General features: G+C 45.1%; 2 protein-coding genes across 7 annotated transcripts; both read right to left on the bottom strand.

Moving 5' to 3' along the window:
- Positions 1-10,110: 10,110 nt before the first annotated feature.
- On the bottom strand, positions 10,111-17,195 carry PUS1 (pseudouridine synthase 1). 2 transcript variants are annotated; one of them, XM_080628575.1, is made up of 6 exons: positions 16,881-17,059; positions 16,363-16,587; positions 14,785-14,922; positions 13,969-14,071; positions 13,004-13,701; positions 10,111-10,631 (listed from the first exon to the last, which is right to left on the bottom strand). In XM_080628575.1, exons 1-6 carry the CDS (start codon positions 16,974-16,976, stop codon positions 10,581-10,583), a joined length of 1,311 nt encoding a protein of 436 aa, XP_080484701.1. In that variant the 5' UTR covers positions 16,977-17,059; the 3' UTR covers positions 10,111-10,580. The 2 variants fall into 2 exon arrangements, with proteins under 2 accessions (XP_080484701.1, XP_080484702.1); XM_080628576.1 differs by lacking the exon at positions 16,881-17,059 and adding an exon at positions 17,064-17,195 and having other exon boundaries at positions 10,494-10,631.
- A 5,011-nt stretch (positions 17,196-22,206) lies between these two features.
- On the bottom strand, positions 22,207-102,572 carry ULK1 (unc-51 like autophagy activating kinase 1). Of its 5 annotated transcripts, XM_080628890.1 has the most exons (29): positions 102,186-102,572; positions 101,829-101,978; positions 100,921-101,013; positions 100,790-100,831; positions 86,174-86,206; positions 85,383-85,419; positions 78,394-78,567; positions 76,498-76,571; positions 73,760-73,861; positions 65,824-65,882; positions 62,023-62,105; positions 57,616-57,666; positions 50,474-50,562; positions 48,342-48,507; positions 47,036-47,096; positions 46,632-46,721; positions 42,496-42,621; positions 38,831-38,982; positions 37,954-38,037; positions 37,010-37,272; positions 36,213-36,397; positions 35,464-35,579; positions 34,725-34,868; positions 32,031-32,218; positions 29,214-29,392; positions 28,983-29,101; positions 26,905-27,062; positions 26,596-26,731; positions 22,207-24,747 (listed from the first exon to the last, which is right to left on the bottom strand). In XM_080628890.1, exons 2-29 carry the CDS (start codon positions 101,916-101,918, stop codon positions 24,692-24,694), a joined length of 3,150 nt encoding a protein of 1,049 aa, XP_080485016.1. In that variant the 5' UTR covers positions 101,919-101,978; positions 102,186-102,572; the 3' UTR covers positions 22,207-24,691. The 5 variants fall into 5 exon arrangements, with proteins under 5 accessions (XP_080485016.1, XP_080485017.1, XP_080485018.1 ...); XM_080628891.1 differs by lacking the exon at positions 34,725-34,868; XM_080628892.1 differs by lacking the exon at positions 78,394-78,567.
- Positions 102,573-109,916: the final 7,344 nt, after the last annotated feature.

Genomic DNA, 109,916 nt, shown 5'->3' with positions numbered 1-109,916 from the left:
TAAATTGGATCCCTTCTATTGTGCTGCCTTGTTTTGCTTTAAGGCAAAGTATTCCTTCATGTTTTCTACTGCATCTGGCAGAAATCATAACAATGCAATTTGAAATAAAAAATAGGAAAAGAATGACTTCACTATTGTTAATGTTTGCTCAAATTGTAGGCCCCAGAGGGTACTGAGAATCGTACTGGGGAGGGAAATGAACATGCTTTCAATTTATCCTCAGGCAATGCCAGGGCACTCTACAAAAAGCAAAAGCCCCTGGAGTAAGGCTGAGGAAGTGCCAACATTAAAGCAGCAACTACACTTACAGTACTAACAATGTAGATAGCTACAGATAATGAAAGCCAAAGCAATTATGAAATTGTGAAATATTGTGAAATAAAACATCTGTATTTCAAACACAAATTACTCATAAATGTAGGACAACTAGTGGCATGCCTCTTGGAAACACCCCGGATGCCTCATCAAATAGTAATATGACTGACATATTTCATATATAATTACATATTTGTGTGACAGCTACATACATAATTTGCTTAAATAACTAATAAAATTATGCAAATTAATTTTGCAAATGTATTAAACTTCCCTTTACCATTTTCCCTCCTGCTATGAGCATATATTAACTATTAGCTTGAGCAAGAGGTCCTCTTACCAGATGATGCCAACTGTGAGCACCACTCTCATTAACTCTTATATATGTGAGAAAATGGTTGTTCAAGAAAAGCTTCAGTATAATCAAGCACTGGAATCATCTGCATCAAAATCAATACACGATGTCCTCTTGATTTCGGCTTCCAAAACAAGGCAGCCAGATCTTCCATCTTGCCTGTTTATGAAATAAGAACTTGTAGGTCCTGCAGATTGCACTCAACAGTTGGAGAAAGCACATTCACACAGTTATAACAGGTGGTGGGGTTTTTATACCTGAATCTGCAGGTATAAAAAACCAGGTATAAAAACACTGCACCAGCCAGGGATCTAGAAACTGTAGAAAACAAGGCCTTGCTACCTGCTGCATTTAATGGAATAGGGAAGTATATGTTCCTTTAGACTAAACTTCAAGAACTTTTTCTTCAAGACCTTTACATATAACCATTTAATGGGTGTGTGCATAAAGAGGACTTGCTACATACAAATTGGGAGGAGCAACAGCCACTGCTAGCAATACTCACAGATCTCTGTAAAACAAACAAAAACTTTCATATACTGATTTTTAACAGCTTGGGCTATTAGCTACTCAAAAACAGTAATAAAGAAGATATCTGCATGGAAGCATAAAGGACAGGCTAAAGGTAATTGAAAGTAACCCGGTAGATGAAGTCTATAAATATTACTTGCTTTCACCTGTTACTTAAATAAATCAGGCATTGAACTGCTGCATACCTGTTTGGTTTGAGCTTCACTGGGGACAAGGGAGAACAGCAGATCTCTTCAATAAACTTCCTGGTTATCTTCAGCAGTATTTGTGCTTTGTAAGTAGTTTGGTGTTCCATCCCAATCACATCAAAGACAGACTGGTCTGCATGCTTAAGTTATAAAAAACAAACAAACAAACCCCTCAACCTAAAGAAATATTCAACCATTCAGTTGCAGTAAGAAAGGGTAACAATACTACATTATCTGAGAACGATTAAAAAGCTCAGAGCTGATGCCAGAATCAAACCAAAACGTGAAATAGTGTTGTAAAGTGTTATGTGATTTTGCAGAGAGCAGCTGTCGTTATTTTAAAAGGTTTCAGCAACCTACACCGTGAAATTAGAGCATTATGCTCACGTTACCAGAGTCTAAACCAGGACGGCACCTCAAGTTACAAGCTCTGCAGTTAATTCAATGCTTGTGATTAAAGTATTTGTCTTTGTAGAACCAACATTCCAGACTCATCCATTCCCACTTTGATACGTTAACACTACCACTACTTCCTTCGCAAGTCTTGGGCACTTACCCTGTCCACCCACCCCCAAATGATTTCCCCAACTGGCTCAAAGGAGTAACTATTTGAAGTTCCCAGAACACAAAATGCTACTGTTGCAGCTTTGTCCAGTTTTCCTTAAAGATGTAGTATGACCAAAATCACTAGGAAAAAACAGATTAAACCCCTTGCAGTGTAACTTTAACAGGCTATAGTCGAAACTGAATTGTGGAATCTGACACAGCCTCTCATCTCCAGAGCTGTACACAGTTTAATTACGCCCTTACAACTCCTCGGGACAGGATAAGAATGACATCTGTCCCTTGATTTTGAGACCCATCAGTTTAGGTTAATTGGGAACAAAACCAGAAAATGTTGCAAAACAGCCTGACCTTCTTTGAGAAGTATGGCATATTCTCAGCACACCTGCTAAATTCAGTACTACCATAAAGTCAGTGGTTATTATACATAATCTTAGTAGTTGCTTCTGAAAATAAATGAATTGCCAATGCAGAGTTAAATATTTAATTGGAACCTGAATTATGTGTAAGAAGTTTTGTGTCCTAAGCCCCCAGCTCTCCCAGTCAATTCAAGCACAAAAGAATTACTTCCCTACTCACCTTCCAAAGATCACATTCTAATGCATTCAGCACTAGAGAAGCAGTTGCAAACTCCAGCATGTCTGATACACAGGAAGAACTTGGAAGCCAAGGACTTAACGGATCAGGATGATTACACACCCTGAGCACCTGAGTCGGAACATGGAGGACACTGACAAAGTGCCCACTTCTGAGATATTCTTGCGTTCTGTTATTTAAAATGAAAATGTAATTTAAATTATCTTTAAAAAAAAAACCTCAGTGCTTTTTAGGACCTTAGGTATTTCTGCACACTCACTTTGTTTTTCTGAATAAATCTGATAACACCAAGTTACCAAACATAGAAAAGTCTGTTTAAAAATGCAGTCTTCCACTCCTCCAGCTTCTCTCACATTCACACAAACATTTAATAATTTACAGAACATATACTGATTTTAAATCTCACATTTCTCAAATAGCCACTCTATTTCAAACTGAAATTACATCAGATAGTGTTTGAAACACATTGTCAATATTGAGGTCTTTTTCAAAATGTCTGAATAAATATCACTTTAAAATACCAATTTCACTGGGAAATACAAACTAGACATATCAGAAAAGCAATGTAACCATATAACCTAGGATATGCAGTCCCTAAATAATTCAAGAACTAAATTTAGACAAAAACTGTGATGCACGGTCAATTGCCCAAGTTATAAATACTTTGTCCCATATATAGCCCATAATCTTCAATTACTATTTATGCTTCTTTTTACCTTGTAAAGCCACTTGATATAAACAAACACAAGAGGAAGAAAATGCTGAATGCAATTGCCACTTAGTGTAGAACATGATTAGCCTGCACAGCACTATGATTATGCCAATGAGCTTTAATGTGGGCTTTAGGAGTGCCCATGACTAACTTAGAAATAACACACCAGCAAACAAGCTCTCTTATTGTAACTGGAACAGTTCCTAAATTTAACAATGAATGACCAATTAAGAGCTACTCAACAGATGGACCTTGGTTGATACAAGATGTCTTCATACATTACCTTTTGCTGATTAGAAAGAGTACATGTAAGCACGTGGTAGTATTTCCTTGGTAACTGCTTCTCAATGTGAATTTTGGACCTCTGCAAAATGAATGACTTCATTACCTAAAAGAATACAAAGCAATGATTTCCTACTTGTATTTCCTCAAAGAAAGATACTAGAGTTAAGACACTATCCTCAAGGGAGACATATTCTCTGTAGTCTTACTGCACCTCTCTGGTAATGATCTTTATTCCCCTCCACAGATGCTACTTCCATAAAATCCAGATAGATTTGGGAAATCCCTGAAATCAGGAAACGGGCAATGGCCCACAGATCTTTTAAGGCAGTAGGCAGAAGCATATCCATCAAGAGTAAACAATGATGACTGCAGATAATTAAGATAATAATTAAGATAAGATCTATTTCATAACTTAATTAGATCACAGCAAAATAAAAATTAAACCCAGCCGTTTTAAACACTGAAGTTTTTTCAGAAAGTAACTGATTGATGAAAGCAACAAGAAAAATTTGAATGAATGCATCAGACCTCTGGAGATTGAATACTGCATCCCAGTGCTCCTGGGTCAGATTGTTACCATTCTGCCTTTCATCTAAAACTAGGTACCTGCATTGTACTTTCATGAATGCTTCATGGTCTTTAAAGAATTGCTTGCAGGAGGAAGGTGTTGGGGTCAGTCCATTACTGCAATGTAAAATCGTAAAATCACAAAATCATAAAGGCTTTCTTTGACAGCTTTAATAGCAGAGATTATTAAGTGTTTCCCCCTCTAGGATTAGATTGAGAATTGCTGGTCAGCAAAGCAACTTTTATTTGGGGAATACCAAACTCTGCTTATGAAAAAGTATTTATGAAATAAGAAAATAGGTTCATTTTTCCAGTATGCTCATAACAAAAGAGAAAAGAAAAAGGTTGTGATATGACTATGCTGAAATTTTTAACCACAATGGTATAACCATAACTTGGGCTGATATTTTCCTTCTGTGTAATATTTATGCTACTCAGTACATTGTTCCACAATACCTGTCTTCTTAAAAAAAGTTCTCATGGGTTTCCAAGATACAGAAGAATTTTCAAAGCAGGACACGAGCATTTCAGTTCAAATCTCCCACTTCAGCACATTCAAGTTTTGTGAAACAACAAGAATAGAACCCCAGTTACCTACAGAGATAAAAGGTATAGCATGACAGGAAATGACTGCACAACACTTCAGAGTTTACAATAAAAGGCAAATGCGTGTATCTCAACAACATGCACTAACAATGAAAGGAATTTCATATTCTTTTTTACAAGATTTATTCCAGATACATTTCTTTAAGCTATACATATTATAAGCAATTTTTTTTTCCTATTATAGAAAATGCATTCACCAATGAACAGTTAAAAATATAGATTTATAAAACAAAAAAGCTACAATATTTCATACCTTCGTTATATGCCTGGTGTGCAAAAAAAGCAACAACCTGCACTGTTTTTCCAAGTCCAGGTTCATCAGCCAGAATGCCATTGAGATTCGTCTTATACAGCTTTGCCAACCACTCCAGTCCAGTCTTTCATAGTCTCTAAGACTGATACGAGTTGAGCACTGCTTCTGGGTAACAGCAGCAACATCTGCTACATCTGGCATGCATTTCCGTACAGTAAATGTGAGAAGTCCTGGAAGTACCACTTCCTTCTGAAGGTTCTCTTTTTTAATCAGTCTCTTATTTCTGCACAAAACAATAAAAATCATAGTGCTGCCATATCCAAGATGAATCATTCATTCACAGATTTCATGCTATTTACAGTTAATCCAGTGTCTAAAGAACATATTAATTCTACCTTACAAGAATGTTGTAAATTTGTAAAATCTTACAGTAAAAAGGGCAAAAACCTACATAAAGAGGGCAGTCTGCAGAGGGATACAGATGCACACCTGAATTCAGTCTCATGCGTGGCTCACAAGGGACATAAAACTAACACAGATACAAACAAGAGCTCAACAACAAAAAGTCCTTATAAAAGCTTTAGTAAGCTACAGGAAGTTAACGAGCTAGAGAAAGGAGATATTTATGACTCAAAACTAAGATCGAAATACTAGCTCCTAAACATTCATTTTGGTAGGCTTATACTACCAGTATGCAAAAGGAAAAAAAATGTCAAAGTCCTTATTACCTGTTTTTACATGCTCTGTGATTTTCGTGCTTTCTTCTTCCTTTCTTCTAACTCTACTTGCAGTTTTAAAGCTACCACCTAAAACAGACAGAGGGGTGGGGGGGAACAGCAGGGGGAAATTACAAATATGAACTTATTTAGCTTCAAATATAGCTATGAATTACTAAACAATTCTTCAATAGTAAGTCAGACATCAAGTATGGCTACAATGCAGAGCATTCGAAGAAAAACATAGCGTGTACAAAACTGACCATGAATAGAAGTCATAACAGGCGAGAGCTGCCTGAGAATACCTCACATCAAAACTTAAATGTCTGCAGCGAGCCAGCTGCACCAACTAGGATTAGCAAAGCACTCTCCTTCATGACATATAAGGCCTGAAATTATTCATGAAGCTATATTTACCTCCAGATAACATTCACCATGTGAGCTGAGCAAACGACATAAATGAACAGAGATGTTGTTCACCGAAGTAAAATTTCAAGGGAAACTAGCAGTAAAAGTGCCAAAAATTAATCTTGTCTAGACTTTCTAAATGAGACAGATATTACTGTTTCTGAGGAAAATCTCTTCCCGGTATTCAGACAGACTATTTAATGGTACAGAATAGACAACAACAGCAATGACAACACACAAAGAACAAATGCTCAAAGCCACATACAATATAATATGCAAACCTGATACTTGTTTTTTTTGCAGGAACTGGAGTTGGGACCAAAATCACAGCCTGCTTGTTGTACCTGCCGAAGGAAAGCTGGGTTCCCACTGTGTGGAACAGGTAAGGAATTATGCAAACTTGGCAAGTTTGGCCCATTTTGCTGTTGGTTTTGCTTCTGGCTAATCCGTTGAGCCACTTGAGGGACAGAAGGCATCCCACTTACAGAGAAACTTTTAACAATTACAATTTCAGTAATTAAAATAGCAAAATATCAAAAAGAACCAAAGAAATTGGCAATACAGACTGTTACATAGCTGGTCAAATCAACTTTCTACCATACCACAGTAAAACTGCACACCTAAAAGCTATAAAGATGCACATCAATCAGCATGCCAATGTCTGGAATGTACTTATCAGCTCTTTAACCTAACAACACAAAGATTTGTTCTAACAACATCCTACAGAGAGGTGCCAGCTGGGCAACCAACCTCCATCAGGGTATCAAATGACCAAAAAGGAAAAGTTTCATACAAATACAGTAACTAAAGAAAACAACAAATTAAGCACAGAGGGTGCAAACTTCAGCCCAGTGCATGAAAACAAAATGTGCAGTGCTCACTAACATTTCTAATATATTCTCCACAGGGTTTTTAAATGGTGTAATAATTGCTGTTACATATAATGCTACACGTACAGAAAAGCTTATTAAAGCAATTATCATTAATTACAAAGCTTAAAACTTACATTTAATCATAAATACTTTATCATAAATCATTAATATAAGTACTAGATATACCAGCATTACTTTAAAGGTTGTGACAACTTTTTTAAAGCTGTTATCAAGACTAATTATGAGTCTCTACATGAAGTACAATTTTGGAACTAAAATAAAGTTAACGTAATAAAGTAGCTCATTATCAATAAAATAGTGCATCAGTCTACCACTTCCAAAGCTCTATCCACATTTACCTTTGAATTCACTCTTCATTTTGCTATGAAACTCTTTTTATGCTCCCAGAATAGCTTCTTGCCCAACTTTTTAGAAAGAGAGCTCATCTTAATGGTTATTAACATTTTAACTCGGTTTAACCTGTTGAATCCTTTACCATTCCAGCTTTATCTGCTTACTTTGCTTCTATCAGTCAGAGACAGGATTCCTGCAGCACATACTGAGTCTTGGCTGGGTACACAGGTACTTCGAAGGGACAGTCAACAAATGCTTCAGGCTTTCTCCAGCCCATAGATTCATGGTGTGGAGACTGAGGGAGACAGACCGAGGGAGGACAGCCCTCTCACACGCAGCCATACACGGGAGATGATGGAAGCTGGAAAAACGGGGTGATGCCTGGCCTCACTAAAGCAATTCCCTGACCTCTCATTTCATAAAACACTGTCGTTTGAGGTGCAGCATGATTTATAAGAAGTACATTAAAGCCATGTATTAACACATTACATTTGTAATTAATATAAACCCAGGCAGGGTTTAAACGCTGCCTTGAGAACGCGGTACCGCCAGGCCAGGCTGCGAAGAAGCTCCACCGCAAAGATAAAGTTACCAGGATGCACAAGGACAACGCGATACCAAACCTCCTCTGCTCGGTGCCTCAGACCAGCCGGTGTGCCGAAACAGCGCTCCCTGCAGCCTTCCTGTCAGGAACTTCCCGCCGGCGGCTCCGGGCTGACCCTGCCTCCGCTACGAGGGCTGCGGTACCCAGAGGGGAGGAGGCAGTTTACAGCCTCGGCACACACCGGGCCGCCGGACCATGCCCGTAGCACCGCTCGGGGTCCCGTTCCCGCCTCAGCACACACCCAGGCCCCGCCTGCGGCAGCTCCCCGTGTCCCGTTCCCGCCCCGGCACTCACCTGGCCCCTCCGAGCACCGCGACTGCAGCGCCCCCTCATGGCCGGGGCCCCGCCCGCCGCGCTAAGCGGTACCATTCCTGTCTCACCTGCGGGGGGGGACGACATCCCACCCGCCGGTCCCACCCGCACAGGGGTGCGGCGCCGCGCTGGGCGCATGCGCGAAGCCGGATGGCGCGGGACAGGTCCATTCCACATGGCGAGGTCAAGTGGGACTCAGGCAGCAGCGGCGAATCCTCATTTCCCTTGGGGAATCCCTTTCCTTTCCCTTCAGGAAGCTCACAAGCCGCATCTCGGAGCCACACGCGGGGTCACGAGTGGGTAAGGTCCGTGTGCAAGCACCTGACAGGGCTGTGCCGGAGACACCCGGGCCCTTCAGGCCTCTGCCCACCGCAGCGAGCTGCAGGGCCCAGCACAGCGCTCCGGCTGTTCTCTGCCCATGAATACTGCCCATGCCGAGAGCTTTCAAAGGGTCTCCTTTAGAATTTAGACCACTTCTGTATAGCTGTGGTGGTCAAGTATTTTACCGAACTCCTGGTCCAAAACTGGAGTTGAAATACCAAATAATCACCTTGAAATAAACCAGCATATACTAAGAGGTACGAAATACCCTTTTTAATTATTATTAGTTTTCTCCAAAGGCTATAAATAGAAGTTTTCACTGATTTCATCTGAGATAGTGTCAGTTTGGGGGCCTTTATTATAAGCAAATAAGGGTGGGGTGTTTGTCAGATTGAAAGGGATACAAACAGCTTTGGATAGAAGACTAATGCCAGATTAGGTCAATGGTATGAAGCAGCAAGGGACAGAGATGAAAATCTAGGTAGAGTCCCTCTCCAGAGCACTTCTACACACTACTCCTACAAAATAGAGATAGGCCTTCAAGATAAAATAAAAAGCTCTAATTAAAACCCAGATAAGACAAACAAATGAATTCCTTTTCAAAGGTCACCTGTGCCTTGGCAGGTCAAAACATTCATTCCAGCATGAGCCATAAAATTAGAGGCTTTGGGCAGGAACCACTGAATGACCACTCATTTTCAGGAACTATACACACCCAGCTAGGGAAGTGTATCAAGCACTTGTAGTAATACCCAAATGCTTAGGGAGTTTTGTTCCACCCCTTCCAAAAGTGTTCTATAGGGAGGGAGGGCAAGAGGGCTGCTGCCTTAACTTGTTTTTTCTTCCACTACCTCCACAGAGAGCTGGAAACAAGAACCACAAGTCAAACCACAGTGGGGACAGGAAAGCAAGAACTCCAGTGTACACAGAACCCCAAACCACAGAAAATCACAACTGATTCCCCAAGGAAGGCAGTGCTTCCCATATCATTGCACACATTCCTCTATTCTGAGCAGCCTGCTGATGGAAATTAAAGAGTTCACACACACAAAATGAATGCAGGCAGCACCATTCCTTTCACGCATACCAAGCTGATTCAACCCCAAGTCTAGCAGATGGCTATATAGTTTCCACTAAAACCAAAAATACTAAACCAGCAGCAACACATTTAGTGATCCACCACAGGCAACACTAGAACATCCATGGCTGCACATTCTGAATTGCAGTCTTAACAACACACCATCTCCTCTCATCTCAACCACAGGTGTGTGAAACACGCAGCTGTGGATCTATAGTCTTGAGTCTGCCCAAGCACACGGGCAGTACTGGAAGGATCTCCCAAAGACAAGGTCTCATCTTGAAATATATGGTTCAATCCGTGTTCCAAAATTAAGACCTGTCACTAAGGAGTAATTTCTTTTAGACTTGCAAAGCTTTAGAGGACGCAGAAAGCTTGTTTCAATACTAACAGAATGCACAGCAGTCAGCATGATAATAAATTTCTAACCGTGCATGTTATTCCACTGGAAAGTCATGAGAGATATGGAAAATAAAAGCTTAATGATGTTTAGAGATGAGGTTAAGTAAAGAAAGTAATAAAAAATAAGCAAAAGTTCATGGAATCATAACATTGTAATAATAATTAAAAAAAAAGAGTATTTTAAAATTATTTGCCCCATCTTTATGTGAGATTATACATATTTAAAATACTATCTTCCAGGTAAACTTGTAATAAAAACATTATTCAAACAGCAATTAAGACATCCTGCAGTACAAGACTCCTTTAGAACGCTGCTTTCTCTTTATACTATTTTCAAGTATATCAGTCAGTGGTATAAAAAGCTTCTTTTACTTTTCCTACTGTACTGTCTTCCCCACCCAGTTTCCCTGGGGCATCCAGTTCTCATCTGCAAGCACACAAACCCCTGTTTGACTGGATTCTTGGATTTAGAAAGGCCACTTCTTTGCAGACACAGGGAACTGCAAGCAGTAAGGGTCCCACGTCCAGCAACTTACTGGCTCAGTCAGAATCACCATCAGAACCATCACTGCCTTCAAGATCACTGCTGTTCTGTAAATTAAAATGGAAAATGGTTTATCAGTATTCCATGTACATCTAGAGACCGACCTCAATCAAAGACACTGACTTTACACTTCTCCAAAAGTATAAGAAAATGGGTCTGGATCCCAGCTTTCTATCTTAGACTCATCTATTGCAACAAACTTCTGTGATGGTAAATGATGTTTCTTGTAGCAACAACCTTGCGTGCTGGATTACACTCACCATCAGAAGAAATTTCTTCTCATTTATATTTACAACTACACAATTAGTGTGCTGTATGGGGGAAACTGACCTGTGAGATAATAGCACTAATGCTAATGTTTAAAATACATGCAGGTGAGACAAGTTAACAAAGTGCTTTTTTTCATGCAAATCCCTCAAAAGCCGTTTGTTACATTTTGTTTGCCTGCTGCAGAGACTTTATGTCCAAGCTGTATTAGAGATACAAGGGCTCACTAAGACTTGCTTAAAAATGAAGTCAGTTGTACAAAGTAGTATTAGGGAAATACTACAAGTGTTCGCAACTTAAAAGGAAACTGAAGTCTGAGCTCTTAACAGAGAGCCACTCCTTTGTGAGTAAGTCAATGAACTTGTGAGGGTGAACATAATTTTTTGAAGCAAGTATTTTGACTGCTACTATTGGCATCAAAGGATTTCATAAAGAAAGGCTAACATGACAATATGCCTGTAGTTGTTCCTTTTTTCCTCACCATCGCTTGCTAAAAATATATAAAACCTCCAAATCCCATGAATATAACATTGACAGTTTAATATCCTTCTACAAAACAAATTCTGTTTAATATCCTACTACAAAACAAATTCTGCAGGACCTAGGCAGTTGCCTTCGTAACAGCAAGCACAGCTCACTGAAGTGCAAGCAGTCTGCATGATCTCAAAAAAGTCTGCCGTATCATCCCTTATTTATCCTCCTCCAGACAGCTAACTATGATGCCAAAACTGTATTTGCTCAAGTTTATCTAAAGAAGCAGACCTGCCTCCTGCCAGCAATACATCAGTGATTTGGAACCTGTCAGCAGTAAATCCTGTCAACATTATCATCATGACCCCTGAGCCAAGTAAAGATTCTCCACACCACATGGTCTCTTTGGGTCCCATTTAACCAAACTAATGTGGCATTTGTCATAACCTCCTGTCACAGATGCCCTCGTACAGCACTATACTTCAGAAGAACAATTACCCCAAGTACAGAAATAACCCTGAGAAATTTCTGGTATCTTGCTTGTACTGTTCAACAAGGCTGTAAATTTTGGTTTATATACTGAAACTCTTTCCCATATTCAAAAAATGGCAGAGACAAGATTAAACCTAATGTTCTTCAGAGCAGGTTCATTATCTACACAAAATAAAGATAATTAAGGACTCCATTAACTGAAGAAAGGACATTATTTTCTTCTGAGTTGCACTACACATACATTTTAGCCCTGCCCATTATTCGACTTCAAGGATCTGCCAATCCTCTGGCCAAGAAAATCTGAATTACATACAGAACTGTAAGGTATCTTTAGGTCATCAAGTCCAACCCCACACTCATGCAGGGCTTGCTTCAAAGTTAGATCAGGTTGACAAGGGACTTGTCCAGTCAAGCACTGTTGTATTTTAAGTCACTCCAGTAGCTGTCAATTTAAAGCAATACTTAGAGCTTGACTCAAGATTCCTCATGTGGTTTTCAACCTACTCCTAGCATGCCCATCTTTCCAGTCTTTTTTTGAGGCTATTCTACATCTCAACCAGAAAAACAAATATTCAACACCCCCCATACACTTAAATTGACATTTTTTCTTATTAAAAAAATTTATTCTATACTTCTATTTTATTGCAACTTCCAGCTGACAGCAATCCCTGTTGCCCCATTTTACTCAGTAGTTGTTCTGATGACTCATGTTGAGCTCATGGCAGATTTACCTAGAAAACCTGGTCCTAAATTTCCCACTGGTTCCAAACCTTAGTGAGTGAACAGGGCATTACAAAAAGTGAGAATCAGCCCCACATCAGAGAATACAAAAAGCTAACAGATATTTGAAGGGAAATTGTCAACCTGAAAACCAATCTCTCAAACAGCTTCACAAAGGCTGGTAATGTGTCTACAATTTCTGTTGCCAGTTCATGATTCTGCAAATTGATCTGTGCTTTAGAGCATCCCTTCCTCCCTCCCTCAACTGCCCTTTGCAAAACCCTGCACAAAATAACACTTTGTATAGTTCATTCCACTATCATCAAGTGCACAAAGATAACACACATTTCATACTCCAGATGACTGTCATCTTCCATGGCATATTAATGGAAAACAAAAATGTTGCTAAGGGAAGAGACACTTCAACTTGACAGCTTCCATTTGCTAAAATAATGGCTTCGATCATTACCTTTGAGGTTTTGTTGTTAGCTTGCATCTCAACAGCAGAAGAGTTGAAGTCATGAATGGAGAGGGTGTTTAGCCAGTTTGCCATGGATTTCTCCTCCCTTTCTGTGTTGATAATGGTAGGATAGATATACTGCTCTTTGAAAACAGCAATCTTCTCCTCCTCCTCTGTCCACTCCAGCGGCTCATGCAGCCCATCATTTCCAAACCGTCTGTTGTATTTTTCAAAGTGTACTCTTTCCAAGACCAACCCAAGTCCTGGGGCTTTGGGGACATCTACTTTCTCCTCTCCCCAGCTGCGCTCAATGATAGACTCGGCAGCATAACCTTTCACAATAGCTATCACCAGCCCAATCATCTTCCTTATCTGGTGCATCATGAAACTCTGGCCTTTCACTTTGATCACTGCAAATTCTATGTTTTCCCTCACAAATGGCTCTCCACAGTACATCTCCATTATGTACCGCTTCGCACTGGGGTCCCTGGGTCCCTTCTGAGATGTGAAGTTGTGGAAGTTGTGTGTTCCTTTGTAGCATGCAAGCAGTTTATTTACTCTTTCAAGGGTCTTTTTGTCCAGTCGATAAACCTCTTCTTGCACATCATGGTCTTTATGGGCAAAGGCAAACGTTGGCAGCATGTAGGAGTAGGTTCTGGCATCACACTTGTTCTTGGAGTTGAATCCCCCAGTGACTCTCTTCAGACCTTGTTTTAAAAGTGACATTAGGTTTTTGAATCAGTAGGTGACAACCTGATTGTCATCTTGTTCCTACCAACAAGAATATTTTTTTAAATAAGATACAATCAAAAGATAATTTATTTTATAGGGCCCTAATTTCAAGCTTACAGAAACATACATATCTATGTTAAAACTAAACTGCTTGTAAGTAAAATTATAATAGTAAGAGAGAGACCTTCTGCAGGAGAGCTCCTCTTTGAAAACATTTTATCTGCCCATTGCAGTATCCTTACCCAGAATTCTGATGTGAGAAGGAAGATGGTTATTAATCTTTTCTAAGATGTCATCTATTAGCCTGACCTTTAGTGACACAATCTGCCCAGCTGCAGATACACCCTGTAAAGACCATAAAACACAAAACCACATTAATTATGTGCCTTGGAACCTCTGGGATAGCACTTTCAGAATTGAAATAGCTATAGAACAGAAGAACATGTTTATTCCTTTTCTCACTGGTCATTTCAAGCTGAAGCGAGGCAAAGGCAAGGCCACAGGCAGAAATCCAAGTCAGCACTCCTGGAAGACCTGCTGGTGCTGTACAGACATACCACACCTCAGTAACATTAGCAGAACATTGCACTCCCCTCCATGACATCTCATCATCATGACTGCTCTTATATAAAGTGCCAAGTGAAAAATCACTTATACATAAGATCATCTCTGAACTCCAGTTCAGACTTCAGAACCTCACTGTGGCAGGCTTAAAAAACCACCAAGATGCAGCTAAACTCTCAAGCACCACATCAACCAGACAACAGCAACAACGAGGAGCTGCAGCAGCAGGTTGAGAGGCTGAAGCAGCTGAATGTGCAAACACAGTTTAGGTACAAAGCACCAGTTTTACAAACACCATCTAATCAATAACGTGCTCTGTCTAAATACTTGTTTGTACTTGAGTTTAGCAGTGGATGAAAGGAGAATTTTCAAGCAGCAGTCACTGTGACTAGTATTTGCTACTGGATCTCACTCTACACAATACTTTGCCAGTCAATCCCAGTAGCACTGCTGGAAGTACACCAGTTTGAGAGCACAGGTCCTAACCAACATACCTTGTCTGTTCGAGCACACCGCTGAAAAGACATTTTCTTCATGTCTTCCCCATGGTTTTCCGGGATGCAGCCTGACTGAACAAGGGCAGATACTAAGTCATCTTCAATCGTCTTGAACTGTGAAGATCCCACATTTCTCTAGAAGAGAAAAAGAAGAAATAGAACAGTAATAACTGGATAACTGAAAAGCTTTGTTAACTGAACACTGTTGTCAAATTCTTTGAAAGTCTTCCCTTCACAGCCCTAAAAACACTGCCATTCTCTAACAAAGCTAATTACACCTTACCAGAGAGTTAATAAAACTTCTATATCCTGATTTACTTTCTACTGTTACTGCAAGTGAAGGATCATTTCTAATTTCATTGTGCAATGCTTCTGCAGCATTTTAATTATTCCTTCAATTGCATGAAAGGGCACCAATGAAATAGTTTATTCTATTTTAGTTAACACTAACTGCAAGTTAACAGCTGCTGCTCCCAACCTATTCTCTACCAAGTCTACTTCTAGAAATTGGGTTGGGTTCTGTTGCTCAGTTCACCTGAGCTGTTGTGCAGACTATGGTATTCTCCAGTGACTTCTGCATTCAACTCACAGATGAGCAACAGATGCACAACTCCACTGGTGTGTAAGGCTGCGAAGCACACCTCCTTGACACATACCACTCAATTAGCAGTAAAGTTAATAGGCACTTACACGGATGTGCCCATAAGCATAAGGCTTACTGCTGCTGAACAGATCTATGTTGTTGCATAAGCATGAAAGACTCCGTTCCCTGCCTGTGTGCATCTTATCAATTATCCTGTGGAGCTTTTAAAGTACTCCTCAATTGCTTGGGGAGCCTGCAGTGCACTGAGAGGAGCAGCAGATGGAGCAACATCATCTTGTTGCTGCCAGTACTGTGTGCCACAAGACCATCCCTGCAGGGCAGGCCTGGTGCCGGGGCTGTAACAAAACATCCCTTTTATTTCACATGCAAACACAGATGTCTTGCAACAGTTTTCCTGTTTCTAAACTGCTACAAGCCACGCCATTAGAGTGCATCAGAGAAGGGCCAATTTTAAATGTTCTCAAGTACAGATAATCTTCTTGAAAGTACAAGAAATGGCAACACAGATGCAAATTTAATTCTATTACACAGCTCAGGCCTCCAAATGTGCACATGAGACAACCTGAGGTCTAACCTAGAAGAAACTTAATCCAACAGCTCTGAAATACAAAGCTTCAAGCAGAAGCTTTGGAGCACTGATCAGAAGAGGCTCACTGGTCAGAAAAGGATCACTAGACAGAGCTGGCTTTTGACAGAACAGTGCTTTCAGTCACCTCAAGAGCCTTCTCTGCAGCAGTTTTTGAGAGATTTCTGCTGATGCTCTATACTAAAGGCAGACTAAAATACTCCAAGCTGTAACACTGTCTTTTTTTATACAAGCTACTGCCGAGACATTTCAACCCAGGCATGCACTGCTCCTGCCCCAGCTTCTCAAGCTACATCTGTTTCCCTACTTGGTCACTGTGACTTAGTTACAGATCTAACAGACTTAAAAACCAAAGCAGATCACACCACTTTGCCAAACCACATACTTGCATCCCATGGTAGCCTTTCCCTGAGTACGCCATCAGCAAGACAATCTTCCTTTTGGGTAACCTTTTATTCTGATCCTCCCCATCTTCCTCATCCGGATCTCTCTTCAACCTTTTATTCTGATGCCCATTTTCTTCTATCCTCTCCACTACCTCACTGCTGCTGTTCAGCCTCTTCGGCTGGCTGGCAACCGCTGCTCTCAGATCCTCAGCCATCATAAGAACCTGCAGGAGACACAGTAGTAGAGGGGAGTCAGAAAGAGAGGCAAGAGCTGGCAGCTCCATCCCCCGGAGCAGCAGAGGGGAACGCAGGCCTCTCGAAGAAGCCGGAGACAAGAAGGGCACTCGCTGCCCTCTCCCCTCAGGCCGCCACCACCCCATGAATGAGGAGGGGACTGAGCCGGCGCTGCCCACAGGCCGAGAACACCAGCGGGGCCATAAAGGCCTGAGCAGAGGCGGTCCTCCGCGGCCCACCCGGCCTCTCCCCGGTCCCTAACTGAGGGCCCCGCGGTACGCACGCTGCGCAGCCGGCGGCAGGGCCCGCCGCACGCCGCGCTCCCCGGGGCCGAAAGGCCGCAGCTCAGAGCCCTCAGCCCCCAGCGCAGCCGCAGCATCACCCCCGAGCACAGCCCGCCACGGGAAGAAGAAGCCGCGGCCTCAACCCCGGCCGCGGACTTCCCGCCGCCGAAGCCGCCACTTACACGGCCGCTGCGGAGCGACGCCGCTGCGCAGGCGCGGCGTGGGAGAACGGCGCGAGGGTTACGGCGGCCGCGCAGGGACACGGCGGCGCGGCCCGGTTCTCGGTCTTTGGGGCGGCCTCCGTCGTTGGTCTGAGCTTGAACCACGGCGCTGTGGTAAATATCAGCGGTATAAGCGCACCGGCCCGCTTCCCCTGCGCAAACCCACACGGGGAAACCAGCCCTGCCGGCAGCACAGGGAGAGGACAGCCACGGGGAGGCAGTGCTTGTCATGGCACACGGCCCTGTCCTTAGGAGCCCCGGATCCCCTCCCTGGACGGTCCCTCCTCACCTTCCGCACACAGCCTGTGTGTGCATCCAGCACAGACACCCACGATTTCGTTGTCCCACCAGGATGAGGTTTCCAACCAGGCCAAGCTATCAAACCAGCGGCTGTTATTCGTGCTAACAAGGGGAAGAGGTGCAGCACGTCCGTTTGAACCGACACCTCCGAGTTATTCCAGCAGCGGGATGGGGCACGGGGGAAGCCAATCCCGGCTGCACCGTGTTTAGAGAAGCGATAAAAGATGGCCTGCCACAGCACTGCTGCCAAGGGAAGGAGGAACGCACATTCCTATTGCTCCAGCCGAGGCCGCCTCATTTCCTTAGGAAGTGAAGCCTGTGCAGTACCTGTCTGTCCGTTAACCACCACCATTGCTTCCTCTTCCCTCCCCGCCATGATTTCTAACTGCTTTCTCAATCTGAGGAAGAGAAGGAGTCCCCAGCTGGAGTGGAAGAACAGTGGTGGGGCAGGAGAAAGACCTGCATGGATATCCCATGAGGGGAAGAGCTTTAGTATCCCAGCCCCTTATGTATTCCAGGAGCAGCAAAGGGGCTTCAAAACAGGCAGCACAAGCTCTGCTCTCAACGTGCCTCAGCACATACTGTCTCTTCCATTTTGATGTCCCTCTTCTGCCTTTAAACAGGTGGCTACCGAAGAAAGGCAAGGAGGAATCAAAGTGACCTCACAGAGGCACCGCTCGGTCAGTTCTGTGGGAGGCAGCCCTGGGAAGGCCGAGCATGGCTGCATTGGGAGCAGAAGGTCCAATTGCAGATCCCTGTGTGGGGCCTGTGACGCCATTAGACTGGCTTGGCTTTGATTTGCAATGCACAGCCAGCGTCTTCAGGAACCAAATGAAGAAGGGGCTTCATTCCTCTCACACACACTGGATTGGATTGAATTGGAATCGGTGCAAACAGCCCACAAAATCCCCTGCTGTTTATGTGAGGAGCAGAACGTTTCACACGTGTTTAATAGGACTGATAAAATTAAAGCACTTTAAATGGTACATCTGCTTGGCCTTAAGTGAGAGCACTGCCATCAAGTTTACTCAGCAGTGAAATCAGCCTCGTAAAACCTTTCCGGGTAGCAGTGCATGGGGAGGCTCATGGACAATTACCCCTTTGTGGAACAGCTGGTCAGCACAGGGAGCAAGATAGCTGCAGGAGAGGGGCAGAGACATGTTTTGGGGCATATTGCTTGTTTTTCATAATGACGTCTGTATCAATCCTCACTCAAAATTGGTTTATAAGAGGTCATTCAAAGGGGTCCTTCAAAACAGCCCCAAAAGAGGGCTGGAGCACCCCTCCTATGAAGACATGCTGAGAGAGCTGGGGTGCTTCAACATGGAGAAGAGAAGGCTCCAGGGAGACCTTACAGCAGTCTTCCAGTGCCTAAAGGGGTGACAAGAAATCTGGCGACTTTTTACAAGGGCCTATATGGACAGGAAAGGGGGAATGGCTTTAAACCAGCAGAGGAGAGATATAAGGAGGAAGTCCTTCCCTGTGAGGGTGCTGAGGCGCTGGCACAGGGTGCCCAGGGAAGCTGTGGCTGCCCCATCCCTGGCAGTGTTCAAGGCCAGGCTGGACACGGGAGCTTGGAGCAACCTGCTCTAGGGGAAGGTGTCCCTGCCCGTGGCAAGGGTTGGAACTGGATGAGCTTTAAAGTCCCCTCCAGCTCAAACGAGTCGGGGTTCTCAGGGCAATTCCTTGCTCTATTCTCCCTCCCTCCCAGGGTCCTGCTGCTCCCCGTCCCGGGGCCGGCCGGACCCGTTTGGGGAGGGCTGGAGAACCGGTCCCGGTGCGGGAGCCGGGGCAGAGCAGCCTGCAGGGGGGGCTCTGGCAGCGCCAACCGCCGCCTCCTCCCGGAGCTGCCTCTGCTCGTGTCTCATCTCAATCTCCCCTCTGGCAGATTCCCCTTGTCCTGCCCCAACAGGCCCTTGTCCTGCCCCTACAGGCCCTTGTCCAAAGCCCCTCTCCAGGTTTCTTGTCACCCCTTTAGGCCCTGGAGCTGCTGTAAGGTCTCCCTTTAAGGAGCATTCTCTTCTCCAGGCTGAACCAGCCCTAATGCAGAAACCTGGGTTTGACATCATTTGCCTAAGCTCATTCTTAGAAGCACACTATTTAATATGTTTTCTGGAAGCACTGAAATCCCATGCCAGGCTTCAGCTCCCAGGAGGGGGGTGGTTCTGACTCTATTGTCCCTAAAAATGCTGGTTTTAGAACAGAAAGGTCCCAGGAAGGTTTGTATTCCCACACTATGCATCATCCCTCATCCAGGGAATGGTACCCAGCACCAGCACTACGTTTATGGTAATACATCCAAACAAATCCAGCCGCTAGGATTTGTCTGAAGAGCATTGGCTCCTGCCCTGCAGAGCTATGGCAGTGCATGGTCCCCCTGCCACACACAGCCTGTCCCCTCCCTCAGCACCACCCCGTTCAGGTGAGCACACAGGAGCTTTAACCAGGCACAATGCAAGTGAAGAGCTAGAACACTCCATGAAGGAGTTAACTCCTCATGAAGCTTTAAAAGAGCTTTAAAGCTTGGTCTTTGTGTCTTGGTGCAACACACCCCCCCCACTCCCACCCCCCCCCCCGTTTCTGCTTCCTTGATGTCAGCGAGTCACCTCTGATCTCTCAAAAGTTGAATGAGCACGTTTTTGCTGACGTACTTACCAACAACTAAATATAAAACGCAGGAGCGAAGCCAAATGCCCTGGAAGAATGGCTTGGGTTTGTTTTCTCCTCCAAACAACAGCAGTGAAACGTCAGTCATCATCTAGAAGGTTGTGCAATGTTCACTGATGCTGTGAACTGCCCAGTCCCCATGGTTTAGTGCTGTTAGAAGAGGCTGTTTGTCTCTGTTGTTTAAGTCTCTCCAGCCAGCACTTTCCCCAGGTTCAAAGGCTTTGCTTTGCTACCTGTGAAAGAGTCCTATGGATTCAGCAGAGCACTCTCTGTTTACACAGGCATGTGACACGCAGTGATTTATCTTTCATTTGGCTATAGGTTTTCTACCTGAACCCTGAAACTTCTTCACAGGCAGCTTCAAAAGAAACTTCCTCCCTTACCCTCAGTATCAGAAACTTTATATATATATATACACACACACATAGATTTATATACATACACATATATATATACGTATACACACCCATATTCCTTACTCCCTGCCCAGGGAACAAACACACACAAGGTTTTACACGCAAAAGCGGGCTTTACGTGTTAAATCCCCCTCCACATAACACCAAAAGCCCCAAAGATCCAAGCATGCTGAGCTGCCAGGCGTGGAGCAGGGCTGCAGGGAAAAGGAATCCCTGCCCATGAGTCAGCATTAACGTCAAGTGACCAGAGCCTGGCGCTTCCAGGCAGGATCATTCTCACGGAGCGAACACGCGGTGTCCAGTTCCCTGCGGTGGGAAAGGCAGGGGCAGGAAACAGGAGTTATAAATAGGGCTGAGCGAGAAAAAACAATTCCAGCTCATGGTAAATCAGGATTTTGAAATCGAGTCTTTTCTTGCCAGAAGACAATAGAGGCAAGTGGCTCTACAGGCAGAGTCACCCCGTACAGGGATCTCCAGGGATGCTCATGGCCAACATGCACAGCCCAGCAAGAGGAGCTTTGGGAAACATTTGGTGGAATTGTGGTATTTGGCTCCTGAAAGTTTACACCTCTGTGGCCAAAGTTTCTCTCAGTGGGAGGACTGAACTATTCAGGATGGTTCTCACATCCCAGGGCACAGCTTAGCTCTCCATCATACAGCCTTCTATGCATAGCAGGGGCTACAACTACCTGCCTGGCAGCTGAAGTCAGGACCGATGCTCACAGCATCCTCCTTGAACTTTTTGCCACGTCCAGACTTTTTGCACAGCTACGTGGGCACAAGGAAGCCAACCCATTGTGTTCAAATGTCCAACTGCAATGAGTGCAAACATGGCAGGAAAATAATTAAAACCACCCAATTCTTACCACTATGCTCACACTTCATCTTGAAGTACCTTCTGCTGTACAGCAACAAGCTGCCTGGGAAGGGATCTGCTGTCAACTCATGACAGAGTTTCTAACCATAGCAGGAGAGTATGGCCAGGTAAGAAGGGTGGATGATAAACAGTGACTACAGCACCCATCTAGAAACTGGCTTAATCATTTCCAGGTTCAAAGGCTTCACGTGTGGCTTTAGGCAACGGAGCTTTTCTGATCTTCATCCTCTGTGGAAAGGGGATAACAGCACTTTTCCACCTGAAAGGCAAAGCTGGTAGCACCAAACACACGAAACGCCTCACTCAGACACTGCCCTGAGTGGGCTTATGAAGCACTGACAACAGAGCAATAACAATTTCAAATCAGTTTTATTTTCTTACATTGGTGTTGTACAATTTAAAGCCAAAAAAAAAAAAAAAAAAAGTCACACAAAACACAAATAAAAAACGTTGACAAAGTCTCAAGCATTGCTGATAAAGAACATCACCACCATCCGCTCTCACAAACCTGAAGGGACGTGTTTATTAGACTGAGGTTTCTTGAAACCTATTGAAGACGCCAGACACAAATGCTGCAACAGGAAGGAAGCCATGACACCAGCGGGTAGACTACACTAGCAACTTCACAGGTAGGGGCTGCTTTTGGGCTGGTTTCTTGCTTTTTTCTCTTTTTTGGGGTTTTTTTTTTTTGCATACCTTGTCTACAAAGCAATAAATATTCACCAAAAAAAGTTGGTTTCACGCTCCATGCAATTAGATAAAAAAGAAAGTCACCAAAGTGATGGCAAAATAAATCACCTGTCTCATTTTTTTTCTTCCCCCCCCCCCCAGTTTTTGGGGTGGGTTTTTATGTGTTTTCTTGTGTGTTTTTGTTGGGTTTTTTTCAAGCACAGTGGCTAAGTTTCAAGTATTGAGAGAAAACCTATATATACACGTCTGTGTTTGCGTGTGTGTCTATACACATACACGCACACACACACCTCCTCGTATGTATATACACAAACACATACATATATACCGGCTGTAGGTCTGTAAACCACACTTTTTTGGAGCAATATATACTTGTGTACATTGAATGTGGACGATTTGGATACATTCAAGTAACGAAGCACGGCTGGAAGATTACTGCTGAGCTCGCCATGCGCAGGGACCATCCTACCTGCGTGTCCTGGGCTGGAGGCTGTCGGTGCATGCCGGGGGGGGCTCGGGGTGTCTATTGCAGAGTCAGTCCTGGCTTAGTGCTCCCGTGCCACCTCCCGCAGCATAGCTCTTTGCAGGGCTGGCAATAGCCTTTGGGCAGCAGTCTGGGTTTCCTCAGCACTCCCATCCACAGGCTGGTTGGGGTTGAATCCTTCTCTTCTCTTTGTCCCAGGCACAAGCACAACGGCCACAGAAGCAGCAGGCTGCGAGTGCAGGATGTAACAGCGGCCCAACACTGAAGCATTTCTGAAAGCTACACTTAAACGTCCCTGTTTGGGGCAACTGGGAGTATCTTTGAATTCATTTATTGGCATTTCAACACCCACGTTGCCAAAGATGATGCCAGCTCCAAAGTCAATCGAGTTGCTCCTGAAACCCTTTGTAAAGTATCACACTGAACGTGCCAATATTGAGAGGAAAAAAAGCGATGAGGACTTAACCACCATGTGCAAAATAAGTTGAGATCCCAAAAGAACAAAGCCTGAGGTTTTGAGTTGCTTTCAAAGATCCTTTTCTGCCCAGCGCTAACAGAATACTGCCACGACTGATAAATTAAGACACACACATGTGCACGCAGACAGAAAGGCAGCCAGCTCTCCTCTCACACATGCTCACAGCATCCGAAGCCTCAACCAGAGCCACTCGCACCTACAGTCTCATTTGGCTACAGAGTCTCCTTAGAAGAAATGCTGAACAGAAAACTGAACACTACGAGATTTCTTTATAAAAAACACAAAGCAGCAAGTAAAACTTAAAAAAAAAAGGGTTTCCAATTTTAAGTGTGTGGGATCTGAACGCCTGTTCTTGAGCTCTTTAAAAAGCTTTATACTGACTGTCCTTAAAAGAACATTTAAATAACAAAACAAACCTTGGTACTGCAAGTCAGCTTTGCCTGCTGTGGAGGAGGAACAGCACGGACTCTGCAGTGCTTTCTGCCTCACACTCACAAGATACAGTACAGTTAAATACGTACAGTTACACACAAACCAGACCTATATCAATATATATTCACCCAGAGGAATACATATTAATATACGCACACACGTAGTGCAATAAAACAACCAGGAAGCAAGGAAAAGGAATAAAAAGAACAGCATTCCTAACAGTCGTGATGTTCCTGGGTTGTTGTGTGACGCAAAGTCAACTCCTCAAAGTTCCCATAGTGAGTAAAGTGCTCCTTTGATTCACAAAGCTAGTGTTTTCAGTTTGGGGTGGGGTGAGGGCTCCAGGAAAGGGGTTATCGAGCCAACAGCTGAAAGCAGGACAGCGCTAGTGCTTCCTCCTGGTAGATACCTACTGAACAGCCACGAGTCCTTCATGTTGATCCCGCTGAGCTTGGGGACCAAGCAAGGAACGGATTCATTTTGGCTTCTTACCAACACAGGAGCGTTAATACTTTGTCATCCTCCTGTTCCCTGTGCAGTCTCTCTCCCTGCATGGTTTGCCCATACAGGAGGCACAACCTGCCCCAGCGAAGCGCATCCTCTGCCTCGCTCAGCAAGTCTGTTGAGGTGGGAGCTACTTCAGCAGCACTTAGGCAATAGGGAGCTGCCTCCCTCCTCTCTGCCATTCAGTAAGCACTCCAAGACATAAACACGTGTGAGAAGGGACAGTGGAGGGAAAGGAGGGGAGCCTCAGGGTGCCAGGAAGCTTGAAGATGCCTGGCTCTCAGCTGGGTAGGGGGAAGTACACAAACTGGCCTTGATTTCTGAATGACGCCCTCCAATGTTAACTGAAGCCAGCAGTTTCAGCACATCCATTGCCTGCAATGGACACAGCACTGGAATACCCTGTTCTTAAGCAAGAGGGATAGGCAGCAGTCTTATCCTTCAAAGTGCTGGGAAGAAGCAGATTTCTATCCTTCAACCCCTCTGGCAACGAGGGAAACCTTTCCACGTTGGCTACACATTCGCCCAGGCCTTTGGGCAGGGGAGTATTTGTGCTTGCTGCAGTCACACATCCCCACAAAGGAATCCGAGTCCATGGAACAACTTCCCGAAGCGTCGTAATACGAAACACTGAGCAGTTCATCCTCCAGGGCTCCTGCTGCCAGGTTCGCTTCCCACCGCAACAGCAGGACACTGGAAACAAAGCCATCAGCTGGGGCGTGAGGAACAGCAACCGTGACATCAGGCACAGAACCCCGACAGCAGCGCTGACAGCCTGCGCTCGATGCACAGCTTACCTGGGACACAAAACAACACCGCAAGGAATCAGCCTCTCATTTCCCTGGCAATATAAAGACAACCAAAACATGCTGGAGACTGGGAGGAAAAGGCAGAACTCCATCAAATCAAAGCAGCCCTTTGAGAATCATTACCAGGCACTGCTTTAGACTAGGTGAGGGCCTGACCCCAGCCACCACGCTGGGAAGGGACAGGTCAAAGGGCTGAATAATCAGAGATGCAGCAATGAAAGCCGGTTCTGACAGAGGTATCAAGATATTATAAAGAACCACCGGCTGCCGGGAACAACTGAATCACTTCTAGTTATTGGAGTGGCTTTTGCCAGCAGGCAGAATGACTCAAGGTCTGCAACGCCATTTATCATGGCTTACAACTGGGAGACTGACACAGCCCAGCACGGTCAGTGCCAGATCCTCATTGTCTGAGCCCAAGACTCTCTCAAAAGCTCAGTGTTTGGTGGAATCAACTCCTCTCACAGGAAGACTTGCTGTTATTTCTAGGTTCATTGTTTTACTTTTCAGAATTAAGTTATCATATACCTGAGATCTAAAATCAAACGCATACCCACTACAGCATACCAGAGAACAGCTCAGTTGGGAAGCTGGAATAGAGGGTAAAGCAGGGAATACCAGGATATCACTTGGGAAAATAAATCTATTAGACGCATTAGCTGTACCTCTGGACAAAAGATGTGATTTAGGTTTGGTAAGAAACAGTACAACAGACACTACTTAGTATTCCCTATTCACTGCACCCTCAGGTACCACACATGACCTGCCAATCTCCCTTTGCTCTCCTTCAGTAAGCCTCATGTCAGTTCTGAGAGCTGGTGATAATTAACTGACTGATTGCTTGTGAGACAGAAACCTCTCCTCTCATTACCTATCCGCGAGCTCTGCCTGCACGGATGGCTGGAGCAGCCTGGCAGCACTCTGGATGCTGGCCCATGGAAGGCAGCGGGAAGCCAGCAATGGGGAGAGGCAATGGTTTGCCAGCTGCAGCCTTTCCCTTCAGCCATGCTGATGCTGTCGGGATGGCTGCAGATGGGCTGGTTTGGCTGCGGCCAAGTCAAGCTGCTCCGACAGACAATAGCTATTCCCCATCCCCTCCCACAGAGAGGGACAACAGCAACGATTAACCCCAGCCATAAGGGCAGGGAAAGTGTGCTCTGAGCACGAGGTCAGTGCTTTCCACTCCACACAGTGCAGAGCCTGCAGCAGCACAGTAACATCCTTCCTGACAAAGGGAGAGCACGAGGGAGGTGACAGCCTGGAGCAGCAGACAGAGGGGTCCGTCTGTCCCTGGGAGAGGAAGCCAAACAACAGCAAGTAGGGAAGAGTTCAGCTTTCACTGCTACAGCAAGCACTTGATGAGGGAAGTATTTGTCTGCTGCCTTCTCAGCCAGGCCAGGGGCTGGGAACTAGACTGGGGAGCAGTCCTGTGTCAGGAGGAGCCCTCACTGTGATCAGCCATCACTGTCCCACAGCCGCTGCAGTTTCATGTTCAAGTGCTCTGTGCAGTCAGAGGGATGGTTCCTGCTGGAAACCAAACCCAGGCCCTTGCTGTTGCCAAACCACTTCCTTCAGTGAGTTTCTTCACACATCAAAAGCTCCAGCAAAGCCCTGGCAATTGCTCTGCATGGGAAACTCAAAGTCTGGCTCAGATCTGGGACCTGCATTTCTAACAGTTTCCCCACTGGGAAAGCAGGAGGCCAGACTGGAGCAGCTGTAACAAGCCAAGAGATCTCTGCTATGTCCTCCAAGATGCAGCTAAAGAAATTTCTCATCCATGCAGCTAAAACCCCACATTTTGTAGTGAGATTAAAAAAGAAGTCACTGAACACTCACATTTATTGATGTTTTCTATGTCGCCCTGTTCAGTGATGATGTTCAGGAGCCCCTCCATGAGCAGCAGAGCCTTGTGGTACCTCTGTGCACAGTCCTCTCTGTGGTGGAACATCTCATCCAGGGCTGCAGACTGTACCTACAGCAACAACCCCGTTCCAAGAGGTTACCCCCAGACCAGACCCAATGGCCCCTCCGCTGCCTGAGCACCTCCTTCACCCAGAGGCAGCACACAGCATCATGAGCAGGAACCATTACTGCCCAGCACTCGCTCTGTGCTAACCCTGTTCCCAGGCACTGTGTGGTTATTACCATTTGCACAGCATAGCTGAAGATGAGCTTCTCTGCAGTGATGCTGTTGATCCGATCCATGAGTTTCTGTTTGTCCAAGAAGAACCTCTGGAGTCTCATGTTGAGGCAGTGGCAGGATGAGACACTGGATTTATAAAGCTCATTCAGCTTCTTCACAACTAGAGTAAAGGAAAGAAATGCTTTAGGCAATACTCCTAGTCCTCCCTGTGCCTCCCAATCTCCACGTACAGGACCCCAAATAAGTAACTTCAAGACCATGGGGTTATGTTCAAAACAGAAGACTGGTAGGGAAGTACCTGCTGTACCAATAGGGTCTTTCTCCTTTCCTCTGTCACCTTCCCCAGTTATAAGCCTGCATGTGGCAACACCTACACATATGCCCAGTTCACCTGAGGCCAGGTCTGTTTCCTTCAGCCGCCACAAGGCAGTGCAGTTTACACCGTGCAAGATGCCTCATGCACCACCAGAAGCAACAGACGTGCCAGATACAAAGCTCCTGCTATCTGATGGGTGCTGACATGCCGTGAAGAAGTACGTGACCAGTGTGTGGTAGCTGCTGGAGCTGCGTGTGGATGAGCAGCACTGACTAAGCAAGGGAATCTCTCTTGGGACTCTGCTGTCCCGGGAAGAAAGGATACTGATGCCTGTGAAAGGCCACCTCCTTTTCTGAACACAGCAGCTCATATGGGAAGGTTACAGGACAGAGAATCAAGAATCAAGGGTGATTCTGATAAAATACCAATCCACATCAGCAAGTGATGCCCTAGGTTTGAGTCTCCTTAGCTGCATGGCATGGCCTACACAAAGGTATGGATACAAACTCCCACCAGCATCTGATGAGTATTAACTGCTACGTGCACACTGAAAATCCCCACACTGAATCATTCACTCCTGGGGGAGGCAAATCAATACATATCATGAACCTGCCTCTCAGCTACCATGCAGAGGTACAGCCTCACATGAGAGCCAGGCCCTGCAACCCAATCTAGCCTTGCCAGGCAGAGGTAAGACAGCAGAGAGGCAGAGAAGAGACTGCTGTGGGTACAGACCCTGCCTGGCACACACCACCCAAGGACATTCCAGGGCAGTGTCCTGGTCGTGCTTCCCTGACTTTTCCATATACATGGGATGCAAGTATCTTGAAAACCCCCCTGTCCTCACTGTGCCCTGAAAAACCTAAAGGAAACAGATTTTGTGGTGAGAGAAACAAGACAGGAAAGCCTTGCCCAATTTCCACACACGGAAGGACAAATTACACTACAAATCTAGATGCTGCAATCTGCAATGAAAGGAGTGATTTGGGTCATGACAGCTTTCCTGTTAGCCTGAACTTGTGGAAGATGTGCAGCTGAACCTGTGTATCTTGCTCCACAGTGCCTGCTACAAGGTCTGTGTGCTCACTGCTTTAACTGCTATTATTTTACACCCCATCCCAAGGCAACATGAGTACTTTCAAAGACTGAGCTCTTGGGGAAGGTGGCTGGTGGGTCAAGAACTCCAATTGCTTCAGAAAGTTCCCTCAGTAATATTACAGTGGTAGTTTTAAAGCTGTTTTTTCTAATCACTGAATCATAGCCAGCTTGCATCACAAGCCAGGCAGTCAGATGCAAACATTAAGGCCATAACACTAACAAAGAAGTGACTCTGGCATTACCAGTACTGTACTTCCTGTGTTTTTGTTTCACTTGAAAAATCATCACTGCCAGGACAGGTCTCCATTTGCCAGCTAAGCACTTCCTAGGACATGCACTGTGTAATTAAGTTGGGCTTACTCAAGTACAAATAAGCACCTGCGATAGAGATGAAAAAGGAATCAGATAAGATACATCCCCCTCTCACTAATTAGTGCTGAAGATGCTCACCAGGGCATGAGCAAGAGTGCTGGGACATTAAGTTAATGTGAAGAGAGGACCAATCCCCTCAGTGATAAAACCAGACCTGGCTGTACAAGGGGACGATAAGAAAGAAGCCCTGGACATATGAGTGGGGGTTCACACTCACTCAATCCCCTCCACCCCTTTGCCATACTTTTAACACTTCCATTCCAGAGGAATCCTCTGTGCTCACCAGCCCCTTACCTTGCTTGACAGTGGAGGAGAGGCACAGCTTGCCAGCTTTGATCTGCTCTATGGCCATCTGCAGCCCTGAGGACAGAAGCTCTGCTACTTTCAGGTACAGCACCAGCTGCTCTGCGTAGCTGTAAAGAAAGCACAATAGATGAAGGGACAGCAGTGAGTGTCCCGAAGGACTTCTGCTATGAGATGGAGTGACAGAGACCTGGGATCTGGGTATCTCTCCCTGGTCCTTACCTCCACTCCCGGCTGAGGAGGCTGATCTGGTCAGCCACAACGCTCTCCTGGAGCTGGTACTCGGCTGTCACGGAGCTGCTCATCTCGCTGGAGCTGCCTTTAAGGGCAGCAATTTCCATCACGTAGTGGACAAAGGCCAGGGTGAAGCGGAGGCTGCGCAGGATGTCAGTGTGCTCTTGCTGTTGAAGGGATGCCAAGGTGGGGGTTACAGAGGGACACTGGCACGCCAGGAAGGGCTGCTCACCTAGAGCTGTGCCAGCAGCTCATCCCAGCTAACAGAAACAACACCTGAGCCCCAAACCCCCCTAACACCTCTGCTTTGGGTAAGGACAGCCAAACTCAGCCCCTGCATGGCACCAGTTCCTCCTCCACAGTAACAGCAGCAAGCAACAGCCCCAGGCCAGAAACTTCCAGGCAGCTCCCTGGAGAAGCTGGTGAGATGTGCTCCGAAATTACATGTTCCCTTCCCAAGGAGGATCCCAGCTCTGCGGGACTCTTTCAGAAGTCAGCCAGGAAGGGGGAGAGCTCATCTGCACCATGGGCCCAGCTCCGGTTCACACCACAGTAATGCTGGTACAAAACTGAATGTGAGTGTGGATTTCACGAGTGACAATCCCCTGTGCTGCAGGAAACTGCAAACAAAGTGTGTCTCCCCCTACAGCCCTCACTTAGCTCTTTATATTCTTAGGTCTTTATATTCTCCCAGTTCAGTGCAGTGAGTCCTGGGTGAGGTCCTCTGAAGAACAGCAAGGACAACCTTTCATCTGCAACTCCTGTCCAGCTAGTGAGGGCAGAGAGCCTCTCACACTGAGTGCTATGTTCATTTCAAAGTAGTTTTTCTTCTGCTATTACAGATCAAAGGGGATTATCCCATTGCTGGGAAGCTGCACTGCTGAAGTCACAGCAAGCATTTTTGGGAAGTTAGTGTTTGTGGAAAAACTGTGTGCTTGTGGGTCTACAAAATGAACTACTGCTTGGATCAGATGAAACACCACTCCTTGTACTCTCTAACCTGCTTGATCTTCACATGCTCAGTGGCTCAGTTCCCTCAAAGGGGGCTGGGTAAGGATGTTTCCTACATGAATTTATCAAAACCCTCTCAGTCCTCAAGTTCTGCAAGCTTTTGTTTTGCATTCACTGGCTCAGGCACTTGGCTGCTAAGGCAGCTTTGACTATTTGATTTATGAATCTCTCCTCCCACTGTCGTGCTCCCTGGACAGTCCAGTATGGTAAGGAAGTGTTATCTCCATCTTCCTCTATTTTCTTTAAAAGCAAAGGAGGAACCTGGAGATTAAGAAATCGCCAAGTCATACAACAAGTTTGTGGCAGAGCAGGAAACTGCTGAGATCTTGCAGGCCTCAGCCTGGTATCTCTAACCAATGCACAGCCCTTCCTCTCGGTTTATACAGTTAGCTTCTGTTACTTATCTCAGCATTCGTGGCCTCATTTGGCATCACAGGAGTCTTTCCTTCTGTAGCCATCTGTCCTGTGTTTTTAAAACACCACAAAAGAAACTAAAACCTCTAATTTGCCTTGTCTGCACCTAAAGAAACTTACAGAAGATGGAAGAACCACCCATCTGAATACAACAGCTTTGCCCAACATAAACAAGGGTGCTCAGACAGTGAGATTTCAATGCCCTGAAAGTATGAGCAGAAATCAGAAAGCCTGCCAGGTCTGCATTGCGGCCAACTCCACAGGGCACAAAGGGGTCTTGAAATACACTGTAAAGGTTCTGTGATATGCAAATGGATTCCTGTGCTCAGCAGGAATGATGACTGAACCCAAATAACTCATTACAGACAGAAGCTGAGTGCTGTTAACAAGATCAAGTTGATACTTCCTTAGGACACTTCAGTCCAGTGCCCACAGTGGTGGCAGCTGGCAGGGGCCCATACTTCTGGGACCTCACACAGGTAGGATGCTCACTTAAAGTCGCTACTATTGTGATCACACCAATGCTGAAAATCCTAGCCCTTTGGCTCCACAGGTAATTAAGCAAACGATGCAATTTCATGCATAATTAACGACAACAACAACAAAGATCTAAATAAAACCTGTAGTATAAGAGCAAACTCACATCCTTATAACAATGTATGCGTTTCTCGGCAGCTATCTAGGGGTTTTTAGCAACACCAGCAAAATGCAGATACAAAGAGCCTTCCCCAGTCACAGACAGCCCAAGGAGGCATCACAAGCAGAGCTAAAAATGTGCCTGAATCTTCCTCCCCGCTCTGCTGTGAACGGGCAGCCTGACCTACATTTCAAATATATCTCAGCTACAAAAGCATTTGCTCTGCTTCAACCCGCAGTGAAGGGGAGCCTAGCAGCCTTTCAGCTCCACAATCCGGTTCAGCTGTTCTAGTGCAGAATATGGTGTCCCCCCAACCCCATCAGTAACACAAGTGTCAGGTTTACTCTAGTTCAGAATCTTTCAGCAGTATATGATACACACTGAGCTACTCATGCTCTCAAGTCAGCTATGCCATGCCTCTTACAAGGGAAAAAGCCCAAATTAGCGAGGTTTTCTTCAGAAGCTGTTCATACAGGATGCACCAGGTGCTTCCAACCTGCAATTTCAGCTTTGGAAATGGTGACTTTTAACCCTGGTCATGGATCAAACAGCTTGGCAGCAGACTCAAAACTCACCGTGCTGAACATGCCCTGGCTTTTCTGAGCACTGCATTGGCCTTGCTGTCTTTGAAACCACTTAGCTCCATCTTGGGAAGCAAACCCCTTGGCTGTAAACACGGAGTTATCTGACCTCTGGATGTGCTTTACTTTTACTCTTCCATCCTTTGCCCACAATGTACTCACCTCCATGAGCGTCTCTTCGGGCAACTCTGGTGCCTCAAATGTAACAGCCCCTTCCAGGTTGGCGGTGATGGGATCAGCAAAAGCGTACCGGAGACTTGAGGGGCCTTCCGCAGCATCCCCACCAGTTCCCACTGCCAAGTGCCTGCCGGTGAATGAGCCTCCAGAACTGAGAGAGCTGGAAGACCCCACTGGGAAGAAAAACAGGCAAAGGGATTACTGAAAGTGTTAACAGTAGGTCAGCAGATGGGACAGTCCTGTAGGATCCAGGATCCTGGATCCGATAGGAGTCAGCAACAGGTACTTTGGAGGAGGATGCAAGAACTCTTGATGCAGAGTAACCACTCCCCAACCTAAGCTCCTTAGTGACTGGGGTAGACCAGTTCAGGAGCTCAAGCAGATTTAACACACCTTCCACAATGGCTGTTGGTTATGGGGACAATTCTTTCTTTTTTTACCCAAACCCTTCCTGAATCCTGCAGTGATTTCTATCTAATCCTGAGCTGATTTTTATGATACACCACCACAGCCAAGTTCCCAGCCAAGGATCAGCATGGTTTGAACCCTGGCTCCCTGTCACTGAATGAGCATCTCTGATAAGTGAGGGTTTTGTTACAGTTTTAAAACATCAACCCCTTAGATATAAACCAGGAGAGCTTTGCATTACATGCCCTGCATTTCTGCTTCCCCTTCTTTACAAATAGGAGGTTGGACAGAGAATAAGTGACTTCAGCTGAGTCAGGACCCTAAGCTCAGGATTCAGGACAACCAGTACGTATGGTGTCCATCAGACAATCCCCTCATCATCATCTTTTCCCCTTCTTGACCACTGAGTCCACCCTAGGAGCACACCGCATATAAAAGACGGACACTTCAAAAGGAGTTTGTCTCAGGGTATTCATAATACATTCACCACTCCAGAGGGTTTTATATCCACTGACAGAGAGAGCTATGTTCTGTCTCACAGGGGGATGCCAATACCAGCTACAATACTCTGCTAATTCTACCAAGGCAATATTCTCCACTGTCACTGATCCTTTGGAGGGAGATGTTTCTCTTCTACCCATGAATTTAATTTGCTGCCCTACCCTGCCTTCAGAAGGTTCAGCAATATAATAATGCGCAACTGATCTGCAGAGAGGCACAGTCTCCTCTCCTCCCTGTTGGCAGCTGTGCTTCAAAGCTAAGTGGATCATCAAAGACTGGCAGAGCATTGCCAGATCTTTCAGAGGGAGGGAAGGACCAACAACATCACATTCTGGATACCCTGTAATTCCAAGAGGCTGTTTGCAGAAGTTGTTCTGATGACTCATGAAAAGGCTCTGCCTTTGAATCCGTCAAGAGATCTTACTCATGGCTTGTCCAAACACTTGGGGTGCAGACTTTCAGCTTGCAAAGCTCTCCTTTTCACCATTAACTTTGTGCATTAACGTAAGGAGTTACAGCACAGACCTAATAAACGAAGTATCAAGCAGCATTGCTTTCACCGCCTTGATCTAATGCTGTGTATGTATTGTAGGTTCACTATTCAACAGCCATCTCTTTCAGGCATCCAATCTGAGATCTGGACTGTTTGGCAGACCCTAAGCATCTAAATATCAACCTGCTAACAACTGGTGCTTGGATCTGCTTCCAAATTGCTATTAACCCCACAAAAGCAATAAAGGAAGTCTGAATTCTCTATTCATAACACTGCAGTAGTAGCTAGAGGCTGCAGCCAGGATAGTAACCCCATTGTGCTACAGGCCCATCAGACACTTTGGAAGAGTGTCTGCCCTACAGAGCTTACCCTCTAAATAGACGAGACAAAGAAAGAATTATGGTCCCAACTTTCCAGACAATCAAGGATGAGTGGTTTTAGTTATGATGGAAATGCAAGCTATACCCAGGAACTGAGCCCACGTGTGTCCCCATCCCAGTCTAGCAGCTTATTGTGGTTACATCCAAACCTTCCCTGCAGTAATTAACAACAACAGAGTCAACAACATTCAGATGAGGAACAGCCGAGAACCCAAAGAAGCCAAAAATGCAAATAAAAGTGTCCAAATATTTTCTTACACTGAACACAGACTCCAGCTGCCAGACACACTATCCCAAAAAGGCCAATTGCCACAGCCTCAGCTGCTGACAAGGCCAAAGCACTTGGTGTCTTAAAAGAAGTATCTGTCAAGCAGGAGTGCACTTCCCAATCTCCTGCTCAGGCAGCTCAGAGCATAAGTTAACACCACTAGTAACTGTACATACAGAGCCATGCTGGCCCTTTCCTAACAGTACTTGTGCACTGAAGCTGCTCGGCACAGATGGTCATACTTTTTATTCACAGCTCATCCAAAACAATCAGAACACAACATAAACTTTACATCTATTGACCTATCAGCAACACTGGGTCTACGAACAGCTGCAGCATCGTTCCTGAAGCAGAGAGCAATGAAGTAATACAAGAGTTTGTCTGTCTCTTCCAGTACTGGAAAACCACTATCTGGCATTAGTCCTTTTGCCAGTGCAAACAGTCACCACCAGTAACTGTGGTTGGCAAGAGCCAGCACGAGAACCTCAAAGACATTTAGACCAGCTGAGCTTCACGGACAGCTCTGCGCAGCCCTCTGCCACCACCAGTGTTCAGCACCAAGGAATTCAACACATTGCTCTGCCCCCGGCATTCCCACTGGAACAGGCAGGAAGGTATCAGCCCTTTACCTGAAAACATCCTGGTCCTCGTGGTCTGTGGGGGGGTTGTTCCACTGGGAGGGGATCCAACAGTAAAAATCACTGGGGATGGGCTAGCAGAGCCCCCAGCCCGGGCACCAGAGTGCAGGGTCCCTCCGTAAGCACCTGAGGGAGCTGGGGAGACAGTTGAAAGGTGCAGACTGGCATTACAGGAAAGTTACTCAGAGCATGGTGTGCCTCACCCAGCGGTTCTGTGCTCCTGCAGACTCTCTTGGGACACAGCAGTTACCAGCAGAGGCCAGCGCTCCCTTTGGAGGCATCATCCCCCACAAACACAATAGGACAGGCTGGCACGGACTACAGGACGCAAGCCTGGCAGCATCACAGCACTGCTGCAGCTGTTCTTCCCTCCTCACTTCCCAACCTGCAAGCCCAGGAAGACCCACCCTTGCAGAGCCACCATTCATACTCGAGCTGCCTGGCAGAAAGTTCCCACTTCCACATGTTATCGCATTCAGAAGGGGCCAAAGAGGAAGCCCTGCCTACAAAAATCACACCACTAGCCAACAATTACACAGCACACGTAGCCCACAGACCTTCGAGCGCTCCAAAGAAGAAAGCAAACATCATTACACTCTTCACACACTGCAGCCACTTCCTTTGCCAAAAGCCGTCAGAAAAGGAGCCTCCCATTTGTAGGAAGCATGTAGGCAAACTGTTCACCCCAACCCAGGATATCCAGCCAGATCTGCCTGGCCTCCCCACCTACCTGCAATTTCCATTGGCTTCTCATTGTTCAGGCTGTCGTTGCTGCCAGCTTCTGAGATCTGTGCCCCAAAGGCTGCCTTCAGAAGCAGGTCAGTGAGCCTGCCTGTGCTCAGAGATCTAAAAAGAGGACATACAACATGACGCAGAAAGTCAAGAGGTGCAATGTTTCGGCTACCTTCCTCTCCAGTTTGTGCCATTCCTGGCCCACAACCACTTAACACTACACAGTGAGTAGTCTGGAGCTGAAATAACCACTCTTCCTCTTTCAACAGAGCACCTGGAACACCTCCTGCTACTTGTAGAAAGCATGCAACTACTGTGACTAACAGTAGTAATGCAAGTACTGACTACAGCATTATTACAACACAAGTTTTCTTTGATGGAAGATACAGAAATTAGCATCAGAGGACTCCTCCAGGTTACTGGAGAAAGCTGCAGTAACACTAAAACCTGAGTGACTTTGTATCCTGCAATACTGATGACATTCTGCATATGGCTTTCAAACACATCCCTAGTCTGAAGCCCTGTGCCCACTGTTTGATGGACAAGGAACACCCATAACACCCTCTCATCCATGACAGAGCAAGACACACACCTGCAGAATTGCAGGGAGTCTGGTCTAGTAACAAAATCCTGCACCCCCACTTGATGAAACCCTGCGACCTTAGTGTTAGATGGGGTTTGAAATCTGCCCCATCTGTCCTGTATCAGGGAATAAAGCACAGCTGAATAAAGCAGACTATAGCTCACCTGCCCTTGATCTCTTCCACAGGCCTCAATCCCAAACCAGTTTGCTGACAGTGGAAATGACCCATCTCCTTCAGATCTGGCAAGGTCTTATTCCGTGTCGGAGTCACCATGACCCCCTGGTGGGCCAAGAGGGTGAGGAGATTCTGGGAACTGGGGGTTTTGGGAAACTCAAAGGGGGACACAGCCTGAGAAGAACAGGAAAAACAGAGACTCATCTTTAAAACAAAGGAGGAAGGTTCCCCTCATCCCCTGTTATTTATCGAAATTAAATCATATGCTTAACAACCTAAGGAGGTGGAAGTCCCACCCCACACTGTTACTTGTCCCCAGTCCCAGAAAGACTGAAGTGAAAGGACAACAAACTGCTGAAAACTTGCAGCAGCCTAACATAAGCAGAGAAAATGCTGTCCCAGCTTTGCACTGGACACCAGGTTGTCACCTGCTCACCCATCTCTGCTGGGGATTCCTCCTGGACACACATTTGCATCACCAGCTGAGTCGCTGTGTGCAAACCAGCCAGGCACTGCAGCTCACTAATACACTTCTAATCTGGGCAGCTTCTTTCCACTGCCTGTTTGAAACCCTGGCCTCTGCTCAGAGTGAACACTGCTGCCAAGGGAGATCTGTCCACTAAGAACCAGGACATTACCCCATTTCACACAGATCACTAAACAGCCCTTGAAGGAAAGCGAACAAGTGGTGATAAATCCAGGTCAGTTATCCCAGCAGCAGTTCATCCTCAAATAACCCAAGAAGATCAAGCTGTGAGAAACCCCAAAGCAGCCTCCTTGACATACCTTTGTAGGGGAGCCCACTATAGTTGGCAAAGGGCTTCTCTGCATGAACTCAGACAGTTTTGGTGAGGACCTGAGCTGCCGGCAGTGCTGCAAGCCATGAATCTGCAGAGGCTGGCTGACTGGGGTATGACCGAAGTGAGCAACAAGAGGATCCGAGTGCTGCTTGGTTATCTTCTGCCTGCAGGAATGCAAATCCGACAGGTTGGGAGCACTGTGGAGCCGGGAGCCCATCCCTCGAGAAGAGTGTTCAGGTGCTGAGGAACCTAGAGGACCCGAAGTAACAAACCACATCATTTTCTGGTTCTAACATGAAACGCTTGATCCCAAGACCAGGGTTCAAACATCTCAAACTCAAACACCTACATCAAGCTCAAACATCTACAGACCAAAACCTTCAGTGGGTGGCTAAGGATGGCACTCTGATCAGTGCCACAAAACTGCTAGGCCTGATCAGCTTTTGACTCTAAAGAAGAGACATGAACAGGGAAATAAAGGTATAGCTTCTCTCCTTCACTGGAGCCCTTAAAGAGAAAGGGACTCTGACTGTCATTGCTCAGCAGCAAGGGAACTGCACATCAAGCAGGTCACTTGGCAGAGGAGCTCTTGTGGGTTTTGAGATGCTTTTCCTTCATTCAATCCATTAATTTTAAAGTCCCAAATTCAAGTGTTTGGGACTCAGGGTCTGTGAGCACTGGAAGACACTGTCATGGCAGGGGGGTTGGAACTAGATGATCTTAAGGTCCTTTCCAACTCTAACTATTCTATGATTCTATGACGGGATGCGAATGGATCAGCCCCAACACCTATCAGCACACAGAAATCCTGGCTGGCCAAGCATCAAGAGAAGCTGCCAAAGGAACATATGCAACCCCAAGTGCCCTGAGACTATGGTTCTGGCCTTATCCATAGGCATAATGAAGGAAGGTAAGGACTAATCAACACACCAGCAACAGGAATCCGGCTTCTCACATCTGCTCCAAGAGAAGACGGGATAACAGTCTGGCTGGGCTGCTCTGGGATCGTTCCAACTTTGAGAGAACACAATGAGAAAAAGAAGTTTATTCAGTATTAAGTTTCTGTAGGCAATGACAACACTGTGCACCACCTGTTCTACAGAAAGATGCTAGTAATCTTTTCCATCTTCTCAGCCCTAGCTGCGTAGTGAAAAGATCAACAACTCCTGTAAATGGAGGGAAAAAACCTCTGTCTGGTATTAGTTCAGTATATTTTAGTCTGACTTTGCAGCGGTATTAATTCAGAGGAATGGAATATGAATATTCTGCATTTCTCCATCATCAGAGACGAATAGGATTGGAAACAGCAGGGATATATAACAGCTCGTTACATCAGAGTCTGTGCCTTTATTAAAACCAGCAAATTGCATTGGTTTCACACCGGGGTTTTTCTTATTCCTTTCCACATGAATTGCTTGTCTGCATCTGCATCAGGCTACTGGATATTCAGACACTACTCTCCAGTCTGAATAGCACTTCCAAAGCTGCTCAGGATTTTGCTCTGACAACAATTGCCTTACATTATTTTCCTCACCCCGTCCCTAGCCAGTAACAAGATACTTTGCACTTACAGAAGCCCTTTTCAGAGGGCAGCAAAATGTTTGATGCAGACATCAAAACAAAGCTTGCCTCTCCTGGAGCTAAGGGGGATCTTCCTCTCCAGTTTACTAAGGCCAAAGCACTTGTCAAATAATCTGTTGAGAAGAGCCATGCGAGAACACAGCAACTTGAATTCCCTATTACCTGCAGCTACAGGAAAGGGACACATGATTTTATTAGGGCAGCAACATGTCAGTTAACATCTTACCTTGCGGTGATGGCATAAATGGCTTGGCACCGCCAAAGGAGAGCTTTCTAGCGCTGGGCAAGGATCCATGCTCTCCAGGATAAGGAGGGGAAGCACCAGTTTTAGGAAAACCAAGAGGACTTGTACTGCTAGACCTCCGGACCGTACCAGACCTTATAGGAAACAATAGCAAAACACACCTTAGTCCAGATGCCAGTGATAAGAGTAAGAATAGTACCACGGACACACACACAGAGCTACTTCCACAGAAGGCAGAGCTTCATGACTGTTTATCCTGGATGAAAATCCCACTGTCCCAGGGCTACATCAATATAGATTTAGATGATAATCCTTGCTCTTTAGAGTTTCAATCTGAACAAGATGGACTGAATGAGAGGAAGAAGGAATGAGATTAATTTAGCTGTACAGGAAAGCCTGTAATTTTTCAGAGTCACTTTTAGATGCTTTCAAGTTTCTACATCAATCCTGAACATGGCAGTTTCCTATCCTGCCACATCCACCCGTTTATTTTGGGCAATCTCTTCAGAATACCCTGAGAGGGCTTTATTCAAGTCTCCCTCCTGTGCTGAGACACTTGCCCTTTTGTCAAAGCAGCCTGTTAGGTAGAAAGCTCTGTGAGTGCAGGCTGTAGGATGTGGAGGTAAGCTGTGCCAAAGGCACTTTCTGCAACACAGCGTTGACTCAAATCAGAAGCTACAGAGCAAAACAGAGCCACGTGTGACTGTCAGATCTGAAACGGCTCACTGCTACCCAGAGGAATTTCTTTTGAGGCTGGACAGTCAGAACTGCCTGGGCTCCAGACTCCTTTAACTCCTCGTGAAGCCTCACCTTAGGGAGTTACAACTGATTTGTACAGCCCACACATGCAGGTACTTCAAGTGTTACCCTGCTGCTAAAATGAAACAAAACGGAAACCTAGACCAGCAGGAAAGTGAGCACATCCACACCATCACTCTGGAGAGAGACTGGATTATTGTACATCAATTATTTCTCAGCAATTTAATGTTTTCACCACTCATTAGAACACACAACCTAAACTCTATTTACTGAAATGTCATTCTGTCTCTCCAGGCTCCTTCTAGATTCCCATTCCACTCCTCTCTATGAGAAAACAGTCTTTTCATCAAATCCTTTATTCTATTCTCAATTTGGAAGCATTTTTTCTCCTGTTAAAAGAACATCAGTCTCAGCCAGTAGGTGATTTTCTGGACAGGAATCAACAAATATCATGAAAAATCCCCCTCTGTGCTCAAACCACTGAAAGATGCTCTCACCAAGGTATCCTGCCTCCCCTCCCAGTGACACGGCATTAAGCTGTCCATACACATCTGAACAGAGGGAACAAAGACATAGGTTTTGGCACTGCACGCAGGGCTAGCTACATTACCCTGGAGTGCCAAGGTCATCCTGGTGAAGCATCAGTACATCTAACTCAACATCACTACAAGGTGCATGTTTTACTTTATGCCACGTTTCAGAAAATAAAGAGATAATAATAAATCTATTTCAGTAGCTGAGATTTGACCCTGCCCCTTCCGTATGTTACTATATTTTGCAGCCAAGTGAATCCATGCTGTATTCACATGCTTGGAAAAAAAGGAAATCTTTCAAATTTTTAACCTAAAAAATCACTTCTCTTCAGGTTGCTCTCTGAAGTGCCTGGCCCTGAAGCAAAATGAATACACAGTAAGGAAATGGACACCTGGCAAGGTGAAAAGAAAGATACTTGGATGTTCAATGGCATAAAGAATTGCTGCCCCATTAAGCCTCCAGAATATGAGCCATCCAGAAGGCTGAATGTTACCTATCAGTAAAAACACCAGCTGACTGCTGCTGCTGAAAGATGTGGAATGTCAAATGCCACCCTAGGATGGGACAAGGAAGCAAGTAAACGAGCAGGACAGGTGATGTGGCCAAAAGTAACCCCACATAATTACCACCTCAACAAGCAACGTATCTATCCACCACCAGACTATGTTACACAGGTATACACCAGCCAGTCAGATGACAGTGGTTGAATTCAGAACCAAGAGTGTACATCAAGTGACTTGGCAAACATGACGAGGCACTTGGCTGTAATGGCCCATCTGATACACCTGATGGAAAAGTGGAATCACATACTAAATGCTTGATGAAGTTTTCTCCTTCCATTCCTGAAGGGTGTCTACTGAATTTGCTGATTAGAGGAAGTGATGGTGAGAGAAAACTATGGCTTCCTGGGGCAGAAAACACCATGCCACCACAGATGTTGAGAAGATGCTAAAAGCAGGCTGTGAATCATCCTGATTGTGTCCATTCCTCAAGTTCCTCTGCAGAGATGATGCTAATCTCAATGTTACACAGTGGTGACTAGAAGTTGCAAAACATGACAGTTTGATCCCTTACTGGTAGCTGCAGGCTGTGAACCTGAACTCAGCAGCCTGTCACCAGGTCTGAGGTAGGCACGATGTGCCTTGGTGCATCATCTGCACCTTCTCCAGAGCTCTCGCTTTATACATCACATGGATAACCAGGACTCTTTTGTGAGTTCCAACACTATCAGGGTCCACTGCTTGTGCTGTGAAAAACACAAGGCACGTAAGAAACGGGAAGGAGCTCACCACAAAACCTGCCACATACTCAAGAAGTGAGCATAAAACAGTATTAAAGTAACACTGGCACAAAACAATCTCTGCTGATCCCTGATTAATACCAGCACATAGTGTCTACTGGGTCTACTTCGAATAAGCCTTATCCTGAATTAGGCTGGCTGAAGCCCAAACTTCTACTGACATAGGTATTACCTTACATCTGAAACCTGAACTTTAACTAATCCAGATACCAAAGCAACTCATCCAGAAAAAGACATGACACCTCATAGACACCTCTGTCTGAATACTCCTGCTGTACAAACTCTTTAAGATCCTGTATGAGTTTCCTTCCAACCAGCTGTCAACTTAGATTTCAAACCTCTAAGAACCAGGAATTATATGTGAGAAGAGACAGAAGCCCTGTATGTCTGGATGTACAAGGCATTACCACTGAACCCAGGACAGCTCTACAGCTGAAGGCTGGCATCCGAGTCTTCCTGATGGCCTTCAGCAAACATGCTCTGCCTCACAGACATACATTGCTCATGGTTTAATTACTCCTGGCTGCATAACCACATTAATATGCAACTCGTGTAAGACACATCATCTGTGGTGTGACTGGCTACAGGAACTAATTGAGGTGAAGTCAGGTAAGTTTTGTAGCCCCATGCATTTTAGTTGTTTATCTCAAGTTTTTCCTTTTAGAAAGACATTTGCCAGTTGGGTGGTATTCTCTGCTTGGACACCCAGCTCATAGCTGGCATGGGAAAAGCTGTCAGTCTCAAAGAGGCTCAGCCTGCACTGAAAGCTGACAGCAGCTGTCTCATACACATGCACAGAGACAAAATTTACAGTACATGGTAACAAATGAATCACTATATGATAATGATAAATGAAACACCACTATAAAGAAACCCTAAAACTAGGTTATCACATAACACACACCACGTTGGCTCCCTGCAGCAAGTGGCTCCTCCCAAACCCATTTAGAGGGTCAGAGAACACATGGTAAAGCAGTTTGGTTTAGAGCCCTCATGCTGTAATACCAGAGCCCCTGCACTGATGCTACCCCCTCCTTCCAGCCCCAGCACTTACCGTGGAGAGGCGTATTGATTGGGAGACTGCAGGTTCTGCTCAATCCGCCGGTAGTTGTGAATCTGTGTTGGGACCGGAATGGGCACGGAGTGTCCGTACTTGCTGCTGGAAAACTGACCTGGCCGGCTGTTGAAAGGAGACAGACAAAGAAAGCCTCTGTAAGGGGTGGGCCTTCAACCAGGTAATTGGAGGTTTTATCTTCATAGAGCAACCGTACACAGGGAGCATCGCCTTGGCTGTGCTTGGGTTGTGGGTTTATGCTGGGAGGTGGTTCAAAGTCATATCAAAGGGAAGTGGCTCCACACATCTCCTGAAAACAGGCACCTTTCTTCCAGCACAACTCCCACCCACAGAGCGAAGTCAAAACATACACCCAAGTGCACCACTCCCTCCGGGAAAACTGGAGCCCTGTTATTTCACGCCACAACTGGCCTAGTTCCCAACAGCTCAGATCCACAGCCAAGGAGCACATCATTGAACAGAGTCTAAACATTCATGGCTCACAAAGGACACCAGCAAAGATTTTGCTGCCAAGAGCTACTTCCGACTCATGCAGAGGCACTGCTGCAGCAATGGCATCTCCATGAAAGTCTCAGCGTGCAACAAAGGGAATACAGAGTATTTGCAAGTTAACTACTGCGTGGAGAAGACAACTTGGGAGAGAGTAAATTTGGGGGGCAGGAGTTGGTATCTACGTACCCATCAATGTCAGCTAGAATATCACACACACAAAATGGGATGGCCCATTATGCAAACTTCTGACTGTCTAGTTCCATTCAAGCAAGTTAATCAGCTCACATCTGAGATCTATTCCCCCAGGTGAGGAATAGTTTCCCCTGTTACTCATAGCCTGTACCATGCTATACACAAACCTGTGCTATACAAAATCCATGCAAACAACACATTCAACTAAGCAGCAGCCTAAAGTCTTTTCCTAAAGGCTCTAGAATTCTAGGATTAATTGCCATGGTGATGCTATTTACAACTGCCAACACCAATTGCAGGGACATTGCACAGTTGCACAAAGATCTTATTGGTAATGAAGGCTTCTTCCCTGTTGTCAATCAAAGACACAAATCTCAGGGTTGCTTGAGAAGCAGGAAGCTTCACTTCTTTCAGTCTACCACTTGGAGTAGAGGTGTTTTACATAAGATGAAAGGAGACAGTTAATTCAGCAAGAACATACATGCATACACAGGGAAAAGAGAAGACTTTGTGACTTATTTTGCAGTTCAGAGCATCCCATTACCAGAATTTCTTACTTTGGGAAGGGCCAGTAGCACTCTGGTTTACAGTGACAGTGTTGAAAAAAGCTGACCTGCAGGAAAGTGTCTGCAGCTCTCCACATCATGCACATGAAAACACTCCTCCAACACAAGAGAGCCAAGTATCTTTCATCAAGGCTGACAAATCAAAAAGTGATTCCAATTTCTTCATCCCTCTCTCAAGAGGTTTACAAAGTTTTTAAGTTCTATGTATTCTTTGTCTGCTCTTATTTCTTCCACCAAGAGAACAGACTCTTACTCTGACATTTGCCTGTAAAAGGCAGCACGGAAGCCTTGATTCTTCATTGACGTACAATAAAACAAAGGCATTCAAGGTGACCGATTGCTTAGTAGAAAGGTGAGGCTTTGGCGTCTCTGCCTTCCATCAGTGTAAGACATGGTGTCAAGACAGATATAAAGTGAACAGAGCTTTAACTAAGAAATCGGACGGTTCACGTCAAGCTTTGTGCATATCCTGATTTTTCAGATGCTGTTTTCTCCATCTGGTCAAAATCCTTTGGAGGAAAAGCAGTTTTCAGGTGAAGGAGTCCTTCCCAAAAAGTTATATGAAGTCCTCATAGAAGGCAGGTTTCTCCACAAGGTGCAAGTTGCAAAAGAAAGTATCCAAATGAGGTGACATACACTAAACTTGCTAACTGGACTCAAGCCTTAAAGACTACAAGTGACCATAAATTTGCCAAGATCAAGAGATAAAGCTGGGACATGGAGTTTAATTACCTGGCAGTAATGAAAAGCTCTTTGAAAATGGTATCAAATCCATTGCTGTGGGATACAGCCAAGGAAATTCTCTTCATTAGACTTCCTAAATATCTTCAACAAGGAAGTGTTAAAAACCATAGAATTCCAAACACCCCAACTATCAGCATGTTTTAATTCTGCCTAGTCCTTATCCTTTTAGCGAAGGACGAGAGCATACTGTGACATCCTGAGGAAAACTCACTGCTGGCCACTCTAATAGCCTTTGCTTTCTGTCCTAGTTGGAATGCATCCACCATTGCTTCTAGCCTACAGCCACACATGAAAGGGAGAACTGCTGCTTCCGAGTGAGCAAAGACAGACAGAAAATCAGGAGTCCTCTGTGCCGGCGAAGCCAAGTGCTGAATCAATGGGCCTCATGACATCTGCAGTGAAGGGCACTGAAACCCATGTTAGGAGTAAGGGTGGCACCACTTCAAAGCGCTTTCAGGGGACAGATCAAAGATCACGCTTTACGCTCTGGATTTGGAGTGACTGCTCCAGTCTTTCATTATTTATGTCTTATTTGCAACCTGGACAGGGTAGGAAGTAACTTTTCAGTGTTTCTTCAAAGCAGGTGTAAGTGGGAAGTAGCACTACAGGGGCTGGCATCTGCTCTACAGAAGCTGCTGGGAATGAGTAGAGAAGACAGCAGAAACACGCTCAAACCAGCTGCTGGCACTGACTTGCCACCTTATGATCCAGTAGAATACGGTGAGGCCAGTTTGGTGCAGACAGAGATGAACAGTGTAAAGTAGGCAGCATTTTCAGTCAACTTTCTTGAATTTCCACTCACTGCTGTCCAGAAACAAGGCCAAATCCTTTCTTTAGTAAAGACTGATCCTCAGAATGCACAGGAATCAGTTAAGGAATAAGCTGTTAAAAAGCTTAGCAGGCGATGGCATAAGAAGCCTCATGCAATTAAACTCCACACTGTGGTATGTGCTTGCCAATTAATCTGATCACGTCAGCAAGGCTTTGAGCTATATTCTTCTCCTTTAAATTTATATGCTTTGAGGCTATATTTTGTCATTTTCTGGGCTCCATTTATGTGATGAGTGTGTCAGCACGTAGCCTGGGACTACATCTTCTTCTTAAGAAAGATTTTAGGGTTATCCATCTCCCAGTGTGAGATCTCCTTCAACTGTCCTCCCCCAACAGGTGCCATACTGACAGAACAGAAGATGAAAGCTGTCCTGCCTCCCCAGCAGGCAAGAATGAGATGCAAAGTAACACCCTCAGTTTCCTGCAAACTAAGCACACAGCCTAAAGCTTCAAGGTCTAGAGTCAATGGGATCCCCTTCCACAGGCCATTAACATTTTCTGAACACAAACACGTCTGGACCCACTGGTGGTGCTGGGCAGCTGGTGGTGTGTCTAGGCACACGTTACCTATAACATTTCTAAAGGCCAAAGCTGGGTTTATGGGAAACTGTCACCTATAACATTTTTAAAGGCCAAAGCCGGGTTTATAGCAACTGGTTTAGTTGAAATTAAACCTATGACAATGCCTGTTTCCACTTGTTACTACTGCATCCTCTGTTAGCAAACAAGGCCCATGTAGCAGCATTACTTTATACAGACATAATGCAAGGAGCTTTTCAGATCTTCAAGCAAACTACAAACAACCAAGTAGGCCCAGATGTGTCCTTCACAGCAAGGGCAGATGAGCAACACTCCTCCACATTTGCCCAGTAATTCAAGTCCACTGCAATTTCAACCTTAGCTAAAGGGTTGTGCTCTAATCCACTGCATGAATTTAGAAACAGGGCTCTTTAGCTGGAATACTTACCACCTCTGCAAGGTGAGCACAGAGGGGATCAGTAGTACATACATGTCAGTGGAGTATATATACCTTTTGCTTGAGAATAATCCCTAGCCCCACAGGGAACAAAGTTAGTTCCTGCTCTAGGAACTCATAGCCCCTCCTTAGGGCCAGAAGAGAGAGGGACAGGCTCTGTACTTGGGACTGATCAGTGCTCAAGGCTGGGGAGTTCCTCCTGGGAGTTTCTTGTTACCCTTTAATTAAAGGAAAGATGTGGACACCAACATCTGTGAAATCCCCTTCTGGAAGTCAATTAATCAATGTTGCATAGTTACACCAAACAGTCTTACCTGGATGGGCTAGGAGAACTGCTGTATGGGGGTGAAGGAGATGGTGTCCTTCCCTGGCTTTCCAAGCCTGCTGAAGTCACCAGAGAACTCCTGAGGAATAACAGACAGAACCCAGCTGTAAGAGTATGGAAACCAGCCCTTCTCTCCCTTCCCTGGGTTCCTGCCACCAGCCCTGCTGAGTCTAGGAGCCTTGGGGACTGTCACGCTGCCCACGTGCTCTCTAGTATTCAGGTGCCACATGCTGATGATCAAACTGAAAATGGTCACCACCAGGCAGGTGAGCTGTCCCTGAAACAAAAAGTTAACCGAGCCACATCTTGCCTCCCATCCACCAGAACCCAAAAGCCCCTAACGCACACTACGCTCCAGTGGCTAAGTGATTTCAGTTGCATTGGTGGTCTTACCCACTGTACATCAGGCTGTCTTGGATTGGTTTCCCTCCTGCAGCCTCAGCAGTTAAATCACCTGAGGAACAAGGAAGTGCACAAACAGATTAATACAAGATAATTTTCTTAAAAATCTTTATATATTCAGAGCAACTGAGATTTGGGTGGAACTTTCTGCTCCTCCAAGACCTGCTGAGCTGCTACTGAGCCAGTGTTCCGCAAAACACATGTGGGCTGAAGCTGCTGTGTGATCCTTATACCCTGAAGTTTTGGGAAATTTAGGCTGAAAGGAATGGGGCCAAAACCCAACAGAATCATTTGAGACAACAGGTATATGCCCGCTTGGTGCAAGCAATGGCTGCTGTGAAAGAAGACAGTGGTATATGTTGCACATAGGGCTTTGAAATATCTCTGTCTTAAGTGGCAAATATCAAGGGCAGCCAAATGAGCTGGCAGCTGGATACACAACATGGGACAGTCTGTGCCTTTGCCAAAGCATCTTTGCAGTGGAAACATGACTAGCACAAGACAAGTGTGTACTGGTCCCCTCACTGTTCCCAGGAAAAATACAAGCAACACTGAGCTCTTCCTTGTCATAGGATTGCACAGCAGAGATATTGCACAGTTCTACCCCTCCAAATTCCTGTTTTAATATAAGTAGTGCAACTGGAAAAGGAGGAATCACAGCATTTACCACCAAGTTCCAACTCAGCAAAACATCATACACATGGTCAAGGTTAAACAATATCCTTCTGCTGGTTAAGTAAGGACTTGTGCATGGACATACTTAGGCATGTGGCTGAGCTGGGGCCCTGGCCCCCATGTACACCTGTATTTTCAAACAATTCCTATCAAAGTATAAACACATAAAAGTGCTAAAATTAAATTAGTATTTGAAGAAAAATCCAACATATTTTAGTTCTCCCTCAGGGATTTTCTCCAGTGTGGAATCCATCTTACTAGCTGAAATCCTGTCTTGAACTGTGACACTAGGTGAAGACAGGATGACATGGGAATGGCTTCTGTGAGAGAAAGACATTTCCCTGTGAGCCTACTTATCTTCTTTTCCAGTTGGATTTCCAGGTCCAATCCCTTCTTGAGGTCCCTGAGTAATCTTTCCTCTCAAATCCTATCTTTGAAGGTAATTACAAAATATCCTACGAACCCAGCCTGTGAGACAGATGTTCTCTTCCAGCTTGATAACAAAACCATTTCCACCGCTCAGTCAGACCAGACAGGTTCAATCTTTCTTTCAACTTTGTAGTTACTATCTCTAACATCACATCTGCCTTTGCTTAGAATGTCTGCATTCTCAGAAACTTACTTGAGAACTGTGCTGGGACCATAACGAAGTCATCTGTGTCACAGGATGAATTCTTACTGCTGCTTCCAGCAGAGTCCTTCGATCCATGCAGAAAGCCAGGGGAATCCTGGGTAGGAGATGCCAGCGCCTTCTCCTGCAGCTGCTGCTGCATCTCTCCAAGGGACTGCTAATGCAAGAAGAAAACAAACACTGGCTTCAGCTACTTTATCATCCTGCTCGATCCTTTAAACTCAGCTGTGCAAGGCTACGAACAACATTTTGCTGATAAACCAGGGCTAATAATTTGCCAGAAGCAGCTGTTTGGTTTTCTAACATGGACCCTTTCATGTCCATGTCAGAAAACAGCACCTTTTGTTACACAAAACATACTAGCAGCATGTCTGATGCTTCACAGGTAAGGAAAACATGACCTGAGGTATTGCATCCCTCTGCTAAAGCTTTCTGGATCAATGACGTGTTTTGTACCAACTCAATTTAGTATGGCTGTGAAACTGATACGAGCTCTGAGACATAGATTTGGTTGTTCTTTTGGGTTATGTTTTTCTTGTTTTGTTCTTAAATATTAAACATCTGGTCTCTCCTAGCACTTTTGCAGCAAGCAGCGCTTGGGAACATGTACATAAGCGTCCCTGCACTTTCAGAACAACCCTGTTTTGCTCTAGTGCTGATAAGGAGTTAAAGAAAGGCCTGAAGGAGGCTAAGCACTCAACAGATGAATGCTTCACAGTCATCAGAGGCAGCACAAACTTTAAGTCTCATTTTTCTGCTTCCTTCAGCCAAACAATCCTCATGTTCTGCAGCCAGATGGAGGAGGCTGGATGGTTTAAGACAGCTGAGCTACCCACAGAGCAGAACACAATCTTTATCCTAATGCATTTTTAGGCTGAGAAAAACTTGAAATCAGCTTTCACTTGGGCCCTATTAAGACCCTGTTCACCCTCTAAAGACTCTCCTGTTGTACTAGTGGGGACTTCTCACTGCACATGCAGTACACACGAGCAGAAGGAGTTTTCCAGCTGTCAAAGTTTCCACCCAATCTGCTGAGCCAGCACACCTCCATCAGCAAACCTTCAACATGCAGAGCAGGATTGGTGCAGTCACACTTCTAACATGGGACCCCCTCCTGGTCTGGCAGTGAGCCTGCACCATCCCTGAGCTTCCCAGAGCAGGAAAACTCAGGGGAAAGAGTCTGCTTTTCACATCATCTACCCATTCTGGGGGTCTTATGGTCAGCAGGGCCTCAGCCAACCACCCTCTACTTGCAGCTGCAGGGAAGAAGCAGCTCTCGGGGATGTGAGGGTTATGTGACATTCAGAGGAGGGCAGACTTCTCTCTGTCCAGCTCACATCATGAGCACCTACGTATATTTCTGATAGTGCCTTTTAGCCTTTCCCACATTAGGCTGAGACACCTTGGCCCAGGGAAACTCAGAGGACAAAGTAATGCCAGAGGAAGCAGTAATGCAAGGGAATTAAAAATTCAACCCTTCTCTCTTTCCCTACCCATTACACGCCAGCATTCCTGAGTTCTAAGTCAAAGGCAGCTTTCACCAAGAGCCTCCAAACCCAAGCTTTCAGTTCAGCGAGCTGCAGGAATGTCACTTCACTGGTCAGTTCATATCCCGCCCTCCAGAAAAATTCACATCATTTCAGGTAACCAGAGAGGAAAAACCATCAGTTCAGATCATCTCTCACAAGACCACCAGACCGTGGCAGGTCTGGCCTGAGCTGAATGTCCCTCTGTGGCTCCTGGGAATGCTGGTCAGAAAGGAGGAGGCTTTGCTTGAAAACAGAGACCTTGCAGCCAAGACGGCAGTGCTATACACTGAATTAGTGACTGTTTTTTGGTTCCAAGGAACTTTCCATCTCTGCCAAGACAAGCTAATGTCATTAATACCAACTTCCTTCATAAAGGCTTTTCACATAATAGGCAATGGCCAAGCTGAAATATTTCTTGTGGGTAAAAAAAGGCAACTTCTAAACTCTATACAGACTGGAGAAGACACTGAACCAAATCCAGGCAGAACTAAAGTGTTCAGTGACTTGCATCAGAAGACAGCAAAAGCAGAGACCTTGTTTCAGTAAAGCAAGCAGGGAGACCCATTAACAGTGCATCGTCTGAGCTGTACTTACAGGAGGTGATGCCAAGTGGGAAGTAGAAGAGCTGCTGGAGGAACTACCAGAGCCTGAACTGGGGTAAGAAGGCATTGGCACGGAAGCAGCTAAAACCAGGAAAAGACAAAACCAAAAGAAGTTGTCAAACTAAGATTAATCAATAATAAAAGTTCTTTTTCATCTTTACCCATCATGGTTTATCTCATGTAGCAACATGTATTTCATGTATCAGATGTGACCAATTACAGGAGAACAAAAGAAGCATTCTGTTTGGTTATATGATTGACATTCACTCACTCCGCTGTGCACTATGTCAGTTATAGCTCTTGGGGTGGAAAGTTTCAGAACATATGATCAAGGCCAGATGTCCACTCAACACCTGTCCCACACCGATAGCAAGATGGTTTCTGCCCTAAAAAGCCTCCAAAGCGTCTTTGCAAGTGAAGGGAATGATAAACAGAGAAGTGGACTGAGTTACTCATGTCAGGGGTAGAAAATAGACCATATTCTTACAGTTTCTTCTTCATCGGACCTTGTTGCTTAGCACACATACATCAAATGTCTGTGCTAAGTCAAACACATGCATACTCAAGGTGTATGTGCTTGCTGCCCCAACAGTCACTCAGGCATCCCAGGCCATATACACCAAAAAACACCCACATAATTAACCATTCCACAAGGAAATAGTTCATTGCTTCCTATACCTCAACACATTCGCCCTGAGTCACTTCTGCAAATTAAAGAGGTTTTGCTTATTTTTAATCTCTTTGTACAGAAACTGTTCCACAGCACAAGCTATTCTTGCATCCCTTCCTTTTATGTTTTATTGTTCATTATCAGAACTGCCCATTTTATTCACTGCATTGTTGAACTGGCTTTTATAACTCTCACAGAGGCATAAAGCTCACACTGAAAGGACTAGTTAGCATTGACCTTCAGGCAGAAACAATGATTAAGGCATCGTAGGAGAAAAGAATATTTAATTCCAATGACTTATGCAAGTGAGGTGCAGTAAAGAAGAGCTCAGCTCAGCCAAGGAGGGAGACAAGGCAAAGATAACACTAGCTTTCTAGAGGACTTTGAAGTATTTAGTGGTTCAAATTCCCCAGTCCACCTGCACAAGAACAGTGCAGAAGAGTCCCAACATCCCACTTCGAGGCAGCTTGAAGTCAGATTTTACTCTGCAACCATTTGTATCTATTAAGCATTTCCTCTGATCTCTATCTTAAGTGAGGAGAGGAGCACTTTGCTGCTCTTCCATTGCGCTGGCAGAGAATTAGCACCTTGTATCAGACTTCTGCCTTTACAAGATCTGTGCTAATGACTCCATACTTAATAACTGGAAGATTAATAACACCTAGAAGAAAAATGTTTCTGTTTGAAGTAAAACTACCTCTGTCATTAATCCCATTAGATATTACAAGGTACTTTATTCACCGGCTAGAAAAATGAGAGTACATTTCTCTGCAATTAACTGTTGAAACAGTGTTCTAATGATAAAAGAATGGGCAAATATGCCCTTTAATAAAAGGCTTTAAGAAGTCTCTCCATGTAGCCTATCAAAGAAGGTTAAAGGATGACTGGACCAGTGTCTCCTAGCATAAAAAGAGCCATCACTTTGATGCTCAGCTCCTCAGTCTGACAGAGATGTAACAAGATCCAACAACAGGAAAATGAAGCCAAAGAAGCATTGACTTAAAATACACATTTTAACGTAAGCAATCAACCACTGCAATAGTTTAACCAGGGTCACAGTGATCTCTTCCACCCTTTGCTAATGTTAACAAAACCCAAATGTTTTTTTAAAAGGTCAAGTTATATTGCAAATAAAGATTGATTCAGCAGAGTTCCAGGGCTTGTGCAATACAAAGCCATAGTGGGAATGCTGCGTGGGACCTGTGTGCAGCAACACACGCACACACAGATGCCTTTCCCTCTTGTGTTGGACCGTACTGGCAGCCTTACTCTGCCAGCATTTTGAGGGTTAGGTCCATAACAAAATAAACCTTCCCAAAGCTTTGCAAGAGGCTACTTTTTATCCTCTGCATCTATTCTACACTTGATGTCTGTGCCCTTTATGGACTGTGCTGTTGAAATGCACTGCCCTGGCTCCGGTAAAGGAACTGGGACCACAAAACCCTGGCAATGGATATTCTGGGAGGTCGGTCAGGGGCTTGGCGTGGAGAGCTCCTCCATCCACACCCCACACACTCTTCCGCCACAGCTGCTTCCCACTCCCCACACTCAGGGAACACACACAGAGGTCTGAGAACTTGACTGCAACATGGGGAGCTCCATCCTGCCTATACCACAACCTTCCCACAGTGCCTGCAGAGCGATCCCTGGTACCTTCCCCACATATTTAATACCAGAAGTCTGAGAGGGGGGAAAAACGCCTCCCCATTTTTACCCTGCCAGCTCTTAACAGAACAATTCACCCTTGTACAGCCAGACCTTCCTATTATGTAAAGATGCTTTTAAGAGAAGGTAAATGACTTTTGAACTGTATCCACATGTCTGCTGCAAGACTTGCATCACTGTGCATTTTCCCTAGAATTAGCTATTTTCATTAGAGTCATTTCAGTTCTCTCTCAAGGTCCCCCTCCACTCTATTTTTGTTCTTTGTGCATTATTGATTTAAACCTGGCTGGAACTGAGACTTTTCTATTTCTGTCTATTTGCTTTGGACAGCTTTCCATTAATCTGGGAAGGAAGACAAGCAGGCAGACTTTGCCACTATCATCTGAAACTCAAGTTAAAGCTCTGTCTGCATGAAGCACACCTTTAGATACAGCCCCTATTAATCATTGTTCTTACTTTAAACCCTGTAAACTCCCCAAATCCACACTGTGAGGCCCAGCTCAAAAGGTCCTGACACTAAAAAAGGACTTTCATGCATGTAGAACCACAAGGCTTGGCTTTGACAAACCCTCTCTGACCGTCACATCCCTGTTGGTGCATTTGGAGCGTCAGCCACGTAGGACAGCTTGAAAGCAAGATGATGCTCGCTTCCATCTCCTCCACACACCCAGGCACTCCCAGTTTAAAATTAAAAGGGGTGCAAACACTTGGCTCATCATGCTTTCGGCTCAAGTTTGAATGTGGGCAATGTTAACACAGGTTGTAGGCCCCCACCCAAATCCAGAAATTGCTGGATTGTAATTGTAATGTAAATAAGTCTGGTTTAATAATTGTCCTCTCCAACTTGCTCCAGCAACAAAACAGTCACCCTGGGTGTTGCATAACCAGAGCCAACTGGTTTCAAAATGGGGGAGCTGGGAGACATAAAGGCAAGCCTGTGCTCCAGCAGTATGGATCTCCAGACTGGATGCTACACTTGCAGAAGTCATTTGTGACAAACCATCCCAACAGGGAACAGGCTGTCTTAAAATATCCGAGTCTCAAGCTTTATATAAAGCTTTACTTGTAATCCAAGTTTTATACACACTGGAGAGATGCATTTCAGTGATTATCTGGACTCAATTAAAGCCAGTCATCAAACACGATTTAATCGCAATCTCTGACTAGGCAATACTTCTGAGTTGAAAAGCTGAAAGGACTTGCCCAAAGAAAAGCTGCTTTAAAGAGTTTAGAACTTTGCACCATTAAAGTCTTTCATATGCAGAATTCATGATGCTTTTTTGCCAGGTTTTACGTACAGTAAGATTATGAAGATGATAAAAGTTAAGCCTAACAGATATTCCAGACACTGAACCATCCCACACCGTTCTGAACCACAACTGCTCACATTTCATGCTCTTTTAACTCAGAGTCAAGGAGGTACAAGCTCAGCATCCATTAAAAATAGGAGCAAAAAAGCCTCCAAAATATTGTGCATGGATACCAATTACAGTGTGTTTACTGAGAAAAGACTTGCACAAGCATCTAATTATGCCTCCTCATGCATTATTACTGTAACACACTGCCCCATACCATATGCTGATCAGACCTGGCTACAGACAGATGACATTCTGACTAGACATGGTATTTTAAAGACTTTATTAATGTATTTTTACACATCTAAAGTACATGCTTAGTCACGGGTACAAAACCCACAATAGAAAATGAAATATAAATAAACAAAAAAATCAAGAACATGTTTTGGTTAACAAAGCCCAAGGCCCTGAACCCACTCTCCAGGCTAAAGCCTGTGGCAAAGAGCTTTGTGGTACATCCTGGATGGCATCACACTTAAGTCCTTGCTTCACTAAAGAAGTGAGATGAGAGGAGGGACACGAGAAGTCATCCCTCGAAACCACAGTGGAGAGGATGAGCTTGGCAGAAATGTCATATTTAAAGATTTTTGACAGAAATGTTGATTTTGGAGTGTTTTGAAGAGCAATTTATTTAAATGAGGGTGTCCCCTCACCGCAGCAACTTCAAAGTTAGCCACTTGGAGAATTATCCACATTTGAGGACTCCCCAGTCTTCCAGAATTCCAAAATTACATTGCATTAAGAACACCCGTTATAATTCCACGAGATAGTGCACTATCACATACCCACACAGAACGCACAGACAGTGGCTCTCGCTTTATTTTGATCACTATGTGACCAGCTCTGGACCAGCCTCAACAGGGTTCAGGAGCACGGGTGATGTGCTCAGCTCTGCACGCTGGTGGCAGCTCTCCTGTTCCACCCTTGCCACCTTGAGGGCAGATTTTCTGCAGGGGTAGAAGACCACCACCCCCTCTCCTTAGACTGCAAAATGCTCTCATATGGAAGGAAAGTGGGCTTGAACGTAAAATTGGGTTGGGACCTAAACAGATGCATCATTGCCTGTTTCTGTGGTGCAGTCACCTCTGAACTGGAAGGTCCTTTAGGTAAAGGCTGCACGGCGGGTCCCTGAGCTTAGCTGAGGTCTCAGTACATTCATCATGAAATAGCTACTACTCAAAAACACAATGCTGGTATAGACCATCCAACAAACTCTCCTAAAAGCACATTCAAATATGAATGCCGTAGTTCTGCTTCTGCTAAAGTCAGTGGTAGCGAAACTATCAGCTCCCAAGGAGAACAAAAGCACAAGGGCACACTGTTCCTCTCTCCAGTACGGCACAGAGGCCTGAGGACTAATTAAGCCTGAGCATCATCATTCAGATGCAGCTACATCTCTTCCCTGATACTTCCTACACTCATCATGCTGAGCCACATGTTGAGACGAAGTAGCACAATAAGCTTTTGGACCCATCTTAGTTCTGCATGCAAAGCCAGGGGAGCTAACTGCTGCGCAACTTCACCTTCCTAAGTCATCTACTTCAGCTGAAACTGTAAATGTTAAGCGCTCTACCACATTAAGGAGCATTTCATACATCTCAGGTGAGATTTTCTTACTGAGTTCACCATAAGCCAGACCTTTGCTGACACTCTGGTTCTTCTCTCATCTATAGAAATCAAAAGGACCATCATTCCCATATGCAGCCTTTCTCATCCAGGCTCTTCACTGCATACGCCAGAGACCTTCATCTATCACTGCCATCTGGCAGTAGCAGAGACCTCCGCAGCAGACAAGAACCATCTTCTCCATTAGCAGATCTCTGTGCACAAGATGACCTCCAGCAATGGAGAGAGATTTCTCTCCTTGTCTTTTCAAAACCAGTAGTGGTCTCTCCTACATGGAGAGGACTCCAGGCTGTGGACATATGCCTGGACATGAGGACCAGCAGGGCAGCAGAAAGGTCTGTAGTTCATATAGTCCTTACCTACCTGTAAAGGTGCTCTTCTTATTGGGCCTTGACCCCACACTATTAACTTTGGTGCATCTGGAGGCAAAGGCTGAGCTACAGCCCCTTGCTCACAATGATGACTCTGGTTTCTGCACATCATACGCGCAGAAGCTGGAAATTGAGGCCAAGTCTGGAGAACCCTCTCCCGCTTGCAGGGTGTTTTCTGTTCCCCTGGCCAGTGAAGCAAAAGATGAGTTGGTGGGCATGCAGGAATGTCCTGAGCAGGCAGCCCTGGGCCCACAGGGGAATTGGACTTTGAAGGGCTTTTCCCACACAGCAGTGGTACAGAAGGCGCTGAGCGCTGAGCTGGCTTAGGAGCAGTCTTACACAGGCAGAGTCCTTTTCTGCCTGCAGAGCAGTCCTGTTTTACAGGACTTGCCCCACATCTTGCTGGTGCAGATGGAGATAGGGGCCTGGCTGGCTTGCAAGCTCCCCTAAACCAGAAGCGTCTTTTCTTGCCTGCAGGACGGTCACCTAAGTACACAGTTAAAATCTGTATCAGGAACAACTGAGAAGTCCTGCTCTGGAAGCAGGAAAGATGGAGACTGTCAAGATTGATGTGGACATCAGACAAGGGATGCGCATACATTCAGGAGGTGCTCTATGTTCAGAAAGCATTGGACATGCTTCCTCCAAAACTCCCAGCAACCCAAATCAGTCACTGATGAAAATTCTTGGCTTATCATTTATTCAGAAGATTAAAGACACAGGAGGATCCTTTCAGAAGGAGGCAACCATGCACATTTCCACTCAACCAAGCCTCTTGGCCAGCGGACTTTTATATCCCGTACACTAGAAGCAATTCTGAATTGTTTCCCACTGAAAACCAACTTCTGAATCATGAATAACACCTGAATCATTCTGAATACGTGGTTGGAAATTTTCAGAATCAAGAGAGGAAAGGAAGAACTTTCAATGGAAACCTGTCCTTGTTTTGGCCACTTCTCACTGAGCACCCAAATTAAACCCTTCTAAAATAAGACTGATCAAGAATTTGGAGGTAAATGTTGAAACAAGGGCTGGTAACCAGAGCCTGCTTAAGGTACCTCCTGGCAAGCACAAACAAGAGCACCAGATTCCACCATTCACTATCCCAAACTGTCCTACAGATGCAGAAGATATGCAAGATCATGCTCATAATCCTGTCAAGCAGCCTCATTGGCCGAGCACTTCATACAAAGTGGCTGAATGTGCTTCAAAACTACATTTACTTCTACTTTAAGTTTCTAAACAGTCCCCATAATCATCCCTTTGAAGATAACTCAGCAAAATTAAATATGTTTTGATGGCAAAATCTGGACATGACACAGTAACAAAAGCTGAATCCCTGCCTAAATAACTAAGAAAACATAAAGCAGTCTTTTTCTTTTGAACTAGCAGCAAAGGAAGTCATGTCATGGTTCACAAAGACTGTAATCAAAAACGCAACACTTACATTTTTTCATTGAGGCACTTGCATCCAAGAATGGGTGATGGAAAAATTCATCTGAAAAAAAAAAACCAACAGTGACTCAGTGAAAGGAAATTACTGTAAGACGTTACAAAGCAGTTAAAGCATAGCAAGTTACAGTGGTTTAAAGTGATTTTTCCATGCAATAAGATCAACCATGGAAGTTGACTGTAGTGTAGTAGTGGTCAAGAATGCAGACTGCAGACTGGATGAAGGACCTACTACGGGAAATTATCTGGATCCAGAGATTGCTATTTAAGTATGAATAAAACAAGTGGCTCCTCTGCTCCCAGTCATCTCTGCAAAATCAGGGGGGTAAGGGACAGAGAAGGGAAATCATTTGGGGCAACTACATGAATGAAGAAAGGGAAGGAACAAACCCAGTCTTTGCCAGAAGCATGGCCAAATAACATGAGGTTTGTGCCTCAGGATTCAACACCAGTGCTAATGGATTTTACTTCCCCACAGGACATTAAAGACCTTAGTAAGGTTTTGTTGCAAGCTAAAACCCTGGGCTGCTGGGGAGAATACACTGCATTCATTGTTAATATTCCTCTGTCTTGCAATAGCTCTTACGCTTCTAGGAATGGGAAGCAGTTACTGAGGGCCAGATAGTGTGACTACATCAAGACCTGCCATGGCCACATATATGTTCATCAAAAGCTCCTATCAGCAAGAAGAGAGAAATCCCAGGGTACCAAGTAGCACTGAAAGACAAAGTCCCTGGCTGAAATGGCATTCAAAGGCAGAAAAGCGTTTTCTAAAGGGCCAGCCCAGAACACATTTCATACCAGACATGAGAGCTGAAGTCTTCACGCATTATGGGAGAACATTCTACAGCTCCAGGCCAAGAAAAGCTTCTGTCCTGGCTTGCTGGAGACCCTCTACAAGTTTGCCTGTCCTTACAAGTAACCGCCACTCCCAACTCCTTCGTGTCTGATCCACTGCAGCTCTATGCCAGAGTCCTCTCCTATCACAACCCTACTCAGCCATTAGTCATGGATCAATGCTGATTATATGGTTAACTGCAGGCAGTTCAAGTTCTTTCCCAGCATGGATTTCCTGTTGCAACACCCAGTGTTTACAAACTTCTAGTTTTTGTACAGCTTTCTGTAAGCAGCTCCTCTTTGGTCACCGAGCTTCCCATAACGTAGCAACTGCTTTCTTTGTCTGCTTTTTAAACTTAACCCCTCTTCTCCTCAGCCCCTCCTTGCCACTGCCATGGTTCTGCAGCCAGAGCACACTGGTCTGGAGACCAGAGTGCACAACAAAAGTGATGGAAATCTCTTGCAGGAAAAGCTGGAGTCTCTCAGATTAGATCTGTTGTGGATGGAGAACATTCCTACCCCACTAGGAACTGCTCAGCTGTTGGCACTTCCTGCTGCTTCTTCAGTCTGCTCCTCTAGAGGGTACCATCCCTCAGCAGAGCTATTCAACTGAGGGGGTAGAAATGATGATTTCTTTCACTTTTCCCCCTCCGAACTGCTTGTTACTTGTGCTTGCAAAGCAACATTTAAACAGCCCTGCTTGTAATCATCAGCAGGAAACTCAAAACCCTCCTGGCTTTCCTCTAGATAACCTCGAGATTGCAAAGACCATCGGTTCCTGGTAGAAGAGCAGCTGGGGCACAAGTAAACAAAGCTTCATGCTTATGTGTTGCTGTTGCATGAATCAACTAAACTCCGGGGGACCTGTGTGAAGGGAATCACACGCATGTCCTGGAGACTACAGGGTGACTCAGGGAACAAGGAGCAGCAGGACACCCTGCTCCACTGGCGACAGTGGCTTAGGAATCATCCCTGACCCAGCAGTACATACAAATCTTCACCTTACATAGTGCAGGAGGGTAGGTGAAGAGAGCAGCCTATATTAGTTTGCCAGTAGGAGGGCAAAGCAACTGCCTACTGGGAGCTATCTAAGGGAAGGGGAAGATCTGCTTCTGACACGATCCAGAGCTCTGGGACATCAACAGTTTGTGCACAGTTGGCCACAGCTGGAAACACAACAATAGCTGGGAACAGGGAAGTGCTCTGAAGTGTTGCTACTGTTTTGGCAAAGAGCATCATCTGGAGGTCTCCTGAGCTGATACTTGAGGGAAAGGAAGAAGGGTCCCTTCAGTAGGTAGGTCAGAGAGTCTCCAAGCAACATAGAGGAGCTGAAGACTGAGCACCAGAAGATGGCAGAGAAAGGAAAACAGCTGAGTTACAAGGAGGAAGGAAGCTCAGATGCCTCAAAGGAGGCAGAGGTGGGTGAGACCAAAAATACAACTGGATGCTGAGGAAGTGTACTAGTCTAAATAAATAATTTATTTTATATATATTATGTAATATTATAAATAAATATAATTTATATACTATATAATATTATATAAATATTATGTATTTATAAAGGCTTTGGTACTTGCTTTCCTCTCAACTGACAGGAGATTAGAACACAGTATGGGATGCCACACACCCATTGAGATCTGCCATCTATAAAGCACAACGAATATCCCAAATATAGGCTTCTGTACAGAGTATATTCACAAACCCTACCTGAGAATCACCTGCATCTAACAAGAACGTGCCAATTCACATAGAAGAGGATCCTGCCTGTGATTAAGGGCAGACAATCTCAGTGCAGCAAGATGCGCTGTTAACAGTTGTCCTGAGTGAAATCAAAGTCTATTATCTCGAATTTCCAAGTGTTAGACTCTGACTCATGCAGTCTCCTCCCAGAGGTACAAAAACAGCTTACGGGGGGGGCTAAAAAGGATTGCCAGACTCAATTTCTGACAGCAGGGAAACAGAAACCTCAAGGATATTTTCTTCTGAAATGCACAACAGCATAATAGAAGAGGCAGAGATCTACCTTTCAGATAGATCTGCAGGCAGTAATACTGAAAAGTGCTTATATCCAAATCAGTCTGCCAGCAGCTTCAATGGCACCTTTTCAAAAGGCTTGTTTTCTCACTTCTGCACCTTAGCAACTGGTCCTCTGCCTTCAGCACTGAATAATTATGATCAGCCTCAGTTAATCCACATGCTTGCCTCCCCCAGGTGACACTGTCCCCAGAAGGGCTTTCCTGGTATCTCTAATCCAAAAGAATAACACAGGCAGCAAAACAATTTCTCTTCCAAGACTAGCACATGCTGTCCAGCAGGAAACAATCCACCTGAGCAAATAAGCAACAACAACAGAAAACCAAGCCCCAAAAGACAGAAGTATCAAACCCTCTTAACCCAAGCACGACTAAAAAGCAGTACCCTGAAAACACACAGCAGCACCACTTTATTTTCAGGAAACAAAGGTACTGCCTGCGAAAAGCAGAAAGCTCTTAACTGTGAGACACTTAACACAAACCTATGGGCTTTGGCCTCCAGCCTAGTTCCAAGAAAACCACCTGCACAGACTTCTCCAGCATCAAACCTTATTCAAGCGCAGAGGCTGAGGGGCAAACTTACCCTTTCCAAAAGCAGCACTGGCCCATGGAAGCAAAGCTACTCCCTGCTGTTCTGAGGAAACACACCACCAGGACCAGCTTGCTTGGTGAGAGACAGTATTCAGGTCCTGGTTTGTACTGGAGACAAGCCTAGACTATCTTTGCGCAAGGGGAAGGGAGAGGTGGGGGGAAAGAATAAAAAAAACCCACACAGTTGCCTTTAGATGACTAAAAAAGATCCAGGAAAGGTTCTACCTCTGCCTGCTTTCCTGTAGGACATGGCTTCACTAGAGGTTCTTCAGACCTTTTGGCTTAGCCAGACACATCTGGAAGAGGCTGCCAAAGCCAGAATCCCTGGCACATAATGAGTGTTCTTATTTTAGAAGGAATTAAGACAATAAAAAAGAAAAAAGGAAGTTTTTATGCCCACCAAGTCTGGAGATAGAGGGAGATCTAAAGGGAGAGCCATGAGACTGCCAACTTGAACCTAATGAGAACCAAGGCATCCTTCCACAGAAACCTGGACAGGAAGTGAAGGGCCCGCAAGCAGCTACAGTCTCCTAGCTCAGATTATCAGTCAGGCCTTGAGCAACAGAGGGTATAGACTAAATTGTTCATTAAATGGGTGCAGCTCGTAGCTTTGGGAGGGACCCGTGACAGAGAAAGATACACATTTCACATGGTAGCATACTTAACACACTAGAAGTTCAGAGAGATTATAAAAGCAGAAGCCAGGAGAAGGGATGCATGTAAGAAGCATTTGCTGAAGGTGTCCCAATTCTCCAGGTCTACAAAACTGTGCTGGAATCAGCACTGACCTTTCTAGCACATACACTAAAACCTTCCAGGTAAAATCCAGGGGTTTGGATGCCTCTGCTAGCACCAGCCAAATGCACACAGCTACATGCAGTGCCATGGAGTGGCAGAAGATACAGACACGCAGCAGAGCTGGAAATGGAAGAAGGTCTTACCAAAGTCCATGCGGTCCTTATGATTACGCTGCAAAAGGCCCAGCAACAGTTGCCTCAGGTGGCTGGATGTCTCCCTGGGGATGCTAGGATTGAAAACAAAAGCAAAATCAGAGAGACCTGCAGTCTACTTAAACTGCTTTTACATATTCAGGAAGGCAACCTGCAAATGCAAACACACTTTGTGCCTGCTGGGCTAGGAACGTAAGAGTTGCTCATTGGAGAGAGGCTGAACAGAAACATCTCTATTTGCATCTATTTGACTTTTACTCCCCAGTGTCATTGTTAAGGTTACAGGTAATTCAGCTTTAGTGGTCTCTCCCATGAGCACCTGCAGATCCTTCCCTTTCACAGTGGTGCCCATGTCATCCATGCAGCATGCAGTTATTTTGCACATGATAAATAAGGTCTCTTCTACTTGCTCTAACAGGGATAAGGAGGTCACTAAAATGAAGCAGTTACCAAGTGGAAGCTTCCAGTTAAGACAACAGTGGTGAAATATATCACTAATTACTACCATTTCTTAAAGCATTTGTTTTTCAATGCAGCTTATATACAGCATTTATTAATCAATTAAGATGTGAGCAACTGCCACTCGATCAAGCTAAAATCAGTGCAGCTATTACCCCGCTTTCCAGTACAGCTAGGAAGAAAATACTCTCTTCAATGGCCACTGCAGCACAGGAAGAGCTAGTAAATCATGGTGCTCTCCCTCACCCTACAAGCAGATGGGGGAGAGGCCAGGGCAGTTCTTTACAACCCCAGTAGATTGTAAGAAGCAGGAATAAATGAACAGATTAAGGCAGGGAAAGCAGAGTTCAGCTCTTGTGTAAGTGGATTCAGCTCTGCTGACTTTCCTCCATAACCAGAAGCACTGTTCAGAGCTATAGCAGCAGGGCCCTGCCTGCAGCCAGAGGAGAGCTCTCCAAATTAAGAGAAGGTGGCTCCAGCTCCTTTCAGCATTAACACTGTTCATCACAGCCATGCCCTGCATGGCTCCCATGGTCTGCCAGGCTCTCCCCATGTGAAGGTCAGTTCAGGTAATGGCATGTGTGCTCAGCATAGCAATTTCAACTGCATGGTGCCCAAGCCTGCTCAGGAGCTCAGCACTGAGGCAGGGCTGGGCTTCGCTGGGCTGGCATTGCTCACTGCCCTGAAGCCAAGCCTGACTGATGCTGTCACTGGCAGGGTAAGAAAAGAAGCTGGGACAAAAATGGGGGGGGGGGGGGGGGGGGCGAAAAGGTGCTAGCTAGCACCATCAGGCTAATGAAACTAGAGATGTGAGGCAAGGTATTTATAGGTTTCAGTACTACCCAGTTATTTTTCTGTGAAGCCCTAGGCCTTGCTGGTGTAAGGAATTTGAGCCCAGCAATTCCTAGAACAGAGAATGATGGCAAGCATTCCTCATCCCTGTTTGTACTGCAGGAGCTGCTTTTCCATCCCTGACACAAGAAGGGTTCCATGTGCCTTCCCAAAGGGGGAGGCCACCAGGCTCTGGAAGGGGTGCAGTTAAACTGAGATTCTGAGCCAAGAAAAAACACCCTCTTGTCAAAAAAGGTGTGCCTTAGAATCACACTGCGTAATGGAATAACCCAAGATACCACAGCTAGCAGCGTCTCCTGAAAAATACATTAGTGCTGGAGACCTGCAGTCCTCCAGCGCTATCGTCATTACTTATCCACTACACATAAAGCTTTCATCCAAAATGAGTCCATTTCCCAGCAATGACTTTAGCTTTTGTATGGTTTTAAAGCCAAGAAACAGACAGGTCAAGTAGTAGACCTCAGATGTCACAACGCAGACTGAAGACGGTGCAGATTAACAGCCTGTTTGCCTCCTATCTCTCACATCTAAAGCATAAAGCTTTGCAGTATTATTTTACAATACCATCTTTTTAAACATAAGCAACAAAACATATACCTCCTTTCCCTCTCCATGATCTATAACATACTTTGCCATGCAAATCAGCACAATAAATGTTAGCTATTTAGATCAGTGCTATTGAAATCGTGAGGCCTTTGGGCTTTCTCCTACTGACATGAGCGCCCCACCTCAGAATGGCATTTCACCTGTCAGCAATAGCAACAGCACCAGCCCAGCAGGCAGAGATTGAGCATCCAATGAGCTTTTCTTCCCCACCTGGTTCCCAAGCCAAAACACAGCACTTTCCATGGCAATGCCATGGAGGTGGGTGCCAGCCTGCCTAGCCCCAAGGAGAATGAAACCAAATCCTGGCACTGCTGCAGTCTGAGAAGGAGGTCTCGAGTGGTGTTACGTTTCATCCTGTGTTGGCAGGCCTGGCAAGGCAGTTTATTCATGTTTACTCAGGAAATAGCACAGATTGTAGCTCATGTTAGAAAGACAAACTGAGTTTGGAAAGCAGGGAATCAGCATTTACACAAAGGCCACTTTGGATCTGACATCTATGGTGGGAAAACCATGGGCTTGGATCTAAATTGTGGAGGAATTTGGCAGTTAAAAAGTGGAGATAAGCGAAGATGATAAATGCAGAGTGCATAAAGGACTAACAACAAAGGAGAAGGACTAATCCCCACAAGAACAGACATGCTCTCTCTTACAGCTGAGCTTCATTTCTCCCCTCACCTGCCTCCTACAGAATCCACCATGAGCCAAAGCATGATCAACACAAGGAACCCTATTAATTGTAGGAATTAATTTCCCTCTTAGCAAAAAGGACTACCTCAAAGATAGTAGGGAAAACAGAAAGCTCTACTCTCTGCTCACACGTACTATCTACCTCCAACTACGTGGTGGTTTTTTAGCTTTGAATTGTTCTGTTTGGTTGTTTTACTCCATGACACCTTCTGGTTGAATCCCAGAAGGGACATAGATGGCTCAAATTTAATCCTGGTAGAAATTTGTCCCTTCTCCTCCTTCCCTTTAAGTACTTAGTTAAGTACTTAAATTAAAGTAAAGAAGTTAAATGAATAGCTCACGTCACTGCAAAGAGCTCTAGCTTCTTGACAGTTCTTTCTGCTACCTCTTGGAGCTGTCTAAAACTGAGAAAGGAAAAGAAGACAAAATCCATATACAGAAACTCATTGAATTTCCTGCATATGTGGCTGCATTAACAGCTCTACCAAATGGAAGCTAACGTTCTGGTTAAAAAAGGCCTTCTAGTTTTTGGAGGTACGATCTGCAGCTTCAGTCCTGTCTCTATACCAGGCTGAGGTCTTCAGAGCAGGCATGAGGCTTTAAGAGGTCAGAGGTCAAAAGGAAAGACCACAGCAACACCACCAAAATACACTGACAAATCACAGCGCTGAGCAGCTAGGTAACATACACCGTGGTGGGATGAAAGCAGTTATCTTCCCCTTGGAAACTGCAGCAGTGTCCATTTCCATCGAGGTTATAGTATTTCCTCCTATTAGCAGGATGGGCACAAGCAGTTGCTGCCCTGACACGTGAGAAATGGGAATGTGATCTGCAGTCAGGTATGGCAGGTCACAGTTGGGCTGCTCGCGTGATTCAAGAATTGCCATGGGTTCTTTTCCTAAGGCTCCCAGCCTTAGTGAAGCCATGTGTGGGACAGGACCACTAGCTGGCTCTTGAAATCAACTATTAACTTCTGCAGTGTAGGAGAGAAGTAGGATCTGTGTTAAGAGGGAACACCAATGCTGTCTTTCTCTGGGCCACACCACTGCTGGTTTAAGGAATGGAGGAAGGCATGTGGCCAAATATTTTACAGTCATCCCCCTGAGTGACAAGCCAGGACCATGCATGGACAGGTGTAAACACAGAGTAAACAAGTGCATACAAATGGTGACACTGGAAAATGCTTACTTGGGCATCAGCATCTTGTTTTTCTCATAGAAGAGGCGAAGATCCTGTGGGCTGCTGGCCTGTAGAGGAGAAAGAAAACCAGTGCCTGAAGCAGTTGACAGTGAAGGGAAGGGATTAGCATTTCTGTTCCACAGTTACTCTGAAGAGCAGAGGCACTTTTCAATTGCTGAACCAGCACAGACAATGAGAACCTGCAGCTCGCTTTAGACTGAAAAGCCAGCACTGTACCAAGGTGAAAATAGAGCATTTCAGCCTGCTGTCTTTATGTTCCTGACCTGGTTCTGTCTGCTCTTCCCTTCCATGGGCTGAGCTTCGTTGCAGCAAGCTCTGAGGCTCAGGGCTGAGCTGGCCTAATAGCCTCACCCAGGAGGCTAAACAATTGCAGACGTGAGGAGTCCCAAATGATGAATGGCAGATCCCGCTGAGAACATGGATTAACGCTGCAGGGCATTTAGAAAAGGGGCAGGCAGCCTACTGATGGGCAAGAGATCCGTGAAGAGACCAGCAACAGGGGAAAACAGCAACTGAATGACGATTTTCTATTTTAATTCCAGGAAGCTAGAAGATCTCAAGCCACAGCTCCTATTTGTGCACTAATATACACAACTGCTGGGGATGTTGACAATGAGATTCCGAACTCTGAGAGATGGGATTATTTAAAAGAAAAAGCTAGGCACAACAAGAGGCTTATGGCTGTGGTTAAAAATAAAATCACCAGTATAGAAGCACAGACACATAAAACTCTCCTAATGTAATTTCTCCATTTGTTTTTATGCAATGAATAACACAGGCCAGTAAATTAACCCTCGTGTCTCAAGCTTTTCTGCTTAGGCAAAGTCTCTTTATGAAAGGCAGAGCACGCTGGCTGGTGTGACACAGATATGAGGGCAACACAAACAGGGAAGGAAGATCAGAGAGATTAATCTGCAATCAGTGTTGGTGCAGCAGAGTGTGTAGGAAAGTGTGAACAAGGAGGCAACAGGCAGCTTCTTCAGATGTTCAGGGCAGGCTCCAAAAACCCTAGAGCCTTCCACCTACTTCCATTTCTAAATTAGAAGCATTTAAGGTCAATTAAGATGCTTAAAATGGCAAATCAGACAAGCCAATCTGCAGATGGCCATCAAAATACCACTAACACAGCATGGCTGGAAAAGCAGCCACATAAGATGCTGTTTCAACATCACCTACTCCCTCTGGCTGAAGATGAAAATTCGGGATAACAGAGTTCAGTATAAAACTTAAACCAAAGGGAGAGTCCCAAAAGCTGCTAATATTAGTAGACTCGTGTAGTACTGATCAGGACAGTATCCATTGCATAGTCTTAGTAACCCAAACTTCACAGCTCTCCTATCAATTTGTACCAGTGAGAGCTACTGGATTCCTAAAAGAAGGAAATAAGAAAGATTTCCTGGTTTCGGCAATAACATATTCAACAGGAAGTGCAAAAACATGTTCTCCGCGAGCCATTAAAATGAATGTTACTTAGCAAAGCACCTTCTTACATAGATACCAAACTGCACTGAGACTTCCAATCACTGCCACTCAATCTGATTTCGTTTAGTAAAACACCATTTTACACCCTTCCCATTGCAGATCTCGCCCTGTAACTAGATTCTTATTATTTGGCAAACCTGAATGAAGCAAGTGTAACCAAATGGCTTGGCCACAATGCTCTGCGTGATGAAAAATATGCCCGACAGACAAAACGTACAAGGAACAGAACTCCACTGCAGGGAAGTCAAGTGCTTGCTCACATCAGAGATAGAAGCTTTGGCTGTTTGCTCTGTTCATTTCCTGTAGCAACAACTCAATTGTTTCACAAATACAATGAAGCTCTGATCTATTTCAAACACTGTTTTGTCAGAAATTTTCCTGGTAATAAAGACAAGAGTACATTAAAAGCAGCACACGTGCAAAGTCCAGTTCATTACAGAGGGTTTCTAAGCACTAGTTTGGATACAAACAAAATCCTCTGTAGAAGTTATCCCCTCCTCTTAGTACAAATTCAAGAGATACCCCTGCAGGGATGTTGTTTCTCCACATCCTGCTGCCTCAGGACAATTCCCACTTGTTCTGCAAGGAACAGAGTGTCAGACTCTGACCCACTCAGACCATGCTTCCTCACTAGGGCTGTTCCCAGGAGCCCACGATTCCAGGTTGGTCTCTGATTTAGCTGGCTGTCTGCTAGTGAACACAGTCAGTTCAGTGAGTGCCCAGCACAGACAACTGTGGATCACCATTCAGTTGGAAAGAACAACTGCATCTTCACATAACTTCATTATTAATCAACTGAGTCTCACAGTTCTGCTCCTTGCAGCAGGCTCTCAGGCTCGCAGTAACATGACCACTGCTCTTCTGCTGTTAGCATCCATTTCATAAAGCACTGGTACCTTCAGCCACTTTGCTCACCTCTTCTTTCAATAAATCGTGCTTCTCTGACAATCGTAAGAGGGAAAAAAAAACCAAACAGCAATGCAGAAACGTTTGCAACACACTAGAAATGCCATTTGAATTTCTTCTTCTAGGAAGCTAAGGACTTACTTTGAAACCTACCTTCCAGGCAGATACACCCTACCAAGAAAAACACCAGAAAAACCACATCTTTGGTACCTAATAACTAACCTAACAACATCCAAGGTACACAGAGCCAGCTGCTACCTGCAGGACACCATCCATCTGTCAGAAACAGGGATGCAGAATGGACAGCTCAGTTTTCCCTCAAAACAGGAGACACCAGCAGGCTAATTCACACCCTTGTTCCCCCTCTCATGTTACTGTGGAACAGCTGCACTAGTGTAACTGGTTCTGGTTTTGTCTGTCCTTTCTATATATAAAGACAATTGGACAAATTCAATCCTGCCACTCTGTCCTGAGCAGCAGTAAGAATATGTTTAGCCAACAAAGGCATTCAGCATAAACCCTGCCAAATCCCATTCGGTGCTGGCTGCCTGCAAGTGAATTGCACACAAAAAGCACGCAGGGTGGTGTTTCTAAAAGCACTCAGCACTGGATTTGTTGCACTTGGGTGAAGATTGGATATAAAAGCCCACCATTCAGTCAGAGGACGGCCAGAGGCATTCACACCCCCAAGTGAACAGCACTGCCTAGTCAATACTTCATAGTAGGTCTATGGTATATGCTCTGTTCTTTCAATCCTTTCCTTTGGGATTCCTGGGGATTCAGAGGTGCAGAGAGGATTCAGAAAAAAGAAATAAGTAACAATGTTTCTGGTTCAGCAGGTCTAGGGAATAGCTTGAAAACCTGCTGCAAACACCTTCTGCTTGTGCAGTCTTAACAGTCAATACTTTAAGACGACTGCAACTAGGTGGCTGACATTGTGGGAAACCTGAAAGCACAAAGAAACAAAAACCCTAAACCTTCTTAAGGATGTTTTTCTCTCTACTTCCAACAGAGCAGGATCAGATCCACAAACACTGGTCTAAAAGCCAATGGCTCACTGACTACACAAGTCAATCACTGCACCCAGTCTCAGCAGAATAACCACTGCCAGGAATACCTGTGCCTATTGACACAGGACAGTCCAGAGAGAACAGCTTTGAGGACAGAAGAGTGGTCTGCCTAACAAATACATCAGGAGTTCAATTGTGGGTGTAAAATCCTCCCTTCCCCAGTCTTCCTCAAGGCCCATTTCACAACGCAGTAGTTGTTGTAAGCAATACATAATCCTAGTACTTATGCAGGCAGAATTAACCCAGAAATAAAGCAGTGGACTGGGTACACCAGGCTTAGAAATTAATTTTTCACCTAGCAGCCAGCTGGAATGAGAACAAACCCAGGCACATTAACTCTTTCAGAGCTGCCAGACAAGGCAGTAAAACCTGCACTACCTCTCCTGTCACTTCCCTGCTCCCCGGCTCACTCTCCTGGAGACAAAGCACACCATGACCATAAACCAGCCCCAAAGAAGATTCATACAAAGGTTCAGACAGCAGACAACCAGGTTTCATGGTCCTTAGCAGGATCTGATACCGACGTAGATCCGTGTCACTGCCCGAGACACCTGTGACACAAAGTGCATGTGCTTGGTGGTGCATCTGCTTACCAAGAGATGTCCAGTTTTTAAAGGGGTCACACAACAGAAGCCACCAGGAACATCAGCGTGATTCCTCACACACTCCCACCAGCAAAAAACCACAACAAGATAAAAGACATTGAGGTCATTTACCTCTAATCATAATTAAAATACCATCTGACAAGGACTAGATTGGGTTTGAAAGATGTTTTTTTCTTCTCTGCCTCCAGTTTTGCTTCTGGCTGTCACTTGTCTACACAGCTTCTCGTGGGCACTGGGTCCCAATCTTTCCAGCTCAGGTAAGGGCAAGAGAAACCCATCACATTCTCAAGTACTTCTCAGTGCAGCAAGTGATCAGGAAGACTAGGAAATGCACTATTCAAGTCCTCAGTGACTTGAAATGCAATTTCAAGTCAAGAGAAATGCAATTGCAGACCACTTATTAGGCAAGGCAAATTAACAATTCCACATTAATATAGTGCTCAGCAAATCTGTTTATAGGGATTATGAATCCCATTAATCTCATCCCTATGGCAGTCTCACTGTTTTGTTTATGGACATGTTTAATACAAAAAGCTCCTTAAGACAGCTTCACCAGCCACCTCACCAACTGTTCTCATCTAAGCATCAGCAGCTTCTTTATCATCTGCATGCAATGAGGCAACGAAGGGACAGGAAGGGCTCTGGGAAGTTGCCTTGGGTGACCCACCTGTAGTTAATTTTGTTTGAGACAGCTAGAAATCCCATTTGCACACATCTCTGCCTTGATTCAACAAGCACTTTCTGGATTGACAGCTGCCTCAGCCTTTCCACACATTGGATCTTCCCTCCATCTAGCCCAGTCCCCCCAAAGCCCTGCTTTATTTTTAGACAGCTCATTCCTCCTCACTGCAGATATCACTGGAGTCCCTTTTGTTTGCATCCTTCTGAAGGTGCCCAACTGGCTCATGTAGCAAACAGCCAGAGCTCCCAAATGCAGTTTCATGCCACTGTGCTCCAGATTCCCATGGAAATATCAGCTAAACAGAGATGAGAGGCTGTCCTTGCCAGCCTGGGAGGGAAGGCACAGCGAGGATTTAGCCTGAAGAGGTTAATGTCAGAAATCCAGTTCCTGACTGCCCTGTACAACTGGGTCTGCTGGTGGCACTATGTGGAATCAGCCTGTTACCTCCTCACCCATTCTTAAGTGCCCTTCCCAAAAGCACTCATTCCTATTCAGGGTCTCCCCATCATCTCCATCCACTACCCCTCTCTCCTCCTCAAAGCTCTGTAAACAAATCGCTTCTTGCCTGCTCAGTGACCATCAGCAAATTCTTACAACATAGTCATGCCAACAAAGAAATAAACCAGGTTAATCTTTAACTAGCTTTCCAACATCTGCCCTAGACAGGCTTCTGCAGCTATGAGAAGGCAATTTGTGACACGCATAGTCAAAACAAATAGATGGTGCACAGAGAACCACCTGGGCTGAGCTCTTCTCTCTCCCTAATCAAACAAATCCACAGCTGCTGCTGCAGTAACAAATGGGGCCTGGCATTTGGCTTCAAAATACAAACCCCAGAAGAGGAAAAGGCAGAGGGAAACATAAAAATAGAGAAACAAATGACCCCATCCTCAGCCCAACAGATGTTGGATGTATACGGGGAAGAGAGAAGTCATCCAGTCAAGCAAGCACAAAGCAACAATCAGGACCTGCTGGGTAGGGACTGAAAAGCCCCTTCATTGCCCACCACAAGGCAGGGTATTGTCATGCTTCAACCAGAGGGTGACAGGCATACAGGACTGCTCTTACCTCTGCGTGAGCCTGAGGACATACATTTAGGCAGAGCTGATGGTTTTCTGATCACCTGCCCTTTCAAAACCTTGGCTGGAGAGCTGAATGAAGCTGACTAGTATTCCATGTTATTGCCTGTGAAGAGTCTCCTCTGTAAGAGCAAGTGTTTTCAGAACATTTCTGTGACATGCTTCAATGAGCAATGATAAAAGCCACCTAATGTTTTCACAGAAACCAGATGCCCCACAGTTGTGTGTGAACTACTAAGCAAAGAACACCTACAACACAGCCACCACGTTAAACGATAACTAAATAATTTGAATGAGTACAGTATCAAGGTGCCTTTAGAGACTAAAAGGCACCAAGTAACAAGCCAGAATGAGTGCAAGACTCTCCCTATGCATGTAGAGTCCAAGCTTGCTTTCTCCACCCCCACATTTTTGTCTTAATGCACAAATATTTATTTCCTTTCATCCTAACAGTCATTTTCTCCTCTCAAACAAAGATACCAGCTCTGACAAGAAGTGGATGCAGCCAGTAAAAAGGAGCCATTCAGGAGCTGCAGTGTACTTTGTAGGGGTGTTTATAAAAACAGAAACATTCGAAGGAAATGAAGTCTTGCTCTAAATGCAGAGCAAGCTGATGGACAGAACATAAAGCACCGGAATGGAAGGTTCTTACAGCAACAGGAAAAAAATGACTCTGAAGGAGAAAAGTGTTCTTGGCTCAGACAAAACCAAAACATACCATTAATTTACTTCAGTATTTGCCCACTCTTTCCTGCAATGGATTCAGAATTCACTTTACCCTGATGATGCTACTGCATAAACATTCAAAGTCTTATGTGAAATTCTAAAGGGCTGTGGAACTACAGCTCAGAAAGTCCCGCGCTTCCTAAAATGTGCCTTATTACACGAGCATAGATTCACACTCACCACACACACACTTTTTGTTTGGTTGGTTGGTTTTGTTTGGAGATTTTGGTTTGAGGTTTTTTTTGTTAGAGCTGGGATAAAGAAATGCCAGTACATGAGGCAATTGGGCCACACTTCACATTTGCCCTAACTGATCTAAAAAGCTGAAGAGTTGGCATCAGCTGATACATAAGCGTGTAAATATGAGGTTTAGTCTTTTCCCACGGATTAGAGACAGAGTTCATACACAGAAGCAAAAAGTATCAGCAACTCAAGCATTTCTCTACTATGCTCTAAGACAGCAAGGAAAAACAATGCTGACAAGTACAGCACTTCAAAATAGTGGCTGCAATGGAGAGTTGCAGGCCTTATTCAGCATGGAAGAAGAAAAGCAATACACAGTGTGGCATACTAATGATTTGGAACAAGAAAAACACACTGAGTCTAGAGGAACTCCAGCTATGCATCATTAAAAATGTGAAGTAATCCTGAAGCAACTTGCTGTTATAAGGCTGAGATGAATTCTCCATCATTTGAAAATGTAAAATCAGAGAAGGTTTTTCACAATAGATATGCCCTAGCTCATCCAGAAGTTATGGCGTAAATTACACGGTGGAGTTTTACTGGACTGTGTTATATTTGGAGGGGTTTGGACTTGGTGAACATAAACATTTCAGGCTGGAATGCTTTGCTGCGACATGACAGATAAGATCCTTCTGATAAGAACCTACTTAACTGCTCTTAAGTCAATTTAGCTACAATACACCAGTTACCACCAAACCAACCTGAACATGAACCTGCAGTTACAATCTTCCTTATTGCTCTTCCATGCCCAATAGAATTTTATAAAGTATACACTGTATAGTTGCAAATTGAAACTGTCTTTAAGTGTGGGCCTGGAAAGAAAACCAAAACTGCTTTAACTGACTCATCATAATTTTTTGAACAGATGACCCTTCCTAAGGATTTATAACCAGGAAATACATTTCACTGAGATACAATCCAGAGAAGGAGAGTCATATTGTAGTAACACATCCAGCATCACAACATATAAAGCACCACATTGTCCAGGTGTTGGACAGCCAAACCGCCCTGAGGCTGGATCTATGGCAGTTAATGTTATAAGTGACAGAAGCCTTAGAAATAAACAGATTAAAAGGAGAAAGAGAAAAAAGAAAGAAAGAATCAGAAACAGGATAGATTTAAGCAACTCACCTGAAAAGGAGCCTTTCCTGTTAGACACTGATAAATGATGGTTCCTATACTCCAGAGGTCAGCTTTGGCATCATAGTGTTGAGACATAATGACTTCTGGTGCCTTTTGGGGGAGAAAACAGAAATGGGTTTTATAAAAGATGCAGCTTTTTTTCCTTTCTCTTTTTTTATTAGCAAGAAAGAAACAGAAGTCACTGTTATGCTTTAAAACTTTGGAGCTAGATTCTACAGTAACCAAGAAAGATTTGCTCCTGAAAAGCCTGTAACACTACCTTAAAAGGGCCAATCCTCTATCTAGGTAGGAGAAGAAGAGACTTTCATTCATGCAGACAAAAATTACCCTGTGCCGTTCAGCTCATTTGGGCAAAGTCAGCTCTTCCCTTCTTCTCAGTGTATCACTTTCTGCTGAAGTCACCTGTGCTCAGGAGGAGCCTCACTGAAATTGCACAGACAGATCTTCTAAACCAAAGCAAGCAGCAGGTTTAGATGAAGAGCAGGAAAGGCTCACGCTGAACAGGTAGGCTTCAGCCTCCATCCTGATCTGCATCACTTATGTACTTTCTGATTTAGCCCAAAATAGCAGCATATTAATTATGTTCCAGAGCCTCCTGCCAAGGTCACAGTTTGGGTTCAAAAGTAGATCTGCACGGTTCAGTCCAACAGCTTGAGCTCTGCTCTGCCCCAGACTCCAGGTTCTAATCTCACACCATGCCCCTGGTTGCCCCCTCTCAAGCCTGTTCCAGAAGCCGGAGACAGTGCAAGTCCACTGTGGCTAAGGAGGCAGTGTGCCTTATGAGCAGCAGCAGAGGGACAGGACAGGCTTGCTAATCCCACATGTTTGTAACAACAGATTTCATTGCAGTGCTGCCAGCATGGACCAGGATCAGTTTTCTAGCTCTGTTAGAACTGAAGGACACATGCAATGGAAAAAAATGGCAGCAAACAAGCTGTGGACAGGAGCTTGGTCTGTCCCTAAGGCAAGCAGGCATGACACTAAACAAAGCCCAGGAAGCAGGACAAGAACTACACAAGGAGGTTTCAAGTCTTACATGAGTCATATCAGGGTTCAAACAGAAAACTCATTCTGGTGTGGGTAAAATACATTTCTTCTTTAAAAGAGCAGAATGAAAAGAGCAGCAACGGGCTGTAAGCTAAAGCAGGGAATAAAGGCCTGCCTTGCCAGCAGATGCTCACTAAAGACAGACTTCAAACACCCCCTAAATCCCAACTGAACCCTCCCTTCCCATTTTCCTTCAAATCCATCAGTAAACACAAAACAATAGGAAACACTGAGATTCCCTGTAATGTCCAGAGTTGTTTAAAATGAATAAAAACATAAAATAGAAAAAGGTCACCACCAGCTTCCTCCACCCTTCCAAAAAATAAGCTGGGTGTTTTCATTGACTTTCACAAGCCTCTGAAAGAAAAAGTGTCCCTAAAAATAGATGATTCAGGAAACACTCACAGAAGAAAAAACTTACATCATCTTCACATATAGCAGAGCTCAAATAAACATCAGGCTTCCAAAAAAAGGGAGAGAGAGGAAGTCTGTGTTGCTTAAGTTCATACTGTGGAACAGACTACCGAACGCCCTATCCCTGTGCAGTGCGGCAGAGTCCAAGCCTAACTCTGCCCAAAGACTACAGACAAAAAAACCCTTAAGAGTGGATTAGACCATGTTCAAAATCAGATGCCTCCTGCCCCAGGGCACTTGTAAAACTTTCAACCTAAAATGATCTACAACATCTTTTTACTTTGAGTTCAGACACCCACATCCCATGGAACTATTACACAGCTTTGACATTTCTATTTCTGGTCTGGTTTTGTCATCTTTAATTTCACTGACTTGATGAGACCTCAAGATCCTGACTGCTGCGATGAGCACAAACAAGAGATCACCTCCTCACATCCTGGCCCAGAGGGGAAAGTACAAGGTGGGTAACAGGGATCTGTTTAGGGTTTTCAAACCCATCTGTTTCACAAGCTAGGAAGTCATTTTGGAAGCAGCTGGTCTGGTGAAAGAATTAGTGGGAGTGGGTGGGGTGTGTTAAGAAGTGGAAATGCACAAAAACATAAACTGCGAATAGAAGCACACTTAGGAATAGGTTAGCCAGAATGGGAAAATCTCTGCCTCCAGAAGGTCCATAGATCTGAAGGGGCTTTGCAAGACCGAAGAACTAAAAACAGTTGGAGATTTTACAAAGCTGCTGTCAGAAAGGGGCCCTTCTCCTGATGCTGTGACCTTAGCAAAAATGACTGCAAAGCCCAAGGTAACAGGAGGTTTGTGGAACCACTCTGTCCCCAGAGAGCCTACTGAAGCAGCGATTTATTGAGATTCCTCACCAAGGAAGCATCATCTCAAATATAGCCAGATGTGTGAAATTATCACCCCAGCCCTCAGTCTCTTCTGTTGTTGCTTTGCTCACAGCAGAGGAAATAAATTTCATTTCCCAATGCCTTCAGTGGAGAGGCCCTGGTTCCCTTTGGAAGATGCTGTTTCCGGGAGCAGACAGCAATCAATACTCTGTTTTGTTCAGTTCCACTTATCCACAGCTCACCTGAGAATTACATCACAACAGAGGCACCTAGAACTTTATGAAGTCTCCCTATGTAATAGCTGGTTTCAGACAAGTAAATAAAATTTCACCTTTGGGGAAATCACAAGGGAAAAACAAAGCCTTGCTTCGGGGGGGCAAAGCAAGAACAATATAGAAAAACCTGCAGGCAAAACACACTTACCATGTACATTGGTGAACCACACAATGTTGCTGCCATCATATTATTCTGCAGGTATCGGGCAAACCCAAAGTCAGCTACAAAGAGAAACACAGGTAGATCAGGATCAGACATCAGGTCTATGGAGCTTTCACCTTCTGCAGTTGATTCTCCCATCTTCCCTTTTGCTTCCCATGAATCTTCACAGCGAGTGCAAAGATTAAGAGAACTTTGAAAGCCCCCTTCTTGAACAGTCACATCCTTGTGCTAATTATTAATGCACAGACACTAGTAAAGGTCAGATCAAACCACAAAATAAGGATTAAGAAGAATAAACTCCCATCCATTTTTCAGATATCAACAGTCATTTCATCCTGTACCCATTTGCCTGCACTCCAAAACAGCAGCTGCTGGAAGCTGGAAAAGCTCTCTTGGCTTCAGGTGAGAGAGTGTCAGTTCATAGCAGCAGATGAGGTAGCTGGCATCTCAACTTTTAATTTGGGGAACTGAAAGTCCCCCTCCATTGAAAAGGCTGCAATGTTAACAGCCACCCAAGAGAAACCACTACTCACCACCACCCATGTTTCTAGACCAGCCCAACTGAAAAGTCCTGCTCTGTTCCTTTAGCACTGAACTGCTTTGCTTTAGAAACTGTTTAGTTTCAACAGTGCTAACCCCAGTACAAGGACAGAAAGCTGAGCCATAGTTCACCTGGCAGCTAGAAGAGCCAGGGATAAGGAATACCAAGATGAATTACCTCTGCAGGTTACTCAGCATCTGATCATATGATACTTAGAGGTTCTCTCAAGGTTACCAGATATTTCAAGCTAGGAGACTGACACAGCTGTTTACACTGTCATGTGTCACTAGTGAACTGGTACAGCTAGCTACTTCCTGGACCATGCTCTTCTCAGGGAAGCAGGGAGGAGGAATTGCAGGGTACATCACACCCAAGAGCAGCCATGCCCACAGCCCTCCTGCCTGCATCTGCATCTCCCAGCTGCTTCCACATTTCAGATAACACTGCACAAGCAAGAAAGGGGGGGGACCCCAAACAAACAAAAAACCCCAAACCAAACTAACAAAAGAGAAAGCGTTAACCCAAACACAAAGAGTGCTTCAGCCAAACAGGCAGCAACATTTCAATCTTTTCCACTGGACCTCATTTCTCAGCTGAATGAAAGCGTTTACTCTTTCTCCACAGCACAAGGTTTATCTAACTGCTGTCAGCTTCAGCTTGTGAACTGTAACATAACCAAAAGGCCACATGTTGAGGGTGGCATTATCCAGCAGTCATTTCCCGAGGACATGTGCTCTGGATTTCTGGAGCATTTGTCCCAGCTACTGGTCCATCTGTGCCACTTGCCTAATGTGCAAAAAGTGAATTTCTTCAAGATGCAGCCAAGAAGCCTGCCTCTAACTGGGACTGTGGCAACGCCTGCTTTTAGGTGTGCTTGACTCCCATTGTGCTCTCCAAGGCAAGCAGCAGGAAAGCTGCTAGTTTCAGGCCTTAAGACACCAACATTTACCTCAACACTAGTAAAAGCTGAAGACAAAAGTCACAATGCCTCCTCATTTATTGGTAAGCCTGGAGATTACAAGCCAATTAGGGCAGGCTGGTATTTGTTCTTACCAAGGGAGGCACCGTTCAGCTGAAGTGGAGCAAGGCCTGCCCAATTCTTTTGTGTTAGCCTGTGTCCTGGCAGAGCAGAAAGCTCTTGCTTTTAGTGCTTGGAACAAACTAAAGCATCTAGCAGAGAAACTAAGCAAGGAAGATGAAAAACATTGGGGCATTTTAAGAAGTGCAGCAATTCTTCCCTTCTCCTAGACAATTCCCCAAAGAAAGACTGAGGCTTGCCACTTATCCATCACCAAAACCTCCTGGGAGCACTTAGGGTGATGTTTGTAACAGGGTCTTACCGATCTTTATGCGAATGTTGTTGGGATTTGATTTCCTGCCTCCAGCGTAGGAAAGGAGGATATTCTGTGGTTTCAGGTCCCGATGGATGATGCCTTTGCTGTGCAGCATTTTCATGGCACCGGCTATCTGCTGGAGGAAGAGCCTGATGGTGTCTTCGCTAAGTGTCCGCATAGCTAGGAAGGAGTTAAAAATACCCACAGATGAGGACACTACAACGCCGGTTCTCCAAAGAGCCCAGAGGGCAGTTTCTCCACAGCAATTACCCATAATTTGCCATTTTTATTTCCACGTACGGTGTTTTTTTCTCCACACAGTTTCTGAATTCCTACAGGCAACAAAGGAGAGCATTTGCATTCCCAGCTTAGTCTGTGGTCAGGGCTGTTTCAGCCCTGAGTCCCTCAGGTTCACCCTCATGGTGAACTCAGGCCAGTGGCAGATGCTGAATCTGGGTTATCAACTGCGTCCAAAAGTGACATTTGGTGAGGGTTAGGCTTCCCTCCACAACAGCTGCCAGCCAGATCAAGGCATGCACTCCTGTGGCCCAAGTTGTTGGAGGATCACTACCTTTGAGCTATGGTTGATAGCAGTTGGATCCCTAAGGTCAGAGCTTTATCGCAAAGACTACATCTAAAGGTGGAGCTAAGAGGAAGTGAGGGAGTTAGGATTAGGGTTTATGCCTGCAGGAATCATTAAGGCTCATGCTGGGCCTGGAAAGGGCTGGTAGGTTAAATGCAGCCAATCAATCAGGATATATGGCCAGTAGGATCTGTAACGGTAGGGTATGAGTTCAAGTCTAGGCCTAACCCTTGAGCACCATCACCTGCTAGACCAAACCGTACCCCTAATCCCAAACCCAGTTTTAGCATGAACCAGTCCAATACCTAACAACATACCCCTAACCAAACGGCCCCTGCAAACTGGCATCTGACACACTCCATCTTGCATCCATAGATTCAGTGAGAACATCTCAGAATGCTTTTATAAGGAAATTAAAATATAGAATTTAAAACATCAGTGAATATGGAAGCTCTGAACTGCCCTCTCCTGAGATACAGGCTTCCCAAGAATTGTGGTGTGAAAATAAACACTGAAGGGATTAAAATAACGTCTAACTGGCTCTTCTAATCAGAGCAATGCAACATTAGCTCTCGTTATTTTAAGAGCTATAGGTATGGAACTCTTGCCAAAGCTGGGAGCAGCCTGCTGAACCAACTCCAGGATCAACAGCACTACCAGCCAGGCTTCTTCTCAGCCACCGAGCAAGTCAGGCTCAAAGCAAGCACCATTCCTCTTGAATAAAATGATTTCTTCTGTAAAAGGTCCCTCTAAATTACTTGGTACTTCATTAGTGTTTTTCCAGCTGTTCTCTAGTAAGACATTAAAAGAAGCTGGCAGGAGCTTCAAAATACTGCTCTACCTAGTCAGCTAGGAGAGAGGAATCCTTATGAAAACACAGATGAGGCTGCACACAGCTTTAACACAACACAGGAAATTAAAACTCTAACTTTGAAAATAGGTGCACAGGAACCAGCAAGGGACACGGGTAAGTTCAACAGCACTTGGAACAGAAAATAAGCTCCCACCGCTCCCAAACCTCACTGTTCTAAAAGGAAGCACAAGCAGAGAGCTAAAATGTCACCGCAGCTATCAGCTGGTCCTGGACCCATACACGTGAGACCAGTGCACATGCATACAGTGTTTCTCTCCCCTTACTGCGCCTTCTTCCTCATGAACTGGCACTCAGCTGGAATTCAAGAGACTCCTCTGCAAGACGAGGAGAATCTGTGAAGGGATTTTGAGGACATTAAGAGGCAGCTCAGATGCAAGTCTTCCAAACCCACTTTCATCTTCCAAAGAAAAGCATTGCCTTATCTTTAACAAGGCTTTCCCTGACCTCCTCCTGAGATGTATCAGCGTACTCAGTCCTGTACCATTTTCTGCCTATTAAAGGTCCAGCATCTTAGCTGTGCTCTATCTTCTCTTCAACAAAAGGTCCACACAGCATTTTTGCTATTCCTATTCAAGGAAATCTATTCAGAAAAGGTTAAAACACCATCTTTAAACAGAACAGCAAGAATCCAAAAGTTTTTTTCCCAATTCAGCTGAGGCCCAGGAAAGGCCGGGCTGTCTTATCCCCTAAACATGAAGCAAGACTTGAAACCTGGCAGATCTTGACATTACTAAGCTGGCACGCAATTACAAACCCCTGGCTAAATACACTCTGCCTCTAGCAGAGAAGCCATGCTGTTGAGAGCCTTGTTCTGACCTGCAGTCCCAACAGCATGCCACATCCTTAAGGCGTTACCCTCTCCTTTATATAATTTGGTGGCTATAAGGCTAACACAGCACTAGCCACCACGCCTCAGCCAGCCAGCTGTGCCTCCTAATGTGATTGTACCTCTTCATACTGAAAACAACAACATTCCTACCAAGATCAGAAAAATCCATTCACCCAAAGAAAACAGGGCCTCTAAGCTACTGATTTCTACAAAATTTAAGCTTTTCCACTTCTCAGAAGTCTATACAAAGCTCTTAGCCCTGCAAAACTACTGTCTTCCTTACAAAAGCAGAATCTAAGCTGGTGTGTTGAGCCTGAGGACAGATTCCCCCCAGTACAACTCCTGTGGCATAGTGGAAAGCCTGTGTTGAAGCACAGCAAAATCAGACACAAGGTCTGTTGAGTGCTCTGGCAGCACTAAATCTCACAAATCCAAGTAGTGCAGCCAGGGAGGACTGCGAAATTGAGATGCTGCCTTCAGAAACAGAGAAAGGACAGTTGGCTACTTGGAGAGAGCAGGGGCATACCCTTTACCTCCCTCCATTAACAAACCGTCTGTAATAGAAAAACTAAAGTCCTTATCTCTTATATTCAGCCCATCAGTCTACCGCATGCCAGCGGCAATCTCCAGCTGAAGGACAGAGACATAAATATAACTGACATTTTTAGTGACTTCAGGATATTGCTCTGCAAAAGATCTTCTAGAGCAGCCACCATCAGGAGAGGGAGGGAGAAGATAATACAAGACCCATTCAATTTAGGTGCCATCAAATAAAAAGAATAATTAAAACAAGTGTGGAGAACAAAACAACTCTCTTCCCTCAATATATCCCAAATAGGGAATTTGTTCTTCTATCCCTGTAAAAAGGGGATGTTCTCATCTTCACCAGAAAACTGGCAGAGCACTAACCCACACTGAAGTCTGGGCATCCCTGAGGGTGCCTGTGGTGAGCAATACATTCTTGCAGAGAACACTATTTCACAAGCCTTACTCTGCTATTACTGAGAGCGATAATATCCCAGTTTGTTTTCATGGGCTCCACTTCAGTGAGGAGGCACTCAGCTTACTGCCTGGGGAACAGCAGCGACACAGGTCAGTAGATCAGAGCAAATATTTACTGTGGGTCAGTGTGGGGCCCGCGTGCCTCTTAGCTCTTGAAGCACAGGAAAAGGACAAAACCACCAAAAAAGTCAGCCTGTGCAAAGATGTTCAACCTACTAGGAAACTGCCACTAGACTAGTAACAGCCCTTGCCAGCTGATCCAAGGGTAGATGCATTGGAGTCCAGCCACCGATGTTACATGACAACACTGTTTTGGAAAAGCTATTTAGGAAAAAGAACTTCTCCTCCTACCCACAAGCATCTCTAACATGGGCCCAATCCCACTCACGCTGAAGTCTGAGAGACCAAGCTGGTTTATTTGGGGCCCATCTTGTAACCACCCCGGCTCCATCCATGCAGAGCGTGGCCAGCGAGATTCCTGTGAAGTCAGCTGTACAAGTTAGATTTATTGCAGATAGGTCTAGTCTTATCATAGACATTTCTTAACTACCTAGGTGTAGAGGGTGAAAAGTTACACACCAGGGCCTCACACCTCTTGTTTGCAAAAGAGTCCCCACACCACTTGGGATGAACAGAAAATAACAGCTCTTTGCCCCTACTGTGGACAAACCAAGAAATGCCCTATTCTGTTACGAAGTTTCCTTCAGAGATGTGCTCTCCAAGAAGCAGCTTTAGGAAAGGTCACGAACACAGTTATGAGCTATCCATTAACAGCCTGTGTCAATGCCAACACACAGAATTTTAAGAAGATATTTTAGATCAGCCTTCTCTGACCTCCTGAGAACCTGAGGCTGCAGAATCCCAGTTATTCCCATACAGAGGACAGTCACTTCTGTAATACTTCCCACAGCTCTACCACGCACAGCAGCAATGTGCCCCTCTCAGCTCAAAACATAACATATGGTGGGCTTTAAATGAAAGCAACTTCCACAGAGATCTATCAGAAGGGAAATCACATTGTACCAATAGACAACAACAATAAGATAGAAGAGTTGTGCTTAGCAGAACGCACACGACCTTGGGTTGTATCGAGGCTGACCAACAGCATTACCCAGGCAAAACACATATTGCATTGAAACGTGAACACATGCACGTCCTCCAGTTATGAAGACAAGGAGAATTATAGTGCCTCTGGATTCAACACCGAATTACCATATTGCCTAATGCTTGTAATTAGAGGGCAGAATGGATTGGGAAGCTTACAAGCATCTCATTCAATGAGAAGCAGGGGATTTGCATGCTCAGCTTGCTTAAGTGTTACAGGAACTATCAGCAAAAACGTCTGAGGAGCCAGTGGGAAAGTAGATGTTGTCATTAAATACCACCACAATTATTAAAATAACCGAAGCAGCACAATAACTGCTCAGTAGGGATGAGCCTCCTGTGTACCAGTGAAATAACCTGCAGGAAATCTGAACTTTCCAAGGAAAAAAATAATCATTATTGTCAAAAGCACCCCAAGAAGCTGGGAGAAGAGACACCCCAAAGGACTATGTGGTGGACTGGAGAATGCAATCTGATGGCAAAAGCTGACACTTATATCCAGGCTCTGGGATCTGGAAGATCAGTACTGCAGTGATACAAGGAACTCACTTCCTTGCTGTAGTCCCTGACTGACTACTCCCTTTGGCAATCTGTGCCTGCTGAGTTTTCTTTACTGGCACACAGGTGTTAAGAGTTAAAATAAAAGGAAGCACCATTCTCAGTCGCAACAGCTACCCCTCACAGTTGTCATGGTGAAGTATTTTATTGGTAAAAACAGAGCTAAAGGTAACTTTCTTAAATGAGGTCAGGCAAAGCAGGATCAAACCTTACCCCAGGCAACACTGGAACCAACCAAACTGGGGTAAACCTGAATTTGATTTGGAAAATACAATTCATTAACACTTTCTCAAACTACCCACCAATTGCCTGAAGTAGCCTAACTTGATAAACAAGTGAGCTGTATTAATAGCCTAGCTAACTGCACATATGCTTCACTTATTTTTCTCTTGGTGGGGTAGTGCGGGGCAGTGGAAGGCAGAATGTGACAATGCACACATAGAAGCAGCAAGATGCACAGCAAGATTTTCTATAAACCCATGTTTCTATAAATCACCCAGCCAGAAGCTGTGTTCTTGTTTACACACGGAGCTTTGCCTACAGGAGTGCGCAGCCCGGTGCTTTAATATCAAGGTTCATTTCATGTGCATGAAAGCTGAAAACTTGAGCTTTCAAAGCCCACGCATTCACTTTGCTGTGAACGGGTATCTGAAGTTTGACTTCTCTTAAAAAAGCATTTCATTGTTAAAATTAAAACAGAAAAAGAAGGTATGAAATACAAAACCATTTTCACATGGGATTCATGTTCCACCACCACCAAAGATACTTCTTGTAAACCACAATACTCAGATGCAAAACGTCATCACTTAGGCAAGACAAAGCACAATAAATGTGGATTTAAGAAACAAATTCCTGCCACTTCTATCTCACATTTTAAACAAGCAAAACAGATGAAAGGCAGAATATTCCTTCATTTTCCTTCAAGTACTAAATCCTTTCTGAAAATAAAGCCCACAAATGTAATTCATTACCCCATATGAATAGTGCAACATACTAGCATCAAGTCCCAAATAATCATTCTAGGGATGCCAACACTAGCTTTAGGGAAATGTAAATTTAGCTTTTAATCCTTTATTTTGGCCATTTCCAGGCATCATGTACCTCATATGAGGAGCCTGAAGTATTTTCCAGCTGACTAGCTTTTAATTTGAACAATGTGAATAAACTTTGACATGCAAAACAACAAGAAAGCTACTTTGAAGAAGAAAAATACAGCCAGGCCAACAGAAAATAAAGGCTCTGTCTGACTGCAGCTAAGCAGCATGCTGTCCTCCTGCTGCTTAGGTATTCAGGTGCAATGTGATTTTCACACAGGCCAGGATACGTGTGTATTGAAAAATAGCCTGGGAGGTTGAAGCCACAGTCCCACAACACGGCAGGACAACATGCAAAGCATGTTTCATTCAGTTTGATGGCTAAGACACACTTCAATTTCACCAAAAAGTTCAAGGCATCACAGTGACAGGTACCTGTTGCTGTATTCTCCAAAAGACCCTGAAGTTAGTAGTTTTCATCACCCTCACAACACTACTGCCTACGCTACAGTCACCCTCAGTACACTGAAGAAAGAAATGTGTTCTGTCCTAGATGTGGGGACAGATACCTTTAGGGGTAAACTTCAAGTGAAATATACTCTTGGGATCTTATTTTAATCCAATTCTACAGAACTGCTATTTCAGCATAAATACCTTTTTTCCAGTGATCAAGCAAAAGACAAACCATGTCCCTAGCAGTGATAAAATGTTTAATCTATCAGGCCATTGAAACTAAAATACATAACTACTGACAACAGCCACTACTGACCTACATAGGAAAGACTACAAGATTAGCTTTTATTGTCATGGATTCTCAGTTTTCAACTGATTATCAACGATGAACCTCTTAGATGAGGAGCAGTGATACCCTGTTTATTTTGCAGGAATTAAAGAAAAAAATACACAATCTGCTGATTCAGATCTTGCACAAACCCCAGCAATTTTAATGAGCTTAAACAGTCAATGTTTTCTTTTGAATACAGAGGATATTCTCCATATTGCTGTACTTACTGTGAAGATAGTCTGCCAGGTCACCACCATTACAGTACTGCAAACAGAACAAAAAGCTCAGTTAATGCAAGGCAAACCAAAGATCAAAAAGAAAAGCAGTAAACTTCACTAGGATGGCGTTTGTCATAGTACTGAAACATAAATAACCACACATGCCAAAATATGTATTCAGAAGTTGGCAGAGAAAACCCCATTCCTGTAGGTTCCCCTTCTGTCCCATTTCCCCAAACATTGTACTGCATTATGATACACCAGCATTAACTAGCTTTAGTGTACATGGATGTGCACATGGGCATCAGAGAAGGATAAAAGCAGAACGAAGCAGAAAGGTCACCACTGGAGACACCACCAGGAAGCCGGTTGAGGAAAGCCTGGGAGCAGCCATGGCTGAAAACTGAAATTCCCCACATTGTGCTCCACACCACTGAGAAAGTCAACAAGACCTTGGAGTGAAGACTCCAGAGGAAAAACAACATTCACTTTGCAGGCAGGCTGCACCAAGAAATTCTCTTTCCATCTATCTCTGAAGCAGATACTACCCAGTAACACCCATCTACCCCCTGAGATAAGGCTTTTCTGACTGATTAAACCTGTGCCAAGCACAGCCGCTTGACAGCAGCAATATGAAAAGTGTCCCTGGCTGCTACCTTCACCCACACCGCTCCAGTTCTGCTGCAGATTAGATAAGCAAAGGCATCACAGGTGAGCCTGCAATCAGAAAGCACTGCTGGTGTGAGAAGCTGGTCTGCTTAAAAGCTTACAAAAATAGAAGGACAAACACACACACTCACCTCCATAACCAAGTAGACAGAGTTTGCCAGTTCCTGAGGAAACAGAAAATGAGAAAATAAAAGACTTCATAAGACTTATGCATTGAAATATTTCACATGCTTTACAACTGCTGCACTTCCTTTTAAACAGGTAAATTGTGCTCTGTTAGGATTCAAACTGAAGAGAGGGTAAAAAACATTATTAATTCCTAGAAGATTGCTTACTTTGAAAGCGCCAGGTATTTAAGCACATTATTTCTTTCTGAGTGCACATCTGTTTAACCAAGCAGGTCTCCTGTTGTGGCTTGGGTCTTCACGTTCATTTCAGGCCCTTGGGATTCACAGTGGCATGCAACAAAGATGCTGGCATGCTGTTATCTCTGAGCCTTAATCATTTCCACATTTAACTTGGCCCTTTATAGCATCCCTGCCCACATGAGCAGCCCTAGTCTGAATGGAGAGATAAGAGCAACACAACTTTGGGTCCTGCACTTCAAAACCGCAATATGGGCCAACCGATTTCTACAGCTGCATTAACAGAGTGTTATTATCAGGTGGCTAAAGCTTTCTGGATTATCATGGGGTCAACACCAGCCAAGCCCAAGCCAAATGTGTGCTCTTCCAAGTCTGCTGCACTGCGATGCTTCTTAACAACTCAAGAGTTCACCTTCAGCTTTAGCTGATGTTCTCCACAGGCTCCCTAGCCTGATGAAGCACATAAAAGGCAGTATATCCACGGCACAAGCACAGGATACTGCAGAGAAGGGCATCAAACATACAGCATCATGGAGCCACATTAGAAACTGTGCAGTACACACACTGACACAAGCAGCTGCCAAACCGCCAGCAGAGAACAAACATGAAAACAACCAGATGTTTCAACCCTGGGTGAATGACTCTAAATCCTCTTGTTGAAACAGAAGTCAGGCAGAATCAGACCTACTATGTAAAAGCCTGGATGCTAGAAGTCAGTCCTAAACTCAAGGCTCAGTCCTGAAGAAGCACAGGCAGCAACTGCCTGTGTGAGTACAGGAGAAGCTCTTAAAGCAGCAGCACAGAAAGAGACTTCCCTCCATTTCCATAGCTCCAGGGCAGCATGCCTTTACTTACATGCTGTTTAGACATCTGCCAGCCTGATTCCTCTTCGGAGCACAACTATAACTTCAAAACGCCCCAGCATCCACCCTACCAGCCTTTTAGTTTCCAGCAGCCTCCACTGTCTGCTCCCATCCTCTTTCATCTTGGTCTGCCCACAGGACTCTACCTGCTGTCAAGCCTGTACCAAATTGACTGCCTTTGTCAATGCCTCAAGTCCTCAGCACCTCCCATCATTTCTCTTGCAGTCCTCTTTTAACCTCACAATGTGAAATCTGAGTTTCCAGATGCTTCATAGAAGACTTGGAAGAAGGAGAAAGACGGGAAGAAGCCAAACTATCTTCATCCTACAGCTGCATGCAGCACAGACCACCTTCCCCTGGGCAGGCTCAAGGCCTCCCCTGGCCATCCAGCAGCCTCCCTGGTCCAGTCATCCATCAGACCCCAGGGCTGGCCATCCTCAGCTCTTATAGGTTTTCTCACCAAGCCCAGCTGAGCTTTTTGGAAGGCCCCTTGTTTGTCAAAAAAGCCATTTTCTGTGATACTTCAAGAAGGCATTTGTTTACCGACCTCTGCATTCAAAAGCAGCACACGGATAAGTCATCTGCTTTCACACACACTTCAGATGAAGTAGGAAACCAGTCTGTGGTAGGGAAGCAGCACAAGAAGAAAACCCCAGGCACCCTCACAAGCTTTACACATGTTGAAGCACTGGGGGAAAACTGTGAGAAGAGTTCAAAGCCACCAGTGCCTGCTGTCCTCAGCAAGAAGAGCAGTAAGCCAAGGTCTATGGAAGACACCCAGGCCTTTTCACTTCTCCAGGAAGTCCAGCCACAGATGTACCCAAAGACACAAGGACACACCAGATGTGCTGGGCTCAGGGAATGACTGTGGGGCTGCAGGCGAGGGAGCTCTCTATAGGGCAACTGCTGGGCACGGAGGAAGTGTCTGAAGTGGCTTTGCAGCCCTCATAGAGTTCATGACTGCCACAGCAACATTTTTCTTGCCTAAACATGCTGTGATAATTGTAGCTCAGTAACTCTACACATTTAATATGCATTGTGCCAGCAAGGTTTGTGGAAGCTTGATGTATCATTACCTATATAGAAAATGAAGGGGAAGTTTAGCTTACACAAACCAAGTCCAGAAGATATTTGTAATAGTTATTAGCCAATAGCTAGTGTACACTGTACAGGCAGGTTGTTTTTCCACTGTATGTTATTTAAAGACTCTGCAAACAAGCATCAAGCAAGCAATTGATTTCTGGCAGCCAGTGTGTACAGTGACTGGGGTTAAGTAAGGACCTAAACAGGCAAGGGAGATGCTCCGCTCCATTTCCCCAGCAACAAAGTGACCTTGGTGGTTGGTGGTTTTATCCCATCAATACAGGTCGAAGAGATAAGAAGGCAATGCCTGAAAGGCTTCTAGGGGCAGAAGCAGGTGGTTCCGCCAACCATCCACTGGCAACAGCCCACTCCAAACACTCCAGCCTCACTAGGAAGCGCTCCATCCTGCTGCACGCACACCCTCTGCAGCACAGGAACATGAAGCAAGTGTACTGTCAGCTTGCAGACACCCATAGCACGGGTGACAACTTCCACATTTGAAACTTCAGCATTTCGAGACCCACTGACCAGAAAGATTTACGGGAATTTTGTCAATAAAACTAAACATTTATTTCAGGAAGGGCCCTGGAAACAAGCTCTTGTTTGGAAAAAGCCAGTAGCTTACTGCGGTTACAACAGATACAACTGTCTAAAGAGATTTCTGGTTTCTCAAATGGGCTGATGGACTTCTCCCAAGCTGATTCAGCACCAGAAACCACTTCTTTCCCTTTTTTATCCTTTCACAGTATTTACGGTTTGTTCATTAACGAAACAAGGGAAAAATACTGCAAGCCAAATTCTGCAGGCTACCACTTTTTGTGAACAGAAACAAAATGTCAAACCCTCTTATTTCCACATCAGCAACAAGAATAATGTTACAGTTTGTTGTATTTCTGTAGAGGCTCATGTCCAAGAAGTGCTACAGATAATTTACCCTGGACCTCTCATTCACATGTGCCATTCCATGCAGCCAAGGCTAATCCGATCACTAAACAAGCTCGGACAACACAGAGGCAATCCCCTAAGTTTTGCTCTCATCACAAAGAGCAGCAGTACCCTGACCATGCTCCACAATAGCAGCAAAAGGCCTCTGCCAAGGAGATTAAGCTGATAATTAATCAGTCTGGATCACTGCCTGACTTGTAGTTCTTGCAGCAAGGCCCCAGCGATGAAGTTACAATTTAATTGAGTGTAAAAATAGGCGACTGCCTCTACTGTCTACAAATAACGCACATCTGCTGATGGAGGACAAAGAAATGAAGGGAATTCATATAGCAGTACATCACAAATCACCCTAGCACAGTGCTATGCTAAAATTCCTCACTAGGAAAAATGGCAGTATGGATATTGATACCCAGCAGTCCTGTTGCCCTTTAAATTTTCTCTCCACCCCTACTGGAAGGTGGCATGATCCTCTTCTTGGAAAGTGTGTGTTTAGGTGTGTCCAAAGGGAAATGTCTGGGTGTACCCACAGTTAGTCATCGTCCTTTCACAGCTTGAAGAGTCTGAGAGGAAACTTCCTTAGAGAAACCCTCCTCAGCTCTTGATCCCAGCCCGTAGCCTGACACCAAGTTTAGAAAGATGCTCAGGAAGGGAAAGAAGTTAAAGTTTAATTACACAGCACTCCAAAACTGTCTGAGCAGTGCTGTGCGCTCACCAATCCATGTGGGATGAGCGCTGTAACAGACACTGGGGTAAAAGCAGCAAAGGATGGCTTCCACCTCACACAAGTCCTCTTTTCTAGGAGGACTGGGAGATGGATGAAGGAGGAACACTTTGAAGACAAACACAGCTCCACTGTTATGCCCATGTGCTGAGCACCATGTGGCTGACAAGGGTCCTACTGCCCTCAGGAGAGGATGGATTCAAGTGACCAAAACTGGTTTTGTTACTCTCCTGAAGAACAGAGTACCACTGCCCACTTGTTAGCCTCCCTCTGATGGCAAAGGTCCCTGTTTTGTGCCTCTCAGAAGACATCTACCACGTGTTGCTCAACACCGGCTCTCAAACAGCACCTGGACCAGCTGCCAAGCACAGATAATTGCCACACACAGATCTCTGAACAGGGCTAGAACTCATTAATTGTACAACACAACAGAAGCAAAGCTGAGGGTCTGACAGTGGAAGATAACCTTGACACCAACTGACAGCTAAGCTTTTCCACTCTGTTTTGGTTTGGGGGTTTTTAATGCTACTTCCCCTACTTGCTGCAGCAGCACATCACATCCACCTGTTTTGCCAGTAGGATCTCATGGAGCCAGAGCCCTTTTGGCCTATGGTCTCTAATCATCACTCTTCTGACAGGCACACTGGAATCATGAACAGGGGCAGCAACACACACAGTTTTGCTTCATAGAAACCAATCCCTAGGCCAATGGCACCTGGAAAGCCTCTAGCTAAGGCTTGAGAAACAGAACCTACCATTTTCAAGAGAGGGAAGAAACTTTCTAAACAGTAAAATCTCTTGGTATTATTTCACTGTGACTCACAGCTTGGCTTGAGCAGGCTAACCTCTGAAGAGCGAAAGGAAAACCGTCAAGGATTACCTCTTGACGCAACTATTTGAACGGAAGCAAGATAAAAGACAATAGTAACATCAATCTGAATTGCAGGAGCACCTACCGATGCTCACCCTTTGGAAAACAGGTCTAAAGAAAAGAGCTAGAAGACATTCACGTGCCTTTTGACCTCATGCAGAGAGAAAAACACATCTTGGAGCAGACTGTGTTTCTCTGTCCTCTGGTCCTGGTTGTTCTCTTCACTCCTCTAAATTTTAACAATAAGGAACTCAGGAACATTTCAAGCAAATTTCCAATTCAGGGAACAAAAATTAACTCAGATGAAGGAAGAAAAGGAGAAAAGGGAAACTACTCATTCACTGGAATATACTCTCCTCTGCACACACATACAATACCACAAATGTTTCTCAAACCCAGACACAGCTTCACAGCCAGACAAAAGTACATTTTAGGACAGACTTCTGGGATTCGAGACATGCAGTCAGTGAGGTCCTGCACCAAGAAAGTTAGCACATTGTAAGGAACCAGCAGTAACTTTCCTCTTGTATATAGGCTACACTGAAGTGATAAATCTCAGTCTAGGGTAGCAGTCACACATAAGTATGGTCCGGGAGACAATATGCAAGCAACAAATACCATAACTGAATCATAGAATTGTTTGGGTTGGAAAAGGCCTTAAAGATCACCTAGTTCCAATCCCCATATCTAATTTAGAACTTCTTCCTAATATCTACTCAATATCTTTGTCTATTTTGGATAATCCAGGTCCAGCAATAAAACCTACTGCTACCGACTGGAAAGCATTATTACCACAGTCAGAAGACATTTGACTTCCCAGAATAATAATTTCTTCATGTAGATCCCAGGGAATAAGCATAAGAAGCAAGACCCAGAGAGACCCACAGACTTTTCCATTGGCTCTTGACTGTATTCTGCTTCCTACAGACCTGTCAGCTTGCTCCAGGATGCAGAGCAGCAGTGCAGAAGCATAAGGCAAGCAGAAGGGAGGCCCTGAAGCATAGAAGTGGTTTATGGCCAGCCTCACGGCAGGCAGACTTCTGTAGGACCAGAGCAACAACGATTCCAGGGGCCACTGATACCTCATTCCAGGCACTACGGTATTCTCTGCTTATAAAACAGATGAGTTGGTTTAGGACAGGTTGTACTTTAGAGATTAAAAACAGCAGGAAAGCTATCCTCTGGTCCTACACAGGCTTCAGGAAGGGAGGGAAAGTATTTCCTATCCCCCTGGCAACTGTCCTGAAGTCTGACTGCCTGACATTAAAAAAACAAACAAGACAATGTCATGTCCATGGAGCTAATGTTTGCCAGGTAGCTAATACAACCACAGACAAATGGCAGGACAGCTGGTAAGGCAGCTCAATCTTCAAGCGACCTGAAGGAGCATCATGATCCCTTCCACTGGAAGTGAGACTTCTGCAGGTTCCTTCAGACCACCCCCAGTTGTGTTTCCCTCTCCTCCCCTACCTACAGCCCCACTGACAGGGCTTTCTTCTGCTGGCTTCACCCAAGTTCACTGCAGGCCTCAATCAAAGCCCTGAGGTTCAGTGCTCTTGCTGGATGACTGATGGCTACAGCACCTGCAGAGAGCTCAGACAGGAAAACATGACTCTCCATCAGAGCCAGACTGTGCCTCTGCACAGTAACACATACAGCAAGTCGAAGCTGAGAGCTGCACCTCAGCCTAACCACAGAAACCAAAGTATAGGATTAATGTCATAATAAGAGTATGGAGACAAAGTGGCAGGTTTCACAGGTCACAGAGCTGCAAGGCAATGCCAGAAACACACATCAGAGCACACTGAAGATTTATGCTGCTGGGACACTGGAAAGCAATCACTTCTTACAGCAGCCATGTTCATCTGGGGGTAGTGCTGCAGCACCTACACCAGTGTGTGCCCCCAGCTGCCAGCTCATGGGGAGGCACTACTTGATAGCACACAGCATGGGTCACTTGTGTGCAGCAGCCCAGCCAGGGTAAGGCTATGGAGGAGAAAAGCAGCATAACCCTGAAAAGGCTGGACTTTCTCACATGGAGTGGAAAGAAGCAGTAACCCCTTTGCCAACAGGCAGAGTAAGAGATAGCAGCTTCTTTAAACAAAAGCAAGCTCTTTTTTGCGAACGGCAATGCACTGTGTTAAGGTGGAAACTTCAGAATTCTAAAAACAGCTCAAAAAATATTCACAATCCGATTAGCTTTTCTGTATTTATTCCTCATCTCCTTTCTGCATTAGAGCCATATTATAAAATGAACATTTCAGCTTGAATTCCCCATTACCTTAAGCTCAGTCACATGTACTGGAATGAAATCCTTGCATGCCGTAACATTGCATTTTACGAGCCTGCCCAAAGAGCAGGAGTAGCGGGGGAGTGCTGTGGGATGAGGTGGACAGCAAGGCAGGCTACAAGAGTGAATGCTTCAGTTTTCATCACACACTCCCTGAGATAGGTGCAAATACAAGCAAAGTGACTCAGTCTGGAAGTCTGATTTTTAGAACCTATTAATGTAGTGCTACCAGTAAAGTTGGGAACAGCTTGGGTTTTTACACAGTATATCCCAAACACAATCTGATACCCTGCAGTAAGTGTTTTTAATCAACTCTTCAAAATCAGAAGTGCAGCCTCCTCAGGGTTTTCTATGGCAGCTGCATGACTGACTGGCCTTTGCAAGTCTTCTTTTATATCCATTTATTTCATACTTCATGTACCAGATTTAAGAACACACACACACACCCCCCACAAAGGTGTTATAACAAGGAGCTTAAAGAATAAAGCATGGGATGGGTTTTCTTTCAAGGAAAAATTATCTTAATTTAAGAGTGGAAAGCCAGAATCTGGGCTTGAATCTGCAGCACTTAAAAACTGAGAACCAAGGATGTTTTAAACACCTTTAGCATGCTGGCTACAAATGCCAACTAAACACCAAAATATTGCAAATGAAGAAGCCTCCAGAGAGAGAGCAGCTCAAGTGCCCATGTGCACAGTGGCACCGAGCAGCAGACACAGCCCATGTGCTCCAAACCCACCCAGCAGCCCCAGGGAGCTGTGTCTCATCCCTGCTGACACCACCTCACCCTCTGCTTCGGTCCATGGGGTTTCCCATCCCAGCAGCTCTCACAGTCTGGGTTACCAGTACGTACCAGGCCACCTGGGAGGCTTTCCCTTCCCAGGGATGTAAGACCCTTTGCTAAATAGGTTCTCTAGTGACTTAGAATCCAGCATCTTTCATTCCCCCCACGGGAACCACGCTGCCTGGTTGATCTCTAGTGTGCCAGCTCAGCTGACCTAATTCCTCCTGTTATTCTGATGCTAGGAGACAAGCCAGGTGCTCCTGCAGCCAGACAGAACATGACTGCCCTAAGCAACCAGTGATGCAGAATTTGATTCATTTCTATCAGTCCCCCTTGAAATACCCTTGCTTAATAAACAAATGCAGCTTTGAGAGTCTCACTTTGCATTTTGAGAGCATCTCTTTATGTTAAGGTTTGCACATCATAAATATGGCACAGCTAAAGCACCTCTTTGCTACACACTTAGCACAAAAGAGGTTCTATACCTATCTATTGGTGGAGTTTTTCCCTGGATTCTGCTGTGGACATTTATTACATTTCTGAGAGAGGAACCTTAACATCTGAAGACAATTAAGATGGCTTCTCTTAAGCGAAGTATGTTTATGTCTGTACCTAAGAAACATCCCCTTGGAAGACCACATCACTCATTCACTTTCCATCAAGCTTGCCATTTACTGCTGCTACACAAACATGAGTAACAGGAAAAAAACACAAACAGAAAAAACCCACCCCATCCAACCAACAAGCAAAACAAGTATGGATTTATTCTGAAACAAAGCAAAACCAAAACCCTCTCCTTGACTTTGAAGACCAAAGACCACCACCTCTACTGACCACCCCTGTGCTTAGCTTCTCTCTTCCTATTGTATCTCATTGCCTGCCATCTGATGAAGGCAGTTTAACTCATGGAAGACAAGCTTGAGGACCAGAGCTTCTTTAGGAGTTTCCCCAAAGCAAACCAGAGCCATCCAGTCCAGATTCCTACCACCACCACCTCATGTCTGCTGTTTGCTAGTCTGCCTGTTGTGCAAAAGCTTTTCAGTTGGTATCAACAAGTGAGAAGGCAGGAAAGTGAGTGGAAAAAAGACAGACACAAAGTGAACTGTATCCTCAATTCTCTACACATGCTTGAGCATTAAGATGAGCTTTTGAAACACAATTTTACTGCAGTTCCACAGTTTAGGGGCAAGTCCAGCCCAGCCACAAACCAAAATCTTTTAATTGAGCTTTTATTAGACCTATAAATACTTGCAAGATTCAAACAGTGGTTCTCAATCGGAATTCAATCCTACCCAGCCACTGATCAGGAAACACCTCTTCCCATCCGTTTTCCACATCTCCATCTCCTTGCTCTGCACACTCCAACCAAAAGCATTCAATCATCACAACGACTTAAACCGTGGAAATTTCACTAATGGAAACAGTGGGGGAGCTTCAAGAAGAGCAGCACAAATAGCACCTCAGCCGTTATCAGAACTTCGCTGTCAAACTGCAAGCACAACAGCCTACCAGTTTCTGATTACTCCTGGGAAACATTCCTTACTCTGTCATTACAGTCTGAGTAATGCTACCTTCCACAGGCGCTTCAGAGGCTATTAACTTCCACATCGCCAGCTCTTCCATGACATCTTAATCATGTGAGAGGATCACAGGTATGTGCTTTACACACAGGATGAGTAGAACAGTGATCATAATTTCAGAAATGCAACAAGACAACTCCCTCTAAAAAAAGCCCATGACTCCTCTGACGTCTATATTTAGTGGTCAGCATTTGCTAGATGTTTCTGTGACCTGCACAGTGGGATACTCTGCTAGTGAAGCCAACATTAAACCCAAGTTCAAGACTATAACATTCTCTCTTCTGCATGAACATAGCCATTTTGGTCCACTGAACATTCAAGCCTCGTTCTGCAAAACTACAGGCAGGGTTTGGTTGGGGTTTTTTGTCCTTTTCCCCTTCTAGTTCTAAATTAAGCCAGATCCAATCTTCAGTAACAGTGATTCCCTTCAACAGATGTGAGGATGCTGACGGAGCAGGAGAGCAGACACCCCATTCTTGTCCACAGTGCAAACAGAAAGAGGATTGCTTGGCAGTTGAGAGAAGCCTGCACTTTACACCCACTCACCAGGCAGCTCGCCAGCTTCGCTCGGGGATGGAATTAAAACAGGATTTAACCAGGCAGGCAGCCTGACCTCAGGAGTGTGAACTCCCAGACACAGAGTCATTCCAAGTGTCACAGTGGTGCTCCCAAGACAGGGCACCCGAACAGCAGTGCCCGAGGAGCAGAAGATCCTGCATTAGGTGGCATGAGAGGTGGCGAGGCAAGGAGGTGACACTGCAGCACTGATTCATTCGACATCACACTCATCAGCAAAGTGCTGCAGCAGAAGCAAGCAGTGCTGGAGGGCACACCAGAGGACACTGCTGTACATGGAGCTCCGGAGGTCCCGGGGGACAGCAGGAGGCACGTACACAACATGTGGATTAGCAGCTAAAGGCTCCGTGTCGGGAAAGGGTGATGGTGCACAGAGCACAACAGAACATCACAGCCCAAAAGCCATGGTCCTATTGATCACAAGGACTTTCTATACAGCAACAACAGAACAAGGCTGTTGTTACCTGGCTCTCAAGACCAGCCCAGGGTGACTGACCATTAAACCGAGAAGTATTTGTTCTGCCACCCATGCCTTAATCCATGTGCACAAGAAAATCTGCACTGCAAGGACTCCCTGTTCTTTGTCTCCAGCAGCTCCAGGCGATACAGTCACCCCAGCAGAAGTATTGCTGGTGAGTCTGTACTGCACGAGGTAAGCATTACTGGCAGCTCAGCCTGAGCCGATGAGTACAATCAGCCAACTTGATAAAAAATTATGGGAAGCAGACCCTCAGGTAAGGTAGGCTGAGCCAGAAACTTAGAAGCACAGTGCCCTGCATGCTTCCACAACCAGTCCATCCTACCCGTGCAGAAATTGGGGGAAAAAAGCCACAACAAACCAAACAAACCCCAAAACACCTGATACCCACACAAGCACACTTACAGCTAGGCTGCTTTAAGAAGCAAGCTCAGATCACAGCACACAAGAGGAGAAAACATGCCAGTGAAATAATCCTTCTTCCCACCTCATGCAGGAAAATGCTTTCTAATATCCAAAGTGTTATTTATGTCCAGGAATAGCAGATTTTCTGCTCTAGCACCAACACAGCCACATGTGAGAGCTTTGGTTGTCACATATTCAACCAACCTTCCTGAGGCAGCTGGCACAGCACAGGGAAGAAAACATACCCAGAACCTCCCTTAGCTACACTCATTTACAAACCCACTTCCAATGCTGGCAGAAGCTGTGTAGTGCACAGTGCTCCCAGGATCTGACAAGTTCAAGAGTTCCCTTCCTGCCATTGAATCCCCTTAGCTAATCAAGCAGCCTCTGATCACAGATTCAATGCCCCGAGTCACAAAAGAAACCAAAGCAAGTCCCACACACCAGCCCACACGCTGCTAAGCTTTTGGTGTCAACAAGCGTGAAGAGCTGAGCTGATCCTCAGGGTTTCAGAAATCAGTTTTCCAAGAAACTTCATTTCCAGACCAAGTCCTCATCCAGCAGAAGCCATCACTTGTATCCTTGTTGTCATTCATTTCCACCTTGAGGAACATGAATTATTTATCTGTCCCCAAAGTAAAGACTTCTGGTATCCAGATGTCCCTCTAGACTGCTGCACTTCCCTTGACTGCTGCAGTCTGGAGACCTCAAACCAGCTGAGGGGTCAGGGATTGCTCAGGAGCAACTAATGTACTCTATATATGGTGGAATACAGTTTTTACTTTATGCCAAACATCCCCTGTGCCTAGGAGATGTCCATACCACAACTCCATACAGACACTAAACAGACAGTACTTCTAAAAATGCAATACAATATGATTTATCCCCTTTTTGAGCAGGGGCTCCTAGACTATTCACAGTACCTCTCATTAATACTTGAGCATATAATAATGGGAATATGCATATTTCATTTTGCGAGCCATTCTCATGTAATGATGCTGCTCTTATGACTCCAGTAAGGGGATCTATAAAAGTCCAGACGCTGCACTTTTATTCATTAAACATTCACCAGTATCATTTATTCCTAGGAAGCTTATTTTGTCATTATTTATGAACAAGTATCAGAAAGATCTATAAAATGAGAAGGAACACTGCAATTTTCCTGGATTTGAAGGATAGAATAAGTGTGACAGGGCAAGAGCTGCTGCCAGTATTAGGTATCAGAACTGCAAGTGTCTGTCTGGGGCAAATCCAGCATTACATCAAAAATCTTGAGTTTTTTTAGGCCTGGTTAGCATTAGCTTTTAACCAGGAAAATGCAAATGAAAGCATCATTGGGTGTAATCACTTGCTTACAGCCTCTGTGGTTTTGGCAACCATTTCCTTGTGTGTAGGGAACATGTGAGTAAAAGTTAAAGTCACTGTTGACAGGCAGTGCAGAGGAAGGGACAACACAAAACGCAACAACAGACAAAGCTACAGGGCAACATTAAGATTCACAGGAAACATTTTTTCCTTTTTGCTCTTTGATGTTGTAATACAAGAATAAACCTCTCGAGTTTTAGAAAGTAAGGGCTCGGTTAACTGCAACCATCACATTTTTGAGGGTAAATATATACGCAGCTTTGAATGAAGCAACTGATCTTGTATCAGAGGAACAAGGTGAGTAACAAGTAGTCTTTTCCACAAAGCCAGGAAAGATGGGCAGAAGCCAGCCTTCCACAGCACTGCACTTGTACCTCTGCAGAAAACTCACTGTCATACAACTCCTAAGCAGGCTCAGAGCAATGCCAAGCACTCAGACACATACACACAGAGCCTATGTGGGTAGGCTGCATCAGGCTGTGTCTGATGACCGATCATCTCACACCACAGGAGACTCCACACCCTGGTAGCACTACATAACATCCAGTCTTACCTAAGTCGTCTCATTTTGTCCAATAAATCAAATCACCCAGGTCACACAAGGACTCTGACAAAGCTGGTAACCAAATATATACCTGGGCAGGCCTCAGCCCAGGACCATTCTCAAGTTCCTGTCTCATGGTAGTTTCTTGCTCATATCTCACCAGGCTATACTGCTATACGGGTAATTTAACTAAAGCTCATTTGCCATCACATAAAGAGAAAAATGCATTGCTGCAGTGATGAAATCACTGCTTTTGCAGGAAATGTCTTTAAGCTGCTTCCTACCCAGTAGTTACTTGAAGCAGGGAGAGGAACAGAACACAAACAAAGGTTTTGAAAGATGTGCAATAAACAAATCCAGCAGCATAATGCTTCATACAAACACAGACTCTAGAGGAAGCACAGGAGCAGCCACTCGCTCCCTCAACTGAAAAGTTATTAAGTAAATTTAGAAGGTACAGAGGAGAATAAAGACACCCCATGAGATCTAATGCCCCAAGTGACTTGTGCCTTGAGGGAACTGCCCCAGCTCTGAGCTGCTCTGCAGCACACTTCAGGCCGAAGGCAGTCACTGCTCTGCAGGATCAGCTCTAAAGGGTGTTTCAGACACAATGCACAGCTGGCCTCTTACTCAAAGGATATTTCCAAGAGCCAATCCCGTTCCCAGCAGCCTTTCCTCCCTCACAGAGCAGCCTGAAATCCGTCACATCCACCTCTCGCCAAAACCACAGCAGGCATTAAACACTTTCCAAGGGCTGCCCCCCTACAGCACCTTACCATAACCCCCTGCTCTGGCAGAGGGGGGCATAGTGGGTGACACAGCCCTGGGGGGCGGCAGCACGGGGTGACAGGCAGACTACAGCACCCAGAAGGCATTGCGAACAGGCTGCACCAACCGGCTGGGAGACTCGTGTCTGGGGTGACGCGGAAGCCACCGGAGCCAATCCATGGGAGAAGGAGGAATGTCAACAAACACGGCGGCCTGCAGGACACGTGATACCCGGGACAGGGCAGGCAGCGCTAGATAAGCCACCCCAGAGACTGGGGGGCCAGCAGTCACGCAGCCCTCACTCACAAAATATCAGATCTTAGGGTGGCACAGGCTGTACCGAGTCCCACATGCCAACCCCTCCATCCAGGGACAGGAGGGGCCCATTTCAGGCTTTTTAAAAAGCATCCCAAATATCAAACAAAAGGTGCCCCATGACCCAACAGGATTTTCTAACTAAAAATTCAAGGAGAAAAATGAGAGCCTTTGGATAACTTGGGTTTCAGAGCGGATCAGTTTGAGCCCCTTAGATTAGATCTTGAGAGCTGACTTTGAAGGAAAAAGCAACTGTGGGAAACCACAATAATCTAAAAACGTCTGATGCAATTTTTAACACTTACTGATTGCCACAAGGACAAGAGAAAAATGCAAATTAAAATCCTCTGGAACTGAGGACAATCATATGCTACAAAGTCATGCTCACACTATTTTCATGGTACCTAAGAAAAAGAAGTTTTCTTAGGGAGTGTATCCAGGCCAGAGAAAGAAAATAAAAGGTAGGCATGCCAAGAATAACTACTGTAACTTTTATTTCTAACACAGAACTTACAAGCTTCCAACACAGACATGTTCACCCCACATTGCATTTCAACATCCTGGGAGTAGGAGCTCTCACCTCAACTCCCAACTGCATAAGAGTTCTGTGGTCCAGATAACAATTAATACGTGATCTGCTCAGCAGTGTCTGTATCTTTCCTTAACTTGTAAGAAGGCTTTTTTTCCCCAGAATACACATTTGATTAAAAAACATCTGCTAAAAACTGAAATTCCACAAACTCATTCAACCTCTCCCCAATCCAGGATGCTTTGACATAATTGAATGTATTTACCTGGAAGTCGTACAAGGCAACGATGTTTTCATGTTTCAGTTCCTAGAAGAAGTAACACAAAGACCATAAGCCAGGAGCAACAATGGGCATACAGAACAAAGACTGAAGAAAACAAGACAGTCTCCCTTTACCTTTAGTATTTTTATTTCCTTGCCCAGCAGAGTTTGAGATTTTGCAAGGTTCTTCTTGTTAATGCATTTCACAGCTACTTCCAGGTCAGGTTTCTGAAAGAGTGCATATGCAATTCAAAGATAAATGTAAATTAATGGTGAAATTTACATTAGGATAAGCAGCCTCTTAAAAGGTTACAAGTATTACCGAAAGAAGTGTCTCACAGCACTGGTAAAGGCCTCTCACTTTATATCCCAATGCCTATCCCTCACTTGTTCAGACTTGCCCTTTGCTGAATTATGCTTGTCAGCCCAAGGAGAAAAGCTCAAGGTTTGGGGGTTTTGATACTACTTTATATGACGATTATCCTCTTATTTAATCACTAGAAATAAACGCACTGTGGGAGCCATGGCTTATCCCAAGCCCTAATGATGGAAAATCCACTGCCGGATTGGCTTCAGTTTATTTACCAGTAAGCCGTTTCCCCTCCTCTTGGAAAAATTAAGTGGAGAAGGACAAAACTTCCCACATACACACAAAGCAACAAAGCAGGAGCCCTCTGAACGCTTCATAGACAGCGGGGGGGGTGGGGTGGAGGTGTCTTTTTAGCCTGTTTTCAAGGTAAGGGCCGCTTTCGGTGAGCAGAAGGTCTCTGTGGGTACCTCCCCACCGCAAGGTGAAGGCACCTGCCCGGGGCCCGCTGGGACACGCGCCTGCCGCCCAAAGAAACTCCGGAGATAACAACAATAAACGACAATAAACATGTCTCCCATCTCCAGCGCTGCCCCAGACCCCGGGGCTGATGCCCAGGCTAAGAATAGCCACCGCAACCCAACGGCGACGGGGTGACCGGGACGTGGTGTCCAGCTCGGCCCAAACCTACTAATAAAAAGGAAAGGAAAAAGAACAACAAGAAGGGATTGTTCACCTCTTTGTGCCTGCCTTTGAAAACGACGGCGAAGGCTCCGTGCCCGATCAGGTCCTTCCTGCTGAACTCAAACTTTCCCACCGTCTCCATGGCGCTGCGCCGGGGGTCCCCGGAGCCGGCGGGGAGGCTGCGGCCGGGACGGCTTCAGAGCTGAAAAGGGACGAGGAGGAGGAGGATGGCGGCGGTGAAGGAGCTGCCTTTAAAGCAAACTAAACCTCTCCCAATCCAAACACAACGGGGCACCCTCCCCATCGCCCCCCCACAAAGCGCAGCCAGGGCCGGGGGCCGGCTGATGGGGCAGCCTCTCTCCTATCAGCCCCCCTAGAGCTCAGTGCCGGCCGGGCTCCTCTTCCCCACCTCGCCCTCGTCCATCGGCTGCCTCTTCCCGCAGAACGGCCTGGCGCTGGTCATTGTCAGAGGCTGGGCAGAAGTTGGCTGCTCAGCAGCGGGCCTTCCCCATCTCCTCCTCAGCACAGCCCGGCGCCGCTCCTCCGGCAGCCGCTTCAGGCGGGGCTCCCCATGCCGAGCCCCGGCCTCCCCCGCCTGGCAGGCGCGGCTTCGACGACAGTCCACCTTAAGCGCGATCCACCTTAACTCCTAGTCCACTTTACGGGAGTGGTCCACCTTAAACCCGAGTCCACCTTAAGGGCCGCTCTCCGACCCCCGTACACAACGAGGCCGGGGGATACCGCGGGGGTCCCACCGCACGGTGCGGGCCGGACAAAGCTCTGTGAGCGCGGAGCGGAGCGCAGGGCAGCGCAGAGCGAGTGGCGGCCGCAGCGCAGGCGCGGTGATGGGGGAGACGGTGGCCGCCACCTGAGGCGGGGGGGGAGCCGAGCCCGGCACATTTAAAGGCGCCGGCACTGAGTCAGCGGGTGCGCGGCCCCGCGTGCCCGCCGTGGTGCCAGCCGATGGGAACGGGGTGTGAGGAGGGGAGAATTCTGCCACCCCGCGCCTTTGGGGTTGCTCCCAACAACTAAAGGAATGGGTCCATTTAAGTGAATGTTTAACAGTTCACCACAGGAGCAGAGACAGGGCGCAGCTGTGATGAGGCCCACCACCTGCAGCATCCCTTTGCCTCCTCCCCAGGATGGCCCCTTCTCCACACACTGCAGTGCCAGAGGCCATGGCTCCTGTGATGGAGCAGACCAGGCCTCCAGCATGCACAAGGAGCGATTTGGTACCTCCATTGAGCTCTACTCCAAGAAACGTTTACAGCCAGCCAGTGCTGGAGCTCAACATGAAATCAGTGTCGTGATGAGAAACCTTTCCCAGTCTGGCAGTGAGTTGCAGCCATCCTCAGCCTATTGCTGGGCAGTAATCCATGAGCTTTGCCCTGTGGGTATAGGCCTGCAGGTCATTCACTCCACTGCAGGAGCCTCTCACCTGCTCCAGGCTGCCCAAACCCACTCCTGCCAGCCATGGTGGTATCTAGGCCACACGTACACCCAGTCCAGTTCATCTGCACCCTTATCAAAGTCTCCAGAGCAGAACATCATTTCCCAGCGCACATCACCCCTGCTCACACTCAAGTTTGCTTTTTACAGTCACGCCATATCAACACCTACATATTGATGTGTATCAGCACTGCGATACCAAGCACACACTGCTCTTACAGTGCCAGTGGCTGTACAGACACCCAGCACAGAGAGTGCTTGGTATCATGATGCTGAATGTCTGCACTAATCACTGCTCTCAGCAAAAACTAGAACCAAGCAGCGCCTCGCAGCCTTGTTTCATACACAAAAGCAGTGGCTGACTGATGCAGTGTCTGGCCTGTGGTCTGTTGCCCTTGGTTGCTAGATAGCCTGTGTTCAGGTATCATCCTGCGCTTAAGATGTTGGTGGAAAGATGACAGCAAATAGCAGGCACCAATATAAAAGTAGCAAAGCCTGACTGGTAGCAATTTGCATCTCAAACTCCAGCAGTTATTAAATGCTTGGTGGGAACTGTGAAAGCCATAAGGATATTCTTCAGTGGGAATTTGATATCAGCATCTGCTGGAGTAGTTTTTAAACCAAAGCAAGACTAAAAGTACCTTTGTGATTTCAGCAGAAATTAATTTAAAAGTTACTCTTTCTTAAATACAATATACTTAACTACTTGTTTTCCTCCTCACTTCTAGGCCTCTACCATCCGAAAGGTCAACAATTTCAGGCTTGCGTCAATGATCACAAAGAGTTAATTAAAAATTAACACAGAAACTGGTAAAAATGGCAAGCATCAAACTTGCCAAAAAACAAAATATCAAGCTACCTGCCAAATGACAGACACAGGAATTTATTTGCCAGTAGTTAAAAGCTGCTGTCTGTGATGCAGATAACAACAGTTACAAAAGTTAAAGGCAGGAAGTGAAGAAAATGTTCTGAAGCTTTTTAGATGATTTCTAGGCAGGCCAAATCCCCTGTACTCGCTGGAAAACAGCCAGAGCACCATGGTTAGCAAGTGTACTCTTGTAAGAGCTGCAGTAAAATCTCTAGTGACCACAGGTGTTTCTGCCTTTACTTTCCTAGCATAGCAAAGCAGGAGTCTTAGTGCTGGGCAAAAGAGGAAGTTGTTATGACTGCTGTTCACTTAGAGACCACAGTATCACAGTGATGAATGTTCTTTGTTCTGTACTCTGCGTGCTTATTTGTTCCTTCGTGTGCTGTTGGTTGTGGGGAAAAAAAAAGCATTTAACTTAAATTGGTTTTGATTAAACGTGGGTTCTAAGGTAGCTTTCTGCATGCAGCTATGTACAGAGACAGGTGGCAAAAGTCAGCCTCCTCTTGGTTCTGCTGACATTTTTACTCTAAGCAAGCAGGGTTTGTTTTTAAGCAGACTCACTGGGTAGCTGTCTACTGAGTATGTGGAACTTCAAAGTAGCATAAGAATTGTGAAGGTACTCAGAGGTCTCTACAAGAATCAGGACCAAGTTGCACTGTATGACATGCTCTCACATGAGGCATGACACTTGCTTCGAACTAAATTTGTAGCAGTAGTGAGAAGATTTAAAGCTTCTACAGAGATGTAAAAACTTACCCTAGGACCACTAATAAAATGTAATTCCCCTTGACAGCAAATGCAGTTTTGAGGCATTTGGAGTGTGCTCTGCAGACACATGGTATTAGCAAAACATTTGTTTGGGAACAAAAGAGGGCTGAAAAGCTTTTTAATTAAAAGTAGGATTCCTCAGTTTTTTTCTGTGGTTTGCTAATTAAATGCTTATGCTCTATCAATTCTTCCCTGATGTCCAGAATTCAGTGACTACATTTAGGCCAACATCCAACACATGCAAATTCTGTTCTCCTCCCACAGCCTCCCATTCACTAATGAGGAAAGTACTGCCACCAGCACGTATCCATCTACTTCCTCAGATGGAGGCATTAATCTTTGAGGGGACAGAGTATACAGTTCAATTTACTAATGCAAAACAGGAATGGGGGAAGATCTACTGCTGTGATTTATGATGGGTGGAGAAAGATGTAATCGTACACCCAACTGTGGGAAACCTTTGAGTACTTCCTTGAAATTATTCTTTTCAGTTAATGCAACTTTATTCTTTTTTCTAATTCACACAGGAAGGAAAGCAGCAGACAACTGATATCCTGATGACTCAGATGATACTCTTTTCCAATACCATGTTTTAATCAGTAGTCATAAGCATGGCTGTTTCTACCTACAGGAATCTAACAGTGCCATCCTTACCTCTGGGCTGCAGAGGTATGATATAATTATCTCTGACACCACCTCTGTGCTGTGGAATAAAGCTACAGAAGCATGAGGGAATTATGCAAGAACAAACAAAATCAGAATAAAGATTAATTATAAACACAAAAAAATATTTTCCATCTTTTTTTTCTCATCATAGTCCAACCTATCAAATAAATTATGTACAGACCTAACCTGTAGCTCAGGGTACAACTGAAGCTCATGTAGGTACAACTACATTGGTTTTAAGTGAGCTGACTCTTTTACCAGTAACTTGGAACAACAGACAGTTTTGGACTGCAAAACCTAACTTGGAAGCTGAGTGAGTGCTACACAGGGGAGGACTGGTGTATACTGAGCTGCTTGCTGCTGCTGTGCGTACTTTGCTGTAGTTATCAGAACTCCTGTGGACACTTATGTGAGACTTTAGTCCCCTCCTGATATACTCAAAGAGCAAGAAATACCCATATGACTAGGTCTTCTATGACAAGTGACATTTTACATTTGCTCCTATATAGTAAAGACCTGTGTTCTCATGTCCCAAAGAACTGGTGTCAGATGTAACATGTTTCTTGATGCCTTTCTAGACTGTCCTATCTACTTACTACAAGCATCCTCTGTGGGCCAGACTGCTGTGTTTCCCAAGATCCTAATGTTTTCACTTTTCTGGTTCAGAACTCCATCCCAGTGTTCCCCACACCATCCAGTAAGAGATCAGAAGCCTCAGAGTGGCCCCTCGTGAAGCTGAACCACTTGTATCTCCAAGGTGTGGGGGAGCCGTTGGCCAGACAAAAATCACAAAAACCATGTTCTTTCCCTTGCCATGCATCTCTGTTTTGAAATCAAAGTTCTGCTTAATGCAGAGGGAATCTCCAAGGCTCTTCTGTGTAATCTTTATATAACAGCATTTGCCTCACAGACTAAGGGCCAGGAAAACAAGTAAGTGTTTCTGGAGGAAGGGAAATGCCGAACTAAGAGGCTTGGGCACATGAGCAAGATGTGACTGAACAAGTTACTGCACAAGTTACTGCACATGGGCTGAGCCTTATAATTGGCCACACATCTTCTCTTTGCAAGAAATGAATGCTTAAGCATGAAGGTAAGCTTTAACAAGAACTGTAGCGCAGTGGTAGGTATGTAGTCATAAGTAGTGCTGCTGCTGGGCAATTAATTTGCTTCACAGAAATTGATGCTTGAAACATATTCTGGGTATTTCATTGTCAAAAAAGATGGCCAGAGTAGCACAGGAGGAAAGATCAGGTATGGCTTAGTTTCAGAGTACACCTGGATGAAAAGCAGACACTGTTTTCATGTGGATTCTAAATCTGATTCAAATTCAGACATGTTAAGACAGTTACACATCCGCTTTCCACAAACATCCTAATAGCTGAGCATAATCGCCAGTATCTGGGCAGAGCCAACACTAACCTGAGTGCTGGAATTTTTGCCAGATTCATCAGGAAGGAGTGAAGGAACTGAATATGCAGTGCTTGACTGAAAATCAGTTCAGTGGAAGAAATATGTGGAAGGTCTACAAATATCTGTAAATGGTAAAAGTAAATATTAGCCTAGCATTAACGAATAGGAAGCAAGCTGAAGGCTGAATTTAATGGAAAATTAAAATTACATCTTTTAATCATACCCATTTCAGATGTCTGCTAGGCTAGACTCTGGGTCAGTTACAGTAAGGGTAAGACACAGATTACAGAAGAATTGCACCAAAGTCATACCAGGATAAGTGAGTTTTAAACACAGCCATGTTGTGTTGCATTCCTGGAGAGGCTGAACGAGTAGATTAATTTGGAGGCCTGAAAACATGTGTAAATTTACAACAATGGTGTAAGTTATGTCAAGAGTATTTGTTCATATCTCACCAGGGATCTGCAGAAACAGCATTCCAACTCTGTTAAAATGCTTTTATCTGAGAAAGGGAGTGATCCTTCACTCACGACATCCGCTCTTGATCAGTGAAACTAGAGACACTCAGTTAAGTGACAGAGTTTACAACCCTTCACAGCCAACTGTTCTCCTTGTTGCATGCACAGCTGAATTGAAGACATTTAGGTGACATCTAAACATGGGATAACACAGCTGGAAGGACTGGATGTTTGAACAGCTAGAGCAATGAGGTTATTCAAATACCAGTTGCTGGAGCAGTATGGCATTTAGCATCACACAGGAGAGGAAGAATCGCTTCCCATGCACTGCCATAGCCCTGTCATATTAAATTCTGATTTATGCACTCTGTGGGCCCCTTATTGATTAATACTGTTGAGAGATTTAACTAGCCACTGAATTATCCTGGCAGGCCAGGTCTGAGATATTTTAATCCTCCCCTCCCCACACATACACCAGCTCACTGATCAGATTCTATGAATTATTGAAGACAGCATTTTAGCATACTCAGCAAGGTGCCCTGGCAGGGAGCTTCCTAGGTTCCCCTTGCATTTTAATATCAATTGCATTGAAGCTAGTGGCAGAGGATCTGGGCACTAAAGGCTGTACTCAGTGTTCAAATCTGTTAGTGTTCACATCGAGGACCATTAGCTAACCTGCCTATCAAGCAACTGATTATATTACAGTGAGGCTTGCCAATAAATAAGAGTGTCTGCAAATCTCCACCCAGAGCAGTCTGTTTTCAGGCTAATTGGAAGCTATTTCTTGCCAGAACGAGCAGTGCTTATCCATAGATCAGCAGGTATCACCATGCAGTTCCTTACAAGCTGTCATCTCTGTACTGGATGAGAACAGACCCACACTCGCCACCCTCAACCTCCCTCCACATCTGCACACACACATTGGTCCATCCACAAGGCCACTCATGTCAGTCCTGGTGAAGCCAAGGATCAAGTCAACAGGATCTACTACAGCAGTGCCAACAGGGTTCAGCACCAGCCCTTGCTTTGGTGACCTCTATGTTAAAAATAACCACTCACCTCACAGCAGGAGGAAGAGTAGGAGTCACATCCCTTATCTTTCACATCTATGGAGTCATATATTTAGGAGGCCAGAAGGTTGCTCAGCCTTCAGCCTGGGAGTCTCTCCAGATAGGGCAGGGCCAACATGGGGTGAAGAGGGGGCATGACTCATACAAGGGAAACCTTCCAGTTTAAGGACCATCTCCTCCAGGAGGCAGCTGAAAATCCTGGTCAGAAAGAGCCTCTCAGCTCTAGAAAGTCATTCCAAAGCAGTCCAGGTGGGCAGCGAAGTCATATTTATCACCTCGGGTGTCTTTGCCCTTCTCAAAAGCAGCATTAAGACAAAAATCACCTATGAAAGCTAAAATAGTAGAAACCAGGAGTAACTTCCCAGAGAAGCCTGTATCTATCCTGGTATGAATCAGAGGCCTCCTTGTTCTTCCTGCTTCAAAACCTGCCCAATCTGAGAGCAGGTTTAACACCCTTTCCCTGCTCGGTTACAGCAAAGAGCCACAGCAGTGTGCAGGCTTATAGGAATAGACACACCTTCCTCTGTCACGAACCTAGGAAGTCCAAGACCTGTAGCAGCTTAAAAATGAGATTCCCAGGCATTTTCTTTGCATCAGAGCTCTTTCTGGGGCTTAGTGCATCAGCATTGCTGCCCCTGGGGAGGGGAAGCATGGCCAGGAGCACCTCATGCCTGGAACCAACTCACTTGGGATGGCTGACTGCTTCCAGCAAGCTTTTAGCTTCACCTTGTAAAGGGACTGTTAATGAAACTTTCCTCTTTATGACTAACTGGCTTGGAGGTGTCTGTGTTTTCAAGAGGCCAGTAGCATATACCATTTCAAGTAGGCATTAGTCCAGTCAGAGCCTTACTCATCCCTTGTAAAGCCAGGGCAGAAATGATAGTTTGCTTTATTTGCAGCCATGTATAAATAACAGCTATAACAGTGAGGAATATCCACAGGAGATATGACAAGACATAACGAGCTTCAGCAGCAATGAGGAGATATTTGTCTGCCACTGATGGGCTCAGGAGGGGAGCAGGCTGCAAGGGCAGCAGAGCACTGTCCCTGCTGGAGCCTTTCTGGGGCAGGTTGGGTAAACATCTGGAGTGAGAAAGACAAGGTCAAACTGTCGCCTTGGACAAGCAAGCTATGTCATCCCCCTTTGCATGGTTTGTTTTCAGTGTTCTGGTTTTGGGCAAGGGCTGAGAGTTCCTCTCACTAAAAGCCCAAGATGAGCAGTTAACTCCTACCTCAGGCCTTGGAAGTTATCATCCTAGTCCCACTCATACAAACACAAAGATCACTTTGTGGGGGCAAAGCCCTCAGAGGCTCTTCCTCTGGACCTGTTATCAGCCAGCTGACAAGGACAAGCTGCCTCACAGAACTGTAAGATTTGGCACAGGTGCACCCTGCAGTGAGCCTGGTCATTGCTGTGTGCAGCAGCGAGCAGCTGGGGTCTGTACCCGCAT

Source organism: Psittacula echo (assembly GCF_963264785.1).
Source record: "Psittacula echo genome assembly, chromosome: 13".
Taxonomy (NCBI): Eukaryota; Metazoa; Chordata; class Aves; order Psittaciformes; family Psittacidae; genus Psittacula; species Psittacula echo.
Note: the sequence above shows the minus strand (reverse complement) of the source record. Positions and strands in the feature narration are given on the sequence as shown.

Coding starts and splice junctions, on each gene's coding strand:
- PUS1 (XM_080628575.1), bottom strand. CDS start 16,976: ATGCTGCGGCTGCGCTGGGGGCTGAGGGCTCTGAGCTGCGGCCTTTCG. Junction 14,072..14,784: donor GGTGTGCTCGAACAGACAAG/GTATGTTGGTTA, acceptor TGGTCTTTACAG/GGTGTATCTGCAGCTGGGCA. Junction 10,632..13,003: donor CTAACAACAAAACCTCAAAG/GTAATGATCGAA, acceptor TTTAATTTACAG/AACAGCAGTGATCTTGAAGG.
- ULK1 (XM_080628890.1), bottom strand. CDS start 101,918: ATGGAGACGGTGGGAAAGTTTGAGTTCAGCAGGAAGGACCTGATCGGG. Junction 73,862..76,497: donor GTGGTTCACCAATGTACATG/GTAAGTGTGTTT, acceptor CTCCCCCAAAAG/GCACCAGAAGTCATTATGTC. Junction 36,398..37,009: donor TAGTGGGCTCCCCTACAAAG/GTATGTCAAGGA, acceptor TGTTCTTCTCAG/GCTGTGTCCCCCTTTGAGTT.